General features: G+C 41.4%; 4 protein-coding genes across 6 annotated transcripts; 3 read left to right on the top strand and 1 right to left on the bottom strand.

Annotated features, from left to right (window-relative positions):
• Positions 1-32,780: 32,780 nt before the first annotated feature.
• On the bottom strand, positions 32,781-74,463 carry kdm6a (lysine (K)-specific demethylase 6A). Of its 2 annotated transcripts, XM_015006079.2 has the most exons (30): positions 73,702-74,463; positions 73,497-73,560; positions 69,837-69,945; positions 69,665-69,714; positions 66,899-66,957; positions 61,465-61,585; positions 54,839-54,893; positions 54,467-54,501; positions 52,817-52,910; positions 50,869-50,995; positions 49,466-49,564; positions 48,554-48,773; positions 48,013-48,153; positions 45,539-45,631; positions 45,364-45,441; positions 44,466-44,573; positions 43,981-44,382; positions 42,245-43,089; positions 38,897-39,026; positions 38,690-38,795; positions 37,297-37,502; positions 37,153-37,205; positions 36,394-36,468; positions 36,177-36,325; positions 35,984-36,098; positions 35,723-35,910; positions 34,845-34,986; positions 34,492-34,618; positions 34,251-34,421; positions 32,781-33,805 (listed from the first exon to the last, which is right to left on the bottom strand). In XM_015006079.2, exons 1-30 carry the CDS (start codon positions 73,857-73,859, stop codon positions 33,779-33,781), a joined length of 4,347 nt encoding a protein of 1,448 aa, XP_014861565.2. In that variant the 5' UTR covers positions 73,860-74,463; the 3' UTR covers positions 32,781-33,778. The 2 variants fall into 2 exon arrangements, with proteins under 2 accessions (XP_014861565.2, XP_014861568.2); XM_015006082.2 differs by lacking the exons at positions 61,465-61,585; positions 66,899-66,957; positions 69,665-69,714; ... (1 more) ...; positions 73,497-73,560; positions 73,702-74,463 and adding an exon at positions 58,072-58,881.
• Positions 74,464-76,041: 1,578 nt separating this feature from the next.
• fundc1 (FUN14 domain containing 1) lies at positions 76,042-80,003 on the top strand. The gene is made up of 5 exons (XM_015006083.2): positions 76,042-76,125; positions 76,529-76,682; positions 77,223-77,298; positions 77,375-77,503; positions 79,259-80,003. The coding sequence occupies exons 1-5, from the start codon at positions 76,107-76,109 to the stop codon at positions 79,334-79,336; spliced, it is 456 nt and encodes a 151-aa protein (XP_014861569.1). The 5' UTR covers positions 76,042-76,106; the 3' UTR covers positions 79,337-80,003.
• Positions 80,004-80,757: 754 nt separating this feature from the next.
• Positions 80,758-99,750, top strand: efhc2 (EF-hand domain (C-terminal) containing 2). Its single transcript, XM_015006078.2, has 15 exons — positions 80,758-81,101; positions 81,914-82,099; positions 83,188-83,338; positions 83,467-83,690; positions 84,681-84,932; positions 85,767-85,874; positions 86,682-86,820; positions 87,471-87,636; positions 88,890-89,032; positions 89,840-90,036; positions 91,212-91,345; positions 92,220-92,414; positions 95,822-95,914; positions 96,042-96,141; positions 97,943-99,750. Exons 1-15 carry the CDS (start codon positions 81,060-81,062, stop codon positions 98,069-98,071), a joined length of 2,259 nt encoding a protein of 752 aa, XP_014861564.2. The 5' UTR covers positions 80,758-81,059; the 3' UTR covers positions 98,072-99,750.
• A 4,187-nt stretch (positions 99,751-103,937) lies between these two features.
• Positions 103,938-143,687, top strand: ndp (norrin cystine knot growth factor NDP). 2 transcript variants are annotated; one of them, XM_088012077.1, is made up of 4 exons: positions 103,938-109,766; positions 109,882-109,948; positions 135,107-135,547; positions 141,327-143,687. In XM_088012077.1, exons 3-4 carry the CDS (start codon positions 135,338-135,340, stop codon positions 141,549-141,551), a joined length of 435 nt encoding a protein of 144 aa, XP_087868203.1. In that variant the 5' UTR covers positions 103,938-109,766; positions 109,882-109,948; positions 135,107-135,337; the 3' UTR covers positions 141,552-143,687. The 2 variants fall into 2 exon arrangements, with proteins under 2 accessions (XP_087868203.1, XP_014861571.2); XM_015006085.2 differs by lacking the exons at positions 103,938-109,766; positions 109,882-109,948 and adding an exon at positions 112,987-113,618.
• Positions 143,688-144,179: the final 492 nt, after the last annotated feature.

The raw sequence follows: 144,179 nt of genomic DNA, 5'->3' as shown, positions 1-144,179 counted from the left end.
TTCGTTTCTATTCTGAGTTCATTAATAAGAAGTTTTATCAACACATTCTGCCACAGTCGGACCTTTGATTTATGATCTTGATGTGATCCGCTCCTGGTCACGAGTGTAACTTAACTTAAAAACACCAACATCAGTCAGCTACTCACAAGTGATCCATTTCCAATGCAGCTTGTAATTTTGTCTTTGCCACCATAAAAATTTCTGTTGACATGGCTCACCGGATCGGCCAACAGTCGGAACAACAAGGAAGTTTTTGAAGACCTCAGAAGAACAGATAAATCCTTTGTAAACGTTTTTAAACACCTTCAAAATCATCAGTTCAGACAATTGTACATGAGGTCAAAGTGTCAATGAGTCACCAGCACCCCATAATTCAAATTTAAGTTATGAAAGATGAAAATTACATTTATTAAGATGTTCAGGGACCAACAAGGTTAGACTTACCATGAATTGGTTTATAGTTTTGTATTGGTGTAACATCTAGAGTACCGAGAGAAAACCCTCCCAAAAGCAGCACTCGACTCAGAGTTTCAGCTGCCCACATCGATAAGCTAAATCTATGGTGGAGAAAGGGTTGAGTTGGCCTATTTTGCTGTTTCACCACTACTGGAAGTGCTTTGGATTTAGCCTTTCAAAAACCTAAACCAGGGCAGGAAGACAATCAGTTTCAATGTTAATATTGAGATTAAGGAGTGGTCAGATATTCGCCCCAAATTATGCCAACAGTGTAGAAGTGTGCGATCAAGGTGCCCCCTTGCTCAAAGTCTGTAAGGATAATAAATAATGGCCAATAATGGCTGATGTTCCATCAGGACATAGATTTATACCATGTGGTTCCAATGAGCAGCACCACCAATAGGCAATGAAGCCAACACAGCTGTGGCGCCTGTGTTTACAGTCACGGGGTTCCAGTATCTCACCTCACATTCTAAATAGACGAATTGTTGCTGAACACCTTTATTGCTACCACTTCCCAGGTCGAGTTTCTCATCTTATGTTTGTCACTGGCAGCTCCACAAAAAGTCAAAAGCGGCAAAACACCACCGCCAAACAGAGGACTCAAAGAAGGGCTTAACTGATTTCTCTGCCAGCCTCTTCTAAGTTTTTCCAATCTTCCAAAGGAGATCGGAAAATCTGGTCAAGGACTTGCTGTGAAGAGAACAGTGCTGATCTCATCTTTGCATAACTAAAGACTTGGGAGTACAAAAGAGAACTATTTCCACCACATTGGATTCTGCCCCTGGACTCTGATTCTGTTTGTGGCATTCCTGGACTGGATCCACAAACGTAAAGAGCAGGGTGTCTAGTTTGAAAACCTGAGAGTCTCCACTTTGATTTTTGCATGTTCTGGTACTGTCAACATCTTCAGACTATGATCTTGATCATCCACTGCAGAGGTATGCAGCTGAGAATGAGTCTGGTTAAGAGTCACTCTCTCCAAGTCTGGGTCTATGGTTCTTAACCATAAAATGGTGGTCTGCTCCTTCTGGGTCAGGGGTCACAGGTGATGGTAAGATAGAGCGAGAGCTGGACAGATGGATTGATGCTTGGTTTCCAGACAAGTGGTGATACAATCAGTGGGGTCAATGAAAGAGCAGAGCCAAGAAGAAAAGCTGACCTCACCTATGGTCAAGAGATATACATCACGAATGAAAGAATGTTCCTGATCCGACGACTAAATGATCCTCAACTATCGACTGTCTGTACCTAACCTTTGTGAATAAGTATTCCCATTGCACAGGTTGTGTTCTGTGTCTGCACTAGCATCCTGGAAAGAAATGTTAACTTGCCATGGCACAAGGCAAGAAAAAGAAGTTCCTACATGCAGAAGGATCTCTGAATCCCTCATGCCTAAATCTAAAGAGTTTTACATGCCTGTTGTTTTGTCTGACTTTAAAGGAAAGGCGACAGATTAATGCGACTTGATTGGAATCACATCTCTAGCCACAGCTCTACTGCTGACATTTGCAAGAATAAAAATGTTGAAGTAGCTAAACCCAAAGAGTTGCTATTTCAAGCAAACTACTTTGCTTGAAAGCTTCCAGTTGAAAACACTTGAACTTTTTGTTTTTCCTCTAAACTTTTTGAAATGTCAACACACTTGTCCAAGACGTACCCTGCGTCTAAGACCACTGGGGGCAGGCACCAGCCCACCGCAAACCTGCGAGGACAGTCAGGTATAGATGACGCATATCATCTAAAACTACGGTTTTCTTACCACTACAATTTGGTAATTGTGGTGGTAAGAAATCCCACAGAAACCAATTTGTGTGACCTGGAGATACGTGGGGGATGTGTTGGTTGCCACTGTGCCGTAGACGACCCTCCACTGCGGCTTTAAGTAACTTTGGCCAAAAACATTAAAAATTGAGAAATGTTTTAAAATTTAACTGTAAATTGAAAATGCTAGCATTAGGCATTTTCATGCGATGTATGTTTAGGGAACATACACCTGCTGCACATCTGGGCTGTGCCATCAAAGTTTGACTGCCCCCTACAGGCCTGACATGCACACTACATTGTTTCCAATTCGATTTCCATTTTAAACTACATGGGGTGTGTTTTTATTGCTCTGTTGAATAAATGCATTTTGTTCCCCACTCATGCAACAGACAACATTTTGTAAGGAATTGTTGTTTTTATGTATGGAAGCTGAGAGCGGACATTTTACGCATACCGTTGGAGTTCTTGAGATGATGAGATCCTTTCCCAATAGTTTTCTCAAGAGTTAATGCACCATTTTTTTTTCTCAAGATAACTTAATGTCACGATTGTTTTCTTGAGGTTAGTTAATTTTCTGTTTTCCACATATACATTTTTCTGTTTTTTTTCTCAATATAACGAGTTAATGTCCTCATGGTTTCATTGATTTGAGTTTCTCTCTTGATTTTTTTTCTTGAGGTAAGAAGTTAATTTTATGATTTTTTTTTTCTCTGTCAAGATAACCATGTAATTTCGTGGGTATTTTTGCATATTCTTTTTCCCAAAAGTTTTCTCGAGATAAATTAGTCTTGAGGAAAAACTGCATGCATTTAAATATGGAATAAGCTTTAACACAGATACCAGTCATGTCAGTTTTCTGAAGATTAACTTATCTTCAGAAAACCATCAGGGGAAAAAGTATATGAAGGAAACGTCCACTGTTGGCTTCAGTGTCTATGTTGTATTTTTTTTTTGTCACTGAATAAATATACAATTAAAAGTGGATCTTTCAAAGATCTTAACTGTGAAACTATGTCACTGCAATATCAGCTGCTTATATTTTAAGTGATTTTAAACATCTTCGCCAGTAGAACAGCGTATCTTTATGGCTACAGGACGGATTCCTGTAACCACGATGTTACATCGTTACATTACTATTAACTACATTTATTATGTACTATAACTGTATATTTACTTGATCATTTCTGAGCTCAAATGTGGGAATAAAACACATAGAGCTCTGAAAAGTCGATCATTCTGAAAGCGCAATAGTTGGTGTGAATAAACAGCGTGTAAAGAGGAACCCTTCAGTCTGACGGTGTGCACACAGATTTGTGTGTATTGTATCAAGATGGAAAAGGTGAAGCAATCCTTCATGTCTGAGGCTTTGAATGGCAATGCTTGGTTAAAAAACAAAACACCCTGAACAAATGACACATGACGTGAGCGGTGCTGCTTTCATGTGTTTACTCGTGTGTAAAAAGGCTTGCATGAAAAGCTTTCTGAGTAAGCAAAGGACTTGGCGTAGTTTCAATGGCGTATTGAAAGCACCCTGCCTATTATAAAGTAAAAAAAGCACAAGTGAATCCTTTCTATCTGCTGCAGCTTGATGAAACAAACGCACGGGTTGCTGCAGATGGCCTCATAAATACGGCTTTACAGGAACAAGAATCGGTGGAATTATAATGGATGTGCATTTATCGAGGCTCGTTTGGATCGCAAATTCAGGTCCTGTCCGCGTCCCCGGTACGCGAGCCCCTAGGGTTCATCTTCGCCGACCGTGTTTTTGCGACAATAGCGCACGCCGATCCATCGCTCGGCGAGAATCCCAACAATGCAAATGGCTGCTAATGGGCTGTAATGGGAGGGCCTGCGTGGGCGGTTTATTGTTGCTTTGATAAGCCGTTTATGACGTGCGTGCACAGTCAGAACGCAAAACAAAAAAAAACAGCACAGCGCTCGGAGAAAGAGTGATGGTGGCAGGAAACAGTGAAAAACGGCCAAATGAAAGGCAGATGGGGCCATCTGTCTTCCTCTAATCGCGCACGAAAACACTCCCAAGGAGGGCAGGGCACGAGGTGAAGGTGCAGTCATTTGAAGGTGGCATCAGTGATGTCATCTCCGTTGCCTCACCCATGAGTGAAAAACACAAACACACACACACACACACACACCCACACACACACCCACACACACACAGTCCCTGTCTTGTTTGCGTCACGGCTGTAATAACTCATTGGAGTGTCACATAATGACCTCTACAAGTAGGACTTTCCCCATCAGGCAAGCCTTCACTAGCAGAGGGAAAAAAAAAAAAAAGCGCGGCCTGATAGGATTTATATGGTGTCATTCACTCAGGTCACAGGGGTTGAACATACACACAGTGTCAGTTTCTGCTTTCACGAGATAAAACTGAAATGTCCCATCAGCACCCGGCGTTTCAGACGGTCCAACAATAGTTTGTCGGGTTTTTTTTTCCAGAGTTCCAAGTTTATCTCCACCAATAAACAGAACCAACCGTCTGTGGACCTAAACGGGCTTCTTAAGGTCCGATAACAGATGGCGGATCGCCGTTAAATATCTCAGATTATCAGAAGTAAAGAACACTAGAGATGTAAACTGTGTTGCTTTAGTACGGTTTGTTCAAACAACTATATGGAAAACACGGCGGAGTGTCAGGGCCACGCTAAGAAAATAAAGAATAAAATTACGAGAGAATAATAAGTCATAATGTTACGACTTTATTCTGGTAATATTACTTTATTCTCATATCATTTAAACTTTGTTCTAGTATTTCAACTTTATTCTCATCCGACTTTGTTCTCGTGAAACTACGACTTCATTCCTGTACTTTTATTACTTTATTCTCCTCATTTTATTACTTTTTTCTTTCATATGGGCCTCATACGCCATCATATGAAAAGCCATTAAACATAAAGATAATTTCTATTGTTTGTTCATTCGCTCCATTCTTCCTCAATATTTCACCCAACTTTTATCTTTTTACAGGATTATACCATTTTATTATCATCATCACTAACTAGCTTATTCTCCTTAAAAGCTAAATATGTTTGATACATTATTAGGAGAAATGTTTGCAGATCTTTACACTGAACCTTAATCTCTACGTTGTCTTTGTCCCTTATGTGGGCCAGTCGACTCACATACAGCAGACTGTCAGTGAAATGTAGAGAAATGTTTCATGTAAATGGGAAGAGGTGCATTTCCTTTGTGATTATTACAAAGAAAACAGCAAAATAGCCAAATTTACCCCTAATTTCAATCAAAAAAGTTGAGAGTTTCTGCATAGTGAACATCTGGGAAAATGACAGATCAACTGCAACCCATCAGTGTGGGAGGAGCGGCTGAAACAAGCGATGACAAGCATTACAATAGTCTGCCGAACTTCACTGGTCCACATTCACGCCTGGTGTTTCTTTCTTATAACTGATTTTAAATGTGTTCACCGCTCATAAAGGCAACAATTTCTTGCTATTGTCTTAAAAATGTGACATACCTGACAGCACTCAAACCCTTCTTATAATTGCTGAGCAGCTTTTTGAAAGTTTTACGATTTATTGCACCTTTTATTTATTTATTTTATGCTGCTTATTATTTTAACATTTTATCTTTGGTGCTCAGAGCCCTTACAGGTAGAAGACCTCCCTACCATCACTGTAATCTTTAACTGGGTTTATATCAGCTGTAAAAAATCCTTGATAAATCAAATGAATCTCAGTTATTAGATAATAGATATTAGATTTGTATTTCTGTAATATTTCTACTTCTGAGATCCCACCAGCTGGCTTCTGAGGACAAACTGCTTTTTTCCAGCGCTGCTGTTCGTATCTGGAGATTTGCTCTTACAGCTGGAACCACAGGAAACAGACCGTTACCTTGGCAACACATTATAAACATTAAAAAGGGTTTAAGCTGCTTTCACCTTTTAAAAGCGTCTTAAGGTTCTTTAAAAAAAAAAAAAAAAAAAAAAAAGGTTCCTTTGGCCGTTTCAAGACTTTTCAGTCGTATAAAGGAGCTTTAGTTTTTATCATTCATAAATTACACAGATACTAAAAATTGTCTTTGGTTCCTACTGAGTTCCTAGTGTGTGTAGGGGGGAGGATATCATTTGTATATTATTGTAGAGCCCTAAGTTAACATTAAATAAACTAAAGTGTAATTATTCCATGATGGAGCTGGAAAAGTCAAGGGCTACCATGGACGTAAACGTGGTTGTCCACATCTGCGTCTAAATAAATAAACGCCGTCCGTACACACAGTGGAGCGCTGCTGCGCCGAGCGTCAACGCCTTTGATCCTTTATGACACACGCTGAATCATGAGAGGAGAAAAAAAAAACTGTCAGAACCGATGACTAAAAGATCACCTGTAACACAATACCACGATTAAAACCAGAGGGAGAGGTAATTACTGGAGTGCAATGTTGGCTTCAGATACTCTGCCAGTGCTCACGTTTGTTGGACCGCCAGAAATTCAAAGTAGTGGTGAGTCAAGCAAATAGCAGCATGCTCACTGCTTCATTATCACATACCAGACCCGGTGACTCAGGCACAGGAAGGACTGTGTGCGAGACCCATCTGCTGTCCGACCCGAGCCGGATTACTGTGGACACGTCCACTCACCAGACGCATCATACAGCTCACTAGTGCCAGGTTAGACTCCCGCTCTACCTTCATGGAGTGCTTTCAGTTTTCATGGCAGATGTCAGACAAGATGTTGGTCCCTGTTGATGTAAGAGGACCACACAGTTCCTCACTCAGAACCTCCGGTTCCACCACATCCCAAAGGAGATCTACTGGACGGGGATCTGGTGATGTTACTCTCTGTCCACAGGAGAGGAAATCAGTGTGCAAAACGATGGACTTACTCCTGTGAGACACAGCACTCAGGACATTTTTATCATGATCTACACCTGTTTGTGTTCTTGTTGACTGTTTTCAGTTTGTCCCTCTGGTATTTAACTTTATGTTTGATTGTTGTCTAGCTGTCAGTTTATCTTTGTCCTGGTTGCTCTGTTCCCTTAGCCTGGCTGTTGCCTTCCTGCACTAGTCCACTCGATGCAAATTCTCTCATTGACTTGGATTCCTCCTGTTGCATTTCTTCAGTAAATCAGTGAACAGAAGAAGTTATGAACAATGATGTAGATTTTTTTGCACCGCTTTAGAACAGTAGCCTAGCTTACTAGCTAGTTTTAGCGATGGCAGTGGAGGAAGTGAACGAAGCCGTTGGTCCAGTCCATGTCGGCCACGTTTCCAAATATTGAATTAACATTAACAGTCACCTTGTTTGGTTTGGCACTAATGTCTTTGAGAAGCACAGTAAGCTTTTCCAGTAAGCGTCATAGCATCAAATTGGGACATTACACATGTCAAGGTCAACTTAGGAATTGGGTAAAATTTTAAATTTCAACATCCATGCTTCCAGGAGCAATTATTTCTCAATAGCTGAAAGTCCAGACCCTCTGTTCAAAGCGGAGCATAGAACAACAGGCTGGTTTTGATCGTCTTCCCTCGGAGATGACTATTAAGATTTTAGTTTATTAAAATATGAACTCTTCTCAAATGCGTCCTGTTACCACTTTAGCCCTTCGCCACCACAAAACATGACAATCCATTTTTCTGTTGGAGTTATCGCTGAAATTTCTACCTTCATCCATTTTCTCTACCCACGTAGCAATGTTTAGGTTGGCAAGAAAATGGTAACGAATGACCAACTGCACAATTTCACATTTCGAAAATAAATTTGCTTAATGGAAGCTTGCCAGTTTTGGGGGAAAAACAAAAACTCAATGGAAGTAGTTTTTTCACAGCACACAAAAAAGTGGCAACTTCCATCAACAACTGAATGTTGCCACTAGCGCAAACCACGGAGACGATGACAGGAAGCGACAGGAAGTGGTAGGAGGGTCATGGCGCTGCATGTTTTTTAGTGACTTATCACATGAACAAACTTATTCACGTGAAATTTTAATTGCGTTTCGTATTTAATAGAAACACGGCCATTACAAATTGTGTTTTTACGACATTAGCAGGATATTAACATACAAAGTTCTGTACACATTTGTAATAGAAACGCGGCTTTTGTATGCTCCACATCAGCCTTTCTTCAGGTGATCACCACACGTCTAAGTGGAATGAGGTTTACTGGAGTTGGATATAAACATGTGGATGTGCTGATTTCAGACTAATTAAGCAGCTGTTCCTTAGTCGTTTTCACGAGCTCTATTTCAACCCCAAATCATCTGCACCTGCTAAGAGCCGTGGTGGCACATTGAAGTCCAACGTGGCGGAACGAGAAGGCTCTGCTATAATTATCATTGTGTAACAGGAGTTTACTCTACAAGCACTGCAACTTTAACCGGAATGGAAGAAATCAGTCATGAGTGTTGATGGCTGCGGCAGCCTTGGTCCGCTGATACCAGCCTAAAAATAGGGCTTCTTTTTTCCGACTTCCACCCTGCAGGTGACACACGGGCAGACACAGAGCCACAGCAGGTGACCTCTAGGTAGGAGTCAGAGGTGAAGCTACTGCCACCTTTTACCGGCTTCTTACATCAACCCCGAACTTTAGGATATAGTATTTCAAATTCTCCAATGAAGGATTCTTCTTCCATATGATGACCTCAGGCCGTCACGACATCGTGGACCGGAGGGGCAGGTGCAGGGAAACACACTGTGGGGCGTTGAGTTAAGGCACTGTGACAGTTCCACACTTAGACAAAGAGACATGCAGCGGCAGAAGAGACGGCCTGATGGGGAAGAAAAGCACATGACAGGAGGTTGAAAGTGTCTCTCAGCTCTGCTCGTGCTGAGCGAATGTGGAAGCATGACTGATGAAGAATGACGAGGCATTTATTTACCCCGGTCATGGCTCTGTAAGCACCTAACACTGGGAGGATTACTGTCTGATGGAGGAGGGTCACCAGGGTTTATTCTGAAGAGCGATTATCAATTACTTTTTATTTAGTTAACATGTTCATTTCTGCAGGTGCAATATGCTTATTGGAAGCACTGGGAGAGTTTCCAGCATCCCACTCTGATTATTGGTCGTCTTACTCCTGGTCGTTCTTAACATTTGTTTCCATTACAAATGTGCGCAAAACTTTGCCGATATTCCTTTAATGTTGACAAAACTAAAGTTCACAATTGCGGTGTTTCCTCTAAATCATTCTTCTGCTCGATATTTGGAAGAGTTGCCTCGTTCACTTCCTCGGCCTCCATTACCTAAAACAGAGCAGAAATCATTCACAACTTCTTTCTGTTCGCCAGTCGGCCAGAATAAACTCAACCAACTTCAAATTCAACCGGCGAAATCGAGTTCAATGGGAGAAATCCCTGATGGAGAACTGATGGGAGATGAGAATCAGGCGACAGAAACGGCTGTGAGGAGCAGCACCAAAGACCTCTTTTGTTTGTTTTTTTTCTTTTCTCTTCTTTCAGTACTTTGATGCTGCGTCTGAGTACACTCAGCCCCTCTGCTGCTTCTTCAGACTCAGAGCGGACGTCGGCACAGGAGACCGATGAAGCTGTGGACTTGTTCCTGCTGAGAGTGAAAGGTTTTGTGCGTGGGAGAGCTCCTCTCCCTGCTCTCTGTGAGCCCCCTTTCCCTTCACCCCGTCCCTCTGCTTCGCTCTCTTTTCTCCGCCGACACGCCGGCTTGGAAATGAGGAGCAAGTCCCTCTGTTTCAAGAGGTTTGGAATTTGTCTCCTAGCAACAACCCTCACAATACAACACGGTTTTGTGTAAGACACAGTGTGAGAATGATGTGTGTGTGTGTGTGTGCTCTCAGAAGGAGTGTGAGGGAGACCGGGGAACAAGTTGATCTTGTGTGTTGCACTAATCAGCTGAGAACACTTTTTCCACTCCTATATGTTTGGTGAGGTCAAAGTCACGCGGAAACTCATTCCACTCGTGTCGTCACACTTTTTTCCCTCATGTCTTCGGCCTCAAACGCCGATGCATTCCTCGTCCAAAAAGTGTGTAGCGCCTCTTCCCCGGGTCGATGTTACATAAGCTGGAAGAGGCTGAATGGAAAGTGGGTGATAAGCCGGCGTTTTTTTACCACGAGGACAGAGCCGGTGACCGTGGAAGTCTGGGCTGGGACGGACCGTCCACGGATGGACAGACCTGGCAGGGGTTGAGGGGTGAGGGGGGGGGCATCGACCATGATGTCACCAGGTCTGGATCTGACATGTACGGCGCTGGATAAAAAAAGTACATAAAGCATTTTCTCCATTACAGCAACAAATGTTTCAGATCATACAAATTTATCTCAAAGGCAATCAGATCAGATACAGAAGGAGTTTTTTTGTTTGTTTGTTCTGATGTCAGTATTTTAAACCTCTCCATGTATGAATGGACAAACGTAATCATTCAGAGTTTAACTTGTTCAGATGCAAAACACAGGTGATTTTTATTTTTTGCCTTTGTGTTTTCATCTTTTTCCCAGGCTCTATCCTCTTGTTGAATTGTGACCTCTGGCCTTAGCTTCTCTGACCTCCTGCATGAGAACGGTTTTCACTGTTCTGTGTTTTCTAACTGTGGTTTTGATAGAAGTAGCCCAGCCGTCGCCTTCCTACACAGTTCCACTCGATTCTCATCTCCATCTGGGATTTCTTCCATTGAAGTGGATTCTCTCCGGTAGAATTTCAACCCGGCCAATCAGTGAACCGAAGGCTTGAACGATGATGATGATTTTTTTTGTGCTGTTCCATAATTGTAGTCTGCCTGTAGTTTTAGTAACGGCAGCAGACGAAGTGAACCAAGCCGTTCAGTCCGTAGCTGTTATATTCATAAAACATAAAATTGGGCAAATTAAAATTATGAAAATAAACTTGCTTAAGGGAAAAACGCCAATTAAAAAAAAACCTCATGCTTTTTGACAAAAGGTTTGGGATAATTCATTGTTGCAATAAGTAGACATTCTACAATACTATGATACTTTTATCCTAACGTTCTTTGCTGCTTTTTTTTTTTTTTGAAGATTTTTCTTGGCACTATTGGCCTTCATTGGACAGAAATCTAACAGGAAGGAGGCAAAGAGACATTGCGCCAGAGAAACTGAGGACAGGATTCAAACTCATGACGGCTGCATTGAGATCTTGAACCCGCTCTAACCACTGTGTTTTTAAAGCAAAGTTTTATTTTTCCTCTAAACATAGCAGTCTGACTTTCCTCGCTCATCTTTTCACCCACGTTTGCGACCCGGAAATACTGACCGCAGTACAAGACAGTGTAAGGCACTGCTGGGAACTAAGTAGCCCTCTGCCAGAGAGAGGCTTTTCGGTCAAAATATGCGACACGATTAATCTGCGTTACGTCATATTAACGTTAAACTTTTCAGATTAATCGTATGCGTTGACAGCCCCAGATTTCTGACTGGTCGTCGTTTGAGGAGAAGCTGAAGCCGAGGGGCGTTTCATCGGAACAGAAGGGGTTAAGCCACGGTGCCTGGAACTGTGAAATCTGAGAAGTGATGGGAGCAGGAGAGGGAAGGGGAGATTTCAGAGGACCAAAAGACAAAAAAGAGAAAAAGTGACAACCCGTAGTGTTAGCCTTTGGCCCCATCCTCTCTGCTGGTTCTTTGCCCGTCTTCTGTTCATACGTAGAGGCGTTCTTCTTCTTCTCTCTTGTATCGCTGCTGCATTAGACATTAGTTACTGATCTCCTCTCTTTTAATCCTCCTTCAACATCTGTTCACTCTGGTTTTTCTGTTCCTTTTTAACGTTTTTTTTGTTTGTTTTTTTTTTACGTGGGGGACCCTTTTTAAGGTTACACCACCCCAGATGAGTTTGTTTCCCACCCCGGTGTCAAAGCTCAGCAGTAAGCGTTTCCCTTTTCCTGTGCCGAGCTGAATCAGCTTTCAAAAATGTTCGAGCACTGACTCACACTTCCTCCTGGATATGACAGCGCTTCCTGCCCACCAACTGATTTAGCCTCTCTCCTCCCCTCCCTTCCTTCACCCAGCCTACTTCCTCAGCAGCAGAGAGGAATAAGTGACTGCAGGTCGTCGCCCGGGCCGGGCCGGGTCTGGTCGGGCCGGGCCGGGTCTGGTCGGGCCGGGCCGGGTCGGCGCGCGCGCTTGCCGAGCGGTTGAAGCAGGAGAACTGGCTCGGCTCAGTCATCAGGCGTCTGAGTCATTTGAATTTAATTTGTCCCGTCTATATTTAGACGCTTCGGCTCGGCCTTATGATCATTTACAGAAGCGGAACAGATGGGTCTCTGTGCGCGTCAACCAGGCTCACAACAGGTCCATTAACGTCTGCCGGCCAGGTGAACCGCAGGTCACCTACTGCTAAAACAATTAGCCACCGAAGTAAGGAGAAATATTAGCAGCCGGCTGATCGGATTACGAAGCAGTTCGGCGTTTCCTGTTGGATCCAGTTCTTAGTCGCTTGGTTAAGTCGTGACAAGGCACTGGTGGTATCTCTTAAAGCGGACGCTGTTTGAGTTTCACTGACTAATGTTTTCAGGGTGTCTGGGAAGAAAGAACAGAAGTGGAAGAAATGTAGGAATTCTGACTACCTACAAGCTGCAGAACAGACAAATGCATTTCAACCGAAGGAACTGGGTAAAGGTGACGCCACATAATAAAATATTCCACACATGCAGCAACACCTTGCTGAAGTATTCATGTTTTATTAAGTCGTCATATTAGAAGCACTAATTTCAATCTACTGAATGCATGTTTTTTTTTTTTTGTTTTTTTTTAAGTTTAAAGAGTAAATGGACTGGCACTTACGTTACATCCACACAGTCACACTAACAAACCTCCACACACCAATGTACAGAGAAGCAGCTTGAGGTTACAGTAAGCGCCTTGCCAAGAGGAACATCAACACATGGCATGGAGGAAGAATCAAACCCACAACTTCCCCACTGCAAGACATCCTCTAGTGATGTTAGGAAATAGGATGGAAGAAATAACAATGTGCAATAAAGGATATTCTGTTTAAAAGGAGACGTGCGACTGAGTAGGATCATCTTAAAGTTGTTCATAAAAACGTGGCAGAGTATCTGAAAGAAATAAAAACACTGTGTCAATACCAGCAGGGACGTAAAGACTTATGGAGCTCATCTGGAGCAGTGATGGTTATAGACCCTTTGCAACTATGTCAGTGAATCATGTTGAGACGCTAAGATGGATGTCGGAAGTGAGGGACGGGAGAACCGTGATTGTTTTGTCAAGTTGTTTTTGTCAGTGTAGTCATGGCTGCTTCTTGTTCCAGCTGAGCTAATCTGTCGGGGGCTTATAGCTAGTTTAGTAACCGACCAACACTTTCACCCTCCTGACATTTGGTTTGATCAGATCGCTGACTTTGCCTGAGTTCACTCCATTATGTCATAGAAGATTAGATGCTAACCAGTTTTTTTGTACGTGGTAGGCTACATGATGGTAGGACATTTTCTCCATGGTTACTAATGATTAGACACATACTTAGTATATGAACTTCATATACTAATGAAGTAAAAAGTAAAAGACACTTTTTACTTATCTTGAATAAAGTGTTTGCTGAAAACTGCTGGCCGTCATGGTGAACGGCTGATTCCCATCGCTGTCTTTTTTTTCCTCATCTAAAAGTTTAAGATAAAATGTCAAGTTTAGTTTGCATCCTTTGTGCAGCATCCTATGACAACTTCACAGTGAAATCACCTAAATAAAAGTAAGTTTTGTCAACCAACTGAAGGAACTTTTGAGTTTAGTAACAGCTTGATGCATGGGGTGAGAGACATTGTCCATCAGCGAGGTTATTGTAGCCAGAGATGTCCTCTCTCCAACCACTTGAGCTGATCTAACATTAATCTTTACTGGAGTGTAAAGGTTTCCACAGTCATGTCATGGTTACGTACCGTTTGTGTTCATACACACCAGTCATACTCTGGCGCAGACCACCTGGGGGAAACCCATCATGCCCATCAACCTCCTCTGTTTTGCTTTTACCAAGACAGACAAACTCAGAACAACAAAGTTGCCATTTCCATCCAGGAGTTTTTAGCTACTTGACAGTCTTATGTTACAGTAGTTCTTTTGTAAAGAACCGTAGATGTACATGATCCCTCAGATAAGCGACAAATACCGGACAGTCTCTAATTGTAGAGATATACCATGTTTCCCCGATAGTAAGACACCCCCGGATTGTAAGACGTATCGGGGGCTTCAGGGGGGTCGGCTAATATAAGCCGTACCCCGAAAGTAAGACATATGTCTTACTTTTCGGGGAAACACCTCTCATCTAGCTGCGCGCCGCCTCCTGCCCACGTCCGCGCCGCCCCCTCTCCATACGTCGCCGCGTCTGCCGCCTCCGTCTGATCCAAATGAGCGCCGCCTCCTGCCCACTTCCGCGTTTTATGGTTAAAACAAAAAATTCGACAATTTTTTTCCAATATAAGACATGCCCCAAAAGTAAGACATAGTGGGGCTTTTGGGGATAAAAAGAAAGTAAGACAGTGTCTTACTTTCGGGGAAACACGGTAGCAACATTTCTTGCCAAGCGCAATTTTCCATAAAACACAGATGCAAAACCTACTTTGTCTTTGGTTCTGGTTCTGCTCTGCATCCCCAGAATCAGAACCAAACATGGAGAAGCAGCTTTCAGCTTCTATGCACCAAAAATCTGGAACAAACTTCCAAAGAACTGCAAAACAGCCAAAACGCCGAGTTCCTTTAAATCAAGTTAAAAACCCCAGCTGTTTCAAGTTGTCTTGGATTAGTAGTAAACATTGTTGCAACACTGATCAACATATTTGATGTGTATTGATGATTCTGATGATGGCATTCGACAAAATGTAATATTTATCGCTGCTCTCACAATTGATGACTTTGGTGTTTGTATGACGGGGAAGCACTTTGAACTGCCTCGTTGCCAAAATGTGAAACACAAATAAACTTGAAAATGAAAAATGAAGACAATGAAATGGGATAGAGTACGCCAAAATTTTCAAAGAAACGACACTGCAAAGATGTACGGACAGGAAGGAGCCAGGCCCATAGGCGTAGGAAGCGGGGGGGACGGGGGGGACATGTCCCCCCCAATATTGGAGAGAGTCACATTCGTCCCCCCCAATAATTTCACCGCTGTTGCGAAGAATTTTAAAATCTTCCACTCGCGTGCTTTTATTTTGAAGGCGCACAACAGCGCATTCAGCGGAGCGCTTCCTGCCCCTCCCCCCTCTGAACGGCTCAGAGTAAAGGCAGCAGCAGACGAGTCAGAAACTCCGTTTGAATGAGGTAAACTGTCTGTCAGGAATGTTGCCATGAATATCGCTCGTTTATAACATCTTGTTGTCAGTTTACTTTCATATATAGTACTAAATCTTTTAGGTTAAGCCGTTTTAATTCTGGGATAGTCACATGTCCAAAATTTTACTGCTAACTTTGTTTAAAAGTTAGCTAGTCTAGTCACAATGATTTAGAATGAGACTGAAACAGCAGCGAAATTTTTATTATTTAAAGTGAGCAACATCTGATCACTCGACCACTTAACATGTATTTATATATTATATTATATTATATTATTTAGATATTTAGGAGAACAGCAGTGCTAGAATGATGTTGAAGAAAGGTGAAGAAGCTCTGGTGAGGTCTTCATTTAGTTTACTGAAATATGTATTAACTGTTTTTAATTTTTAAATAAGCTAAACTATTTTATTATGAGAGGAGCAGGTCAGGGAAGACATAAGAGAGCCAGGTGGAGTTTCAGTGTAAAGATATAAAAATTTATATTAATTAATTACATTAAAAATTATATTAATTAATTATATTAATTATATTAAAAATTATATTAATTACAGGAGACAATAAAAAAGGAGAGGTTTAAAAATAAATTTGTGAAAATTTTTGCTACACAGTAAATAGAGTTGAGATGTATAATAATGTATACATCTGAAAATTAAGTTGTTTAAATTCTCATTCTGTATGATAAAAACATACTTTTTATATTTAGTTCACATTCTGACACTGTACATTACCAAAGTGTCTGTTGTAAATCCATGAATCCATGCAGGAACATCAGGCTGCAGAGAGTCAGAGGGAGGCAGAGACAGAAACACATATCTGTAGATATTTTAGTTAAATGTTTGCGGCTGAAAATGACAGGGAAAAAAAACATTTAGTCTTTTTGCTTCAGTGTTTTTCATGGATCTTTGGTAAGTTACTGAATGCAGTGCTGGAAAGTGAGACTGAGTTAACAGTGAGGAGCTAAGGTGTCTGTTAGACTTGAAAAGTATAATTTTTATTTATTTTGTAGATCAAACTGTTGCACTGATGTAGAGAGTTGTTAAAGAAGAACAAAACTTGTTTAGATTTTATTTTTGTTGGTCAAATTGCTGTATTGAGTTTAAAACTGCCGAGTCCTATTTTATGAGCTGTTTTCTACTTTGGTTTTAGAAAGAGGTAGAACCAGTTCAATTACCAGTCAATTTATATCAATGCATTTTGACCAATAATCAAATGTCTTTTGACCAATAAAATATATCAGAATCTGGTAGCCTGTCTGTGCTACCAGAGTATTTAGCTTGCTAGTTGTGAGGCAAATGCTAAAGTGAGTGTTCATCCTGGAATGACGGTCATTATACTGCATAACTTTAATCTGATTATTGGATTGTAAATAGTGACATGTTAGAATACTTGTTACTGAAACAAGGGTCAGATTAGAGTAACGCATTACTGATGTGTTGATGGCATCAGGCACGTGCAGAGGGAGGGGCTGGGGGGGGCTTGAGCACCTGCCCCTTTTGCTCCTTGCCCCCAAGTGCCCTTTTGGTCAAACTTTTTTTTTATTTTTTGGTCTTATTTTCTAAGCCCTCTTCTGACACATAACGTACTAAAATTATTTGTTGTTTACATTTTTAATAGTGTAATTCTGTAAAGACAAAATATGTCTGGTGGTTTAGCTCTGATTTACATGTCCTGCTAAATTGCGGGTTTGAATATGGCAATACTTTCTTATAACAAAATAGACCTGCAGAAAGAAATTACTAATAAAATATCTTACATATGCATAGCTGTATGCTCTATCTAGAGATTTTCCTTAGCTTTGATTGTATATCTCACAATTTTGTAAATTATCATTGTTTTTTAAACTCTGAAAGCTGAGAGGCTGTTAATATTCTGTCCTAGAATGCGGTGAGATGTGCCCTTTTTTTTTGAGCACCTGCCCCTTTAGTGGTCCCTGCACGGCCCTGGATGGCATAATTGTTTGACAATTCTGCTCAAGCTATTTACTGATCTGTCAGGTTTCCGATATGCGTCCCCCCCAATGACAGACTCGTTCCTACGCCCTTGGCCAGGCCTGACCGGCCCCTGTGGTCAGTCCCATCTGGAAGGAGTTTGCCTTTATCAGACTGCTCAAGTGTGAAGGGGAGACCATTTCTCTGACACAGTGGAAAGTTTACCTTGTGACCAAGGTGTGCCGATTATGAAAACATCCCACAGCCGGCAGCGACCCGCTCACACACGCATGCATACGTTCACCTGACTCATCTGTGACGTCACGTGCGACAGGTGCGGCCTTGGTTACGTCGGGACCCGAGGCAGTGGTGATGGTGTGTGTGTGTGTGTGTGTGTGTTCATTTTTGATATATTTGCTGTGTTTACACAAAACAGTGCGATCGTTGGTGTCACACGTCAGGTGGGTGAAGGCAGGTGGAGGGGGGCACTGGGAGATGGTGAACATGGAGATAAGCCGGTGATGTCATGGCAGTCATAACCGGGGAAAATGTTGTGCAATACCTGCGTCACCGCGCACCGGGACAACGGCTGGTAAGAAGCCGGGAGCCGGCCGGCCGGTCAGCTCCTGAACAACATCTGTCATGTGAGCACTGCATAAAAAACACACAGAATCGTACCAAGTAATTTTGGTTTAGTTTCCAGTGCAAGGATCTTAGTACACTTGAAATAAGACCAAACTAACTTAAAAGTAACTTTTCAGCAGGATATAGGAGTCAATAATTTTTAAATATTGATGAAAAAGTATTTGCTCCATTGGCAGATAATTTACAAGATGTTTTCCCATGTTATAAGTGAAATAGTCTGCCAATGGAACAAGTACGTTTTCATCCATACTGAAGAAATATTGACTTAAAATAAACTTGTATGTCTAGCTCAAAAGTTATTTGTAAGTTAGTTTTGATTTATTTCAAGTTTTCCAATATATTTGCACTAGAAACTAGACCAAAAATACCTGGTAAGACTTTTGTGTTTTTGCAGTGCGTAGAAGCCGGTAGGAGGGGAAACATGGGAGCAGCTCTGGTTAATCAGGAACCAGTGACTGATCCAACATTAGTGGCTGGAAAGCACCAAACTCTCCCACAAGACCGGATAGTCGGATGAGTCCTGGAGGCACTTCAGATGACCAAATGTTATGGTATGTTATTAAAAGGAAGTCTCACACACACACACACACACACACACACACACACACACACACACATATACATTTGTTCTCTAAACACAGCAATCAGTTCTGACCCATGCAAAACGACCTGCTTTCTGCTACATTAGTGAATCATCTCCAAGGCAGAGTCAGGTACTTTAACCACAACCACAGAGTCTCAAAAAAAAAAAGTGATGGGATTATGTTATGTCAACAGAGTCCTCAAAAGGCGCTCGCATCCGTTGGTGAGCGGAGTTTCCCTCGCTGCCCGGTCTGCAGAGCACCTGTCAGGAAGAGCGCAGCTCTGTCGCCTAAACAAACACGGCACCTGTCCATTTCCTCCTGCCCATTATCAAAATATTTGGATTTTATTACAGGCAAGTCATCGTTGCTCATCGTCAACAGCCGCGTCCAGACCGCCAATCCAACCGAAAGAGAAGAGTCGCTCCACGCTGGAAACTGGAGGGATCAAAGTGTGACAGGAATGCCTGGAAGGCGCCGCCGTAGGAGGACCTTACCGCTGCTTCAAATTAGCTGCTCAACTGACCTTTCTTGTTGATGATTTGTCAGAACAGTCACCGTGACTCAGGCGGAACACAGAAGAAGAATGCAGAGATTTGGGAAACACACTAGATTGGTTGTTTTTCTTCTTGTTTGTTTGTTATTCTGAGCGTGCTTTTGCTGACATTTTTCCTGTGAGACAGTAAGGAGCCGAGGAAGAGAGCCTGCAGACAGCATTAGAGGACACCGCCCCCATGTGGCTCACTCCAATCTGCTGAGACCTTCAGCACGTGTGAAGGACGGCCGTCACTCAGCTTCACTTCAATCTGGACAGGTTCAAGTTTCATTTCTCGTGTCTGACCAATCACACACACTTGTTTCTACTTTAAAATAAAAGGATATTTACAAGCGAAAAAGACTCAGTTAAAGTTCAACAAAACATCATTTTGAGACAATCTGCACACACACAAAAAAACTACATTTATCAACGTTCCTCCCATCATTTAGTGTTTCAGTCCAATAGGAAGAGAGTCTATTTCAATCCATTAAAAATAGTCATATTTAGATAAAACAGTAAAAATGTATTTAAAATAAAACTATCTGGTTGCATTTAATCTAACTTATTAACAGTTTCCTGGCCAGATCAAGCACGGGGTAAGAGTGGGGAGGAAAGGCTCAGGAATGCCAGCTGAGACAGAGACGGAAATAATTTAAGATTTTTGGTGTGAAGACATACAGGTCTGATGGAAAGGTAGGTGGGGATGTTCTTGTTCATTTATTGTGTTGTCTTTACATATTTTTATGGCCAAATTAGCAAAAGATGACAAAACTGTTGGCAGGAACGACCTCCCGTCTGCGGTCTCGTGGTGAGGATCATAGACATAATATTAAGAGTAGACCCCGCATTGGCCACTCCGGCGCAGGAAATACGGCGGCCATCTTGGAGCGGTATACCCTCCTACTTTGTTCAATCAAAACAGCAGAAGATGCCTCAGCACTGAGGGATATTGTTGTTCTGGTCGATGGATTATTGATGTGAGGGCTTGACAGACAACATTTCACAAGTAAGATGGACATATTATTGTGTATATATTGTGATTAGAATATTACTTTACTGTATTTATGTCCACCTGTGAGATACCAGCAAATATTAGCTACAGTGCTTGGTGTAATACCGGTTCAGCCCCGCTATGAAGGCTAACTGAGATTCTGTAAATCTAAAAAAATTTATTATTCTCTAACATTGACTTAGATTATCTGACACAAGAGCCTATATTAGAAATGAAACAATGTAACACATATTATATAACATATTATGTGTTATAATTGTTTATAAATGTTGCTTTGATAGATGTTTGAATATGGTTTCCAGTAACAAAAAGGTGTGTTATGATCGATTAAATGCGCTGATACGTCATTGTGCCTGCTAAGCACATAACGCTGAGTGGAGTGGTGTACCGCTCCAAGATGGCCGCCCTAAATGTCGTCAGCGACAATAGGCGAGAGCGGTCCATGAGGCGTCTATTCTTTATGTCTATGGTGAGGATGGTCAGTTGGCTCTGGGTTTTGCCAACTGCTTCATTCACGGGTGTGACACAGCGCCACCAGAGGTGAGGCACAGCACTGCACTGTCTCACTCCGCCCTTCTTCCAGGTATTTGAAGAGGTGACGAGTCAGCTTTGCGCTTTCGACCGTAAAATGTTAATATTATCAATTTAAAACACATTTAAAGTAAATTCAAGTGAACACATCAATTTCCTCTTATTATTGTAATTATTTATTTACTTCTCTTAGCTATTCTCACTTGTCAGGATTACAAGTGAGGCACCGTCTCTCCTGACCGCACGTCACTGGGTTGTTGATAAATGAAGGCTTTGGTTCGAGCTTCCACTCACCGCTGGTTCTCTGTTTCTCTGACCAAACATCCAGGCGCTGCCTCCAAAATGTGGCGTCCTCTGCTCCAATGAGCAGGTAGGTGGGAACTTTAGAGCTAAGTGAAGGACGGAGTCCCGGTCACCTTCCGTTCGCCATTACGCTTTATTCAGAAGAACGGCAGCGTGTCTGCGCATGCGCAAAAAAAAAAAAAAAGCGGTCATGTGAGAATCATCGCGCTCTTATTGAACTGTAAATATGGTGTTTATACCTTATGTTCAGTATTATTAATCTTTTTAACTTTTATTAATGAATTGCAAATAATTTGCATAGTATTTAGACCTTTTGTATCTTTATATGTTTTCAAATGGGATGATTAAAACAAAAATTATAAATTTGAAATGTGATTTTTTTTTTTTTTTTTTTTTTTTTTTACATTTAGTTCTGACCATTACATTTCTGATCTGGATATTTGTTCCAGTAAACGTATGAATGTATTTCTTTAACATTCAAAATTCAGTTTTGTTTCCTTTTCAAAGTAATCTTTGTGATTTCCTTTATGTAGCTTCTCATTTAAAGCTGTTTTTGAATTTTGGTGCTTTCTCCATTATAGTTTTTTTGTTTGTTTTTGTCTTTTTTTTAATTTCCTTTATTTAACCAGGTAAATCCCATTGAAATCTAGATCTCATTTTCAGGAGGGACCTGGGCAGAAGTCTGCAATACACAGCAACCTGGTTACAAAATAAAACTAATTAATACATTTACACAAGTGTAAAACAATAAAAAAAAAATAATTAAAAACAGTGACACTGTTTAATAGCATCTTGTTGCCTGTTTTTAAGAATCGCTCGAAATAAGTCCAGTGAAATCAATTCTGACATCTTGATTTCAGACTGGAGCTGAATCTGTTCATAACCGCATCAATATATTGATATATTTAAATATTCATAAAAAGCTAGATCCATGGTTTTTGTGTTTTTTGGTTGTTTGTTTCTTTTACAGATTTGTTAATTAATATTTACATATTTTAAAAGCCAAAACCCTTCACAGTCTCAGCAGCTAGGAGTCCAATGAAAAAAAAAAAGAGCTGCAATGATAAATCTGTCCTCATGCCTGCAGGTATTTTGCAGTTAAAAAATGCTGAAAGAAGAGACAACGTGAGTGAAACATGTTTCTACTGGAATCAGTTGGATTTAAAGCAAAAAAACTTTTAGCATTTCAGCAAACAATTATTACCTTGGTGATAATTGTTTGCTGATATAAGATAAGAGGTTCGTTCATATTAACTAATGGATAAATTGTTGCCACTTCTTTCTTAGATTTTTTTTTATATTGCTTATTTCCTTTTAAGTCTTCTTCCAGTTTCTTTTTAAAGTCTGTTTGGCTGTGACCAGTTTGACCTGAGTTTGACCTCAGTCATATGAAATAAGTCTAGATTTTGCTATAATTTTTATTTTCTTGGGATTTAGTTTTACTCACCACCCTGTGATACTTAGTAAAACCCCCTAAAGATTAGACACTTTGGCTGTCGTTCTGGATTTCTTACTTTCGACAATTAAACCTTTCTTTCTATCAAAATATATTTTTTTACGGTTATTAACCGACACAGACATCTCAACTCTTCCTCAACACAACCATCCACACTTTGAGAAACATGTGGACAAAACCTTTCATAGGTGCATGTGGTGGGTAAATATCTCTAGTGATAAGATCCCTGAGGAAAATAGGAGGACTGGGTGGTTGTGTCGGATACTCTGGATCTCAATGCAGTGAGATCCGTCTTAACGTCCAAAACTTTCTTATTTGAAGAAACCTTTGAAAAAAATGAGACAGAATTCATCAAAGAAGTAAGAAAACAACTTTATACTCATCATCTTTTTTTTTTTTTTAATTCTCTCTCATGCAATAACCTGCAACCATGTCCAAATGGTGACAATAAACCTGACAAGGCAGTCCTAATAAAATCACCTGGGAACTCCTATAAATCATCTGGCAGCAGTATGCTCATCTGTATTGAGTAATGTCAAAACCCAGGGGTGGCCGATTACATTTTCAAATCTCCAAACGGGTTAGTCATAGAGCCGCGTTGGTGAGTTTGTGGGAGGGGCGGTGCCAGCAGTGCCAGGGCCGGAGCTAGAAGGGTGGAGCTGGAACCCAACAAGGTGCCACACGAGGGGACAGACAGATCGCTACACCTGGCATTAAAGAGGTTCGACTGAAGTAAAAGACAAAGGCAGACATGTTTATGGTTGTTGTTTCTGTCCATGTGCTAGATGACATGCGCCTGTGTGAGGGTCCGGGGGGCCAGTCTAGTCGCACACATCTCCGTTTTTACAACAGTCCATGTGTGGCATTTGCCAAAGGAAAGGAGACCAGTGAGACAGAGTCTAGAAGCACGGCGGCATGTTCATGTAGAGTGGCTTGTAAAAAGAACAATGTCCCACTAAGGGACATTTTCCCCAGTCAGGAGGTGCTGGTGCCCATCTCCAGCTAACGTTCCGGGCGAGAGGCGGGGTCACCCTGGACAGGTCGCCAGTCTGTCACAGGGCAACACAGAGACAGACAACCATGCACACACACACACTTACACCTAGGGGCAAGTTGAACCCATGCATGCACAGGGAGAACATGCAAACTCCATGCAGGAAGAGCATGGAGTTGAAAGAGCGGGGCTGGGAATCGAACCCAGAACCTTCTTGCTCTACCAACTGTGCTACTGTGCAGCCGGGTCGGTAAACATCTCTAGTGATATCCTTTGAACTTTTCCAGACTTTGAATTTCTGGATCATTACCATGAAAACATCTTCAGGTATGTTAGTGGAACATTTCCACTGCAGACCATAGGTACGTCTATGTTATTACATTCTGGGTCACTTCAGGAGTTAAAAGGGAGAAATGGACTGATCTCGTTGGCATAAAAAAATCTAACACAATAATAATGAAAAAAAAACTGAAAGTACACAGGCCACATTGAATACACAGTTCACAGAATACGGTGCAGCACAGATGAGTTTCCTCCGTGGAGATGTTTGACTTTTACCTCCTGGACATGCAATGTTGCCCTCATGTTAATGCTCTCAAACGTGATCTTTGCTGTGAGTAATTCTATTTTGCACAAATATCTGACTGAGGATGTGTGCAAAATCACAAGATCAACTTAAACCAAAAGCGTCCTGTGACTCAGCTCTGCAACACTCATCCAGGAGGAATTTGGGGGACTTCACCCTCATGCAGATCTTGGTGTTTCTTTCTTGGCACAGGAAGGTTACATGTTTTTTCTGGAAGCAGATCGGAGTTAGTCACAGCTCACAACCTGAGCCCGAAGTGATGTCCTTACATTGGTTAGAAAAGATGACGGTTGTCATTGTTTGCCGTTTGTGAAACTTCTCCAAGGCTCTTTCAGTTTTCTAAACTCCTTTAATTTTTTTTTCCCAGAAAGAACTATTGTGTTTGTTGCTGCCATTTAATTCCGTAACAGTTCTGTTTTTTTTGGCTTTGTGTTTTAGTGTGTGGGTAAAGAACACTCTGACATTGGCTTTTACTGTGGGAACCACAGTTTGATCTGAGCGGGCCACCACAGACTTTATGGACATGTGACTAATTTGGCAGAATTAAATTTGCACCCTACGAATGCTATATATGCTGCACATACTGTACACTGTAATGGAATCTATGCAAGTAGTGCACTAGTGAAATGGTGCAATAATGTACCGTGTCAGGGCCATTCTAAGTAGAAAGAAAAAAAGAAAGAAAAAACTCATAAATTTTGAGATTAATCTTAAGATATTATCCAAAAAAAACATGGGCATTTTTGAGTTTCAAAAATTGCAATTTTCTTACTTTTGGAAATGTTCTGAGTTTGAAAAGTTATTTTTTTTTTAAAAAGAAGGAAAAAAAAAGACTTTCGAAATTCAAAAATGTCCATGTTTTTTGTGGATAATTTCTAAGATTTGCATAGTGAATATCCACACTATGCAAAGGGAGAACGCTCACCATCAAAGGACTCAATGTTCTGCTAAAGGCTCCCAGTTTTTTTGTCTTTGTTTTTTTTTTTTTTTTTGACATTTGACCAAAAATCAATGTTAAAGTTGGAGTAACATAACCTACACTAAGCTTGTTGACAAAGCCACACAGAAGACGGTTACTTGTATTTTTCCATTGTTTCTGTGATGTTTATTTTTTAAACCAGAAATACCCGGAGCAGCGGCTCCAACCCCTCCATATTTTTTTTATTTTTTACAACAGCTAAACTAATAACTTCCACAGGATGTTAGTCATCATTATTTTGGTTAGCAGTAGCTTTGTGTGGGGACTTTTTTCCGCCCGCCACGGTGGTATAAATGAAGATGTTTGAGCGAATCACCATGTATATGAACGTCTCTGTATTTTCTCCGTATTTAGTGACTTCAGTCTTAATAACACTTTCCGTCTGTCTCGCCTTACTTGAGCCTCCACGCGTCCTGTGTTTACATCTCAAAGTTTTGCGGTGTCTTTTAGGTTTTTTTTTTTCTTCATCCCAGCGGATAAACCGTCCTGCTTCCACGCGCTTCGAGGCACACACGCGACTGCGCTGACTCGCCGCTGAGTCACGAGCCGCCGACTGTTCCCTTTAAAAGCAGCAGAGCGCGAGCAGAGCGGAACTGCCCGCTGCTGTCCGCGTGGTCACGTCTAACAAAGGGGGAAGAACCGGAACTTAGTATAGGTAGAAAAGCAGCACGAGATGACAAGAAAGAAAGAAAGAAAGAAAGAAAGAAAGAAAGAAAGAAAGAAAGAAAGAAAGAAAGAAAGAAAGAAACGTTGTGTGGCAAAGTAAAATATTTGTATCTAACTTGAAAAGACTTGAGCTATTTAAATGTTTTTATTGTAAAGCTAGCAGGAAAGTTAAAACTATATTAGCATTACATTGAACAAGAAAAAAATATTTACAAAGATTATACAGACAGCAACAACAGAAATAACACTAGATATGAGAAACCACATCTCTGGGTTATTGCTGTGAAATCTGAAAGTAAATAAAATCAGCAACAAATAAATTAATATGACATAAAATCCAGATGCCATTGATTTATTCGAGCTTGTAGGTTTTTAATTATCATTTACAATAATAATTAAGATAATTTAAAATAAATACATGTTTATATAACTGCCAACTGTGCTAATGTTTTCCACTTCAAATTGACTGAGAAAATATAGCAGTAAATATAAAACATACACAATAGATAAAACCCATTTATTTGATTGTTTCTATCAACGTCAGGAGAAAACCAAAGGAACTGAACCTGAATGCTTTACAGTCTGCTCTAAAAATGAAGCTATAAAAACCAAGTGGAGATTAATTTTCTGATAAAAGAGACAGAACGTTTCAGGGAGCTTAGACATGTCCTCAGTTTCACCATTTCCCTGCCAGACTGCAGACATTTTGTTTGTTGATCTGACGGTACAGACTCGCATTTCACACAAACCAGCACTTCCACAAATGACCATGAATTACTCCTGGCTGTTGAAAGTTCCCCGATGTGCACAGCCAAAAACTGAGAGCTTCTCGCCCCGTCTGTACGTCCACATCCTGCTTCGACATAGCTGCATGTGTTTTCTCAGCCAACTTCAGAGTGAGTCACTTAAAAAGTGAAAACACATCTGAACGGAACACACAGCTGATTCACACCAGTGACTCACACATGTGGAATACACCTTCAGGATACAGGCGCTTCGACTGTCCTCCTTCATGGGTCTGAGAGTGCCTGCATAGCATGTCGCTCTCTTTCATAGACACAGTGACATCTCCTGGTTGCACCTCGTGTTTCTTCTGCGAGTTGGGATTTATCATGGCTGTAGTTCATTCTTATTTGAATGTGGAAGCTTTCTGTAAACTACAGTAGCAGGGTACATGCCAGAGATCGGCACCATCCCTTCCTACGACCCAGTTTGGATAAAGAAGCCAGAGAAGATGGATGGACGGTATGATACAGCATATTTTGGTATCAATCTGATGCTAGACAAATAGAGCATCTGTATCGTAGATATTGATACGACGTGATACAATACGATGCGATATTATATGATACAGATGGCGATACTTTTTAATTCAAGTTTGATATATATCATCAAACTTCTGATCTTTTGGTGTTTTGTGGTTTTTCCTTAAAATTATTTTTGTTAAAACGTACTACAAAAACACAAAATCTTTTTTGTAGTACAAATATCTTATCACACTTGAAGTAAGACATAACTAACTTACAAGTAACTTTTCAGCAAGTTATAGGAGCTTGTTTAAAGTCAACAATTCCTTCTGACATGGGGAAATGTCTTGTTTTACGTGAAATAATCTGCCAGTGGAACTAGCACTTTATCAATATTAAGGAATTATTGACTTAAAATAAGCTCATATTTCTTGCTGAAAAGTTACTTATAAGTTAGTTTTGTCTTATTTCAAGCGTACGAAAATATTTGGACTACAAACTGCACCAAAATTACTTGGTAAGATTTTTCCCTCAGAGCCTGAGCTCCTCGCTGCTGCTCGTTTCTCAAAGCTCGCTCTAAAATACATAGCTTTGTTCCATTTTAGCTTGAAAAAGCTGAATAAATTAAAGGTGTTTTGGTAGGAAGTGGATGTCAGTCCAGTCGGCTCGCTGCAGCTCCCTGCGGTCCCGATAATGAAATACCTGTCAGGCTGCGCGCCTGCAGGCCCGGGTACAGAACAACGATCCCACATGTATGACTCACTGTATTTCAGCATGACAATGAATGGAACCCAGAACAATGGCTTCCTCATCCATCACTCCACTGGAGAGGAAGAAAAAAAACCTTTGCAGATGGATTTATTGTTAAATGATTGTGGCACCATCAAGGAGTTTAAAAAAAAGACCCCATTTTAAATTTTATTTCAAGCATATAATTAATTGATTTTACGCCCCCCACCCCCCTCCCTGCGCTCCTGTAAAGACTTGTCACATTATATGAATCCACACCTGCCGTTAGCAGACTTTAGCACTTTGGCCTCAGATGCCACTCTGAACACAAATCAAAGAACACAGCTGCACCGGTTCAAAGATTAAAAAAAAAAAAAAAAAAAAAAGTCGGATCATAATCCCATATACCCAGGGGCGCCGCCAGTAATTTTGGGCCCCATAATGAAAAAATCAATCAATCAAAGTTTTATTAGGATTATGACAGCTCAGGTTATTGTTTCAGGTTAGGCTCTTTGTTGGTAAAACTAATCCTAAATATAATAATAATAATAATAATAATAATAATAATAATAATCCTGTAAAAGTTTGGAAGTCGGACGTAAATGACACAGAGATGCATATTTATTGTAGAAGACGTTAAACCTTGATTAGGATTTAAAACGATAAGAAATGGTTTGCCAGGGAGGCTGATGAAACATCAAGAAGTTCCATCTATAGAAAAATAATTTTAAATTAGCTTTTTTCATTTCTTCATCCCTTTTTGAGGATGAAGTGAAAAATAGCTCTAATTCCAATCATTTCCACCCCCCCAAAAAGAGCAATCAACTTAGGTATTTTTAAGATGCACTACATGTTTGTATTACAGTGCATTAGCAGAGCCGTCGCTGGAGACGTTTCTATAAAAATATCAGAAGATTTTACACCTGTGATGGATTATTAGGGTTACCGTAGATAAACAATAGAAGAGGAGTACATTTCCACCAAAAAACACCAAAAGTTTTAGATTAATCTAATATAAATTCTAGACAAAGCAAATAAGTTTTTGAGCTTCAAAAGTCAAAAGAATTGATTTTTGAAGAAAAATTCCAAAAGGCAAAATATTTTGACCTCACAAATACAGAAAATGTTCATATTTGTTCTTCACAATTTCTGAGTTTTTTTTGATGGAATTTCACTCTTTTTTTCTACAGTGGTCCTAAGACCTGGAACGAAACAGCCTGGAAAAGTATTTCTTTTTTTATCCGATTAAAAAGAAATTATAATGATTAAGTGAAACCGCACAATGAACTAAATTTGAATTTAAAATTAAACTTTGTCTTTAAGTGAAAACTAGAACTGCAAATCGTCACGAGCCTGAGATTTTTATTCAGATTGTTTTGCAAGACCATTTGACTGTTTTCTGGTCAAACTCTGCAGAGTGACATAATTTGCAGAAGCATTAAGCTAAATAATAACCGCATTGAGGAATAACAAGTAATTAACAAACAGGCTAAATGAGTTTTAGAGTGCTTCGTTCATGAGAACACAAGGCTGCAGCGGCGAGGACTCGGTAAAACAGAACGGCTGTCATCAGGTGTTCAGACCTGTGTGTGTGTGTGTGTGTGTGTGTGTGTGTGTGTGTGTGTGTGTGTGTGTGTGTGTGTGTGTGTGTGTGTGTGTGTGATTTGAAGTGGCAGCTTGCCAATAAGCACTCTGCTCCTGCTGCGCTGCAGAATAGAGGTTCTGCATTAGTGGCTTTAATGGAAAACTCTTTTCATTCACGGTGAGATAAATAATAATCATCGGAGAGCTTTGCTCAGAGCCTCACCTTTAACGGAGCAGAATTACAAAGAGATCTGGCTCAGATGAGGGACGGCGGAGACGAACACGAGGAACTGAATCTAATCTGAAAGCAGATAAGCCAACAGAACTTCAGGGATGAGAGACGGAGAAAAACGCTTCAGGGTGACACAAGGAAAACTGGCTGGAACTTTTTTTTCCCTAGCAACACACCACAACATAAATATTAGATCGGGAAAGTTTTTAAAGGGGCAGCGTTATTGTTTTGTGGGAACACAGTGCCATTTTATAGCACATTCAAGTAACTGCGTTACGTTCAGTTGTCAGAAAAATGCTGTTTATATTAAATATGACTTTGAATTTGACATTGTAATTTAGCACCTTGAAATTGGGTCTCTGCCTCTTTAAGAAGCTCCTGCTCTTTCTGAAACTCCTCCTTCATGGCTCCTCTATTAACCCTTTAACAACGTTTTTACCAGCATTTCACTGAGAAGTAGCTCCTGTTTGCTAATTGCTGCTGGCTAGTCTGAAGGAGCTGAGTGAGGAAGGGCTGCTCCGTGAGGCGGAAGCTTGGAAACTGCAGCTCTAAGTTCGAGCCGCACCTCAAAGGCGGTAGATAGTATGACCTCATGCTAACAGCTAGCTGAAGGTCCAATAAATATATTTTTATAATATTTTGCTCAACTTGATATTAACTAGAGGAACAGAGAATCACAATTCCTAATGCTGGCAATTCTGAATTGATTCAAAATGTTCAAAAATCAATTTGAAAATGCATTTATGGTACGTCTTTGCTGCTCTTCTTTGCAACTATATTGCTTATGACATTACGCATCAACTCGATTTTTTTAAATCCTTTGATATTTTTTTTTATATTATATTTTACATAAAAGCCAGACAGCCAAGCTAACCTAATACTTATCATTTAAGTGTCAGAATTTTATGCACAAACCGATTTTTATTTAAATAACAAACCGGTGGAATTTAATACAAAAATGTTTTAAATAAATGTTCTATCGTTTAAAGAACATCTCTAGACTGTTTTAATAGAAAAATGGTTTCTGAATGAAAAATCGAGACAGCTGGAGGCGAATTTCTTTCCGGTTTCTAACAGAATAATCTGAATGTCTGAGTTGAACCTGACAGGAACGGAAAAACAAGATTATGACACTTATTAAGGAAACACTGATTTCTGGATCATGTTTAATGGAACACAACCAGTAATTAGAAATCCCGTCGCTCGCCAGCCTGTCATCATGGTGTCACAAAGACGACCATCAACAGGATTCACATGATCCAGACTGACTCACGCCATCACTTTAGTAGATTCATGTTTGTGTCAAAAACATGCTGTTGTATCTGATGTCGCCTGGAGAAAGAAACGGCTTTCTCTTCCTCTTTCACTAACCGACATTCATCACTTCCTCTTTTCTCCTTTAAATCCTGTTTTCCTCTGGTTGTTTTCACTAGAAGCTTAAGTATGGCAGCGTGATGTGGCTGTTGCAGACAGAAAAAAAAGAGGCTTGTGGCTCCTCTAAAACAAAAGAAAAACCTGAAATTTTGAGAACAAGCTCAGAAATGTTCTAGAAAAAACGTGTTAATTTCTGAGTTTGAAAGCCTAAAATTTGCTAGAAAAAAAAAATTGAGATTAATCTCAGCAAATTTCTAGAAAAATAAGTTTCTCAGTTTCAAAAGTCAAACATTTTCCAAGCTTTAAAAGTAGAAGATTTCGAAACTCGGAAATCTTTGACTAAGACTAATCTCAATGTTTTCTTTAAGCAAAATTTCTGCTTTTCAAAGTCAGATTTTTCTAGAAAATTTCAGTTTTTTTTTTTTCAGCAAATTTTCATTTTGTCTTGTTTCTTTTTTTCTAGAATATTTTAGATTAATCTAAAAATTTCAGTTTTTTGGCCGGTTACCAACTTTTTTCTCTTTCTACAATGGCCGTCTACTTTAGAGTCGGATCTAGTCGAACTGACCCAACAATCTGAACAGTCGCAGTTATTGACTCCACAGTAGGCAACCTACTGAGAGGAAGTGTAAAACAAAACAAAACAAAACAAAAAAAGAGATCAGGCCTCACAGTGACCCGATAAATAGATCAGGACAGAGTTTCATTTATCGTTTCTTTTTTTTTTTTTCCAGACTCATCATTTTCTCCACATTTTTTAAACCTTCTTTGCTTGAAGACTCGCAGCAGACCCTGAACGCACCGCGGGGCCCGCTAATGAGGCTTTACAGCTGATTACTGTAGTCCAGATCAGGCTTCAGCCAAGTTGAAAGAACGACGACTAAATCACAGTGGTTCGTTTAATACAAAGTCATATCCATAATCATGTTTAAACCTGAAGGGACCGGAATAGAAGTTCGGTTTTACGTTTTCTTGCCATTTCTACACATGAAACTGCTTTCTTCCTTGTTTTTTTTACGCAGTTGATTGATGGGCAAATTTCTAATTCAGTTTGGTTTGAGGAGAGAGCAGAATAAGCCTCATCATTTTACTGTACAAAATTGTCAAACTCTTCCACAGGATTTAACAAGATAGCAATAACCTCAGCGGGTTGTCTTTATGACTTTAGTTCACAAAAAACAAGAACATATTCTAGAAAACGTTAACACTTGACCTGCTAACTGGTTAGCATGAGCTAGCGAGGCTAGCTAAGCTCCGCATTCACACTGGAATCAAACAGCTGGTCATGAGAAGTCAACATTGACGGACATTGTTCTGCCTAAAAAAAACAACAAAAAATCCACTGTTAACTTTAATATTGAGTAACGCAGGCCGAATTATTATTTTCAACCTACCCGTATTCAGGTAGATTAGGGTCTTCAAATCCGGTAGCTGCGTTTCTGTTACAAATGTGCGCAAAACTTTGTCAATATTATGCTAACGTCGACAAATAATTTCGCAATCGGTTGCTTTTATTTAATAAGAAACGCAATTAAAATCACTTACGTTTTTTCACGTGATAAGTTAATTTAAACCATCTTTTGGAAGAAAAAAAAAGTCTAGGGCCATTACTTTAGGAAGTGACGATGTGAGATCAGATAGTCCTGACAAAACTTTAAGACCTGTAAATGAGTAATGTAAATAAGACCAACACCATGTAATTATTAGAATTCTTCAATATTCTAGTTTACCACAAAGCACCCGATTGTGATTCAAATCTACATGTGTCCAAGTCCACAGCTCAAACTTCAGCAGAATAAATCTTATTAAAAACAATACTTTAGCACCCAGAGGGGCTCGTGGTTGACAGTGACCGCAAATCCAGCCCACATCATTAGTCACCACCACCATGCTTGACAGTTGAAAAACGAGAAAAACTGCAGATGTAAACAAATTTTGTTTGTTTGTTTATTGACGCATAAAACATCCTTCAAACAATAAACCCATTTCAAGGGAAGGTCTCTGTACAACGCTTACTAAGCTGCTTATTTATATAGAAAACATAAGGGGGGCCGGGCTTAAAAATCACAGGGCTCCCCTCAAATTTAATGGCAGGTACTCTAGAGAAAAATTACAGCATTCCATCAACAAATATTTTCAAGCAATAAATATGAATTTATAAATAGTGTAAATTTACATCCAAATAAAAAAAAAATGAAAAAAGAAATTAAAGTTCACTCTAGTTTGTGTGCAACCCTTTTTTTCCTGTGACTTGGCTGGTTGTAAATCAGATTCTCTTCCTCCACGTTAAGAAAGTAGAGAAGTATCGAGGGTGAGTAGGAGAGCAGAAACAAAACGCGTCACATTTCACATTACATGTATGTTGGTTTTCCTGACCGAGGAGGTGTCTGATGTAGGAAAAGGCTAATCTCACACACACACACACACACACACGCACACACACACGCACACACACACAGCTCTGGTGTCAGCCCGCAACAGAATAAAAAAAATTAAAAAACAGTAAAATAAAAACAAACAAAAAAAAAACAATCAGATCAGTAGTCTCTGGTGACCAGGTTGATGGTTCGAACAGAATATGTACAAAACTTTATGCTATTATTGTTATTTTCATTTGATGAGTTGTGGCGAAGTCCAGATGGGCCAAGCAGTAGAACAGTCTGGTCGTGACGACGGGAGGAGCAGCCGTCCCCCAACCCAGTCCACCAGGGGGAGGCACACCGCTCGGGGCAGGTTGCATAGACACAGCTTTCACACAGCTGCCTTATGGGATAGCTACAGGACGCAGTCGGAGGGACTGCCGCCTTTCTTCCTGAATATCAGAAAAAGAAAAAAATAAAGAGGGAAGAAGGAAGGGAAGGGGGGTTCTGAGAGTTTCCACTGAGGTCCATTATGGTTCTGTAATGTTCTCAGAAGATGATGATGACTCCATCAAGAGGAGGAAGGCAGAGGGCTGGCCTGTGGAGAGGAAATGATACGATCAGTTTGGATTGAACCGGTTTGACCCGACAGAGGTCAGAGTTCACGCTCAAATAAACACACCGAGTTACAAAACTAGGGCTGTAAAACAATTTAACATTTTAATTTGATTAATCAGAGGGTTGCTGTGAAATAATCACAATCGCTAAAAAACAGTTTGAAATGTTTTTTTTTTTATTAGAACAAATAAAATAATGAACATGGGAAATCATTTCTCATGACTGATTCTTTTGTATTTTTCATTGTTTTTGTATTTGTTCACAGCAGTTTAGTGCTGCTTTAGTCGTGAATATGCATGTAAAATGAGGCTTTGCGGCACTGACATATGATGCTGAAAATTTACAGAAACGCGTGTCATTTATGGTTACATTTCTTTTAATGCAGTGTTAATATTGACAGCTCCACAGTGGAGCTGGCTGCTCACCAGTGTGAACTGGTCGTAAACCTGCATCAGGTCCTCGATCTTGTACTGCTCCAGAACCACGAAGCTGTCCAGGTCAGCGCTGGCCCGCCTGGCGCAGTCCTGGCACTGAACCACGTACGTCTTCCTGCTGTTGCTCTCGCTGCTCACAAACAGCAGGTCGAACACCTCCACCTGGTACGGGAGCAGAACCGTTAAAGCGCCCGCTCCCATCCTGAACCTCAGCAGAGACCCGCCCGCTTACTTCACAGATGCTGCAGTAGTGGGCCGGCTCGCTGTGGGTCCGGCCGTGCCACACCAGCTCCTTCCCCACAGCCAGCAGCATCTCCCTCTGCATCTGAACTTGCTTCAGCGTCCGCAGCAGGCAGTACCTAACACACACACACACACACACACACACACACACACACACACACACACACACACACACACACACACACACACACACACACACACACACACACACACACACACACACACACACACACACACACACACACACACACACACACACACACACACACACACAGGGTTCAGGGTCAACCCCAATAAAGCGGCTGAGCTGAGCTGAGCTAAGCTAACCCAGTCGGGCCTCACTTGATCAACTCGAAGAGCTTGTGGTCCGACACTTTGATGTTCCTCGCCATGTTCCAGGAGAGGTGGATCATGGGAACGATGGACTTGACACTCTGCAGCTTGTTCCACTCGTAGCGCTCCACTGCCAGCTTGTACTGATGGGCTGGAGACAGAATACAGGGCGAAAAAAACTCAATGTGTGGCCCTTCAGGGAGAGGAGACCCCTCGGCGCTTCTCCACAGGACAGAAAGCTTCTGCACACCTCTGGGAAAATGAGTTTTTTCCCCTCCACACTTTTCCTGCAGGAAAATTCAAGCCCTTTTCCAGGGTTTCAGCAAATAAAATGCAAGACTTTTTAAGACCTACTTAATGCCTCCCATAATGAAATTTAAGACTGGAGAAACCGGCTGAGGGATTCTGCTGTATTAGAATCAAGAGTGGCAAAACCCAAAACTTCTGGGATGCGTTTGTGACAGCCGTAGCATCAATGTTACAGTCTGAATGTACCTACTGCCATATGGGGCTAGGTGCATTCAGAAATTAGCCAGTGGCAAAGACTGACATCGCCCAGTCAAGTGGATGATGACCCTCTATCCACTGTAAGGGTGCATTCACACCAGCCCTGTTTAGTCCACTTCAATCAAACTACAGTTCCTTTGGGGAGTTGGGGATGCGTAATCAGTCAAAAGAAGAAAACTCTTTTCCTCGATTCAGTTTGGCCTAGGAAACAGTTTGGTTGAAGTGAAAAATGTTCCTGTTAAAATGCCTACATGAAAATCGATTTGTTTGGCACAATGCAGCTGAAAACGCCAACAAATGCTGCAAATTTGGCCTCCAATCAAACCGAGTCTACCGGACTATCCGGTGTGTAAACACCTTTAGCGTCCTCTCTGACCCACCTGTGAGAGGTCCCACGTTCCAGGCGATGTTGTTGCACCAGCCGATGGCCTGGACCCAGTGAACGGTGCCGGTGTTGAGCCACACCAGGTCCCCAGGCCTCTGGATGAAGCGGTACACTGGAACGTTGTTCTCGTACAAGTCCTCCAGGTTGGGCCACCAGGAGCCCATCAAGAAGTTGATGTTGTTCCTGTCAGAAACCACACAATCAGCCGCCACGACCCACTTTGGGCTCAATCAGAACCGTTTCAAAGTTGACGTACTTTTCACAGAAGTCATTGATGACGCCCCAGTAGGACTCGGGCACAGCGAACCACTCACAGTCGCCAGGACCAATGTTGATGTTGACCGAGCAGAAGTTGTTGTTCTCTTGGTGACCTGTGTGACAAACTGGGATTACTAAAGGCTTTGGGAGGACAACCAAAGACTCGGGCCTCGGGCGTGCCCCGGTTCTACCTGGAGTCCGGCTCCCTGGCACCTTCATGTACAGCTGGACGGTGTTCATGCCCAGGATGGTGTGGCCCACGTGGCTCAGCAGGTTTCCGGCTGACACCACCCTGGCAAAGGCCGGCAGCTTGGTCAGCTCCTGCAGCTGCTGCTTCCACCTGCAACCAGCCCACTGTTAGACACAGGCTGCTGAGAGACCAAAGAGTGATGAGAAGGGTTTGCTCACTTTTTGTCGTCAGAGAGGTCGATGTTGGTGCCAAACTTTATGTGCTTTAGAGGGCCTTTCCTTCGCCGCATCCCACTAGAGAACAATGGAACGGTGTCATTTCCACCAGCGGGACAAAATACTGAACAGAGAACCTCAACTCAACTTGATTGGCCATTTTCCCAATTAGTACCACAGTGAAACCAGACAGAGGTCAAGCAGCACTCTTCAGTGTGGATGTTACCGAGTGAGAAAGTATTAGCCATGATTCACAAACCGTCAGGCAATGCTCTCATTAGCCAGAAGCTATTGCTGCTTGGGGAACAACAGCATGGAAAAGTTTGGGACCCCCTGGTTTAGACCAGGTTATAAGTCAGTTTCTGCACCGACATGCTGTATTATAACTAGTCTGTCTTTCTCAGTGTTCTCTATACGTCCACATTATGTACATTTTGTAAATGTGATCTGACTCAGTTGCACATCCCTTGGATCGTAAATCAGATATTCTCATTTCTAATAGCTGCACAGTATTTTCTGTTATAGTCTTATACAGTACATTATTATCATAGTTAACATTGATTTCTATATATTGTTAACACTAAGAACTTTTTATGTGAACCTTTTATATCTGTTACCCCTGAACTTCCCCTTTATGGAACAACAGAGGCCGTTTCTATTGTTCTAACATATTCTATTGTAATGTGTCTGTTACAGCTCAGGAAGACTGTAATTGTTTTTACCTCCAGAGGCTGGCTGCACCAGGAGGAAGAAATGACCCACCTGTCTGAGGAAGCTGCCTCTGCTTCCACCTCTTTCTTCTTCTCGTTCTCCTCCTGCCAGGAAAAGATTCCACCAGCTTAAAACGGCAGAGTTTAGGATCTAAAGGTGATGAGGGTGTGCTGTGAGGCTGATCCGCCCACTGACCCGGAGCGACTCCTGGAAGGACGAGGCCTGGTACTGGGCGTACTTCAGGATGGTGGTGTGGGAGCGGCTGCTCTCGCAGCGCCACATCTTCCTGCTCCCGCTCGGGTCCCAGTTCTCGTCGGTGGGCTGAGCCAGCTGGGTCCGCACCTCCACCAGGTGCTCGGGGTTGGCCTCCACCAGCGTCTTTGTGGAGAACAGGCCCAGGTCTGCGTGTGGGTGAGCGCAAAAGATTGAGAAAAGCTTGTTATTGGAAGCAGCGTCATTTCAGCACCAGTTTGTTGGTCTTTTATTTGTTAACACTGTAAATGACAATCATGTGCTCAAGTTTCCATGGGGATGTTTGTGTTAAGTTGTCACATAAAATCACAAGAAAATAAAACTAATGCTAAAGTGTGTGGCTGTAATGTGACAGAAAGTGAAAGAAGGGAACAAAAAAAAAATCTTTAAACAAGCAGGATTGAGAAGTGTGCACTAATATAATCCTCCAGCAGGTGGTGCTGCTGTTGCACATGTCAAAGCCACCCATAGAAAACAGCCCCAGTTAGCTGTGGCACAGGGTTTCCCACAGCAAAATTCAAGCTTTTTCAAGGCAAGTCTGCAAACTTTTACAGCACAATAAATAAACAAACAAATAAATAAATGTGAACTGAAAAAAAGTTGTGTTAATAATGCCTTGTGATATTATTCAACATAGCAGGCACAAAGTAATATGAAGTATTACAAAATGTTATATTTTGAAATCTTTCATGCGTACTCCTTACACACCTGACTGGTCTGAGAACAAAACACCAACTTAAAAGAAAATCCCATAAAAACGTATAAAAGATAACCTTTTGAACCGTTAGGAATAACACATATTCATTACATTAAGGTACATGACTTTCCTGCTCAAATTAATGCCTAAATGTACAAAGTGACTTGCACAGAAAACATTTACAAAGTTCTCACTAAGCTTTCTGGTATTTGGAAAACAGAAGTAATTTTGGTGATTCTGACTAACCAACAAGAGACATTTAGTCTGATTTCACTTCAGAAGAGACAAAAAAAATATTTGAAAAGACAAACTTGTATTATTATACCATTGTCAATATAGTACTTGAAAATGGTCTCAAAGCAACAATATTATCGTTTATTGCGATAAATTCTGGGACAATTTTTCATCCGGTCCAAGTATGCAATCATGACGGACCTGGTTTCAACTGTAAATAACGTTTTCCAAATTTAGGTTGTCAATCAAATGTTAGATTGCATTTTATTACAAAACTGTGCAGTGTAAATATCAAGCACTTTCAAGGAGTTCATACAGAAACCAAGCACTTTCCAAATCTTAAACACTGAACTGTGTTTGGCATCGCTAGTGAGTAACAGTTGAAACAGGAAGTGAGTGTCTTACCCAGCTTGAGGGCCCCAGCCAGGCCCCTGATGACGGTTACTGGGTTGGCAGGGTTGGTGCAGAACTGGTGGAGGGGGGGGAAGAAAGCGTCCCTCTTGTTCTCCAGCTGTAGAGGCAGAAAGCAGACAGCAGGGGGCGTCAAGAGTGACCGTTACTCTCCACACTGAGACATGAGGAACCCTCCTCCAATAAGGTGGATGGACGCACGTAAATACTGGGCGTCGGGGGGTTGAGCTTGTCCTTTGGCAGTGGGGGTGAGGGTGGGCCGGGCGGGCGCGGCGGGGGGCAACGGTCCAGGAGGATGCTGCTGGTCGACAGGCCGTTCTTCCCCAGGTTCCTGCAGACAGTGGGGAGACGTCAGCGCTAAAAATAAAAAACCCACCAAAACTCACAAGAAACCAGGCAGCAGAGCGAGGCTGCAACACCAATCCAGCTGAAGAACGTGTGTGATGGTGATAAGTGGTGCTGTGAGGATGCAGCACCACTCTGCCACTAGGTGGGGGTGTAGGTCATGTTTCCTGTGGGTGTGATTCAGTGGAAGCTGGAGTCCTAAATGAAAACACTGACATGGAATAAATGAGGTAGAGGAGAAGATGAAGGTTGGAATGGACAGCATGTCTGACCGGGATGAGAGTCCAGCATGATGGATGGCTTACGCTCACACACACACACACACACACACACACACACACACACACACACACACACACACACACACACACACACACACACTCTTCTACCCATCTTAGGACTTCACGCCGACTCCCATTCATTTTAACTGCATTTAAGCCAAACGAAGACATTTTCCTTAACCCTCACCATTACTACCATACATCTGATCCTAACCATTATCCATGTCCAACCCTTCACACAAGGGCTGAAATGATTAATCGGGTTAATCATAACTAATCGATTATTAAAATGATCAACTAATTTAGTAGTCGATTAAGTATTAGCTGGATTTAACAATTTCCATTTACAAAAAACATAAATCTATATCTTGGCCTAACTAAAACTTAATTCACGAGAGCTGAAACAACTAATTAAATTAATCGTAATTAATCAATTATTGAAATAGTTGTTAGCTAATTCAGTAATTGTTCATTAACTGGAGATATGGTGCTGAAAAAAAGGAAGCTTGCTGAAAGAAAAAACAAACAAACATCACATTGTAGAAAAAGCATGTGCATTTCAATTTCAACTTAAAAAAAAACAACAACCTTTGCCTGTAAATATGTTTTAGCCAAACAGTGACTTTGTTGTAGCAGTTCAGATTTACTAAAAGAATGCAGTTATTGAATTTTAGGCAATACAATGTTTATTTTCTTATTTGAAGAAAATTTATTTGTATCTTTCAAAGTATTTCTAATATTGTATAAAAAAGGCTTAAATTAAAAATCTGTCAGAATGTCATACTCTTTTTCAGATTATTCCCCAGAATAATCCATAGATTAATCGATTACTAGAATAATCGTTAGTTGCAGCCCAAACTCACACCTCAACCCTGAAGCTGAACCCTGACCCTAAGAAACACGGGAACCAAAGTGCAGTTCTAATACGGTGACCTCCAAGGCCCGCTGGTCTTCACAAGTTTAGTAAACATGCTAGAAATAGTGCCAAGAAGAATAGCTGAACAAGAACACACTCACACAGGAGTTCATAAAGAGGCGGGGGTGAAAGCCAGACGTCTAAATCGACTCCAAGAGCCACAAAAATAAATCCATCCTCATTCCTCAGATCTCTGCTTTCACACCGGAGAGAATTCACGGTTCTGCTAACGAGACCTGAACACGGCGTCTACCGGGCCGCAGCTGAAGGCCGTTACGCAACAGCTCACTTCCCACCATCCCACCAGAGCGCGTTGATGCTTTTCCAGGGGAAACGCGCAATGTAGAAACCTGCATCTGATCCCGCAGGACCAAACAACGTTCTGATCCAAACTTGAGTTCTAATGGAGAACGGCTGAGGAGGAAGACGTGTTCTAACCAAAGAGCCTCAGAGAAAACCCCGGTGGTCAGACTGACCCGTTCTGAACATGCCACAACTAAACAATGCCTTCTGCTTCGTGTGTGAAACCATTTCAAAACAAATTGTAATTTTAGAACAAGAAAGAACAATAACTTTAGGCAGAATGTAATCAATTAAACATGAATCGATGTAAAATGCTGAAGACAGTTTATCATCTTTGAAGCCGCATCAAGGTGCTGCTTTATTCCTCATTTACAAAACTGCCTCTGCTGATGGGTAATTCAACCAGTAATCACTGTTGATCAATCATCTGATGGCAACTCATAATTATAAATCAGAGCTTGTGTAAAATATGGAAGCAGATTACTAAGGATAACTACCATCTCTGCACCAAAAGCAGCAGCAGCCAGCCAGCTGTGTGCAATGGGTCAACTTCATTACTAGTGAGAAATGTTGAAGGATAAACCAGGGTTTCTGCTCTGATTTAAAAGACCATTTTAAGACCGTTATGAAAGAAAGTTCAGACGTCGATCATGAAAGACAAATTTTTGTTCCTTACATTGAAGTAAAGCGTTGGAGAGATCGCGATGCACCAAATGCTGCTCTCAGATCAGTGCCAGCAGTGGTGACAGTTTTCTGGGGAGTTTTAGTCGCAGCAGGGGGGGAAAGCTGATGTTTCTGGGGTCTGCTTGAGGCTCTTGGCAGCGGCTCTGCAACATTAACTCCAACTGTGCCGAGTGTTGTCGCACAGAATGCACCCAACACCATACAGCTTGGTAACGGAAGTCAGCCAATGGCAAACACCAACGCTGTCCAGTCAACACGCAATATATTTGCACTTAACCCTTCATGGATGCCAAAAAATAAATAAATAAATAAAAAGCTAATTAGCAAGCAAGGGTATGTCAGTAGCACAAAAAAGCTAACCAGCATAACAGCAGCATAAAAAGCTAGCTAGCAAGTTTATACTAGCAGCTAGTTCAGTGTTTCTCAACCCTGGTCCTCACAGCCCCCCTGCTCTGCATGTTTTAGATGTGCCTCTATTCCAGAGCAGCTGATTCAAATGATTGCATGACCATCAAGTACTGCAGAAGCCTGTTAATCACCCAGAGATACAATTCAGGTGTGTGGCAGAAGGGAAGCATCTAAAACATGCAGGACAGGGGGCGGTGAGGACCAGGGTTGAGAAACACTGAGCCAGTTAGCGGTAGCATCAACTGCCTAGAGCAGAACATCAGATGTCTGCAAGCAACTCAAATCTTTAACTGACAGAAAAGTCACTACATGTGACTCTACAAGTCAATAGTCCTGCTACAACAGACGTGAGTGACATATCTGAGGCCAACTAACATAATTGTAATTCAAGACATTTTAAAGTCTTAATTTTATATATGCAAAATGAATATCCTTTAAGGGTGCGTGGACACCCAGTAAAACTGCATGGAGTTTGTTTATTTGCAGTCACTGGACACCAGAGACAACAGGAGTCACTTGTCAATCTGTAGAGCTGCAGAAAGGAATTATTTTTGATGTTTCAAGGTAAACTCAGAGGTTTCCAGAGCAGAGAGGATGAAAGCAGCTCCTGACCTGCAGGCTTTCAGCACCTCACTGGAGCTGGGGTAGATGGAGACCGACGACCATGGAGCCAGTCCAGCAGGCAGCGTCTTTCTCTGCGGGCTCCGGGAGTCCTCTGGGCTCTTCCCGTTGAGCGTGGGCCCCTGGCTGTTGGACGGGCTGTTGAGGCAGGAGGGGCCGCTGGCGGTGTGGGGGTCCGCCGAGCACGGCGAGGGCGTCGGGGCGACCGACAGCGGGGAGGAAGCCGCCGAGTGCTCCGGCTTGGCGTGGAGAGCTGGGAGGACGTGGTTTATTTTCTCTGAGGAAGACCCTCCATGGTTACTGTCGTCGTGGTTACTGGTAGCGTTGGCTTTTCCCTTTACAAAGGCTGAGAGTTGAGGATTGTCTGAAGTGAGCGTTGCACCAGCGGCCGGGGATGCGGGCTGCGGCGGGCTGGCGGAGCGCTCCTGCACCCGCGGCTGGACATGATTAGTCAGTCCTTGCCGGGAGGCGGAGCCAGGGCTGCGGGGCGCTCCTCCATGATGCCCGCCGGCCGCCTCGGGACCTGGTGGCGGAACGGCAGCGGGGACGGTGCTGCCGGTTTTGTCCCCGGAAGGCGCCGCCGTCGCATCTTTGGTGTGTACCCCTGAGGTAGTAGCGGAGTGGGGAGGCGAAGACAAGTGGTTGGGCGTGGTCTGGGGGGAGGTGGGGGAAAGGGAGGAGGCTGAGGAGGAGGCAGTGCAGGGCCCGGAGCAGAGTCCAACCTGATTCAGAATGCCGGAGGAGGAGAAGGAGGTCTGAGACGGGGAGGAAGAGGAGGAGAAAGGGGGTTCTCCATCAGGACCTGCCGGATGGGAACCTGGACCTTTTAGAAGCCCCTGTTGGGAAAACAAACCAGAATCAGAACCCAGAAAACAGATCCATGTTTATGAGTGAGTAGATCTAGTAATATCTAGATCCATAAGGACAGATCTATTCAGTCCAACTCTATGCTTTATGCTCTGATCGACATAGTGCTTTATTATTTATTTTACATTATATTCAGAATTCCTGATTTTGTTACATGTCTGACTAAAGTAGCCCAGCAGTTAAAGTTGTTTACATGTTTAACCAAGCTTGTGAAGCTATTTGTGTATTTAAGTGTCTTTACTGGTGCAGTTATCAAAGAAATTTGTAATTTAGAACATTAATGTCTGTGTTTAGAAAAAATATTTTTCAAGGAGCAGTATTATGTATTTCAGGCATTTAGTGCCATTTTATAACACAATCAAGTAACTGTTAGCTTTATTTCTAAAAATGCTACATATGTCAAGTATGACTTTAATTTAGTATCTTGAAATTGGGCCTCTGTCTCTTTAAGAAGCTCCTGCTCTTTCTGAAACTCTGCCTTCAGGAAGTCATCACAGCATGGCTCTTCTATTAACCCTTTAACAATATTTTCACCAGCGTTGAACTGAGAAGTAGCTCCTATAATGAGATCAGCAGATGTGCAGCTCCACCAGGTGTTTGCTAATTACTGCTGGCTAGTCTGAAGGAGCTGAGTGAGGAAGGGTTGCTCTGTGAGGCTGAAGCTTGGTATGTTTTTGATGAGGGAATAAAGTCATAACATGATGCTAAGCTCAGAAGAAGTTATTTTTTTGTATAATCCAACTTCTTTAAGTCAATTCACTGCTGTTTTTCTGTATTGGACTGGAATCAGCCGATACTTAGCCTCTGATATTGGTATCTAAAGTGAAAGAAGTGGATCGGTGCAGGAAGCGGTGCGGTACCTGAGTGGTAGTGTTGCGTGGTTGGCTCCTCCAGGTCTCGTCTGCGTGACTGGGACTGGTGTTAGTGCTGCTGCTGGTGGTGCTGGGCTGACTGGTGGCGGTGCAGGTGTGAGGTAGAGAGTTCTGCTGCGGGTAAGGCACGTTTCCGTTGCTCGCGCCACCACCGCTGCCCAGCCCCGCCCTGGCATTTTTAAGGTCCAGGTGTCCTGGCAGACCCGCCAAAGGACTCGAACAGGATCCGTTGGCTGTGGGCTGGGGGGTGAGGGGGGGTCGACCGGCTGCGTGATTTTTAGGAGAGGAGTGGGAGAGTCCCGGGTTGTGAGGGGGGTCCGCTGATGGGCCGTTGGGGAGGCCGGACCGCGGCTGGCCGCCTGCTGCTGCTGCAGCAGCCTGCTGCCTCATCTGAAGCACAGCAGAAGAAGAACACTCCAGCTCTGATGCTAAACACACATTTAGCGGGTCTTTAATGGAAAAGTCAAACCCACCTGCTGCTGATGCTGCTGCATGAGGGAGAACTGGTTCTCCAGCTGCTCCAGCATGTGCTGCCGGGGGGGCGTGAGGCTGGCCCGGTTGCTCCGTAAATGATCCAACAGCTGCAAGTTACACAACACTGTTCAGTGAACTCAGCACAAGATCAGTAGTTTTAATTGGAGAGTCAAAAAAAAAAGAAGAAAAAAACCCGGGTTTGCTTGATTGGTTTTCATTTTGAGGAACATTTTTATGATTTATTTAGACACGTTGCATGTTGTTGTTCACATCCGCAGATTTTGCATGTGCTCACAACGCTGGAGACGATTCCTTTACTTTCCATCCAGAGCGGCGCTGCCGCGGTAGAACAATTCCATTAACTAAATGAAACCTGGAGACGGAGCCGTTATTAATTTAGTCCAGAGCGTCACAGCAAAGGGCAAATGACGCAGAAAAACTGTTGAACAAATCAAACCCACTTAATCTTTTTCATCGCTCTGTCGGTTATGCCACACACACACGCTGGAGGATGGGATCTCGCATGCAAGGCGCGACGTTGCAACGTGTCTATAAGTTAGAATATATATGTGCATATATACATTATAATAAATTTTTGATAAATCAACGCTAAGTGTACAAATCTTTCATCTCTTAAAGTGTAAAGACTGCAGATTTTGCATGCGTAATGTCTGTCCTTTTTCCATCAAACACTTCAACATTTTTCATATTGCCAATTAAAATGCAGCTGAAGTGATTTCCGTGGGGTTTTTTCCCCCTAATTTTTGGCGCTGAAGATGAGAATTTTTCTGAGCAGAGGAACAGCTCGGTCATGATCTTTTGCAACAGAACTAATAAACCCCAATTCACTTCAACAGGAAACACCAGACGCTCTTAAATGTTGAGAAGTTTGCCTACCTGGATCTTCTGTGGCGTCAGATACCAGCCGGGGACCTGCTGCTGATTGGATCCGTTTGCCAACGAGTCGGCGGCACCCTGAGGATGACACAAAAACAAACCTGTGTGAGCTCTCCTTCTCAAGCCCCGCCCCTTCAGCTGTGATGACCCCTCCCCTCCGGGCTCTCTGCAGTACCTTGACCTGGCTGGCGGTGCGTTTCTTTTTAGCAGGACTGGCCAGCGGGTCGGTGTGGCTGCTGGCGGACGGGCCTCCCTCCCCTTTACAAGCCTGTGGATCCAGCAGAGACACTGCTTCAGAGGACGGACCGCAGTCAGAGCAGAAACAACCCACAAGCTCAAACAGGCTTTAAACTTTTCTGCAGGGACACTGAAAGACGACAGTGTTACAACATCTACATGCACATGGATTTTAAAACAATTCAATCCCACAAAACTCCCGGATCCTAATGGGTTGTGGCCAGAAAATAAAGCTGAATTGTTCTGATTTACTGTTTGGTCTAACGTGGTTTTAATATTAAAGACTTTTAATAACTTTGGCTAAAAATTGGTTGTCTCCAGGTTTCAGCAAGTCAAATTTAAGACTTTCAAGTCCGTTTTAAATGCCACCTTAGATGAAATTTCAGACAGAAACTCTAAATATAAGGGTGGTTGGGGAAACTCGCTGCATTATAACCAAGCAAAAACAGAACTTGGCTTTGTGCGCCCATGAAACTAGCAAGCTAGCTAGATTAGCAGCTACTTACCGGTAGCTTCAACTGCCTTGAGTTACACAATGCAGTAACATGTGCTAGTGCAACTCCAACTTTTGATAAAGTCTCAAGAATTTTATTTATTCATTTATTTTAATTTACAAAATTTAAGATCTGTGACTAACATATTCAAGGGTGAATGAATTTAATATACATATTTTAAGGCCTTGATTTTAGCCGCACAAATTTAAGACTTTTAAGGACTTTTTAAGGATGTGTGAACGCCCTGTTGAATTTCGACACAGAATGACAAGAAGAATACCAGTAATGGTTTTAAATCTAGTTTTCTTACATTTTTTGTTGCATAATTTTCTATTCTATAGTAGAAAAAAAATCTCTTCGCTAAATTTTGTTTAATTCATCAAAATGTAAATAAAATAGTAGTTCTTGAAACATACATTTCTGAGAGTAGATATTTGTATATTATAAGGGATAGTGTATATTCATCAACGTAAGTGCATTAAAATCATGGACGTATACCAGCTTCAGCCACTAGGACTAATTTTCATCTGTAGCCCCCTGGCAGGTCGATGGTAAAAATAGTAAACAATTGGCATAAAATTTACAATAAAGTTGTAAGTTATATCTAAAATTGTAAATTGTCTTTTTTTCTAAGCATCTTGTGACATTTGCGGCTGGAAACGAGTTTCATTTGGCTGGCCTAAGAGAAGAAATCCTCTTTAGGTTGTAGAGGAACAGAATTATAGAACCTTTTACATCCGTCACAAAAACAGACAAGCTGGGATGAATGATTGTCACTTTGCTGAAATAAATTCATGCATCCAAACCTTTACATGCAATGTCTTGCAAAAATAGTTTTATTACTCACATTTTGTCGCAGAACATTAAAACTTTGATTTGGATTTTATGAGATAGACCAACACAAAGTAGCATAAATCTGAAATGGAAGGAGAATAATTATGGAAGAAGATGTTTTGGTCAGACAGACACCGCACCTTCTGACCCACATGAAAAAAAATGATAAAAACTGAGCAGGCATCACCCTGAACACGGCGTCTCAATGTAGGTTTTCCACAGTTCTTAAGGTTTATTTCTGCAATAGTTATATTGAATTTCCTCAAACTAGTAAAACATTTTTAGATCTTTTTTTTTTTATTAGGTGGAAACATACGTGTATGCTTTTTGCTCTGTGTGGGGTCCCAGACAGATCGCACTGACTCTGCGTGTGCTTTTATGAGAGCGTTTTTTTTGCGTTGTTTCAGGAACTGACGATCTGGCAGGACACTCCCATTGTTTCCCCGTTGTCTGACCATGACAACGGTCCCACAGTCTTAGGAATCACCTTAAGACTGGGTTGCAATGCTTGCAGACCCCTGTTTTAGATTAAGGTGGGCAGATGTGACAGCATGGCCTAGTTAAAGTACAGATAACTAGGTCACTTCACACGTATGGCTCTAAAAGAGTTTTATCTGGCTAGATCGAGAGTAAAAATGTCTTTTTAGGTTGGAATGCTAGCAGACTGATGGTTTAGATTAGGGTGGGTTAATATGTTAGAATGGCCTAATTAAAGAACAGATCTACGCCCCCATATTGAGATCCTTTCCAACAAACCTGACACAGTTTGAGATATTTTCCCAAGAACAACGATTGGCGATCTGAGCTTCTGTAAATCATGGACTCAGTGGGTCAATCCCATAAAATAAATGGACATTTTAATGAGACAAAATGCTTTTTGCAAGGCACGCATGTCCAAGCATCTGAGTTTGCTGAATGAGTTGCAATGAGTGGACAAAAATTACAAGAAACGTGGGACAGGAATTGCTCTGCATGGAGAGTTAGCGACAATTCTAACAATCTGACATCTACTGAAAAAACAAAACAAAACAAAACAAAACAAAAAAAAAAACGGGGCCTCGCTCCGTCTCTTTCTGATTCTCACCTGCTGCGCCTGTGCTGTGTTCAAGGCCCCCTGCCTGGACGTGAGCTCGGCAGGAATGGGAAGGCTCCACGCCTCCTCAATACAAGGAAGCATTTTACTCTTATTCTGTAGACTACTTGGGTGAAGGTTACACAACTGAGCCTGGGAGGAGAAATTGTGTGAAAACAACAAACTTTAGAGCCTGAATTGGAAGTCGAAATACTCTAAAGAGGAGGGAAAAAAAAATAAAAAATAGTCTTGCTCGCTAAAATAGCGTCTCTACCTAGACATAAAAATAGGAGAAATGATTAATGTCGTGAATGTATGCTTTAAAAGTGAGAGAAAGACACATTAATATGAATCATTATTCATATCTATGTGTTCAAAGGCAAAAAAAAAAAAAAAAAAAAGCACAATATGCATTTTAAAAGCTGATTGCTTTGGCAATGCTGGGCAGTTATCACAGCACCTGAATGCACAGACACCAAAAAGTACTGTACGACATTAAACACAGCAGGCTGGAGGGGGCGGGGCATGGGGGAAATGAGGGCGGGGCTTCCACCTGCAGCAGTTTGATGCGTTGCGCGAGGGCGGCGGTGTTGAGGCACGCTTTGCTGCGCGTGGCGTTGATGTAGCACTTCATGGCGTCTTGCAGCTGGCCACAGGACTCGTACAGCGTGCCCAGGTCCATCCAGGCGGCGGCGTGGCTGTGGTCCAGCTGGACGGCGCAGATGTAGGCCTGCAGGGCATCCATGGGCTGGTTCTGCTGCTGGTACAGTACACTGCAAGCAGAGAGGACGGGGAGGGGACACGGTCCAGAACTTACTTTTTCTAACTATATCTCTTAATCGTCACATGCCGTTACACTGTGCACTGGAGTTTGACTAGGCCGTTCAGGGTTCTGACCAGACCACCTGCATTCACATGCTTGCTGTGTTTTCTGTACATCTTGTGGAAAGCTGGAGTTTGCTTAGGGAGCTAAACACAAAGACAAGTTTGGTCCTCCCCATCTTCATTTCTCCATTGCTTTCCATTTCCACACATTCTGGTTCAAATTTAAAGGGTTTAATATTGTCACACAAAAGTTACTGTTCTGACTGGACGGACCTAGCATACATCATGCACCGCAGGGTAAACAACACGGCGATGTCCGTGTGACAATATTTTAGTTGCATTTATAAAAATTGAACACCTTGCAGTATTTTTACTGTATAGTTCCAACATCTGAAATATCTCAAGCAAATATTATTATTACAACTAATCATGGATCCCTTTAAAACATTTAATATTGTCCTTCCTCTTCATAATTCTGTGTATAAAACACAAAAGCTTTTGCAGGGGATTTTGTTTTTCACACAGCCAACTATAAAACCTTTATTATTCTTTCCGCTCTTTGCTGCACCTGATTCCTCTCTCTAATGTGAGTCTTGCATCTTGTTCTACAGCCAGACTTGCTGACATGCTCTGCTCTTACCCTATGGAGCACCAGGTGTCGGCGCTGGCCTCAGACTTATCAATGGACTGGCGGTAGGAGATGAAGGCGTCCTGCACCTTCCCGATACTGGAGTAGCACCTGCCCGACAGAAAGCAAAGCCAACTTGAAATCATTGCATTTTAGGAAAACGACACACTTCATGACTCATGTCAGTCGGACAGAGATTGCCACAGCAAAAGACCATCAATCAATACCAGAGTAGTAAAGTGTTGTAATCTCCGAGGTTTAACGTTGAGCTGCATCTTAAGAACAGATTTGTTCCAAGACACAGGAATGACTGATGTTTCTGAGACACAATCGGTGCGTTCACACTGCAGCCTGAAGTGACTCAATTCCGATTTTTTTGATGTAATGCGACCTGTATCTGATCTTTTCATGGCAGTGTGAACAGCACAGGTCGGATTCTTTTTCGAATGTGACCCATATCCGATACCTATCCGATTCAAATGCGACCTAACGTTCAGGTCGCATTCATGCGAACTGAACGTCACTGATTCTCAACAAATCTCATTATTCTGCGTCCTGATATGCGCAAGGGGGAAGAAATACAACAACCATGACGGATTATATGAGGATTAAGTTGTTAATATGCTGCTCCGGCCGGACAACAACTTCAAATGTGTAAGCTAAGCTCCACCGTTAGCCTCCATGTTTACTTCCGCAAACACTGAGCACTTCTTCTTTTTATGGCAGTTGGCAGAACACTGAGAATGCTGACGCTATTGCGCCCTCTACTGCGCATGCGGGACACTTTCAGGTCGTTTGCCCGTTCAGACTGCAGAACGCATACAGGTCGCATTTACTGGCAGTGTGAACGGGCCCGGCAAAAAAATCGGAATTGAATCACTTCAGGCTGCAGTGTGAACGCACCCAATGTGTCCTGCCACCCAGGGACAAAAAGCTACTCGGCGACGATGACCTTCACTGGTTTCATCTGTCAAGTTGTCAAAGTAGCAATCACAAAATAAACATCAAGCCTGAAAACATAAAACTGTAACAGACTGGATGTTTGTGTTGGAAATCTATGAATATTTTTTGGTGTTAAATCCTGATACACCCATGGAAGCTGTTGTCAGTTGGTTGCTATGGTGATGGAGTTGTGCGTAGGAGAATACGAATAGTTTAGAGTTGCTCTTCAATGGTTTTTCTGCATCGTTTTCCCTTTGCTGTGGCACACTGCACAACATCAATAACACTCCATCTCCAGGTTTCATTTGTGAACTGTTCTACCGCGGCAGCCCGGCTTTGGATGGCATGTAAAAGAATTGTGTTTATGCCCTCCAACATTGTCCGTATGTGTGAAATTTTCCGGATGTAAACAACCTGACTGTCGTGTGTATTCCCAACAGAAGCAGCCAACGTCAAAAAGCTTTAAGGCGTACCTGCCGAGAAGGTACCAGGACTGGCCGGAGTTGGGGTCTGCTTCTAAAGACTTCTGCAGACACTGGATGGCGTAGCAGCCCTTGGAGTCCTTCTCCCTCAGCTGCTCCACGGTGTGATGCATCCAGCCTAACGAGCAGCAGAGCAGATCAGCTGTTAGTCTTCAACAGCTCCTCTGAGCTGCAGTGGAACCTGGTACGGGCCGGAACAATGAGCCTCCATCCAGACAAAACGTGCGCCGCTGTGGAGACGGCCGACTCCACCCGGGCCCCCGTCCCCTTAAGGAACTTTAACCGAACAGTGGAGAAGGACGGACAAAGCAAGGCAAGTGGCATTCTTCAAAAGGCTTCATTTGAAGCACACACACACACACACACACACACACACACACACACACACACACACACACACACACACACACACACACACACACACACACACACACACACACACACACACACACACACACACACACACACACCAAGCTGTAACAAGCCATTTCCAACAAACAAGGTCGCTCTGGGAGACAGACCAAAGCAATCACAGCCCAACTCTTCTCCCCTCCACATCCTCCTATACACCTGAAGCATGCTCCAATCGTCACCATGGAAACCCCCAGCAGGCAATGATTAGCAGTACTTAGTGAGTGTGGCTGTCGAAGCCTTGTTTTGATGCAGTAGCAGAGCAGGAGAAGCAGATTGGTTTGATTTGATGTGGTTTTATTGAGGAGCAGGAGATTTACTGGGGTAGCTGCAGATTTCAGCAAGTCAAATTTAAGACTTAAGACCTTTTTGATGCCACCTTTAATAATATTTAATAATGAAAAAAAACTATAAATATGAGGGATGATTGAGGGATCTGCTGTATTACAATAAAGCATAACATAAATTGTGATATTTCTGGGCTCTGTTTGTGACTCTTGGCAGTAGCTATGTGCTCTCTACACCCTCAACTCCCACAATGCCTAGCTTTTCTTTTTTTGGCAACAGAAGTGAGCCAGTGGCAAAAACAAACCTTATCTAGCCAACTGATGCTAAATTTGCTCTTAAATGTGGCAGTATTATGTATTTTCCAGCCACATAGTCCCATTTCATAGCACAATCAAGTAGCTGTGCTGCCTTCAGTTGTCATAAAAATGCTGGCTACATCAAACATGAGGAAGTCACCACATCATCAGTCCTCTATTAAGTCTTTAACAACGTTTTTATAAACATTTCATTGAGAAGTAGCTCACAAAAATGATGGCGCTAGAGCTGTAGAGCCTAGCATACGTCATCTACCCAGAATGCATTGCAGTGTAAAACAATATGGCGACAAAGCTGCAGTATGTAACCACAAAAAACGTTTACTTGTTAAAATTGTTACAATGTCATGACAGGATGAGACAGATAAACCATTCATCTCCTTCACTCCCTCCCTGAGCCAAGAGGAAGTGTCACAACCAATCAGAGCCAAGGGGAGGGTCTTGGTGCCTTCAATCACTCTGGTGTACTAATGGCAGTAACAACTTTCTGTTTATCCTTTACACTATTTATCTACCGTTATCGGTGGCCATGCTAACTAGCCTAGCACTGACAACAGGATATGTTGTGGGGATCCAGTTGCAGCATAGCATAGAGCAGGAAGATTTCTACAACTATTAAAAAAAATAAATATTTGTTATAATACACAAAAATCTTTCCTACAGTCTCAGTAACTTCTGTCCTCTAACACAACTGGACCAGTTTTACTAATAAATTTGTCCTCTAAAAAACACCATCTTCTCAAAGACCAAAACTTTATGCCTGAAGTACGCATGCACACACACACGCGTGCGCGCACACATACACACACACGTTTTATCGTCAAGGCAGGGGGATGGGAAACCAAAACAAACCAGGATAAGTTGCAGCACTTTTGCTACAACTTTGACCCATAGGAGGAAATAACGGACCAGGAGGAGCCACTTACCCAGCTGCTGCAGCGTGGTGGCCTTCACCTGAGCAGGAAGGTTTTCCATCTGCAGCAGACTCTCATACGCGTCTTTCGCCGCTCTGTGTTTCTTCTGTGGGACAGACAGATTGAGACGCAGAGGCAGTTAGAGGCAGACAGGAGACACGGCGTTTTATGGCCCTATCTGGACACAAAGGCAGCAGTCGTCCTCACACTGCTAATGACCAGACAGAGCCACTAATTTAGAGGAAGGGGAGGAATAGTACAGGCCAGACGCCACACGACTGCCAGAGACAGACAGGACAAAAAATTGCATTAAAAAAAATGGTAATGGTTTTTCTAAAAAAAAAAAAAATTAATAATTTAGAGGTTATGGAAAATATTTTTCAAACAGTGCCTTTTATTTCAGTCATCCTTCTGCGATTGATATGGATTTGGATTTTTAGGATCAGGCTACCAATTTTTTTTAATTGTTTAATTTCAAGAATATAGTACGATGGCGTATTGGGGGCATTGAAAACAGGGGGGGAAGCAGCTCATTTCTGCCAAATATAAATTAAATTTTGATATTGATCTGAAATATTCTAGAAAATTTTTTAGTCTTAAAAGTAAAAAGTTTTCAACTTTTTAAATTCATGAAAATTCTTGAAATTTTGATAAATAAAAAAAAAAAACAGACTTGAAAATTTCAAGAATTGAAAGTTTTATCCCAGCAAATTTACAAAACTGCCATCTGTCAGAGTGCAGATGAACCGATCTGAACCAGTTCATCAACTCCCACCAGCCTGATGAACACCAGCCTGTCTCTAATTGAAGTAAAGGTTTGAATTTACTGGACAAATATCTACAATATAGCTAAAGGAAAGGAAGCACAATATACATGCAAGCAGTGAAGCCTGGAAAACAATTTATTATTATTAAGACCTTCAGAAATCTGCAGGTCAATTTGTAAGTGGGAGATATGATGGCTTATTGGGGCCACTGTAGGTAGAAAAAGAGTCCAAGAAACTCAAATTCTGAGGTTAACTCAGACATTTTGCATAAGAAACGAGTAAATTCTCTAAGCTCAAAAAAATGTGATTTGCGAGGGGAGAAAAAATGGAAATTGTGAGGTTAATCCTGGACTTTTTCTTGAAACAGACATGGGAGTCTTCTGGGATCAAAAAGTCAAAAATATTCGACTTTACAAGCTGAGAAAACCTGCATGTTTTCTCTAGAGAATATGTGAAACTAATTTCAAAGTTTTGGAGTATTTTTCTCGCAATTATTCAATCAGTGACACAAACAATTTCAGCAATTTTTTTAGTGGAAAATATATGAAACTAATTTAGAAATTTCTGAGTTTGTTTCTCACGGATATTTGACTGTCAGCGGCCAGGAAATTTCCACTTTTTTTTTTTTTCAAAAAACTTTCTGAGCTGAACGTTTTTTTCTCATTAATTTACAACTTGACTCAGACAGTTTTATTATTTTCTCTAGAAAATATTTTAAATCCATCTTAAAATTTCTCATACTTTTAGTCTCACAAATTTGTGACTTTTGGAGCTCAGAAAAAGGAACAAAGAAAATTTGAGGTAAATCTCAGAAGTCAGAAATTTTCTATCTACAGTGGCTCTAATATGCCGTCACTAACACAGCAGGGAATCATTTCAAATGTGATCTGCTTACCTGGATTTCATACAAATGGGCGATGTGGAACTGAACTGGAAGACAGAAAAAGAAGAAGAAATTAACCATGACGACAATCTGGGAGATTTCCCATCCACCCTGAGGACGTCCATTAAAACAGACTGCCAGCAGTATGGAGCGCAGATGGGCGGGGGGAGTTTAACACTCTCCAGTGTAATCATGTAATCTGAAATCACAGTCTGCATGTGTGATGTGTCAGGAAGTCTTTTCAGCTCCTTCCTCGTGCTGTCTCCTAGGCAACCTGCGTCTTAGTGCTAGTGCGGTCGGCAGGGAAATGGCGAGGTTGGAGTATAACTAGTTAAAGCTCCATCTTGCAGCGCCGCACTGCTTCGGCTTCTAGCTACGACTTACTTTCAGCTTTGGACAAGGTGCAGAGATTAGAGTCGATCAATGCCAGCTGGAAATGCTGCAGAGACAAAAGAAGAAAAAGGGTTTTGGTTGTTTTTATGGAAACAGGATCTCATGTCTGTGTGATTTGTGTCATTAAAAAAAAAAAAAAAAAAAAATCCGTGGGCCAATATCTGATGGAAATACGAGCGCTGCTCCAGTCTGATCCCCAACAAACCGTGAACAAACCCGGGTGACTGGAACATGAGAGGACGGCGGACGCTGCAGGGCTGAACCAGACAGGTTTTATCTGATGGAGCCCGAACTCTGAACCCCGCCACCACAGGAAACACAGAGATCGTTTCTTACACCGCCTTTGAACGCATCACCAGAACTGCCATTTCTGCAGGAAAACACCACCCTAAAATTTACTTTATTTGAGCTTTATGGTGTTATTCCCTCAACAAAAACGTACCCCTGGAGTCTTGATTCTTCAAACTTTCATGCATGTCTGAGAAATCCTTGAATTGCCTGCGTCAACCGTTCAGGGCTGCCTAAACGTTTGCTCTCAACGCTCTGCCTTGGAGCTGAAGTCTCCTCACAAAGCCTTCCCCCTCCATTCAGTTCCTTCAAACTAGTCAACAACATTTAGCAAACACCTGGTGAAACACTTCTCAGTGCAACACTCCTAAGAATGTTGTTGTGATGACTTCCTGAAGGCGCAGTGTCAGAAAAAGCAGACGCTTCTTAAAGAGACTGAGGCCCAATTTTAAAGTGTTAAACTGCAAAGTCAACATTTTGTTTTTAGTCATGTTTGACATACAGTACGTTTTTATAACAGTTCAAGATAACGGACTGTTTCGTAAACAGAGCGCTGCTGTGTGACCTCAACATTCTTCTGCACATGTGGGTCAGTTTGGGGTCAGAAATCATTCACACAGAAGTTTCTGCAGTCGGGTTTAATTTGTAGCATGAAGGACCACGCAAACAAAATTGAATTTTATCAACAAAAAAAATCCGAATTTGACATCAAGACCTGCTGAGTGAACATAGCCATAGCTACCTGATGGTGCCATAAAATGGCACTATGTGCCTGGAAAATACCCCTTCAATGTGCCCTCCATGTCTGAGGCAGTCAGCTTGGCTGCCACATCACAGAAAGACACATACTGGTTGTCATCCATTTAATCTCCAGTGGCAACACTCAACAGCATGACCTGAACAGGCAACATGAAAAGACCTTCAAGTCATCCAAACATTGATGTGCAGCTGCACTAACAGAGGGCCAGTTCCATCATCAGACAAAGAACAGATGTTTCTACGTTATTTTAGGAGTGAAAGAAGCAAACCTCAAGAAAATGGTTAGACCTGACCAAATCCAGCAGGCTGAACTGTCTCATTCATAAACAACAGATTATAACTGGTACCAGATCGGGTCAGCAGCAACTCCAGTGTGGAAATTGTAGGACTAAAAATGAAGGAAAGGTAGCCATCATTATTATCTACCAGAGAGGAGGACATGCAGTCAGAGGGACCACAAAACCTTCTGCAGACATCAGCTATGAAGAGCCAAGTTCAGGAAAAGCCACACATCTATCCATACTTTAGGATGTTTGACCCGAAGTGAGTCCAGCAGATAACAGGAAGGCTAAAGGTCATCTAGCAGAGTTGATCTGATTGAATCCTTTCAGTTTTCAACCCGTCTATCCTGGAAGATTTAGGGTTCATTCACACCAGATCTGTCTACTCCGCTTTCATCAAACTCTGGTTTGTTTGGCTAGAAAGTCCAGTTTGTTTTGGGAGATGTAAATGTGCAAACAAACTGATGCGGAACAAAAAAAAAAAACTCTGGTCTACCTAAAAAAATCTAGGTTTGGTTGAAGTGAACTCTGGCAGCATATGTCAACGCCAACACCAGAAGCAATAAGCGGACTATAGCGCAGGGTGTTCTGGGTAAGTACAACCAAAACAAACACAAGAAACTTGTGCTAGTGGGGGGAAACAAAAGAGAAATCCTGTATCCACTAAAATCGGACTACTCCATTTTTGTTTACATCTTGTGAAGGAGGACGTTGTACTCAGTGTCTCCTTCGGTTATCGTGTCATTTCCTTCAGTGGTTCTTGGTGCAGCACCAACACAGGCCAGGAGGATCTCGTACAGCTCCACTCCGTTAATTCGTGGATGTACGCAATGAAGAAACACGTCGAGGAGGCGCTCCTAGACGTGACCTGGGAGAACAAGCCAGTGGTCTGATAACTTTGTAAACAATGTAGTCGATGATGAGGAAAAACTTTCGCTTGTCCAAGCCTAGCACCAACTATTGGCATGGCAGGGGCATTACACCTTTTCGATTTATGCCATTTCTGTGTAAACAAAGATTGTAATTAGAAAGTCTTTATGTAAACGTGTTAATAGAAACGAAACAAAAATTCCATTTTCGTTGGATCATTGTCGTGTAAACGGGGCCGAAACTGATGGAAGTTGGTGTATACCGTCTTTTCCTCTTGTCACTCACAATTTAAACAATCTCCAGACTGAAAGGGAAATTTGGTTTCTGAATCGAAAACCCTTTGAATCGAATCACTAGACTGAAAGATTTGTGTCTACTGCATATATAAGACGCATATAACAGTTTAAAATATCCACTGCATGTTCATTTAATCCGTCTTCAATAGATTGCTAAAAGCCTGTTTTACATCAACTGCTCTCTCACACATTGTGACATCGCCTCTGTTGCTAAGGGCAGGTTACCTAGAAATAAAAAAAAATCCTTTTAAAAGCTGGTCTTATGTCTTCTTCTGTCAGGGAGACATTAGACTGGGTTCAACTCAACCAAAAATTGGAATTCCGTCTCTACATCTGTAGGTGGCTTCAAGGTGACAGGCAGCGTGACCCTGTGCGGGTTCACGCATTCGGAAAGGAGCCGACAGTATCTGGGTCACGTTCTGAGGACTAGAACCCGCTGCAACCACAAACAGCCAGAAGGTACTCCTCTGGCAAATCCGTGAGGATTTCTGACGAGGCGCGCGCTGTTATCCGTCATCCAGGCCGAGGCTAAACATAGCTCCTACCCCAGGCTCTGCTACACTCACAGTAAACGTCAGGCAGATAAAACCTATCCAAATTACTGCATGAACAAATGAAAGGAACCAGCTCACAATGAAGTGGCGTTTTAAAAGTCAAGCATTAGCAGTTAAAAAAAAAAAAACATCACCAAATCCCACATGCCTTGATTTCAGAGACTAAAAGGCGTTACCTAGACGGCGGGTCTTCCTCAGACTTCTCTATCCTTCACACTCGCTCTACAGCCGGCCAGATAATGCCGCAGGATTGTCAGCTTGGCATTCCACCTCCCTCCTCACATCTTGCTTTCCTCATTCTCTCCCCCGTCTCTCTGCTGTCTTTCTTTTTATCTGTCTCCCCTCCCTCCCTCCTCCTCTCTCCTGGTGTCACTGATTACCATTCAGCAGACGGCTGCAGAGGAGAGAGCACGGAGATGACACACAATACCTCAAAGCACGCACACACACGCGCACCAGCTTCCCCTCCTTCCTCAGATCTGTTCTCTGCAGCTGCGGGAGGCAACAGCACACAAACACGTTTCCCCTGAGCTGACGTAACGAGCGCAGGTGGGATTGATGAGGACAGGTGCGACGTATGTAACGTTTGGTTCCTAATGGGAATGCAACAGGTTCAGCATCTGATCAGGATCGTTCACGTCTTCCCTTCTTTCTCTACCTTTATTGTGTCCCCGTTCCTCTGAATAGGCGCCTACTCCTCCCTGTAGGTAACTGGGGCAGGCATGTGTGAGATTCTGTTGGTGGGAGTGTGTGGCTGTGATAGTCTGTGAGCGGCTAGCAGTGACTCAGGACCGAGAGGGAGGGCAGCATCCAAAATTAAGGACAAACAGCATGAGCAGCCTGCTCAATGCAACACTAGCTGCAGCCAGAGAGGGCCTGATTTGGTCTCAATGTCGCTCACAGGGATTTCTCATCAGAGTAGGCAGAAATCACATGAGGTGTACCCCAAGGTTCAATCCTCGGACTCCTCTTATTTAATGACTACATGCTGCCACTAAGATGAATTAGTAGAGAGGAACGGATCCGATATCAACATCTGTATTGGTGCGTACAGATAATAAGCCCGAGCTGTAAGGGCAGATCTATTCTGTCTAATTCTATCCTTTTTACTCTGAGCGACGTAATGCATTTTTTATTTTACATTTTATTTAGAATTCCTAATTACACTCTCAGACATTTGAAAGAAGGCTTGTTACAGTTTAGTTTTTACATGTTTGACCAAGGTAGTCAAACTACTGCTTTTGTCTAGGGCTGTTGTAAACGAATATTTTAGTAATCGAGTAATCTATCGATTATTCTTACGATTAATCGAGTAATCGGATTAAAAAAATTCTAAAATGAAATATTGGTAAATCTGGCATAATACCGGTGTTACTATCAGATATCAGTATCAGTCCAATTTTTCATATTTGAGCATCCCTAACAGTTGCTTTTTTGTAGTTTAGAAAACTAACCTGTAACAATAATAGCTCACTTTCTAAGTTAACCAGAAGAAAAGTTATAGAAAAATCTGAAATTATATTGAATGTAATAACAAAGAGGCAGGCTCACAAATATGCTTATAAAAATGTCTACAACCCAGCTTTTAGTTTATGTATTCATCTTCAGTGAGTTTAATAGATTAATTAAACTCACCTTGCCACCTAACCTGTCACGCTTTGGGTTTGAAAATACAGGAAATGCCGCCTGGAGTGGGAGGAGAGGGCGAATGAACGAACATGGGGTGGAGGGGAGGAAATAGACCAGCGGACTGACGAACCGTTAGACCGGGGGACGAACACGGGGGGAAGCAATACGGGATATTTACGACACCTTCACTGGTCACACTCAGAAACTCATCTACCAGCCATGTACGATGCGCTCCGCCACCCGTTTCTTTAGTCCGGGATATGAAATTTATTGTGCGGTTCGTCGGTAAATGAAGTCCCGGCCGGAACACCGTGCGCTAACTAATAAAACATAAATTAACGAAGCTTCGAGGCAGGTAAATTTTCCTCGAGGAATTTTAGTAATCGAGGTACTCGAATCATTCGAGGAATCGTTTCAGCCCTACTTTTGTCAGTTTCACTTTCTTCATTATTTTAAATCGGCCGTTATACTCCTATTTGCACAGACTAAACAAATTGACGTTGTGTTGTTTTTACATGTTTGACCAAGACTGTGAAGCTACTGGTGCATTTCAGTGTGTTGTACTGGTGCAGAGTTATCAAATATATTCGCAATTCAGTACATTTATGTCTATGTTTGAGTCAATTCGGCACTTTTTCTGTATCGGCTCGGTATTAACCGATACTAGACCTCAGATATCGGTATCTGTATGTTTATCATTAGTGAAAAAGTGTACTGCTGTGTCCCCATTAGTAAATCAAGCAGATGATACACAGCTCTACATTACAAGTGACTCCAATTAATGGGTAATTGTGTTCACTGGCTGCTTATCAAGAAGGCACATTTTTAGGGTAACGTACCTCTAGTCCGATCTTGTGGGAACAATTTATTCGTTAGGGACCACAGTTGCTCGCTAATAGCTGAAATCTTAGATCAAATAAACCAAGTATACCATAACATGTATTAATACGCATTAACAGCTATACTGCAGAAACTAATATTTACAGTTTTCCTTATTTCTTCTCCTGTGGCTACAGCCAATCATTGGCAGGGAAAATCAACAGCCCTCCTGTATTGGCTGCTTTGTAAACTCCAGTCAGTAGCGTGTCTAGTTTTGCGCTGAAGCATTGGCGTTTCCCAATCTTTAGAATATTTTAGATATGGTCTGAGAAATAATATGCATGCAGCAAATTTTTCCGTGAATAATGCGAGTTGCGTCCCACAGAAGAATCAGAGAATAGAGAATAAATCTGTCAATACTGAACTGGGAATAGACGAGGGTCAACTGTGTAAGAAATTAAAAACTACTCTGGTTATTCTCTTAAAAAACAAAATAAAAATAAACTGCTTTGGACACACCAAGCACTGAAGAGTTTTAGGGGTTCTCCAACAGTTAAATCTGAGAACAGACAAGATTATAAGTCATTTTTCCACATGCAAGACAAGTCTTAAGGGTTTCTGTAACCTTGTTGATGTAAAAGGTCAGATTATATTCAGGAATATTGTTTTTGCACAATATTGTGTGATTTGGAGTTGGTTGTCCAGGAACAAACAATCTATGACAGAACGTCTGGACCATAACAAGGCCAGGGATCAGATCACAATCTGAAAGTTTCAGGCTACAGCAGGGCCAGAACCATCTGGACAGATTTGGTTCACAGGTGTAAATTTTATTCTTCCTAATAACAGCTTTTGTCAGAAGAACTGGAGACATGGAGTCTATTTCAGGCTTCCAGCACAGACCAATGAAAACTGACTCAACACCAACTGTACTGGCCTTTCATATCCAACACAGACGTCTTGTTGATGTAATCCATCAGCAGTCAGCCATACTGGACTAGATTTAAGAGACTGCTTGAAATAAATTGTAAAAGACAAAACATTTTAACCAGTAAATGTTTTTTCCTGTATATCACCTGAACATCCCAGAACTCATCACTCAGCCTGTTGTTCTGATTTACCTTTAAGCTGGACTCGTAGTCTGTGTTGACTTTGAACATGAGCCCCAGTCTCAGATGAATTTCTTTTGCTCGGGAAAACGTTGGGTCGATGTAAAGCACCTCTTGGAACGCCTTAATTGCCCTGGAGAGAAAAAAGTAAATAAAAAAAATCACAAGCTGAAAACAAAAGTCTGACTCGGATAACTGCCCTGCCAGAGTATTTAATATGTCAATGTCAAATGTATTTATATAGCACTTTACAACAGGTATAAAACTGCACCAAAGTGCTGTACAAAAACAACACCACAAATGACAAAACAGAACACACGTCAATTAAATGCCAAAGAGTAAAAATGAGTTTTAAGAAGCGATTTAAAATGATCCAGGCTGTGGGCAGATCTAATCTGGAAAGGTAAGTTATTCTATAAAACAGGAGCAGCAACAGAAAAAGCTCGATCTGCTTTCCTCTTAAGTCGAGTTCGAGGAACTGTAAGTAATAACTGATTATTTGATCGTAGCGTTCTGGACACAGACTGGAAATTTAAAAGGTCCCGAAGATAAGGGGGGGTTAACCCATTTAAAACTTTAAAAGTTAACAAAAGAATCTTAAAATCTAAAATAGGGGCATATAACTGAGGAATCCATTTAGTGATTTCAAATAACCAAAAGGCTCCTGGATGTCCATGAAGGCTGAGAAACTCAAAATTAGAAGCTTAGGATGCATTGCAATGATTAGAGCCAAATGGTTTCTAAATCAAATCTTTAGGAATAGTTGGTATTTACTATAGGATTTCATTTTTAAACAAAAGCACTGATCAAACAAGCTGTTTCAGGTTAATATGTTAATTCACAGCACAGAGAAGTGTCTACATGGGGATTATGGTAACAGTTCCCCCTACATCAGTCCAGCTGTCATGACTCCTCCTTCAAAATAAGAGTTTCATGCGTCGAAACAACTGTGGTTCTCAAAATAAAAACCACTCTCCTTCATATCCATGTCTAAGTATATTTATTTGTCTTTATTTTGTTTTTGTAGTGCTTTTAGTATTATTTTTTTAATTATGCAAAAACTTGAACTGCCTTGTTGCTGAAATGTGCTAAACAAAAAAGATTGACTTCATTCAGTTCCATGAATTTTTTTCGCTCGGGAAAACGTTGGGTGGATGTAAAGCACCTCTTGGAACGCCTTAATTGCCCTGCAGACTGTGCTACACCAATCTGCTGTAAATAGAAAATATCATCACCAGGGGCAGAACATGAGGTTTAACCGCCTTGAGTCACAGAATTGCCTATAGCTAGTTTTTGTAACTACATATAGCTTGTAATATGCAAGTTAGTTTACATATAGCTAACTTTACATAAAACGCTATAGAAAGCCATTTTACATATAACCAGCTGTACTTAACTCTGTGACTTAAGGCAGTTGTGACCAACGGTAACTAGTTGCTAATATTCTTAAAGAAAATTTAGCTCTTTTTTTTTTTTTTTACATAAAAAAAGCAAGCTAGCTTTACGTAAAAAACTAGCTATTTTTTACGTAAAGCTAGCTTGCTATATGTAAAAAAGCTAGCTAACTTTTTTTACAGCTAGTAACCAGTAATCACCACCACCTTGAGTCACAGAATTCAGTGAAGATGTCTGTGCAACTCAAAGGTTTTCATTATAGTAAGATTTAAGACCTGTGATTAACATTTAATGCCAACATATTGTTTCTCAATGAATTTAAGATAATTTAAGGCTTCAATTTTAAACAGATGTACAATTTTATAAGGATGCACAGACAACCATCAATCTTGTCTTCCAACATACAGTTAGGACATGTTTATTTAGGAGTCAATGAGCTTAGTGTTTTATACACAAGGTAGTTGAATTTCTGACACCAAGAACCTTTTTTGGGAGACAAATTGCTCTAATGTCTTAGAGATGTGTAAAGAACTAAAGATAGTATTTTTTTGGGTCATCTTAATACCAATATTGGAAACGGTCAGTTTGCTATCTCGCTTGAATGCTTTACACGAATGGCTCGGTTCAGAGAGAAGATGAAATATAATGCAGAGTAGCACTGAGCTCAGTAATGCATCCTCCCTGAATGGACAATATGTTCCGGCATGAACCTCAGAGATGTGGCTTCTCAGTTTAAGAGCATTCGCTTACTGGAAGATTCAGGAGGGGGCTCTCTGAATATCTGCAGAATGCTTTACAGCAAACAGCAACAGCTAACTGTTTTGGCTCATAGCATCAATATGATGCAGAATACCCTTGGTATTTTCAAAAGCAGCATTGAGTTTTGGTACCAAAAAAGGATCATTTAACAGAGAAACCCTCAAGATTTTCCTTGGACACAATCTAGTGAAATGAAATAATGTGATCATGTTCGCCAACATGAAGCCAGCCCTTTTGATAAAACAGAAGCAATCCTACCTGCAGCAACGAGCCGTTTACAACTGAACCCACTTGCTGTGTAACTATAGCAACAATAGCAAATGCATGTCAGCGTGCAGCCCTTTTTCCTGTATGAAAAAGCACTGTGGTCTCTACTGAACATGCCACACACACACACACACACTGAACTCAGTGCCCCCAGCACCTCCCCCTCTCAGTTTATGTACTCCCTCCCTCCCTCCACTCACTGTTTGCCCTCTCCCTCTTTCCCTCCCAGGCTGCATCCAGTGAAGCTCCTCAGCAGGATAGACTGTACCACACAGCAACATGACAGCTCCAGTAAAACAATGAACACACTCCATTTTTTACTGTAAAGCCTAATCAGCAGCTAAAAGCTACTTTTTAACTAAACATAAAGCTAACTCCCCCATTTGACTCACAGATGCTAGCTGGTTAAAATTAAACCTCCACTTAAGCTTTTTAAAACATTCAAGCCACCCAACACACTAACACCCCAATGAAGCAATACTCCCCACCTGACAGCTCAGCATTCCTTCAGCCTTGGTCTCCATGACGTAGTCTGTCCCCTGGACCCAACCTAATAACAGCCCTCCCCTCCCCCAGCCCTGGCAGAGTGATGCTTCTGTTCAGTCTCCAGTTCACAGTGGGCATGTTAGATTGGAGTCAATCGGGGCTTCTTTTTATTCACAGATGTTTTATGAAGCCAAAATACGGCTATTGCTACTTCTGTGGCCAGGGATACAGGTGACTACCTGCAGTCACTTGGGTGTCATCAGGGATGTGTACCAGGAGTGCTGCATTTTTCTTCAGAATTGCCGTCGGAGGCTACGTTCACGCAGCAGGTCTTGACGGCCAATTCCAATATTTTTTGCTGGAACCTTTTTTTGTGTGTAGTTGTTCATACCGCGAATTAAACCCGACTGGAGTGAGATGTCTGTGTCGATGGCTTACTACCCCAAAAGCGAAACAAAGAACTTGGACGTCACACAGCAGCGCATCATCTGGAGCTGCGAATGGATGGATTTTAAAGTTTTTCAGCAATGTGAGCCGACAGGATCATAAGACGACGGAAGCTAAGAAAAAGAGCACAACTAAAACAGTCAACGCTGTTTTGTGGAGCACTGACTGTAAATTGTGCAGAGAAGTCTGTTTGGATGTGTAGTCAGACTGGTGGGATTGCAATGTCACTGAGACTTTGTTCTTAAGTTCCTAATCATAATTTTCAGCCATTTTTTACGTCTAGATTTACCACTTCCTGGTTTTTCTAGTGCAAAATTATGACGCATGTGTCGCATCAATGGCATAAAAGTTGCTTTCCAACCTTTTTCAAACTTCAGTGGAGATACAGAAGCATTTCCCAATCTGTGAATAAGTTACCACAAACAACTCTAGCCCATTACCTCTAGTTTCTTTCAAGATAAAGCCCATAGTATCCCACACGGTCTCTGTTTAGCATGCTAGCGAAACACCAACATCGACTCTCTCACTCACACTCCAGGATGTCACCTCTATGGCTAATATAAATAATAACCATTGAGTCCAGGAAAACGGACCATTAGCTGCTCTTAAGATAACAGTCAGAAAACTAAAGAGTGAAAAACTACAAAATGTATTTGGTTATTACAGAACGCCTCCCTTTTCCAGTTATGGATTAATTGCAGGTTACGAACAGAAACCTCAGAGTGTTACTGGCTCAGGGACCAGATGTTCATAAACATGCTACTTCCTCATTTCCTCTCCTGGGGGTTCAGTCAATCAGTGGCAAGAAAAGTAAATGGAGCTTCTGGATTGGCTGGTTTGCAAATGCCAGCCGATAGCATGTCCGGTTGCATTACACCTTGATATTTCAGCTTCTTAAGACGGATTTTCCTTCAAATATTTTAGGTATGCTCTACAAAAGAAAAAACTGCAAATAATTTAGGGTTAATAGTAGAGAAATATCCCAGCAGATAACAGCTGGGTTAGCGGTGCTAACTAAAAAGTTAGCGGGTCTAACCCTAAAGCACGAGTCAGACATTTGTTCATCTACTGCCAAGGCACTACACCAACATGGTATTCAGAGGAAGCTAATGCTAAAAGGCTAAATTTAACCATCTTGATTACCCACCATGTGTTGATGACATGCGTTATAAATAATACCCAAGTACATTAACACTTCAGAATTTATCTGGAACAAACTATCAAGAGGAAGCCAAGTCAACTAAATGTTTTCAAAGTTAGCAAAACACAAAATTAGCTTGATTTTCTTCACCACCAGTGTTTTTTTCATTGCTGTGAACCTTATTGGTTTGGTTTGATGAACCTTTAGTTAAACTACCGATATTTGACATTTTATATTTTATTTTTAGTCTATAATTTGTGCTTTAGGGTTAGCACCGCTAACCCAGCTCGTTCACAGTTTAACTACCACAATTTAACAAATGAACACATGATGAAATAATTCAATCATGACTCAGCTACCACAGTTATGCTATGAAATGTAACATTTGCTGTCAACTAGAACGTAATGTCGTTTTTCTAAATAATAAATATCTTCCACAGTAACTAAATGACCTTCTGACTGAATGCAGGGACAGAAACAAGTCAATAAGCGCACATTTATTCTAACAACTAAATCGTGTTGAAAGCCTATGGGACCACCAACAAACACTTTTATACCATTTCACCTCTAGTAAATATCCTACTCTCCAGAGAACTTCTGGGATCATCAAAATATCATCAGCATATAGCATGATGTCTTTGTCAGAATTAAACGTCGTCCCCGAGGCCAAGAATGTTTCTGTTTTCCCCCCATTTTTATGAAACAGAAACAGAAGTCTGATTTTCCAGTTTGAAGATGGGAAAAGAAAACAACTAAAAAGCCCTGAAGTAGCAGGAAAATGGTTGTATCCACTGTCTGGATAGCCTGCTAGCTGTGGCTCCAAGCATCAGAAGTACATCCAGCATCCAGGACTCGTGCCCTTAAAAATGCTTTTGCGCTGACATCAATCCATGAATTAACTAATCCATCTTAGACTAAGGAAATTATTTAGGAGAAAAACAAAACACTTACCACTGAAATGCGTTGTAATGGAAGTAAACCATTCCAAGGCCATATAAAAAGGCAGCATTCTAGGGAAACAAAAAAAAAAAAAAAGGAAAAGAAAGTACATCAGACTTGATTTAGATCAACACATTACAATGATTACAGCACAGATCCTGGCCAGAACCTAAAGCTAGAATTTAATGACGTCCCAAGCATTTTAAATGCCATCTCTCCAAGCTGTAAACCCAAATCTGAAAAACAAGCAGCATATCCACATGCGCATTAAATCAGCCCCATTTCTGCACCAGTGAATGAAACCTCAGCTTTGTAGCTCTGGAAAGGGGTCTTGTTGGCTTCATATTTGATTCTTGATAGTTTTTTTCCTGAGCCAACATGTTTTGTTTTGTTTCCTTGGGACCTCGTTGACTTTCTTGTCAAGTTTATAGTGTGCTTCATCCCTCTGGAAGACTTTTTCTCCACTTTTGAGAGTCTGCTAAAGATTCTTTTCAGTCGGTTTTTCCCAAGAAATAAAGGCTGCCACACCATCTTTGGCTACATCAATACACAAACACCAGCTCTGACATAACACTGGCAGAAAATTTCAATTTTAGGTTTTCTAAATTTAAGCAGAGTTTGCTTGGCTTTAAAGAGGAAAACAAATATATGAGGACTGAAACGATTAATCAGATTGAGTGAAATACCGTCAACTAATTTAAGAATTGAATAATCCTCAATTGACTCAAAAAAGGCTATTTTCTAAAAGAGCACAGAGCAGTAAATAAACCAATCCATACAAAAGAACCCAATTTGATTAGACAGATACATAGCTAGATTGCTACGTATGTAGCAAGATAGACAGAGATGGGGGTAAAGAGTTGGACAGATAGATGGAGGTAGATAAATAGCTAGGTAGATAAAGAGGTAGATAACAAGATGGATGGATGGCTAGCTAAAAAATAAAAATTAGTAAATATCTTTTAGCCAGAACTCAAGTTTCAGGTTTTAACTTCACCTCATTTGAATTTTGTGAAAAAGTTGTTTTTTTAAGCTGCAGATGGAGCCTTTGCTACAAGGAATGCTGTTATTCCATTTTAGGCAACAGAATGTTTTCTTACTTAAATTAATAGAATTTTTTTTTTTTTGCTGTATTAGCATTTTATATACATTTTAATGTATGAAATGTGCTTAAAAATCTGGAGAATGTGCCCATTTTTTAAACCCGATTTTTTCACTAAGTCAGAACAATCAATTAGACTGCAAACAATGGCAAGTGTAGTAATGAAGGTTTTCAAACCTTTGAAGGAAGCTGAATATTATCTTTGTGTTCAACTTCTAACATTAGTCTACTTACTATAGAGACGCAGAACTATATAGAACTATGAAGGTGCCAAGTCAGGAGGCTCGACACCCGTTTAAAGGTCTTTGAGAGTCAGTAAACTAAAACGAGTTTAAGACTAGATTGGAGTCGTGAATGGGTCCAGAATGGAAAAACACACAGAAATGGTTCACCCGGTGCAAAACCTAACCTTCTTCCCTCTCAGATGTAAATGCTAAAGAGAACCCATAAACTCCGGGTTTCTCTACCTGTGTTTCCATTACAAATGTACACAAAACAGTTTTGGACATTATACTAATGTCCAAAAAAAGATCCCACCATTTTGCAAGGTTTCCATTAAATAAGAAACATAATTAAAGTCATATGTGAATAAGTTTGTTCATGGAATAAGTGTTTAAAAAAAAAAAAAAAACATACGGCACCCTCATCATATAACTACTTCCTGTTGTCTTCTTTATTTGTGCCAGTGGCAACGTCTGGTTGCTGAAATAAACCAATTTATAACCAAAAAAAATAAACAAAATAAAAAATAAAATAAAGAAATCTCTTCCAAGCAGCTAAAATGTATCGAAAAACAAGAGTTTTTTTTTTTAAATTTAAGTTTCCTTTAAGCAACTTTATTTTCAAAATGTCAAATTACGCAGTTATAAGGTGAATGGAAACGCAGCTTGCATTAGTTAACCCTCAATAGACGTTGGTCAATGTGGGACGAAGGTCCCACATTGACCATAAATTACCCCAGAAATTATTGCGATGAATGATAATGTTGTTTTGAGACCATTTTCAAGTAACATAATGGTAATGCAAGACGGCATTCTAAAAGATCAATAAACTTTAAATTCTATTGAACTTTTTAAAATAAATCTGGTGATTTTTTTAAAGACATTTTAAGTATCCAAAATAAACAAACAGAAACAACAAACAAAATGAATTATGAGGTCTATTTAAACAAACTGTCCTTCAAAACAAGTTCTAGTTGAGGCAAAAACACTAGACTGAAAATTTTTGTCAGTTTTTTTGTAGAAAAAGAGAAAAAATAGAAAAGATAAATCATGAAAATGGAAATTATTGAGCTCCTTTTAACTGATCTTGTGATTAGCTGATTCATTGCTTATTAAGGCAGACCTAGACAAAATGGGGCTGAACATCTGGATGTCATGCTAGCAGGGAGTCAGAGTATTATTACAAAATCCTGGCTGTGACAGAACGGCCCAAAAAACTGGGTTCTTTTAGAGGTTTAAACATCTTCACCTGCAACAGCTAATTATTTATTTACAGTTGAAACCAGAAACTTACAGAATAAAAGAGATTAAACTTTTATTCCACTGTCTGAAGTTAAATCAAAACCAAACTTCTCTTTTCTTTCCCTCTCTTGGATTAATTACGCAAAAGAGTTTGTGTCACAGTTTGTTCTCCATTTGATAAGCTGCGATCTGGAAAACGTGCATCAGACTCACCTTCCAGTAGTCCGACTGTAAACTGAAGTACCTCTGGTATGCAGATAATGCTGAGTGAAGGATGAGACAACGGAAAACAACATGAGGGAGTCATTTTGGAACAATATGAAAAGCTCAAGATTCAATTCAGTTCATCAAGTTATATAGATACAGTATAATAAACGATTGTTACCTTTTGAATATTCCTCCAGCAGGAGGTTGAAGTGGCCGAGCTGGCAGAAGACGTCAGGGTCCACCTTGCCCTCCGCTTTCAGGATGAGGCCATCGTAGCAGCTCACAGCCTAAAGCAACAACATCAAGGCGAGAGCTCAGTGGCCACACCGAGCCAACGTTACAGTTTAAACGGCAGCCAACGTCTCAGTGAGGCCTTTCTAATGTTCCTAGAAGGTCATAATCTGACATGTTTATGCGCCGTTTTGCATACTACGAGCCAAACGCCCAAATAAGGACTCGGAGTTGGTATCTAAACAACGGCTAAACAAATGAGGCTCGATGTGCCGTCGTGCGGCCGCGGCAGAGAGCCAGCTGACACGAGAAAGCCAGGAAAACAGTGGGGAGAAGCAACACGCAGCGTTAAGAGGGAAAAGTGAGAGTTTAACCACGGCGTCGAACGACATTTTACAACCACAGCTTTGTAGAATGAAAGCTCACATGTAAACCTTGGACATTTACCCCGAGACGCAAAGCAAACTGGAGCTGGACTCTAGCTGGACACAGGGCTCTCTGTAACGATTAATCGATTACTCTGATAAAAATAAATAAATAGATAAATAAACTGGCAATTTTTTTTTATTTAACCACTTAAGCCTTTTATACAATAAATGGAAATACATTAAAAGACACAAGTAACCAATTTAATTCCTTTTTTAGACATTTAACGATTGTTTATAGCAATGGGCTCTTTGCACCTAAGGCGTTGACGTCACATCTCCAGGAGCTAATGCGGCTCACTTGTTTCCGCTTTGAGTTACCATGACTGGTAGAAAAGACTAAGTCGTATTTCAGATGCAAAAAAGCAATACTATGAACATTGTTGTCTTCCTAATATAATGGGCTTTTAAGTTTTCGTTAATTTCCAAGCGATCCTGAATTAAGAAGATGGTGGCTTGTAAATATCTGTCGCTATCAGTTAAAGCTAACGCTGCACAACACAAAGTTTGCAGCCTTCACTTCACTCCGGATCAACCTAAAATACCGGGGATACGGATGGTAAATAAAGGAGCCTCCCTGAGTTATTTCCATGGAATCACTTCTGTATTCAGCCTGAAAGAGTTTATCCGCCTGTACATACTGCTGTAAACACCGTCCTATCTGAGCTCTTCACAAGAAACATGCAAAGGTAATAAAACGAAATAACACGGAGACGTGAAGCAACACGGTCATATTTTTCTAAAAGCAGCAACTTTGAACCTGAGCAGCTGGACCAGATCTCTGACACCAGAGCTGCGCTACGTCAAGCTACGAGGCTTGTTGTGCTTCGTCGTGTTTCAGAAGTAAAACGTACGAACCGTAACCGAACCCTGTTAAGTCTCTGGCACTAACGACAATAAACACACACAATATACTTGAAAATAAGAAAAACATTGTCCGTTAGAATGTTTAGATACTTAAATAGCACATTTTTACAAGAACAATGTCCGAGAATATTGCCTACTAGCATAAGCTAAGGTTAATGTTAGCCACAAAGTTTAAGTAAAACTCACCTTCGCATCAGTAAATGTATAACGAGGCGTACATCTAAAAACCTTTCTCCAGTTTACTTATTGGGGCTTCGGATCAATGTACAAACCTTGACCAAGCCTTGCAAGCATTTGGTGTAAAAGGCCATTTTCAATAGATTGGAAACAATCGAGCCGCTTTTCCCCAAACGCGGAAGCTGAGGTGCAAAGAGTCCATTGATTATTGTGACAATCTGATTTTTAATAAAAGGTAGATTCTGCAGATTTTCCATTTAACCACGTAAGCTATTTTATACGATATTATATGTCCATCAAGACACAGCAAATAAATTATTTTTTAAATAAGGAAAACATGATTAATTTAGTAAATTATTATGAAATTAATCAAGTAATCAGATTTTTTTAAAATGTATATTCTGCAGCTTTCTTCATTTATCCAATGAGTCATTTGCAGCTAATAACTTATAGCACAACCATGTAACTATGTTACCTTCAGTGGTAAAAATGCTATGTGTGTCCAATATGACTTAAAAGAAATGTTATTTCATAATCACAACATTGTTCCTCTAGTAACCCTTTAACAATGTTTTCACCAGAGTTGCACTGAAAAGTAGCTCCTATAATGAGCTCAGCAGATGTGCAGTTTCACCAGGTTTTTGCTAATTGCTATTGGATAGTCTAGAGGAGCTGAGAGCAGGAGGGCTACTCTGTAATACAGAAGCTTCAAAACTGCAGCTCTGAGGAGGAGTTGCACTTCAAAGGCAGCTCTCAGTCCAAGCAGGTGTTTTGCACAGCTTTAATGGTTGCCATGGGAGATTAAAACCTCTCTCAAATATGCATGAACGAATCATGGCAATACTCCAGGTAAATAATGCTGCCCCTTTAAGATTAAATTGTAATTCATGTTACAATGAATTGCACCTGTGAATGCACCTGTATGTGTTCCTGGATGACATTTTAAGTTCATCTAATGCCGTTTTAAATGCTCCCACTTGTTTTGACATTACGACACTTTGGAAAGTGTTGCCAACATGCCTTCTAAACCCTTGGATACATTGTCCCCCTGCTATGTCTCCACCTCCAGTGAGCCACATGTTGAACAAACAGTCCGCACGGGCAGTTTTATGGCAGAAACACGGACTGTAATAACACAGGCTTTGTGTGTGTTCACCAAGCAGTGCACATTTACTCCGTCTGGCGCTCCCGGCTTCCGCTCTAATCACTCATCTTTGTTATAAACACTGGACGCCCTCGTCGTGATTATCTCTCATGCGAATGAAGGTTAGCCTAGCCGCTGCAGCTACCTAGCTAGCTAGGGCAGCAAACCTTTTCTGGGTATTTTCTTCCCTCCCCCGCCATCTTGGGCGACGCGAAGCAGCCATTATTTTTTTGCAACCTTAACACAAGGCATGTAGTTTCAGCCCAAAATGTCAAAACCGACGTTAAAAAAGGGGGATGCATACGTGCGAGTGCAAACGGGTGTACACCGCTGGACGGTTAGCCGCTGCATGCTAACCGGAGAGAGAGAGCTGACGCACAAACTCTGGCTTGCCGTTTCATCGGCTTGTTTTGTGCCACCCGAATATTGCTGCTAACTTGGAAACTATTATCACAAAAACACACGAAAACTGTTAGGTTTGTGTCCTCGTGCAGCTCTGTAATTCACTTTAGCAACATAAACACAAAAGTTATCACAATTTTCCTGTTGAGAAACGGGGCGCTTGTCTGCATATGTAACAAACTCAAAAAAAAGTAACAGCAGGTGTGAAGGTAATGCGATTTGACATGCTTATGATGCACACGATATGGTTGGGCTGTCGCTATATAATGCGACCGTAAAAGCTGAACCGATGACACCTCTGTTAGGGCGGAGATGCGTTCAGTTTCACCGTAAAACAGCGTTGTCTCTGTTATCTAAGGTGCGTTTCACATCGATGTAAGCCTGCCGCTGCGTTATATCCCTGGAATAACTCTGCTTCTACAGGCGGTTGCTGGCTCAGCTTTAAAGTTGGGAGTGAAATTGAAGGCCAGGATGCACTCATACACGTAGAGCGGCGTTGGGAGGTCTGTACCATTCGTTTCAGGTGGGATATGTGTCTCATCAGAGGAGATAGCGGCCAGAGGCGGCTGTGAGACTGCTTTTAGTGGCATACCTTTAACAGCAAGGCCTTCGTTCTGGCGCCATCTTCTTGAAGCCCATGAAATCCAAACAGTGAACTGCAAGTAAAGGACAGACAACGGTTCCGTGTTACTTAGTGGGGGGAGCGATCATGTTGTTACCAACTTCACTAGTAAAAGCTACAGAACAACAGAAAAAATACACGCGAATAAGACTGTTCTTGCAGTTAGGCATCTAACCTGTCAATTCCGACCAGGCTCTCCTTTTCCTGTGCTGTTAGCTTCGGAAAGTCCTCTTCGATTTCAGTCGCTTTTCCCGACGCCATTTTCTCCTCGTCATTAGCAGCAACGCCGAGGCTCCGGGCAGCGGCCGTGAGCGACAGTCCGCACGATTTCATGGCGAGAGACCGAGAGGGGGAGCGGGACCGGGCGACTCCGGCGGAACTCGGCAACAGCGGGACCGTCGCACACCTATCCAGGGTTAAAACGGGGCGTAGCGTGATTCTTGCCAAATCCTCAAGGAAGCGATCCTTTCAAGTTCCCCTCCGCGCTCTTCATTGTACGTCAAAACAGTGCGCGTATTCCAGTCCCGGTTTATGCATGGAGTTGGCGTAATGTGGGGCCAGAAGTGAGAAAGTTGTTTGATAAGCTCGCAAACTTCCCCCCAACCAGCGGCTCAAAGTTGTTGTAATTGTGTCACATAGGCAAACGCACGCCGCCACCGTCGGCACGCCCTCCACTCCGTGTGGCCAATCAGCGGCGTTCCTCCGCGGTCACATGAGGGCCTTCAGTTGATGGGTCGCGAACACGCGCACGCACACATCAAAACGTGCTCAGACGGCCCGCCTCGTGCCGCGCGATTGGGCTTTCTCATTGTATTATGATTACGTAACCGAATTTTCCCTGATTCCTATTGGTCAACGCAGTTGTCGGTCTGGTCAAGGATATTTGTTGCAACGTTGCACATGGACTTTTTGATAAATACCCCCCCAAAAAAAGGAAAAAGAAAAAGACATCCAAATTACACACTGAGACAGGTTGTAAACATATAAATAATCTGAACACTCTTCACCCCCAAAAAGCAGAAAATATGTTGTACCTTATTTTCAATTTTATTGAAATTACTGGACCTCTTTTGTAAATGTTCCAATTAATATGGTTTATTTGCCGTTTTGGCTTTCTTTATTGGAAGCCCCAGACAAAAGATACAAAAAAGGTTAGTTAGTTAGTTAGTTAGTTAGTTAGATAGATAGATAGATAGATAGATAGATAGATAGATAGATAGATAGATAGATAGATAGATAGATAGATAGATAGATAGATAGATAGATAGATAGATAGATAGATAGATAGATAGACTACAACCTAACGTTTGCAACTTTCATTCAGTTTATTAGCTTTTAAATGCATCTCCTATTTGGCAGGACGTTGTAGTACAATCATTTTTTGCAGCCAGAATTGAAGAGATATTTTTGAAATCTTAACATTCTTAAAATGTAAGTGGAATCCTGGAAATTTAATGCAGTTACTTTTAAGATAGCTATAATGTTGTTTTTACTCTTCACTTTACATGGTCAGAAGGTCTAAGCATAAATGTGTCAAAAGATATCTGAAAGCTCTTTCTCTAACTAAATGTAATTTAAGTTACATTTAAGATCATCCTAATACGTTTCTACTGTTTACAACTAAGGATATTCCAGATTACATTGGCTATATCTGAAATAGATTTTCATTATGTATATTTGAAATAAGAAATGTAAACTAAAAATTAAACATTATTGTTTAATAATAATGTTTAATTATTATTAAACAATAATAATTAAATATTATTGTTTATAGCCACAATATTTGTTCTAAACACCACATATGTTCTTATGAATATATTGAGCTGATTCTTTCTGTCAATTAAGATCATTTTAACATAAATATATAAAGATGCATATAGAAACTTTTTAAAATACATACAGTATGTTTTCAAAAGAGCATGACCAGGCAGTAGATCTCTTTATGAAAAGGGTTTCCCAAATCCGCTGCTGTTCACAATTGCAAGTGGAAATAATGTGCTGGTTTGAATACAAAGCTGATTTTTCTAACAGTTAAAGGTTCAGGGATGGCTGAATTTATTGAAAGAAAAAACATGTACATCTAAAAAAAAAGAAGTGGCAGTAAAAAAAATGAAAAAGAACGGAGAAAGGCTCTGTATCTGAATTATCTTGTTTATTTAATGATGTTGTGATTACACCTGACTTTGTGGACTCATTGGTAACAACCATAAATGGCAAACTTACTCAATAAGATTCCGTAAAATGTTCTTTTTTCCCCATCTGCTATTTACTGTGTTGTAACTTGTAAGGAAGACGACCATAGACCCGACGAAAAAGGACTTTTGACTTAAAAAAAAAAGCAGAAAGAATTCTGAGATAAAAGTCAGATTACTTTTTTTTCCAGGGAGGCTGAAGCCGTTCTGTATGTACCTTGTGTATTGCCTCAGTAAGTCAACCCAAGCTATTTCCATTCCGCTCCGTGTGATAGAGGACATGTCTCCGAAGAGACGCAGACAGACTTATCCCTCTTTTTCTCCGTCCAATTTATGCAAATGACGGCGGACGCGCAGGAATCTGGGGGACAGCCCAGCACACTCCAAAATGGCGAACCGCAACAAGGGTAAGCGCGTCTAATGAAACAAACGGTCTTCGTGTCTGTAGCTAAACTCGAGAACATTCTCCGAGCGTCACTCAAACATTTTCCAAGTCTGTTCACTGTTGTCCTACAGCTGTACACGGTGGAAGCCATGTTTCCTGTAGCAGTAACTTTCTTTTTCAGCCGCTAGCTCCACCTGTCTGAAGCTAACGCTACCCTCCTCAGGCCGGAGAACTTCACAGAGTTCAGAAAGCAGCCTTCCTGCCGTCTGCTGTCTCTCTATACCTCACATCATTCTTACTGTAACATTCGAGCTAATTCACTTCACCACACCTGAATAACAGCGCCCAGGGAGCTGCATTGAGTTGAGGTCTTGGTAGCTGCTCTTTGCTACCTGATGCTAACTGTGTGCATTTTCCACATAAAGATGTTGAAGAGGAAATCTACGACAAGGTCGTGGATCTGACGGAGTACGCCAAGCGGCAGCGATGGTGGAACCGCCTATTCGGGAAGAACTCCGGGCCCGTAGCGGAGAAGTACTCCGTGGCCACACAGATTGCAATAGGAGGAGTGAGTGGATGGTAAATATTTACCTTCCTAACGCACCGTGCTGCCTTCAGGGGCCGCGTGTTATCCGTGCTGCTCAGCTTTCCAAGGTTAAACGCACGCCTACATCCGGTAATGTCCGTGGAAAAAACGGTCCACTGAATTTGTTAAATAAATCTAAACAAAATCCTAATGGCGTTGATGTAATTAATGGAACTTTTTTCTTCCAGACAAGCAGTGGATAACGTTTTTTTTATATAAGCTTTACAACATTTTAAGAGACAGTTAATCCCTTTAAGATGCAGTATGTAAATTTTATTTTAAAATATATATATGTTGTTTTTTTTTTACATAATATGTGCTTCCTGCCCATATTCACGCCCACACACCAATTGGAGATGGACCAAACTTTGCTAGAACCGAACCAGACGTTAACCAGCTAGACTGAGACCTGACAATGGAGAAGAAGCTTTAGTTTCCCAATGAACAAATACAAAGCTGTTTCACATTTCTTCCTGAGGCAGAAACTGTCATTTAATTTGAAGCCCCTTGCTGTTGTGTATGTTTGGCTTTAGGTGCGCAGGTTATCTCTTCCAGAAGGTGGGGAAGGTTGCTGCCACAGCCGTAGGTGGAGGTCTTCTGTTGCTGCAGGTATTGTTGCACCTCTGTTTGTCTTGGAACATCTCAAGCTCTCGCTTCTGTTTCACTGGCCCGACTCTGCTTTCAGATAGCCAATAACAGCGGCTACGTCCAGGTGGACTGGAAGAGGGTGGAGAAGGACGTGAACAAAGCTAAGAAGCAGCTAAAGAAGGGAACAGATCAAGCAGTCCCAGAGCTAAACACATTCATGGAAAAGGTGAGGTTCAAGGGAGATTGGAAATGAGAATTATCTGGTTCTTCAAAGTTAATCCGCTGGGACTTTCCTGCTAAAAGCAAACTAGAGTACGTCCTCCATTATTTCAGATGTTAGCTTTCTCTTTGGATTTAATTTCGGGCAAACAGTTGCCACATTTTTACATCAACATCAAATATTTAAGAGAAATTTGGGCATTCTGATGTTCAGAAGTCATAAATTTGTAAAATAATAATAATAATAATAATAATAATAAAGAAGTGTTTTTTATGATTAAAGGCTTAACTACTTCATATTAAGGGGGCAGTATTATTTAAAGTTGACTGTTTTGAGCTTTACATCATGTCATAATGATATTTCCTCTTCAACAATATACCTACCTGAAGTGTTGCCTTGATTCTTTGATGCATGTTTGAGAAATCATTTTATCTCCATGGCAACCATGCAGCTGTGCAAAAGGCCTGGTTGAACCTAGCGCTGCCTTCCAGGACGAAGCTCCTCCTCAGAGTTTCCAAGTTTCTGAGCTTCTGTCTCAGAGCTGTCGTATTTTCAACTAATTCAAAGACGAAAAGGAGTCGGATGGATTATTCAGATTAACTTTAGTGAATAAAAGAGATGAACGAATCATACATAATGTGATATACGACAGAGTGTAGGAACTCGGCTAACAAAGTTCTTTCTGGGGAAAAAAACCCCTCCAAATTTTCTTCTGCGTCTAACTTTAAGTTCTTCTTCTAGCTTTAAAGCATCATGGGATATATAGTCCATTCCGTTGAAGGTCCACAAATAGTCCATTTTGAACCAGATACCAACTATCAAATGCTTACTAAATCTATGGCATAACAATTACAGCTCAAATAGTTACTTATATTAAACTATAATGTCCTAAATAATAAGTCATAAACAAATCCTGGTTAAACCCAAAACAGATTCTCAGCAGAGCAGCTGTCGCCCACGACTCCCCCGCTCAGCTGCTTCAGCCTGGTGGAACTACACATGTGCTGAGCTCGTTACACAGTTTAAGGGGTAGTTTTATCAATATATTTAGTTACAACTGGATCTGAATTGTGAGTACATTCAAGATGTTGTGGCTCAAAATAAAAATGAGTTTGACCCCGGTGCTTTAAATCATTCTTTTTTTTTTCTTGCAAATTTACAGTGTGATTTACATTGAATGTCTTTGCTTTTTTTTTTTTTCTTGTATGTATGTCAAATGAATGTAGAAATTTCAGATTTTTTTTTGCCAGAATATACTCCTTTGTAGCTTCTTTATAATTATTATTTTATCTACAAATGAATCTAATGCTCCATTGTAGCTTAGTGATATGTTTCTGTCTGATTATGATGCAACTTCTGGAGTTTTGTTTTTAAATAAATTGAATTTGTTTCACATTGACGATATAGGGAAATGTGATTCATGTGTGAAATAAGATAATTATTTCACTATAAAGCGTTTCAATGCAAAAATAGATCAAATGAAAGCTTATCACTTTCTTATGCATTACTTCATGTTTGTCCGTTACATAAAATCCAGCTGAAATTCAGTGAAATTTACAGTGTCGAAACATGTGAAGGGTCTGTACTTTAACAGAACCACGCTCATTAAAAGATCCAAACCATGCATTTAAAGAGATAGCAGCGCAACTTAACAGTTCGGCTGAGTTCCCCTTGTTTGACGTGACGTCTGCATTTCCTTTTCATTTTTGTCTCCTCTAAGCCTTGAAGCTGATTTTGAACATCATTTCTGTGTTTTTTCAGTCCACAGAGTTTGTGAAGAAGAACATCGTCGTCACCGGCGGTTTCGTGGGAGGGTTCCTGCTCGGCCTGGCGTCTTAGGGTGTGCCAAAGCAGAAGAGTCTGCGTCCCTCTGTCTTTACAAAATCATGGCTGATCGTTATTGCAAGGATTCTGAATTTTTTTCGGCAGCAAGCAGCCAGTTTCAGTTAAGCTTCCAGATATGTTTTTTTAAGCTGCACACCATTTTGTCTCTGAAACTGTGCAACCACATCAATATACTGTCAGTGGGAAAGTCAGGCTTCATATCGGGCTGAATCTGATCTTTTACGGTATGTAGGCTTAGGCTTAAAGCTGAAGAACGCGGAGGCTTTCTAAATATTATTTTCTATTTATTTGAACCAAACTGAATTTGTTCCAGAAGGAAAACACATGCACTGTTTATGCCAGACATTGGGTGGCTAATTACCTTATTTTTAAAATTCACATTAAGGTTTCAATCAGTGCCAGTGTTGTAATTTATAAATCCAAACATAACAATCTTTATACTAAAATCTTGAATGTTATTAAGTGCTGATGGATGTGGGAATTGCATTGCCTTCTTCAGAGGTGTGAAATGGGTTACATCTGCCACACTAGCATCTCATTTTTATATATATATATATATATATGTATGTATTGTTGAGCGTAGAAATAATGTCTATAATGATGGTACTGGGAGACCGTGGATTGCTTACTCTTCAAGGAAATAAAAATTATGTCAAATGTTTGCATTTGTCTGTTTTTTGTTGTTTAACCTAAAAGTGGAGGACAAAGTAAAGTACAAGTCCTTTTCATTGACACAAAACAGTCAGTCACAACATAGGTTATGTCTTATGAACTGTAGAGGTGGGCAAAATGGATTCAAAATTTTTTTGACAATATACCAGAGTTCTTAAGATATTTATTGATCCTCTCATTGAACAGTAAGGGGGGTAAAGTAAAATTAACAATCCTGACTGTGGGCTGTTTTGGGGATTTTTTAAAACATTAATTTGACTTTATGGTCATAATAAATAAGATTTCTTATGGTAATTTATTTGTCACGATAAATGATAAACAGTACATGCCCAACCCGAATGAACTGTATGTAAACGTTCAACTCAATTGGGGGGTAATATATTCCAACTATATTATCATTACTGTACAATGTCAGTTTGGTGATGTAGTCCAAGTTACCAGTCTCAATGTTGACCAGCAATATCAGGAACAGGATTTTATTGTTATCATGCAAACCCAGCTGCTGTGGCTGTGGACGGTTCTCACATGCAGTACTCAGGTTTTTTGTTCTTAGTGAACATTACGTCTAATTTCTTTAAAGTTTATCCAGCTCGTTTTCCGTGGTTGCAACTCACACACTCTGCTGCTCTTCCCACAATATTCCGTTACAACTGTGCATCTGTAAAGGGTTCATTGCCAGGGAGCATCATTATAAACCATAAGTAACATTTTCTTTAACGTTTCTGTATTGCAGAAGCTCTACAAGACACATAAACCCACTATCCTGAAAAGCAGAAACATTTAAACTGACCGCCTTAGGCGAGTACATAACAATTAGCGTAAAAAGTCGAAAACAACCAACAGCCAAATAATTCACTATGATAATGTCTGATTTATTTTTTCGCTAAGTGCATTAATTTTAAATGTAGGCGTTTCGCCATATTTTCTCCCTCGCGTTGCTAGGAGACGCTCCTAACAAAAAGCGCTTCCTTGGCAACCTTCACCATTTGTAACTTTAGAGTAGTCGGTAAAGTGAAACATTTTGAAGTTTGTTTTTTTTTTCATAATGGCTCTACCGCTTATGCCCGGAAACTCACCCAATGCCCAGGTAAGAGTTCAGTCAGCATTTATCTAACAGACTAGCTCAGCTATGTTAGTTTTTTTTTATATAGAGCTGCGTTGCGTAGAAGCGGCGTTGCTACGTTGGGTCTTATTTGTTCCTTTTTGTAGGCACAATGGTTCTGGTTGAATCGTTGCATGTGTACACAGCTATTCCCTCTGGTTATGCATGCGGTGTAAAAGTAAGAGCAGGAATTATTTCTGCTCTTAAACTTTCGGACAGTTGTTGAGGCGTAACTATGGCAACTGTCCAGGTCAAATAACTATGTGTAATATTCAATTCAAATATCTTTATTTATCCCCGAGGTGCTATTTAAAAAAAATCCTTTCATATTATGGGCCCAGCATTCTTCCGTTGCGTCACTCTGCTGCAACAAACAATTTTTATTGTCTCCAGTATCGTCGCCATCCACCGCCACGCTTTGAAGATGCTTAAATGACATGAATTGTGACATTTAACTTCTCTTTAGGATGGATCAAGTATTTAAGAATTTCACTAGAATTTTTCGAAAACAAGTCATACATAAAGAAATATGTGATGTCATGTTTTTTCTATATACCTCAACAAGTGAAGGTAACATATTGTGCTATAAAATTACACTATGTGCCAGGAAAATACATAATACTGCCCCTTTAAGAAGCCATTTGAAATGAAGAACTATGCATGTGGTTACTCTGCACGATATTCTTAAATCACTGTGTACTGACAGTAAAAAAGCAAGAAAAAAAAAGATCATTTTTTGATAGCCTCCATCTTGAATCCGTCATGATAGATCCTGGTCTGTCTCCTCTGTGCCACAGCTAAAGAAGGAGAGATTTCACAAATCCCAGCATTTCATCGTTTACGGTGGAGGTATGGTGCTGGACCTGGAGAAGCCGGGTATCGGAGGAGAGCCTTTAGTCGGCCAGAAGTTTCTACCAAAATATTCTGTGTATCCCAAAGGAGAGGGCAGTGACCTGCCTTCATGGGTTGCTTTTGACAAACAGGTAAAACTGACTGGACTCAGTTCCTCTGTTATGGATGCAAAAACGGCTAATAATATGGCTAATAGTATATTTTTTTATAACACCTTTTACCAAATCAAGTCAGTGATTTGATCACTTTAAGCTCAAATAACACAATCGTGAATTTCTATGAACTTCATTGGGATTATGCGTGACTGATCAAAACAGAGTCAGGAATTTTGGTGATAAGTGTTATTTGAAATTCTTTAAAGTTTGACGTCCATACACTGCAAAAAGACAAAATCTTATCAAGTATTTTTGGACTAATTTCTAGTGCAAATATCTATGTATTCTTGAAATAAGGCCGTACTAAATTACAAGTACATTTTCAGCAAGTTATCAAAGCTTATTTTAAGACCACCAGTGCATGATATTGATGTAAAAAAGGCCTTTAGTTCTTCTGGCAGATCATTTCACTTATAAAATGGGTGAAATGTCTTTTATGTAACTGAAATAATCTGCCAACTATAACTTTTTCATCAATATTAATAAATTATCTACTTAAAACAAGCTCATATGCCTGTTTAAAAGTTTCAAAGAAACTTGCCAGGAAGTTTCTTTGAAATTCATTTTGTCTTATTTGAAGTGTGCTAAGATATTTGCTCTAGACATTTTTTGCCTTTCTTTCTTTTTTTCTGGTGAAAAAAAAATGAAGAAAACAACAGGAAGTGGTGACTTTAATTGAGTTTGGTACTAATGGAAACATCAAAATTGCCAAATTGTGTTTTTCAACATTTGCAGAAAATTGCCAAAGTTTTACGCACGTTAGTAATGGAAAAGCTACTTAGTGAGTTACAGACAAGTCTCTAATTTACAACTTTGGAGATTAAACATTCATGATTAGTTTGTAATGGAGCAGATAAAAGGACATTTTCTAACTTGTTCTAATTGAGAACATTTTGTTAATTTTTTGGATCATGTGAGGACTTCCAGATGGTTCCCATCAGTCACTTGTCTACTCTGAATAATGCTCTGGGTTGTGAATGCTTTTGCGATACTTTATTTAAAGTGAATTTACTGTAACCAAGCAGCAGAACTACAGTGTAATTAATCCCAGCTTCTCCCTCCAGACTCTTCGTTTTGATGCTTACTTCAAGGAACCTGAATACGATGCAAAGGTCGAGACACACAGAATCAGAAAGTGTAAGATCTTCTTCTACTTGGAGGATGACACCATCCATGTGATAGAGCCGAGATTCAAGAACAGTGGCCTCCCTCAAGGTGCCACCGACACGTCTGAAACTACCTTAGAAACCATGCACTTTCCTCACTTTCCATGGTCCAGCTGTCGAAGAGAATCACAGGTATGACAGTAAAACGGTGAATAACATTGGTCATCCCTGTGGCAGGAACGCTCATCCACCGGCACCGCATCCCTCTGCCTCCGCCCAACGACAACCAGTTCTACAACGTTTTCCATTTCAACATCAACAAAGACATAGTGTTTTACTCTCGCACGTTCACGGTGACCGACTGTGACTTGTTCACAAAGAACTTCCTCTCTAAACTTGGTATAACGCTGAACGAGCCAGCCACGGTGCCGGAGGACCCCTACACCAACCTCCGCCTGCAGGTAGAGCTCGTTCAGTCACATGACAAGATCAGGAAACCTCCCTCCCCTGTTTTCACATACACATTTTTGTACAATCAGTTCTATCAGTACTGAGAAATTTTAGTAACAAATGAGAATTAAACAGCAAAAACTGAAGAAGAAGAAGAATACTTGGTTAGGTATAAGGACACTTCCTGCTTTTCTCTCATCCAAAATAGCTAAAACTATACACAAGTGTGTCGCACCCTTTCTTTCCAAAAGTAAGAGTAGACACGTGTAAGTAATATATCCAGTATCGGTTATTGGCCGTAACAACAATATTCACATCGGATATCGACCCAAATTTTCATATCGATGCATTCCTTGTTTTTGTTGTGCGAGGTTTTTATTTTCGCTTTATGGTTGTTGTGTTTTATTCTGGATATTTAAAATATCTTCCAGTTCCAGTGTACATCAGTGTGTACAGACAATCAGAAAACCATATGATTTCCCATGGAATAAGTGCGTTAGAAAATGGATTGATGGATTGCCTTGACAGAGCGAATTTGTAGTGACATGCCATTATCAACATGTTATCTGAAAATGGTTTCAAAACAACAAAATTATCACTTATAACAATAATTACGCTGCCAACAAAATTTGTTATTGTGAGATGCAGAAAACTTTGTCAAACGTCTAATTGCTAAAAGTGACCACTGTCAGAGATCGGTGGATGCTACAGGAAGTATCTTACTAAAAGTTTTTAAACCAAAGGGGGGCAGCTAAGGAGGCGTCCTAACTTCTTGCTCAGCTAGAAAACACCTTTTTTGTCGATATTTTTGTTTAATTTGTTAATACAAAGAAACTATTTTGGGGTTCTTGGCTGTCTCCAGCAGGCCTCGGCAGTCTAGACAGTGACTTAGCTCGTTTGTGCCTCTCCACATAGCGAGAAAGAAATTAGCACTGGTCTTTCAATAGCATTTTCACTACACTCCCTGATATTTTATTCATGTCCACTCATTCCCCCTTTAGCACGAGGCGAGCATGAATCCTCTTCGTCCGTACGAAAGACTGCACCCGCTCAAGCAGTTCCTGGAGAACGACGGTAAAACTCTGCGCTTCTACTGCCTCTGGGACGACACAGACAACTTGTTTGGAGATCAGCGGGAACTCGTGCTTCACTACTACCTGGCTGATGACACCATTGAGGTCATCGAGGTGATCCCGCCAAACTCCGGAAGAGTACACGTCCCCAAATTCTTACGCCGCTGCAAACTACCTAAGGTGAGGGCAAACAAAGTCAGTCATACACTTTTTTCATTACACGAGTCACATGATCAACAACTGAATGTTGCCACTGGTGTAGACCAGGAAGAAGAAGACGACGAGCAGTTGGAGGATCGTGGCGCGGCTTGTTTTCTAATGTCCTTTTAACCAGATACATTTTACTCTTTATTGAGTAATTTCTTGTTACTTTTTACCTTTACTTGAGTAAAACTATGTTGAAGTAGTTCTACTTTTATTAGAGTAGAATGTTTGGCTCCTCTACCCAGCTCTGACCATACGCATACATGTACCCAGAACATGGGTTACCACTGTTCAAGCTCCTCCTGAGTGAAAGACCTTTTCAGTACATCACAATGTAGAGAAGACAGTTTTAAGAGGGAAAGTTAAAAGGATTTTAAACGCTAAAGGGTGATTAAAGAGCCCCTCAACGTTCCAGTCTTCAATAAAAACTCATCCACGTTGTCAGGACTTCCAGTCTCCCTCAAGCATTCTGGCTTCTCCTGCGCTCTCTCGCTGAAGCCTAATTCATTTTGAAATGCAGCCATTCCTCAGTCCTGATTGTGACTGTACTTATGTGTGTAGGTGTGTGTGTGTTGACACTCATTTTGTTTGCTTCCATGCCTTTTCAGAAATTTCAGCCTTAAAGGGGTCAGCAGGATTCTCCATCAAAGGAAATTCCACTCTCTCCCACTTCCAGATCTGTTCTTCTCCCTGCTTCCCTCCGTATCTATGGAGAAAAGATTCTTACATCTGTTGTGTTAACCCTTTTTTTCTGTCTCTGGTGTGTGTGTGTGTGTGTGTGTGTGTGTGTGTGTCGGCGTGTCTCTGCAGAACGCTCCAGTGCAGATGAAACCCCCTGGAGCGGTGACAGCCCGGACTGTCCTCAACGTGTTTGGCACCATGAATGAAGGAAAGCACGTCGTACTGGACAGCTGTGACGTAGGTCCAGTCTCAGTAGCAGGGGGTTCGCAGGGGTGGACTGTAACAGGGTACATTTAAATGAGTACAGTTTTTTGAGTATTTTTTTAAAGGTTTTGTTGGCTCTAATGGCCTTTATTTTAAAGTAGTTTGACAGGAAGGAGGGTTATGAGAGAGGGGGAAGACATGCGGCAAATGTCACCAGGCTGGGAATCGAACCTGCGACCACCGGCATGAGGAGCACCCCAAGAAGTTTTTTGAGTATTTTTACTCAAATTACTTTGAGTGTGTTCATAAGTTCTTCGAGGAACTTACAACTTTCGGCTAGGCTGTCAGAATAAAACATTTTGCTGGACGATAAATTGTCCCAGAGGTTATTGCGATAAACAATAATATTATTGCTTGGATACCATTTAATATCAAAGTTCAGTAAACTTAAATTTATAATGAACATTTAACACTGAAACTGATATACATTTTAAACATCCAAAATAAATAAACAACAACAGACACAACAAATAAAATGAATTATAAAAAAAGAAAATGTCCTTCAAGAAAAGGGACTTGTTGAGACCAATGCATCAGACTGAAGACTTTTGTTTTTGGTAGAAAGAGAGAAAAGAGAAAATTATTGAGCTCATTTTAATTTATTATGCAATGAATTGACTTAATGCTCATTGATGTAGACCTAATTTCGACTCCACTACATTTCTAGGAAGATCGTCCTACCTTTTCGCTTATCGTAGCTTTGTACTCTACAGTACTGTCATAGCCGTCTTTTGAGAAATGTAAACCGTTGCCATCCAGTTTCCTCTCGCTCTCCTGCAGATCGGAGCTGCCACTGACGAGTTCTACAAGGACTGCGACCTGGCTATAGGCAAAGAAATAAACGTTTTCGGAAGACGAGTTCTCCTCACCGACTGTGATGAATTCACCAAAGCGTACTACCGCTTCAAGTACGGCACAGGTAAGGAATCACTACTTTGTTGAGAAAGCAACCGCCTCTTTGGATAGTTTGTAGTTATTTTTACTATAGAGCTCCTGCTTTCTGCTGCATTACCTAACTCTGACCACTTGAGAGCAGTAAGTGCAAGCATTTGCAACAGCTACTATTCCATACGACTTGATTCCTTCCTGAAAGCAGTGTCACAGGCTATGTTCGCAAAAGGGGCGGGGGAGGCGGGGAGCACATATGTTTTTCGTTGTGTCTGTTGCACACCGGTTGAAACACTTTCGACATGTCGAAAGAGTTCGGCACCTCGGAGAAACCCGGGGCCCCTACGTCTGGGAGTTAAAGTCGCAGCAGGCCATACGGGGGTCCCTGCAGTTGAAAACTAAGCTTTTCCTGGATGTAGCTGCCACTCGGAGCAGGTTCTGGATTAGTCACAGTAGTAAAAAGCGAGCGCAGCCCCTACCGACAGGCCCCTGTGATGGAGGGTCCTGTTCGACTCCAAGCAGTCATAGGTCAGATCAGGGATGGATTACCTGCTTCCCCCTGGGTTGTTTCAGCTCTCTTCCAAGGTTTCTTTCTTCTTTCAAACTGTTTTGTCTTTCCTCTCTCTCTCTCTCTCTCTCTCTCTGTCTCTCCCCGTGTCTCTCTCTGCTCCTTCCTCTCAGAGGATTTCACCCCAGTCCAACACAAAGCTCCTCCAGCCCCCAAACCACCAAGGCTCGTGCCCCCCTACAATGGCTTTGGCTCTGAGGAGGACTCGTTGGGCAACTGCCATGGCCTGATGCCCAAACCCGTCCACAAGGACTTCAAAAAATTTATGGAGAAAGACAGGTTTGGATGATTCAAAAAGTAGCAGTGAAATGAAACAGTGAAGTGTTTGCAAAAGGGTGCACATCCCCTTGTACTCTTTCACATTTTGTCACATTAGAGAAGCAAATATTTGTATTTTATTATGGGTTTATATGTTATACTGCAAAACAGCAAATTATACCACGTACCTTTAGTCTAGTTTGTGGTGCAAATATCTTAGTGTTGTAGAAATAAGACAAAACTAGCCTAAAAGTAACTTTTCAACAGGATATAGAAGTTTGTTTTAAGTCAATAATTCCTTTAATATTGATTTGAAAAAAAAAAGTGTACTAGTTCAACTGGCAGATTATTTCACTTATAACAAGTAGGGATGGGCATTTATTATATCGTTTATCATTTATTGTGATTTTTAAAAAAATATTGTGATAAGGATTTTGATTTATTGTTATCATGATAAATTCCAATTAATGATGTTTAAACCCCCCCAAAACCGTTTGTATTTTTTGTATTTTTAGTTTTACTATTTTCTTCACAGTTTTTTGTCATTAAAAGTATCAGTAAATTTGAAAATATTATAAATTAAAATATAAATTTCAAAAGGCTATCTGACTTTATAATACACACATATATAATTATATAATAATAATAATAATAATGATTATTATTATTATTATTATTATTATTATTATTATTATTATTATATACGTACAATGTGCAGCTTAATGATATAAATCACACTTCTTCAAGTAACTCGTGTCCTAATAAAGCGTATTTCTTTTTAAGAGCAGTATTTGTGTGCGTATAGTTGCTGTGCCATTCAGTCACAGCCATACTAAAGTTACCTAAAAAGAAGTAATAAGGTGTTATTGTCACTTTTATTGTTATCACAATAATACCACAAATATACCATGATAAAACTTTAAGTCCATATCGCCCACCCCTATCAACAAGCCATTTTTACCATGTTATAAGTGAAAAATTCTGCCAGTGGAATTACTCTTAGTGCTTTTGTTAATCAATAATAAGGAAATATTATTGATTATAATACCTAATAATTTCTATGTTAAGAAGCGTAACATAGAAACTACACCAAAATTACTTCATAAAATGTGTTTTTGCAGTGTAATTTTTGTCCTACTTGACAGGTAAATCGTGTTGGTCAATCCAATAATATCCCAGTAAAAGAGAGTTAAGGTTGTGGTTGTAAACGGATAAAATGTGCACAAGTCTGAGCAGGAAGGATTGAAACCCTGTGTTTTTTTCGGTCACTGCAGCAGTGGCCTGAACAGCAACGTGCTGAGATTCAAAGCCAGGATGATGACCACGGATCCAGTGCACAGAGGGCGGGTGTTCCTCATTAGCTACTTCCTGTCTGATGACTCCTTGAGCGTGTTCGAACTGGAGCAGAAGAACTCAGGTAGGGCCGCTTGGCTCCAGAAATGCTCCCCGGCCTGGAGGTGCTAATCTTCACCTCTCCTGGTAAATGTTAAGGTCTCAGACTCCGCCTCCAGCTCCAGAATACTGTAGAAACTGACAATGCATTACAGAAACGCAAATCTTACCAAGTAATTATGGCCTAGTTCATTGTGCAAATGTCCTAGTATACCTGAAGTAAGACACAGATAACTTTTCAGCATGACGTCGGAGCTTGATTGAAGTACATTATTCCTTAATATAAAGTACTAGATCCACTGGCGGATTATTTAATCTGTTGCCAGACATTTTTCTCATGACACAAATGAAATAATCTGCCAATGGATCTAGTTCTTTTTCATCAATATTAAGGATTTATTGACTAAAAACAAGCTCCTATATCTTGCTGAAAAGTTACTTATAAGTTGAATTGTTTCAAGTGTACTAAGATATTAGCACTAAAAAGTAGACTAAAAATACCTGGTAAGATTTTTTTGCAGTGTGTCTTGGTTTCCAGCGATTTCCCTTATTGTTTTCTCCATTAGTATTTTTATGGTTAAAAACAAAATGAATGCTGGGCTGTGGGTTTGGAGCAAGAGCCAAGAATTTAAAAGCATGTAAAACTGAATGTTACAAGGGGAATTTTAATTATATTTTGAGATAAAAGATAAAGATAAAAATAAATAAATAAATAAATAGAAAAAAAAACAGGCTGCCAATGCGATATAAAAAGAAACATCAAGCCAATAATCATGTAAAAAGCTGTGGTCCACTGGGAAAACGTCAATAAATGTCGTTCGTCTTGCTCCAGGTGTAATTGGAGGAAAGTTCCTGGAGCGCCAGCGGGTTAAGAAACCGGGCCAGGAGCTGTTCAAGAGGGAGCTGCCTGAATACTTCAAGGCACAGGATCTGTACGTCGGAGGGTGCATCTACATAAACGGAGTGAACTTCCAGCTTGTGGACGCCGACGATTATACACTCGGCTACATGGAGCTGCATTCAGACGAGGTATGCTTGCTTGAAGTACATGTCAGGATTCTCACTTTAGTATAGTCTTATTTTGTTCTTTGTTTTTTTTTTTGTCTTCTTCAGTTAGGGTGCGTTCACACTGCAGCCTGAAGTGACCCAATTCTGATTTCTTGGCAATTCCGATTTTTTTGCCGGGGCCTTTCACACTGCCAGTAAATGCGACCTGTATGCGTTCTGCAGTCTGAACGGGCAAACGACCTGAAAGTGTCCCGCATGCGCAGTAGAGGGCGCAATAGCGTCAGCATTCTCAGTGTTCTGCCAACTGCCATAAAAAGAAGAAGTGCTCAGTGTTTGCGGAAGTAAACATGGAGGCTAACGGTGGAGCTTAGCTTACACATTTGAAGTTGTTATCCGGCCGGAGCAGCATATTAACAACTTAATCCTCATATAATCCGTCATGGTTGTTGTATTTCTTCCCCCTTGCGCTTATCAGGACGCAGAATAATGAGATTTGTTGAGAATCAGTGACGTTCAGTTCGGATGAAGGCAACCTGGACGGTAGGTCGCATTTGAATCGGATAGGTATCGGATATGGGTCACATTCGAAAAGAATCCGACCTGTGCTGTTCACACTGCCATGAAAAGAAAAAAAAAAAAAATCAGAATTGGGTCACTTCAGGCTGCAGTGTAAACGCACCGTAAGTCTTAAGTATTTAGAGCGTGGTTGCTAGTTTATTATTATTATTATTATTATTATTATTATTATTAGTTAAGTATTGTTCAGTTTAGTTTTTATTAAAGTTGTAGTCTGTTCTTATATTTTGGTAAACTTTTAGATGAGTGACTCAAAATGCATAGTTTTGTTATTATATTTACATCAATTGTGTAATGAGTGCTCACCAGAAGTTGCCATTTTGAACAAATGTTTTCAATTATTGTTGACCAACAACTGACTCAACCAAAAAATCTATTTCACATCAGTTTGAAAGGCCAATAAATAGATTGATAAACATGAAAACACAGGACATATTTCGAATTTCAATATGCATTAGTTAGTTTTATGATGTATGATGTAGTGCCAGTTAGTTGTAGTTTTCCCCCGTTCCTTACCATTTTTATTTATTTAAATTAACGAAAATGTTTTCTCAATTTCAGTTTTAGTTATTTCATTAGTTGTAGTTAACTATAATAACCTTGGTTTCTGTTTTTTTAAGTTCCCCATAACCAACGTCGGCACCATCTTCAGCAAACTGCGTTCCATTTCCGAGGACAAACAGAATGAGGTCAGGGCGTTCCTGTCCCACAACACCCCTGTCAACGGTGGCTTCGTCTCCTTTGAGTCCTTCAGGTACACTTATTAAAATGAATGTGGGATAGTTGTATTATATTTCAACAGTTTTAGTTGATTGTTCTTGTTCATCTGCATGAGTGGAAAATAACAGCTATAGAAATGTTACACCTTTTCTCAGAGTATTACATCTTTTAATGTATTTCTAATATCGGATAAAAAAAAGTCTTAAGTGGTGAACTCGAAAAAATCTCCACAATGATTAATTGATTAATAATTGATAGAATAATAAAATACTAAACCAATTGTTGGTTGCAGTCGTAAAAGTAACGTTTTCTATCCTATATTGCTAGAAATATTATCTCACCCTCTGATTCAGAATCACACAGCATTCTGGGGGATGTAGGCAAAAGAAACTCACTCACTCGTTCTTTGGTTACCTAGCAACAACCTGTTGCGCAGCAGCAGTTTCTGGTTTTGCTTCTGTGCCTCAAAACCGCTTAAAAATAATAATAAAGAAACGGCACGGAGTGAAAGCTGTGGATAAAACAGTTGGGTCACGCTTCCAGTTTGGCAGTATGCCAAATACTTAAAACAAAACGCTAATCAATAATTATCCATCGACAAATATGAAATCCTTATATCGTGAAATGTTTTTCAGCCATATGGTCCAGCCCTAATTTTGAGAATTTGCTTTGAGACAATTTTCAAGTAATACTATTGTAATACCTCAAAGATCAAATAACTTTAATTTCTAAACAACATTCAATACGGGAACTGGAAGATGTTTTAAACATCAAAAAAATAAATCAACAAAGCAACAAATGAAATGGATCCTGAAGTCTCTGAAAACAAAGTAGTCCTTCATAAAAGATTTCTTCTGTAGATTTGTGACGCTCACGTTCTCTTCCCGTGTGTGTTTGTGCCATCGCAGAGACTTAGTGATGGGCCTGAACTGCGGCCTGACGGAGCACGAGGTCCTGGTGCTGGCCCGGCGCTTCTCGGAGCACCCGGCGCCTAAAGAGGACGTGACGCTGATGCTGTCTGTGGCGCAGCACTACCTGAGGAGGAACCGGTTTGAGGACTACAATCTCCTTTCAGCCAGATTTGTGCACAGCGACAGGCAAAAGTAGGCAGCACGCGCACCGTGTCACACCAAAAAATGCCGTAGCGACACGGAGGCAGATCTTGCATCGCAACAAAACTTCAGAGGCGCAGCTGGCGGCCTCACGTGTGTCAGGGCGACGATTAGTTCCAGAAACGTAAGGGAGGGTTAATGGAAGCAGATGGACTCCACTGACCAGGGTGACATGTGTGTGTCATTTAGTCTGGCCTTTTCTTTTCTGCACAAAACCATGAGGATGGAGAGTACGACGGAGTATTAGGGCCGCGATAAGAACATTTAAAAAATAATACACCAGAATAAAGTCATGCTGTGACTTTATTTATGAGAACGGTATGGTAATTTCATTTATATAGCACATTTCAGCAACGAGGCAAGGCTTGCTCATAAATTGTCATAGTCCAAGAATAATCTTTTGTCCTTGCACTATTATGACTTTATTGTCAAAACATTACAACTTCATTCTTGTATTTCAATTTTATTCTCGTACGACTTTATATTGAGACTTTATTCTGGTCATTTTATTTTTATTCGTCTTTAGTATGGCCCTAATGCTCTGTAGTATGGTGTGACCTTTAACCTTCCAGGAGTAACTCTCACTAAAAGAGAGTTAGCTGGCTCTGTAGAACCAGCTCCTCTCTCACAGTGTCGCATTGTTCATCAGCGTTCCTGACATGAAAATAGTATGGCAGGAATGGAGTATCCTGCATCACTGTGGAAAACAACAGGCAGCCTGTATAACACACACACACACACCCACACACACACACACACACACACACACACACACACACACACACACACACACACACAGTCTGAATACTTCACACAATGTCATCATGAGAGCGCAGGCTTCGTGACTCTGTGTCAGTCCTTATTGGAAAGGTATTCTGTCTCACGGCGGAGGAGAGCCTGGGATGTGTGTGGAGACGGAAAGCAGGAGTTCTTCCATGTCCTGGATGCGCTCCACTCTAATCTGACCCAATCACTGCAACAGCTGATGCTGAACACAAAACCTGCTCCAGGTTAAAGCTGGGCTCAGATTTAACCCAGATGTTTGGAGCGCAGACCGTAAAGAAGCGCATTCATCTCCAGAGACGAGGAGTCTCGTTTGGGGCTCGTACTCGAGTCGCTTACGCACTGACTTTAGGTTCGATTTGGACTTGAAAGAAGTCTTTTTTTTTTTTTGCCTTTTGTTTACAATATCTTCTCTGTCTTATCACCTGCCTGTTGTATTATTCATTTCCCATACTACAACAATACATGACACAGATGAGCATCTCTGATTTGTCCAAATCTATTTAAAGCAGCATCACAGTCCGTTTCCTCCAGCAGTGGAGTTCTGCACACCGACTTTCTGAATCCTGACAGACTCCAGCTGGTTTCTTGGCTTTCTGTTTCTCTATGAGCATCCTTGTCTTCGTCTGTTCAGTTCTTGATCCACGTTGTTACACACGTCTTCGTTTACAGACAAGTTTATTTTGATTTCTGATTACTGGGGTTGTTGCCATTTCATGTTAATGACCCTATTAGAAATATTAAAACTGAAGAAAAAGATTGTTGTAGTCAACACGTTTTCTACCTGCTGTCACACACACACAAAAAAAAAAAATCCCTGAAAAGCAGCTTTAAGTTCCAGGTACTGTGTTCTTTGACTGAGACGCCTTACCCTGGACTAGTCCACTCATTGCTCTTGTCATTTCGGTGAAATAGCTTCGTTTTCTCTTTGTTTGTAATTCTGACACATTGAACTTTCCTAATGGATGAATATTTTAGCAGTGTCAGTAAGTTTCCACTTTATTCTTCTATATCTAGGTCAGTGTGCATTGCTTGGTAATGTGTGGTAACATGATTATATAAGCCTTTCTGGCTTCCCTTCATACGTTTTATCGATTAACTGAATCACCAAACTGAGTGACGAGGATTTTTCTGATTATCATAATAATCTTTGGCTAATGGATACTTAAATAATTCATGTTTGCATAGGCCATATTTATCTCTGATTTCCTGAAAACATTTAAATATTGTTTGTTTTTCTCCAGAGTCCTCTGTGCATGAATCCGTGATCATGGTGATTTACAGTCGTACTACAGCAGATCCACTGCAGTGACTGTGGGTTTCTTTCAGTTCTGTATTTATTGGCTGTTCTCAGCCATATTTTTCAGGTTACAGCTGTGAGTCTAAATGATTTAGAAGTTTTTATAGATCTCTTCATCTCCTGTCAAACTTTGACTCAGGCTTAACTCCTGACATCAGTTTCGGTTCCCTTAGCTTCATAGCTTTGTTTTCACCACTAGTAGACATATCTGTAAATTGTTTTATCATAAATCTTCTCTCCAGAAGGGATTTTTTTATTTTTATTTTTTAAAAGGGGGGGAAAAGTGGGTACACTGTAGATGTTCCCCTTCAGTGTGGAGAGTGATTCCAGTAGTTCTCGGCAGACGTGGAGGTTCTGCCGTCGCTCTCCGACATGCTGACCCATCCGTGTTTCCTTTCATCTACGGATTGACCTTCTTTGGTTGGACAGTTGAATCTCGGATTCATCTCTTTGTGCTTCAAGTCACTCTGGTTTATTTCACAATCTGAAAGCTTTCTGTTGCCACACTGTTAGAGATATTTGCACTAACTGGGATCAGTTGAGCCACCACTTGTTTCTAGGAAATTGGGGTGAGAAAAGGGGAGTGTGTGTGAGAGAGAGGCGTGGGTTTTAGGTCGTAGGGAACCAGCTCAACTTTTTGATTTGCGAAATTCGTTCGGTCTGAACGTGGCACAAGTAGAGCCACAGGACAACGTTTTTTTTTTTTTTTTGTGGAAATGCTACATTATTGAAATATTTCAGTTTATACTTGTTGTGACTGTTTGAATGGCTACACAATATCCTGAGATACAGCTCTGGAGAAAACATAAGAGACCACTTCAAAACGATTAGTTTTCTTGATTTTACTCTTTGTAGGTACATGTTTGAGTAAAATGGGCATCGTTCCTGTGACAACATGTGACTGCATGTCTCCAAAGTTCCAAGCAAAAAAAATGAGAAATGGTCAAAATGACAAAAAAAGATGGAGTTCTTTCAGACCTCAAAGAATGCAAAGAAAACAAGTTTTCTTTGCATTTTTTCTAGATGTTTCTTTGCAACATCTAGAAACAACAAGGAAGAGTTCAGAAATCAATATTTGGTTGAATATCCATGAGATTGTCGATGTTCAGTGCAGTGGTCTCTGCACTTTTTCCAGAGCTGCATATACAGATGTATAAGTTGAAGATCAAACGGTCAGCTGGATGGAGAGATCCTAAACTTGAAAAAAAGTGTCTCGTTTTACCCCAGTCTGCGCTGGTCGTTTCTGATGATTCAGTTTGAATTATTTACACACGTTAAAATCAGAACTTATTCTAATGAGCCGATTCGCCTCTAGATCGGAACGTCTGCCCGCCGAAGAGGTGAGGAACATCTGTAAGGCCTTCATGCTCCCCATCCCCGAGAGCCTGCTGGAAGCCCTCTTAACAGAGTAAGCCCCCGCTCTGTTCCTTCGCCCAGATTTCTTGGCATAGTGAAAACCCGTCTAACCATGGTGTAAACTTCACCTGGAGACCACTGGAGAATATGCAAATGCTTTCTAATCATGTCTGCTGCAGGTATGCAGACGGAGGCGGGATCGACTACCACGGCTTTGTCGCTGGATTAAACTGGCTGGAGCACCCGGCGCCGGCAGTGATGACCGACGACATTTTAAAGGTAGGCGATAAGGGCGACACTTCTTCACACACAAAGTCGAGAGCGAAGCGAAACTTTAAAACGAGAGTCGGCCATAAGGAGGCCGGGCGTGTGCCCAGATTTTTAAAGAGATCTAATTGAAAATCAATCTGCACTACCCCCGTTCCCTCCGCCGTCTGCGATGACTCAGAGGAGAAGGGAGCCAAAGTCGGAATTAAGTGAGTGGAAAGGAACAGTCAAGTGAACAAGAGGACAATTGATTGGGAGCAGAAGTTGAGAATGAGTGACGCGCAGACTGACAGAGAGGAAGAAAGCACGGCCGCGCCTTTGTTCTTCCTCCTTGCATGTGCTGCTCTTCCTGCGTAACGTCGATTTGGAATGCTCTGCTGCAGCCAGATCTAAGCAGAAACAGGTGAGCGGGAGAGATGTGCGCCGGGGCATGACAACAAAGGGAAACGTTGCATGTTGGAATGAGTGTGTGTGTGTGTGTGTGTGTGTGTGTGTGTGTGTGTGTGTGTTAATAGTGGTGCAGTCGATCCTCCCTCTGCCACGGTTTCCAGCTACGTTCTGTCCCAGACTGGTCACTCTCTCCCAGCTCTTTTTTAATCTGGTGTCCTAAAAAACAACCTGAATTAAAACGTGAATATGGTGGGGTCAGATGGAGAGTAGACCCCACCAAGTCGCCAATTAGGATCCGCAGATTTTTCAATGATTATTCACCGAAAATTTAGCTGGTCACAATTTTTTTTCACAGAGCATGTCGAAAAGAAAATGCATCTTGGGAAGATGAAATATTTGGGCAGTTCATTTTCCTTGGTGCTCTTTGACTGAACCTGGGTCAGACAATAGAATGGGTAGTAACCCAGGGCTCCAATGTTTGGGGGCACTCAAGATATTTTTTTCTCTATTTTTTTTTTTTTTCCAAATGAGTGGTGGTTTTGCAAGCATTGCACTTTATATGAGACTCATAGGACCAAATCATCTGAGTTGAATTCTATTAGGATTTGAAGTACTTGAAAATTCTGAAGTTATAGTCGATTTCTTGGAAACAACATGAGTTATTGGCGTGAAGTTGTATAAAGCCTACAATGCATCAGTTCATATCTGCTGATGTACAGAACTACATATTAATTTACTGTAATTATCATTAGTGAAAGCATTTTTCCTTGGTGGACATGGCACCAAAACTGGCTCCATATTAAGGAATGTTTAGAGTTTAAATTAAGCAGTTTTAGGTCCCTTGAAAATGAGGATTTATTCTCCCAATGGGATTTAACCTGTACAGATAATGGTCAATTACAAAAGCAAAGCAAATTTCAGAGGAGTCTGAAGCCCCAAAATCTAGAATTTAGGAAAGGAAAGGCATTGGTAACAGTTCATTCAGGTCTATACATGCATAAAGAAGAAGTGATGCTTTCAAATGGTCTAGTCAAACTCCCATCCAAAATCCAGCTGACAGTACATTGCCAAAATGGTGCTTCAGAGGTCACATTAGTAAAAACATTTAAAAATCCATCAATAAAAAGAACATTGAAGTTCTTGGCCACAATGTATCGAAATATAAAATGTGGGAACATTTTTCAAGGCACTTTATGTCCCAACAGTCAAATTTAAACAAGAAGGACTCCGTTGTTTTTTTTTTTTTTGTTGCTTTATTTTAAGTTTCAGATGATAAAAATATGAACAATTACAAAGCTCTTTTGCTTGAATAAAGCTCATGAGGCTTTATGGAGCACATAAAGGACGAACAAACAAACTATAAATACTCCCATCAGTTTATTTGCCAGTGTGTGTCAGTGACGTGTGCTCCTGTTCTTTCCAGTATGAGGTCAGCGCCAGGTTTGATGGTGGTCGATCTGCTCTGAAAAACATCAACTGCTCCAGCCTCGTGAAGGAAATATTCAGCTTTTCGCCCAACAAAGGTGAAGCAGAAGCCGCTGCCTCCACGTAGATGCTTGGAGGGAAGGAAGTGGACTCTCAGACCAGCAGCCATTGTCTGCTGATTAAAGAATGTCACTTATTCAGTTCCTCTGTTTTCATCGTGCATCTTGCTAAGGCACAGAGGATGGGAGAAGTGTGAACACTGAATGTTTGTTGTTTTGTGTGTTAGCTGTCTGGCAGGAAAAGGCCGTTGGTTCAGCACACTCCACTTAGCTGGAAAATCGGTGCTTCAAGGAAGAAACCTGCTCAGAAACCAGATGCTTTTGATGTTTTTGTTTTCCCCCTGTGTGTGTGTGTGTGTGTGTGTGCGTGTGTGTGTGTGTGTGTTTACAAGTGATGGTGTAAATTCAAACAGCTGGTCTGAATGATGTAGCGTACTTTCCAAAGTATTCAAATCCACAGTGTCAGCGATCCTTAGCCTTAAAAAGATCTATGTGGCAGTAAGGCCTTAAATTATTTTTAGAGTAAGTTGGGCTTAAATATGCTAATCACAGGTCTTACATTTTGTCGTAGCTGATCTATTTAATCTTGTATCTAGGTTTTTGGGGGTTTTTTCTTGCAAGACTTTTCTGTCAATTTGTACCGCGCGCACGCAGAAATCTTCAGAAATCTTCAGAAATCTTCACCGAGTTCTCTGACTCAGTGCAGTCAATAACTTGCTGCTAATATGTCCTTGCTAACTATCTTTCTTGATTAAATCAGTGGCACTGATTCACTACTGCTGCCAGCCCACGTGAGCCAGCAAGATCCCCCATTCACCCTCTATATTTACAGTTTTTTTCTGACTTAAATTTCATTCAATCTGGCATTAAAAGGTCTTAAAGAGTCTTAAATTTGACCTGCTTAAACCTGCCCCTGGATCTTTTTCACATTTTGTCACTTTTGTTGGTTTTGGGGATTCAAAAGTGTGCAGAATGTGAAGGAAAATGATTCATGGCTTTTGAATGATTAGTAAAAATCCGAATCAGGTCAGTTGCAGGTCCTTTCAGGTATTACGCATCCAGCTTTGTGCATCTCTAGACTGATGTTTTTGGTTTGCAAAATACCTCAAGCTCAGTCAGATGGAGAGCCTCTGAGAAAAGATATTTTCAACTCAAGTCTCACGTTATCCATTTTATTTAGGTCTGGACTTTGGTCCTTTATGAAGCATCAATATGCTTTGTTAATAAATTATAAGGTCACTTTACAAAGAACGTAAAAATGTATGTATCTAGAAGGGAATCACAATGAATGGGCAGTTTTGATCAGATGGGTTTTAAGGCTGAATTTAAACAGGGGAAGAATGTTGATATTCTGACAATTGATTTTATTTTTTATTTTTGATGTTCTGGTGGTAACAAAGGGGATGTTCAAGATTGTTTTTAGGCTACGGATTGGATTTCTCTTTGCCAGCCACATACAGCATAAAAACTAAGGACTTAAAAAGGCTCAACAACCTGATGAAGAAGGCCGTTTCTATTCTGGGGACCTCTGGATATGACGATACAAAGAAGGATTTTACATAAAATCACGAAAGTGACGGACAACCCTGAGCATCCTCTTAATAAGACTATCATAGAAAAACAGTCTTCAGTGTCTTTGACCACAGCCATTAATTATCGTTACAACAACTCTGAGGAATCTTGAATGACTTGAGCTACAACAACATGCAATGTCCCTTTGGGATCAATAAAGTACTTCTGAATTGAATTTGAGATCAAATGAGTAATGAGGGGAGAGGTTGTGGTTGACCTTGAATGTAAACAGAAGAGTTTTGATATCTGTGATAGTAATGTTTTGCTGTGGTGACGGCGTGTTCACTGAGACATCATCCAGTCTTTATTCAATGCCACACACACATATGTCTAAAAGTTCTGGCAATTAAAACAAGATCACCTTTAATTATCTGCAGTTGTAACATGACAAAGTGTTAAAAAAAAGGATGTGAAAACTTTTGCTAACCTCTATACTTTATATCCTTGGAGACACTTGGACTGCACCTGCAATGCGTGGCTCGTTCTGTCTTTGTTGGCGAGACGTTTTCACATCACTAAATTGATATAATCTACTTTTGGCTCTGCCAGATGCCCTCGTACCCCCGTGTACACCTTCAAGTCTCATCCAATCCCTTCATTCAAAAGCCTCAAATCAATGCAGAGCACGCCAGTGCAGCTCTGGCTCTGAGTGCATTGAGACCTGCCAGCACAGAGGTACTCCAAATGGATAAGCCTTCTCTAAGTCCACAAATCACAGGAAGACTGAAGAGTTGAGTGATACCTCTAAGTGGCACAAACTTTCCACCCATTCTTAAAAAGTTTGGGAAAGCTGAGTGAACTCCTCGGATTGCTTTCTGTGCGTGTGTGGGGGTGGAGGGGGGTAAATATATAAACAGACACAGGTTGTTCCTGGTTGAGGCGCCACTGTAATCAGAGCCTGTGGTGCAGATCACAGCAAACTTTAGGTAATCAACCGGCCAATCCACTGGCCTGCTTCTAGGGCATTACATCAGCCAGGGTCTTATCGGTTGCTCTCAGTCTGCTGCCACACATGCTGCAGTATTAGTCGGCGAATTACAATAGTTGACAGTGATGTGGTCAGGGAGCTTCCCAAATGCATAGCTGAGCTTCTTTCTCCTTTCTTTTTTTCTTTTAAGCATGCTGTGAATGAGGGAGGAATTTCTCCCAATGCCAACCCACCACCCTCCTTTCCCCCTGCCAGTGTTCATTCCTGCTCCTCCCGTCAGGTTTGCTTTCTCTTTGCAAAACGTCTCTGCCCCAGTGGAGCTCTGCAGCACAGCAACAGCACGCTGAATGAGCCCTGTCGTCATCGTCCGTCTTTGAAATCCGATCGCATCATATGACAGAGCATCTTTCAGGATTAGACCAGATGTTTTGCTCAACTTCAGATTTAGTGGTAATTAAATGAGGAGGATTTCATCAATCTGTAATGAACCTTCCTCTGTTCTCACTGTAAAATCCATTAGAAAAACAATTAGGATTAAATTATGAGACCAAATATTCCCCAAAGGCAAATTACTGGAGGTCTTGCTATTAGCTTAGGAACAAAAACGGCTTGAAAATCAGTTCTTTGGATAACTGGAAGCTAATGCGAAGATCTGGACATGGAAGGGATAAAATATTTGGTTTTTTTAGCTTGAGACTAGATTTGAATTGTTATAGAACCTGTAAAAAAAAAAAACCCCAGGTCATTCAAACATTAAGCCCCAAAACTAAACATTAGCATAGATTCAAAATCAAACTTTTTGACATGTTCACAAGATTCAGCAAAAATAGTGAAAGGTTTCATTTAATTTTACTGCCCATTGGCATCTTCCAAGAGAATTAATCATGTATTTATTTGGCATTCAAGAAATTCTACACAGACAGCATTTAACATCGGTGAAGCAAGAAAAGACATTATTCAAAAGGCTAAGTTTGATGGAGGAAACTGAAAGGTTTGACTTTATATCATCAGCAAAGAGGTGGTGACTTTCTGTATGTTGTGTTGTCTAATGACAGCAGTGAGGTACCGGAATCAAACTGAAGAGGATCAAGCATTGAGCCTTGTGGAACGCCATGGGCACGGATGATTTTATCAGATTCAAAATGAGCAAATGACGCCTGCAAAAGCTCTAAAAGTGAAATACAGGTTACAGCTTAAGATGTTCAATGTCATATGTATTTATATATAAATATGTATGTATACATATAGACTATGACGGCTGCTTTTTGCAAATAGCGCTCTATAGCGTCACCTGAAGGTGGAGGTCTGAACATTTTGTGTCCAATATTGTGAAGTCTTCCGAGATGTTACTTAACCATTTCCTTACCATAGTTTTTACCCACTGGAGATCTCAAGATATAGAGGGCATTATGAATAAAAGCTATTATTATTAGATCTGTTCAAGTCGAGGACAGAGGGAAGGTCAGCTCTGATGATCCTCTGGTTGTTCTGTGAAGTCTGGCCTGTCCCGTCCTGTGGATGAGCCAAACCACACAGTCATTTAAGGATGGAAACCGGCCAATACTGAGTCACAGCCCAATACTTTATTCAACTTAATAAAAGCAGTGCCATGTGTATTCTTGAAAACTTTTGAAGTGCAGTTAAATCCATTTCATCATTCACGGTTACTGCGGTCCGCGCTTCCTGTTTATTTTCTCATATCTTGAGTTTCTGCAGGTCGGTTTCAATCTGCTGCTGCAATTCAGCTCAAAACGTGAACAAAATGTGGTGACGTGTCATCTAAAATAGGAATATGTCCTCATCATTTCTGACCTGTCACATATAGCTACAGCTTCCATGAAGACTTCTTGCTCCTGCTGACGATGTCTTCGTGCAATTTGCTAGGCTAAAGCTAGCATGTTTTGGTTAATGGAAATGCTTACAAAGCGGTTAGAGCAAAGTAGAGCCCCAAGAATAAAGAGCAAAGGAAAAGGGACATAACCACGGTCTTCCTTATCTTCGCTCTTGGTGGTACAATCAGCGACAAGGGAAACAAACGGCGCTAATGGAATCTGGAATGCTAGCCAATTTTCAGCTATCTAATCTGCATTTTCTTTTGAATAATTTAGATATGCTCTACAAAGTGAATTTCGAATAATTTGGAGTTACGAGCCACAAAAAAACAAAACAAAACAAAAAAAAAAAAACACCAATAGGTGAATCTGCAAATACTAAGCTGCAAATATACAGGGTGTCCGCTGTACTTTTGTTAGAAAATAAACTTTGTCATGTACTCTGGTCCCAGTCAATAAAAAAGGCAGAGAAATGGAACATTTTCAACTATTCTGCCCTGGGAAGACAAATTAGGTTTACAGAAGTTAACAGGGTCTTCTGTAAATTGATCCACCAAGTAATTAGGACACTTTTAAACAGTTTAGTAGGGATTGGATCTAAGCCAATAACTGCTGTTTAAAGACACAAAACGGAGGAAGTTTTTCTATACTTGAATATGACTAGGAGCAGAGCAAAATTAGCTGTTTCCATTAACATGTACACAAATCTTTGTCGATATTTTGCTCATTGAAAAAACAGAGTTTCGCAGAATGTTGGTGTTACGATTAAATAGGAAATGAAATTAAAATCACAAGTGAATAAGCTTGTTCACATCATTAAAAATCATGCCACACTATCATCCTATTACCACTTCCTGTCATCTCTTTATTCTTGGGAGCGGACATGAATGCGGCGTTTCGGGGGAATTGTAATGAGTGATTTTACAGACGAGCTGCAGATTCAACACACTGCTATGTCACACAATTTTTTATAAACTGTGCAATGCTGTCAAAGCTCTGATGGAGCCAGCTGACATTGTCTGAAAAAAACCCATCATCTTCCTATTATTTCCTGACATCTTCTTCGTTTTTGGCAGTAGTAACATCCAGCTGTTGCTACTGTGGAATGAATAAAACAGTGTTTCCATTGCAGTTTTGCGAAATACATCCAATTTGAGAGGGCTGAAAAACCAACCTCATCTAAGTGTAAAAACTTTATCAAAAATGTTTTTTGGAAATTGGTGTGTTTCCATAAAGCAAATTTATCATCACAATTTCAATTTGCTCGATTCCATGAGTAATGGAAATGCAGCTGTGTAAACCTGTACAAGTCTAAAACTTTTACAAGCTTTGTCACCATCTGCAGCAATAAGAACACTGCTGTTAAAATTTTCTAATATTCTGAAAAAGCCTCTGTATCCTTCTTTTTTTGGTTTATTAAAAGGTAACATGCTAGAATATGTGTCCGATTACTGCTAACCAGTCCAGGTTTTAATCAAAAACTTGTTTTCCGAACTCAGCCATTGTGACTAACATGTGCAACGAAAGTTTGAAGCACAAGCACGGATCCAGCCCCCTCCTCTAAGCATGCAATGTGTTGACGTGATTTGTGACTGCTTCCTGTTGTCTCCCTGCGTCTGCTCAACACAAGCTTCAACATGGAGGCGTGCCGCACGGAATCTGCTCTTCCTGCCTCGTCCTTGTTCCACTTTACTGCCGCTCTGGTGAGGATTGCTTCACGGTAAAAACTGATATGCAGGAAACTCAAACATGTCTCTGGAGTGGAGAGGATATGAGAATATCGCGCGCGCGCGCGCACACACACACACACACACACACACACACAGCTAACGTGGGCGACGGTGCTCAATGCAAGTCTGATGGAGTCATGGCTAATATATGAAGTCTAAACAGATATGTGAAAACAAGAAGGGGGAAAGTTTCTGTTTGCTGGCAGAGTGCTGTCCTTCTCTCCCGACAACAAGTCTTGAACCTGGAAGGACACGGAAACACATGCATCACAGAGCACCTGCGATCAGATGTTTTTTTCCCCAAAAACTGATCCTCCAAAGCAGCAGGTTTTGGTTTTCCAGTTTACAGGAAATATGTTTTTAATTCCGTGATTTAGTCCAACTTCTTTCAGTTTACATTTGCAATTAACAAATATTTGAGTTTGCAGGGAACTTTGGAGTCACACCAGACCAGGAAAAGCAAACAGCAGCAAGTCTAAATCTACTGTTGCATTCCTTCCTTCCTTGCTAGCAAACTTAAAAGTACTGGCTAATAACACCGGGAAATGAGAATTACTAAATGATGCAATATTTTTATGGAATGTGTGTTTTCCATTCTAAACAGTGCATGTTTATGGGAATCAAGGATGTGGAATTTATAGTGTTCCTCTGCATCACAATGTGGAGAATAACCTTTGCCATGTCAGCTGCATTCCCATTAACCATAGAATTGGGCTAATTGAAATTATGAAAATAAATTCACTTACCAGAAAACACGTTTTTCAATACAAAAAAAAAAAAATCTATGCTGGGATGAGGTGGTTTTTGTGGCCGTATCAAAATACACATATTTCAAAAACTGCAGCGGAAACACTTATTCCGCATCACACAAGTCACGTGATCAACAGCCGGATGTTACTACTACTAGTGACAAAGACGAAGAAGAAGACAGGAAGTGGTAGGTAATGGTTTGTCTTGTTTTTCGGACAGTGTGCAGCTGGCTCCACCAGAGCTCTCACTGCGTCACTCAGTGCATAAAAAGTTGAACGTGTTGAATCCATAACACTTCTGTAAAGACACTGGCCATTTTCCCAAAACAGTCCAGTCTAAAGAGCCTGAATAAGACCCTGACGCCTCCTCTTATAGCCGATAGCTGGGCCCCATATGCGGAAAAGGAGGGCAGACCATATGGGTCCCATATGGGTTTGTCCACGGGTTCCACGATGGCCCCACATGGGTTTGCCCATGTAGGGCTAGAGCCCACATGGGCCCTACATGGGCCCTATATGGTGATGGCCCACATGGGTTTGTCCATTTAGGGCCCATGTAGCGCCCATGTGGGCTGTGGCCCTACATGGGCAAACCCATGTGGGGCCATCGTGGAACCCGTGGACATACCCATATGGGACCCATATATCAGCCCTCCTTTTCCCCACATGGGGCCCACCTAGGCATGCTGGCTGGCTTATTCACGTGTCATTTCAATTTTGCGCTTCTTATTCAATGGAAACAACGCAATAGCGAAATTATGTTTTTGTTTTTTCAGTATTAGCAGAATATTGTAACAGTCATTTTACTGCTTGGTTCCTAGAGTTGAGTAGGTTTGACCACAAGGGGGCGCCTATGTAATCCTGCACAGCTCGTCGTTTCCATGTTTTACAGAGGATAAACATCGGTCATGTTGAGGTACAGAGTGGTTAAACTTTTGTTACTTTTCTCATTTATGAGAGGAGAATGTAAGTCCAGCACCATGGAGATCTGGTTTTACATGGACAAAGTGAAATAAGGTGAATGTGTGGAATACTCCAACCGTGCCTTCTGCTGATTTGGGTTGGCGAACCACCGCTGCCAACTCCTTCTCCAACCTCTCACCGCACCGCAACAAAAATTTGCGCAAATTAGTAATGAAAACGTCGCAACCATCACAACTCAGCTGCTGGAAAGGAGCCGCTTGTGGAGTGTTTCTCTGCGGAGGCCGCTCTTCTCTGTAACGGCTCTCCTATAGAGACGAAGGGGGTCTTCACTCAGCTGACTGTTTCTGGCTCCTCTCCCTCATTCCGGGGATTCCTCTATGCCTATGGGCATTGGCACCGAGGGCACTGGGTACACACGGGAAAACCCTGAGTGGCTCTCGCGATGTTTTGCCTCCAAAATCTTTCTCCTTTTCATCTCTTAGTTTATCTTTGAACCTCCACCCAGGGGTGCTGCTGTCCTTTAACATGCGGCACGATGGACGCGGCTCTCTCTGGATGCGTTTAAACGAGTGTTTAAACCATTATGTCTGTCTCCTCGCCATCCGAGAAGCGCCGTTTCTGTTCGGTACCTGCGCTTGACATTATCCGTGTATTCTCAGCGTTTTGCGCTGCCTCGTGTTTCCCCCTGAACTCTTATTACCAGACCTGGTACACTCATCAAACGCGAGTTGTCTTTGGCAGACATCGCCTTACCTGGTCAAGAACACAGAAAGTTATTCTACACCAGCTGTAAATTACAGCTGTGGGACTATTTTTGTCAGATGTTTGGCTCCCAGCGGAGACTATTTTCGAGGCAAGGGCGCTTTTTTTTTCCTGTTGCACACCGGTCCAAATAAATCTCCAAAATTATAGCCCACATCCATATTTTCATGTAGCTTAAAATAAAGCTGAAAATCTATCTTCGAAATGAAGACTGAAAGTCTGTCAGTCAGTCTACATCTCACAGTCACTGGGAGAAAAGGAGCTTTGAAGCAGACTCTTCAGCACTGATGGAAAGTGACAGAGAAATATATTTACAACCTCAAATCAGACAATGTTCAGACGGTATGAAAATGACTAATTTGGAAAAATTCTTTATGTATTGACTTTGACTCTAATTTCATTGCAGAGATTATGGAAATGCGGCCTTTCATTGGGGTTTCATGTCATCTTCAATTTATTTGTACCGTCTTGAGTAATTTAGGGGCTGGAATTAAATATGAAATATAACAATATTGTTTTTAAAAGTTCATTGTGATTCCTTCAGTGTTCGTTATAGACTTTAGTCTCAATCTTAAGTAGGAAAGAAAATCTTAAGGTCGTCAACAAACAGACGAGCAAACAATTGCTCTTCAAAAACAATGTCAAAGGAAGGATTTTCTTTCTACATCTAGTTTAAGAGGAGTCCAGAAAGTCAGAAGCTGTGTGCTCCAAACCTCTGAGCAAAATGATCATCCCGTCTGATGTCTGCAATAATTACTAAAGACTGCCATGGTATGGAGTAGCCGAAATACCCTCAGTAAAGCTCAGTTACAGCTAATACAAAGGGTTCAGATTTTAGAACAAGTGTCGGAAATATTAACTATTAGCATAAGAAAAGTGGAGTGTATAGGATAAGCGGAGAGGCTACACCTACTTTTAAGAGCAAAGTACCTCATTGTATCTCACAAGTACAAAAACAATAGAGGAGAACTATTATGAGGTCTGAAACAGACAAAACTGAATCTGATGTTATTCAATACAGCAGCACAGCTAGCTGCTACAGGAGGTTAGAAAGACTAAGCATGTCCCAATTATTATTCAATGACAAGATCCTTTCCTCCATTTCCCGGCTGGGGGGTAAAAACTGCTTAGCAACGATGACTACCACCGGTTTTATCTGTCAAATTGTCAATATAACGCACTAAATTTCAAATGTACTCATGAAATATAAAAGAAATAAGGACTCGGTGCTTTGCTATTGTCAGCACTCCAATAACTGGATAACAATGTCCAAGGGAATCATATTTCACAGGTCAGGAAAACGTTTTAATTAAAGTAAAATGGCGACGGAGAGGGAAGTAGGTTAGTTATGCTAGCTTGACTTTGACAACCTTAACATGTAGATGTGTTGCAGAATTCAGTTTTTCAGCTCAGTTAACAAAATAAGGCGACCCACACTCAGCTCTCTGACAGATCGTCAGCAGAACAGGTGTTTCAATTATCTAATTAATGACTGCTTATTAATAATAGCAAAATTGACGTCAAGGCTAACAAAATAAAACTGGAACGGACTGAATGTTCTGTTTTTTTGTGTGGGGAATATTTGCGTGGTTTTTTGTGTGCAATACTGATGCTGTAGTGAAACTGTTGTCAGTTAGTTGCTACGGCAAAGGGGCTGGGTGCAGCATTAACGACACAGAGAGCGTTGAGTTGTTCTTCAACTGTTTTTCTGCATTATTTTCCCTTTGCTGTGGCACACTGCGCTAAATCAATAATACCTAGAGCTCCATGTTTCATTTTGTTAGCAAAATGTTCTACCGCTGCAGTGTGACTGTGGATGGCAAAGTAAAAGAGTCGCCTTTCTGCCCTCCAGCATTGTGTGCATGCGTGAAATTTCTGGATGTGAACAATAACATGCAGCTATTAGGGATGAAACTTTAACATTATCGTTATATAGCATCTGTGATCAATCTGCTGTTGTAATAAGCATATGTTGCCAGTGTCAGACTGTCAAGGGTTAATGCAATGCAGCAATCGGTGAGACAGAGATGATACAGGAAACTCGAGGTCATGAGAACCAAGCACAACCAATCAAATGAGGGGTCTACAAATCGGTGAGTGATTTCACAGCATTAGAAGTTTTGTTTCCACAAATTAAAGAAACATTCAGTAACTCTAAAACTGCGTTCTCTGTTCCACTTCCGGTGATCCAGTTCACCGAAAGTGGAACAGATCACTGAATGTGACTAAATTCAACATTTCGAGCACACACAAAAATTTATTTAAGAGCAAAAATTTTTATATTTCTACCTTTCAAAGCATACGCATTCACTCGAGGGAATAATCACTTATGCTTTGTTTACCAGTTGTTACCAAGTGAAAACAGCTTTGAATGACAGAAAATACTTTGGTAAGAAAGATTTTGCTTTTTCAAATTGTGAATTCTTATTGCTGCTCTCATTAGCTTTTGTTCATTTAAGGTGTCTCCTTACATTAGAGATTTTATTCTTTTTAATTCTCTACTTGAGCAAGTACAAAAGGGCCAATGTTCCACAGGCATGCCTGAACACTTTAAAATGTTTACCTCAGGTGTGATTGAGCTGTGGGCTGACCCTGCCCTGCTAATCTCGCTCTGATGAGAAGATGACCCACGTCATGTCAGACCCATTCCCAACTCGTCTGCTCCTGGTGGCAGCAGGATCAGGCCGCCTGCAGCCAAGGTGGGGCTCCGCCGCGGCTCGGACATCCCTCACAAAAGCCACTGACTCAGCCGCTGATGTAACAAGGCTGCAATTTGACCGACGGGCCCAAACCATCGGAGCCTCTGGGTACGGCGGGAAACGCTAGGCGACGTATCGCTAGACGGCATTTGAACAATTCAGGAAGCAGGGGAGTTTATTATAATCCGTAAAAAAGCAAGCAACCTTTCCACAGCTGTCACAGAGCACTAACTTTACGTCTTTTTTTATTGCTGTCCAATTACCGACTACCGCTATAGTACCTGAAAGTGTTTTTACAAGTTGTCAGAAAGCTGCTTTCCTAGCGGTTCGTCATCTCAGAGGGTCACGAGCATTTTGCTCGATATATCCTCTGGCTTTTTCCGCCGCTCTCCACCTCTCACCCCACCCTCCTCCCGTCTCCACAGATGGGATTCACATTTGGCTTCTCTGGACATTTTCTTAATGCGATATTATGATACAGCATCTGAAGCCATTTACTCGCTGTCACCACCTCTAGTGTGGACCCAAGCTGAGTAAGCTGAGCAGGAGCTGTCAGATTTTGTCCAGGTGAGTTATGGCCATTTAATATGACACTGCCCGCTGTGGTGATCATTTACAATGCCTGAAAGTCTACTCAAAACACAAACTCTGCTTACGTGGGTCTCTTTGTCTCTTTCTCCAGGAGCCTGTTGGTGGTGTATAAGTTTTCACTCCCTCCCGCTGCTGGCCGTAAATCGCCTCTGTCGAAGGTGGGTGTGTGTGTGTGTATGTGTGTGTGTGTGCACACGCACTAAAAAGAACAGAAGGTGAAAAATTTTAGGGTCAGCCGAGGTCCTTCAGGTAATTGCACTTCTTAAACTTTTGACCCACTAAGCCCTACTTAGTGTGGAGCAGCCTGCTCCCCTTATTTCCCCCCCCCCGAGAGGTTTGACTCCACATACCAGGACGTTGTGTGTGTCAGTCTACATGTGGGCGTTGTGCTTGATCCAATGACTCTGTTGGCGTGTGCTGTTAACCTCACACATCCAGTGTTATTCTTTTCCACCTCCCTGTTTGGTCAAGTGATGTAAAACACTAGACTGGTGAAAGCCAGGCCCTTGTTCTATGGAGGGTCTGGGCTCTCGGCTATTGGGAAACGATGGCTTGCTGCAGACGTGAAAGTTTAAAATTTTACCCAATTGATAACGATTGCCCTTGATGTATGCAGTCCGCCTGTTTGACGCTATGAAGCTTACCGGAAAGTTCTTGAACTGTAACCAGCCATCCTCCACTATGAAGAGAGACGTTCCAAGCTGAACGAGGCGGCTGTTGATGCTAATTCGATATTGTGAAGAGTGGCCAACATGGGCTGAACGGCTTCCTTCACTTCTTCCGCTGTCATTGCTAAAATTGGGTAGGTATCAAGAGCTAGCGTACAATTATAAATCAGTGCAGAAAACTGACTTCATCGCTTAAAACTTCTTCTGTTCGCTGAATGGCCTGGTTGAAATTCTATCGGAGGAATCCAAGTGAACCACCTAGTTGGTGCCATCACTCTGGCACTAGTTGGTGCCAGAGTGATGGCACCAACTAGTGCCAGAGTGATGAGAAGAGATGTTACACAGTACGCAAGAAAATCAAAACTATATGCTTTTAAACCAACCATTGTTTATTATTAAAAAACACAATCTCCCATACAATACTGTGGTGTATAGCAAAATTAACAAAGCAGTAGGTAGCTGTACAAAAATATATTATGTGTTGTTCAATGTGCTAAAAGCATAGAAACATTCCAGAAAAACCATTTATCCACCATAATCGGTGGCCATGCTAACTTGCTTTAGCATTCAGGACAGTCTCTGTTGTGGTGAACCAGCTGTAGCATAGCAGAGAGCAAGGAGCAGGGTGTGAGCAGTGCGTAGATGAGGGTGATTAACATCGCTAAGGCCATCCTCCTGACTCTGATTGGATGTTTCTGGTGTATTTCTGCAGACGTCTATAAAACCTCAGAGAGAAGGCAGAGGAGCCTGATTGTATGTCTCATACTGTACTGTCACAACATGGTGACAGTTTTAACAAATATGTTAAAGTCTTAAAAGTTACATACTGCAACTTTTAAGTCAGCGTACCATTTCATTACATATATATAGATATTTTTTTTTCTCAAATACCATAAAACCCCTTTAATTTTTAGTCCTAGTCATCCTTTGGCGACAGGCCCAGTCCACGCCTGGTCTTATGCATCCCACACTTCAGGCTTTTGGCCGGCTCGGACACTTCCAGCAGTGCGGAGTCTTCCTGATGAGAACGGACTGTCAAGCTTGATCTTTATGCCGTTGGTGAAAATGGTCCCTGAACTGCGGCGCAGCAAGCGGGACGACTGATGAAATGCAGTGTAGTGCGATGATTTGGCAGCAGCCAAGCACACAGTCTCACAGAGGGTATGACTTTCAGAGTTTTATTAGCTTTCCATTGATCGTAGTCAGTCTATTTTACATTGCGGGCTGTTTTTATATTGAGTTTTGTAAGAGTGATTAATGTAGACGTTACCATTTAGATCCGACTGGAGGCCATGTTGCGATTGTTGCCATGTCCTCCTAACATGCAGCCACCAGACTGTCATGTAGTCGGACAGTTTATGAGGGAGGATGAGTGAAATGTCCTCTGGGTGGATCTGTTACTTGTGCAGTGTTTATTAGGACTAAACATTAATATTAGTGTTTAGTCCTAATATTAAATTCTGCCTTCTGGTAGCTCAGTGTGGTGCACAAAAGTACATCTTTTATCATTTATTGTGATAAATTTCTTATCTTAAGATTTGCATTTATTGTTACAACAATAAATTCCAAATAATGATGTTTAAATCCACCTAAAACTGTCTTTATTGTCAGGATTATTAACTTTAGAAATTTTCTCCACTTTTTTTGTGCTTGGTCGTTCTCATCTCCAAATATACGTGATTTTTATTTGAGCTTCTGTGTGAACCACAAACAACCACATGCGCAGCAGAGGACGCAGTAACGTCACACAATGCGACATGCTCAGAGTTTGCAGAAGTGAGCATGGATGGTAAGAGTGGAGCGCATCTTTTCATTTTAAAGTTGCTGTGCAGCATATCATCACCGTTCACCATAGTTGTTTTTCTTCTCGCTTCGCGTTTCAGGATGCAGAATAGTGACGTTGGTGGAGTACCAATGACGTTCAGGTCGGATGAAAGCGACTTGGCCGTACAGACTAAGGTCACATTTGAAAAGATCAGATAGGTACCAGATATAGGACCAAATATTCTGGTCAAAATTGGATCTGTGTTGTTCAAACTGTCATGAAAAAAATCAGATACAGGGAACATAAAGGCAAAAAAAGCCAGATTTGGGTCACTTCGGGCTACACAGTGAACGTGGCCCATCACTTCTATGTTGTGCAGTCACAACGACACAGTTACCAAAAAGAGTAGCAATAAATAGTTCTTCTTTTCACTTTTACAGTTATCACAATACTGGGTTTTCCCCAGAAAACCTGCTAAGAGGGAATAGGGCAGTTTTTGTGTGGAAAAATTTTAAAAGTTACAAAATCTGGAAGTGCATGAGCAGGCATCGTAATATGGAAATAATAGTGTTTGAAGCCAATGGGGAGATGCAGGGACGGTGCAATTGGTGAGTCAACTATAAACCTAGCTTAATCCGTCTTTACTGTCACTGTTACTGGTGTAAAAATATCCATATTTAAAATAAACAAATGATTTTCAACCTGTTGGGAGAGGGCAGGTAAAGCGTGGTGGCCCAACAGGGTTATAATATACTGGGGGAAACCATGCAATAGCTTGTCCTATTAAAAGGTCACGTCAAGTGAAGATTCTCCAATTTGTCTGTTGAGGAAAGCGACTGCGGAGGGAGCTTAAACTGGAAGGCCGCACAGGCTTTCAAATAAACTGAATTCGCTTACAGTTTTATAACCCCTACCTCGTAAAACTGGCTTCAGCTTTTGGTCAGTCCCCCTTCCCCCCTACTCCCTCCCAATAGGGGCGAGTGGGGCCGTCCAGGCCTGGAATTCCCATTTGCTGCTGTGGAGCGTGTCGGTGTGTCAGCTGTTGTGTTTGTGAGGTGGACAGCCGGAGGAGAAGAAAGGGCGTATAATATATGATTGCTGTGTCACGATCCACATGCGACGGGCGTCCTCACGGCCAGAGCATCCAGCCTCGCTGCCTCCCTCCCTCCGCCGATCTCCCCGTCAGAGATGAAACGGGGGAGCGTGTGACTGTGGGACAGAGGAGAGGCGGAGGGAGGAGGTGAGAGGGAGACAGAGGGAGGAGAGAGTAACACTCAGACAATCCCCTGCGTGTTAGAGAGAGGTAGAAACAAGAGGAGCTGGCCGGGAAACAATAGTAGAACAAATCCAGTGTTGCTTGCAAGATCTCTGCCTCTCAGCTGACTGCGACTGAAGGTAAGACCACGGGGACCTGATCATCCCACCTACAGCTCGTCCTCTAGAGACTCATGTCATCTCTTAGATGTCTGCATGGCTGCAAATGCAACAGTTTGAAGGACGACTGCTTACTTTCCCCTCTCTCGTCCCAAAGCTCAGGTGCACATTTGTCTTTAGTTTATGGCATTTTCTGCTCTGCATGGATCTATAATCTGATTGATGTGCTTAAGCAGGAAACATGTTTGCATTGGCACTGATGGATTTGCTAATCAGGTACTGACAGGCAAGCTGGAAGGGCAGGCGAGCTCATGTGGAGTGTGTGTGTGTGTCTGCGTGCACACGCATCTGGACGAACACGCTATGTGTTTTACAGATCTGTTATGTCCTTGACTGTGATTGACTTGGCCTGTTGTTTTGGACCTGGAGGCTGCTGACTTATGGCAGTAGGAGACGCTGACAGACGTAGCAGACTCTGCGGTAGGTAGGCAGGAGGAGACGGGCTACCACTTCCACTTGACCGCGTCGGAAAGGGAGAAGGTGTTTGGATGAAAAATGAAGTGACCGTAAAAGATCGGCGGATCGCGAAAGACAACTCAAGCAAAGGGAATGGGGGGAGGAAAGGTTGGCAAAGTCGGAGAAGGACGCAATAAATAGGAGAAACAGAATGAAACCGAGATGTGTGAGAGAGGTTAGAGAGAATGACGGCCAGACGGACCCCAGAGGCGAGCCAAAGAGATGGAGTGATGCAAGCATCCCTTTCCAACTTCCGGTGACACCAGATGAGAAACAGTTTTGCGGAGTCTGAAAAAAAAGGGGGTTTTAGAATCCTGGCCTTCGACTTCCAGTCGCTTTAAAACCGTTTGGAGATGGGAAACGTGACCGAGGCGAGTAGGAGGTGTGTTTGAGACGGAGCGGCCAGGTGCGGAGAGACGGTCACTATCCGGCAAGAGGAGCAACGCAGTCTTAGTTTTCATCTCTGAGTTCTCGTGTTTCATATTCTCACAGATGCATGGAAACACACACACTCACACACACACACACACACACACTTTCTCTCCTTTCCCTGAGGCCCACCGTGCGTCCATTTATTTAGACAACGGTGAAGGTTCAATATTATTTCTACAACGGCCCACCGCTGTGGAAATGTGCTTCTGACAAATGGTTGTTGTGCATGAACCGCTGGTCCAGAGGAACCCCAGTGCCACCATGGCTGATCTACCGCAGCTGGAGAACCTGGGTCCGATCCGGCAAAGTTTAAAGACCCAGCTCCACTTTGCATTCGCCTCACCTCAGGCTTGAAACCAGGAGAGGTTTGACCTGGTTCAAGCACTGCACTCGCTTCTTTTCTTCCATCTGAAGAGCAGTTACATGTTGAGATAGAAATGGGTCAGCGTGAGATTTTCTCACAACCTCCAGTAAATATTTCACAATCTTTTATTGTGGTAGCACAATAAATTATATTTATAGATAAAATAGATTTATCTGAGTTTTATCTAACAGAAAAAAATCTGTTATCCCTACTGCTGCTAAAATAGAATATTGATTATTAGGAAAATCCTGGTATCTGTTATTCTACTGTTGATACATACATTTAAAAAGTTACTCAAGGCATAAGTAATAATGATGGCTGAAATCAGAAGGATGTTTGACTTTCTTTTGTCTTAAAAAAGTGGAAAGTGGTGGAACATATAAGAAAAGACAGGAAAAATATCATGCTTTGAAAGTCAGGGTTTGTGTTAGTCAGACTATCTGCTCTGGTAGTCAGTCAGTGGTGGGTTAGCGCGCTGCTCCTAGCTTACTTTCCACACTTTTCAACGCAGTTTTACCTTAACAATAGAAATCTGTGGAACTAATTGACTTTCCAAGCAGCCAATGTTGTCTTTCACGTAAGGAAGGTAAATTATCAAATGTTTCTGCACGGAAACATTTGAGGGAGGTTCTAATAGCTGTTCTGCTGCTGAAGAAAACTGCGGTCAGTACAGTGGACTCCTGCCTTTTCACAGTTTCAGTTTTCGTGAATTCACCTATTCGCTCAAATATCTGACAGATCTGTGCATTTTGGGAGGCTGAAGTGACATGGCGCAACGGTTCTTGGCACACTGCTGGTGTTTGCAAAGCAGCCAATCCAGGAGCGCCATTTATTTTTCTTGGCAGTGATTGGCTAAAACACCATGAGAGAGATAAGGAAGACTGTTCATTTTAGCTTCTGCGGTACTGCTAAGAACATTTCCACGGTGACATTAATACATGTATTAGGGTATATATAGCACTTAAACTTTTAAAATAGGCAGTTGTAAGTGTTCCTATAACTCAAGTATTTGTGAATTTTAGGTATTTGCAGGTGGCTGTACAGAGAGAAAGCCACTGTACAGCTTTCTCTCCGGTATCTAAATATAAGTTGGGTATCTTCATAGAACATTCAAAAGAGCCATGTATCAAAATAGAAACCTTTATTTAAAAACCCGTAAAAAGCAATCTATGACCTAAGAAATGACTTCATCAAAAAGGAATATTCCCCCTATACTGTTAGTCATTCTTTCACTAACAGGGAAAACTGAACCGTCATGAAGTCACATTTAATAATAGCTGTGCTGACTGTGAGACTGCTATTAATAAATCGCCAACTATGTCTAAATTAAATATTCAAAATGTCAAGATGTCTGTTTTATTTATGTCTACAAATGACAACATAATTAGATATTTGAAATGGAGTGAAAAATATATTTTTTTAAACTGTATTTTGAATGTATGAAAGTAGTATTCAAACCCCCACTACAAAAACACAAAATGGTCTAGTTTCTAGTGCTAATATCTCAGTACACTTGAAATAAAACAAAATTAACTTGTGAGTAAATTTCCAGAAAGGTGTAAGAACTTGTTTTATGTCAGCAATTCCTTAATAATTAATATAAATATTAATATAAAAAAAGGCATCAGTTGCACTGGGAGATAATTTCACTAATAAGACATTTTCCCAATTGTTTTTAGTGAAATAAACTAACTCTCCCCCCATATTGAATAGTTTTTGTTCTAGAAAACATTCAATGAGGGACTATATAAGGTTGAGTTAAAAACTTTTCATCTCTCGTCAGGCCTAAAGCTTCACCTTTGCTTGCAGAAACACGTGAGGGAGGGTTTCCAAATATGCCGCCTAACTTTGTACAATTTGTCTGGAACCTCAATAAAACGACTTTAACAATCTCCCATGAGCAATTTTTAAAACACACCTTTATACCGTAAACCAACCCTTACCGTGAGGTGCGTACGTTAAACCATTAGGACAACAACGCGTTTACAGCAACGCATCTGCACCACAAGCGCGTCCCCCCTTGCCCCTGCTGCAGCCGGGGGGCTGCAGCGGCCGAGACTGAAATCTGCAAACGCGCATGCAGACGTGTCCTCTGTGTCACCAAAGTTTCTGAGAAGCCTTAAGTGCAAAGCTAACACAAGCTGAGCCCTGGCTCACACGGCCGCCTGTCATTGGCTGTAGCGCGCGCTCAAATCCACACTGTTTGTCTTATCTTTACAGAAGGGGATATATTTAGTGAGGAGCTTAGCTTTTAGGAGGTTGGCGCGTGGAGAGGGTGAGGGTGTGTGTGTATGTGTGAGAGGGGAAGTATAGATGCGTGTGTGTGCGTTGGCGTCAGTAGACAGTGGAAGAGCTTGGCACGCCGCATGCCAAACTGTGTGTGTGTTTGTGCATACACTGTGTGTGTTTGGAGGACAGGTCTCTACACCCCCGCACCCCTTCATCCTCACACTCCCCCCCTTCCCCGCCTCAACCCGCTGCACTGCAGTCAGGAATCTGCCCTTTAGTTTATTAAAAGCTGGTGAAACAATGGAGGGGGTGAGGCTGGGGATGAGGGCAGGTGGGGAGGTGAGCAGAAAATCATGACGTAAACTCTGGGCGCTCCAGCCAATGGGAGACGAGCGATGTGACAGAGATGAAAGGGAGACATGGAGGGGCTCCGAAACGCAGCACTCTCCTTAATCTACATGCAACTTCACTCTGACTTCATCTTCTTCATCTTCCAGTGCCCTTTCATACACCTGTTTTCTCAGCCTGATTGCAGGGGCTCCATAACTGAGCCCCTCTCCTCAGACAGGCCTGTCCCTGGACGCCAGCCACAGCTGCCAGTTGGCCCAGCGAGAGGAAGGTGCAGATCCATCGGAAGGTCTCGCTCCTTCCGAGCGAGACCAGCTCACTGGCATCTGAGTGGAGTTCGCTGCACAATAGTACCTTACGCTTCTCATAAGCTAGAGGATATTTACACTAGCATCCCACCGGGGAAAACAACACATTTCACAGGAATGTAGAAACTCTACACAACATATGGCTTACATGGCTAGGAGGCGCGATGGTACTGAGATGTGTTTTATGACTGATCCACTGCTCAGGTCTTCATTAACGTACAGACATCAGAACAGTGCTGATACTTGTTGTCTGCTGGCTGAGCCGTCTCAGCATCTTGTTCTGGGTGGTGGCTGGGAGGAGGGAAGAGTTTTCTGATGCAGATGACTTAAGGATGTAGGAAACACCCGGGACTCGCCAATGAACCTACCAAGGCTTCAGTAGCCTGGTAAAAACCAGCCTGTTCTTCTATGGTTCGCTATTGAGAAGCTATTGCTTCCTGGTGCCATGGACTCTGTTGAAGTTTTACATTTTACCCAGTCATTAACTTTTGGCCGCAACATATGTAGCGCGCAAGTTTGACGCTATGAAGCCAACCAGAAATTGTCTGCGTTGCAAACGGCCATCTTCCACTGCGAAGAGAGAAGTGCTGAGTCAAACCATGTGGCTTTTGATGTTAATTCAATATTTGGAAGTGTGGCCAACACAGACTGAACACCTTTCTTCACTTCCTCCGCTGCCATTGCTAAAACTATAGCCAGAGCATAATCCTAAAACAGTGCAGAAAATCATCGTCATTGTTCACAGCTTCTCCTGCTGTTCCCTGATTGGCCTGACTGAGTCACAGCTCGATGTGTAGAGCTGCTGCTTCTCCACATCGAGAGCTGCTAGTTGAGGTGGCTCGGGTTTCAGGTTAGAATGGATGCCTACCCGGTGATGTGTTCCAGGAGAAGACACAGAGGAAGACCGAGGACACGCTGGAAGGACTATGTTTCTGGGAACAGCTGGGGATTTCCCTAAAGGAGCTGCCCCAAGTAGCTGGAGAGAAGGAAATCTGGGTCTCTCTGCTTAGGCTGCTGCCTCCATGACCTGACCTCAGATTAAACAGAAGATAACAGATGGATGGATAATTGGAAACTCATGGAACATAACACTCAGTTGGTGATGCTGAGTTATTGATGGGGATGCACTTGGGACTGCAATAGCTCATTTTTCCTCAAAGGGGACCTATTATGCAAAATTTACTTTCTGCACATTTTTGTATTTACATTGAGGTCTCTACTGCAGTCCAAATGCAATAAAACCTCCAAGCATCCAGTCGTTCTCTGGCAGTAAGTTAAAGGGGCAGTTTTATGTGTTTTCCAGCAATAGTGCCATTTTATAGCACAATTGAGTAACTATGTTACCTTTGGTTGTTATAAAAATGATATATATATATATATCGAATATGACTTAAAACAAAATGTACTTCTTAATTTAACGTCTTGAAATTGGGCCTCTGTCTCTTTAAGAAACTCCTGCTCTTTCTGAAACTCCGCCTTGAGGAAGTCGTCGCAACACGGCTCGTCTATAAGCCTTTTAGCAACGTTTTCACCAGCGTTGCTCTGAGGAGTAGCTCGTATGCACTGCAGGTGTGTAGTTCCACCAGCTAATTTCTGCTGGCTAGTCTGAAGGAGCTGAGTGGAAGGATTGTGGGGAAGGGAGAATCTGTGACGTAGCAATTCAGAAGCTTAGAAACTGCAGCTCAGAGGAGGAGCTTCGCCTTCAAAGGCGGAGCTAGGTCCACCCAGGTGTTCTGCATGGCATGAGTGGTTTCCATGGGAGATTAAGGGATTTCTCAAACGCACCAAACTGGGCTGGTGTGAACGCAGCCTTAGTTTTTTCTAGAGAATTGAAAAATATTTTAAGAAATATTAATGATTTCTATAAAAGTAACCATCTATCAATTTATTTCCATCTCTCAGTTATTGACAAAATAACTAACTACGTTACACTTCTCTGTGTTTTCTTTCTCATCTTACAGTTAAACCGTGGAAACTTATTCTGATTTCTTCCAGAAGTAAGATTAGTGACATAACTCGACAATTATTACAATACCTAAGAACAAACTGTTAAATCCACGCAGATGCAGGGGCAGACAGACACATTCATCCACCAGTGTACCGTGGGTGAGAGTAGGAGTCCTCTTTCCCACCGTCGCTTCGAAGGACAGCATCTCAGCCTTCCTCAGAAATTAAGCTGGGACTCAACTTCTCATAACTCTCCAAATCCAAAAGGCTTTCCCAGCAGGGGGACATTATGTAAGGATGGGCCTCGTTGTGCTTATGCAGTACCGGTTCTTTTATGTGAGCTGAGCCTTTCATAAATCATCTGCCCCTCAGCGAGACCCCTGAAGTCGAACCTACATAACAGAGATGGAAGTTGCTTAACGAGATTTGATCCATGCAAGATGATATTACTTTTAATGAGCAGTTAATGCAGACCCAGATATTGGTCTGAGGTTTCATAAACTGGATGCAGTTTAATCATTTAGTGTGCCTCTGGTCCCACAGCCTCTGCGCGCTTAATTAGCTCTGGGGTAGCGTGAACGCCACATTGGTCGATTAAAGCTGAGATGTCTTTGGATTTTAGGGCTGTTGCGCCAAATTATTGAAGTTATTGCTTTGAAGGTGGAGATTTGTGGTAAAGGAGAGATTGGACTGATAGTCGTCCAAGTCACAACACAAGTAAGATGGAGGTCAACGGCAGGAATGAAGGCTCAGCGTTAGCAGTTTGCCCAACTGAAATATCCACACTTCCCAGTGCAGCGCTGTTAAGTTTGGACTTTTTACATATGTTGTATATGAATAACAATAGTACAGTTACGCTTACAAGTCTTTTGGTGTAAGTTTGCATCAGGTTTGCTCACCTGGAGACGAACATGCCAGTTTATTGCTCTTAGCTAAACACCTGGAGTTTGATCAGTTTGATGAGAGAAATGTTTAGACCTTTCCCCAGATTTTATCCGGAAGCTTTGACTGTTTAATTTCATTTATTTGCTAGGATCAGTCCACATTAATTAACATTTTTGCAGAATTATCCAAAGGCTATTTTCCATCTGTTTTCCTTGGACAATGAGTAATTTGTCTAGTTAAAAACAAAAGTTCTACCAACAAGGTTAAAATCAGAACAAATGTATATCATATAGATTTTTATTTGTTAGAAATATTGACAACATCAGTGGTGGGTTGTAGCAGGACAAAATGTTAAAGGGCTCTCAATAGTTTTGCAATGTTCTGCACTTCCATCTCCAGTTAAATAACTTAGCATTCTCTGTTTCTTAACCACTAGTAACTGATGGTGGGACATCACTGTTCATGTTCAGGATGTACTCCAAGTCCAGTTTCTTGAATATGTGAAGAAGTAACGAAAGCAGAGCAGCTAATGAACACAGTGCCACTTTTCAGTATCTGGTTATACATTTTTGATGAGAAAAATATATCCAGAGGTCCTAATAATTTCAGCTCGTTCTCTTTCATGTCGTCATCATTTGGGAAAGGCCGTGACATTTTGTCTTATTAGTCCCCTGAGCATGTTTCAGTAATTGGTATTTAAGGTTTGTGCAAACCATAAATGAGTTTCCACTCTTTGAACCACGGGAGCGGACTCTCGATTAATCTTGCCTGTCGTTTTTTTGGAGAGACCAGGCACAACATCAGTGGCGTGTTCAATCCGTCACGGTGGTGGTGATAATTCATCCCGACACAGGTTGCTTAAACTTTAATGTTTCTGATGGATTTATTCAGACACATCCATCACCCAGCCGAGGCACAAGTGCAACATTTTCCACTTCCTCGTCCCTCAAGATGTATTTCCTTCCTCCCAACCTTAAAGAGCCTGGAGTTTTAGAACGCTACTCTGTATTATTTAGGGAGGTTATATTATAAAACCCTCATTTGCAAACCGAGAGGGTTCTCTTCTCTGTTCTATGAGACTGAAGGACCAAAGAGATGAACCATCCAGTGTTCAGTCAGTATTTGCGTTTCCATTATAAATGTGCACAAAACATTCTGCCAGAAAAAACACAATGCAATTTTACAATTTCAGTGTTTCCGTTAAATATGAAATGCAGTTCAAATCCAAGGGCGTAGGTTCGGTCTAAGTTTTGGTGGGGACCTTGACACCCCCCCCTGGCAGCACAGTGAAATGCCCAAGAGCACCGAACATTTTTGAGAAAGGGGGGGGAACCACATTGGCTTAATAACCCCCTCCCCCCAACCATATCATACATCTTGTGTATACAACCAGATACAGTCATACTCAGCAGATCAGTTCAAGAACACTTTACTTTTTCCTTTACAAAATTCAGCAAACGTTACAAGTAAGATCAAAAGAAATATCCTCTGGATACAGCAAACACAATTGCAGATAAGAAGAAATCAATAATAAAAGAAAAAAGAAAAAATATTACATAATTAACAGACCTATTCTACCTCACATTCAGTGCTGACCTTACTAAACACCGGACTTTACAACAAATGCGTTGCGTGATAGATATCTAACTTATGGGTCCACTCACTGTACTTACAGCCGACGTAGCGAAATGACTTCTAATGTCTGTCCTTTTCTTTTTTTGGTGGCGACATGGTCTCGGAGACTCAGAAGGAGACGCGTGTGCCCAGCTAGCCGCCGCCTTTTGCAGCTAATCAAAGAACGTCCGACGATTCAACTGACTCCCCCTCCCCCCCCCCCGACAGCACCGTTCCGACACGGTCTCGGAGGCTCATAATAAATGTCAAACTAAGAAGCTTCCGTTCCGCGCACCGCCTGTTGCTGCTAATCAAAGATCGTAGATCCACGTTCTTTGAGCCAATATGGCAAAATTGGTCGGGACTTTTTCATATCCCGTGAATATTGGTCGGGACATGTCCCTACCGTCCCTACCCAAACCTACGCCCATGTTCAAATCACATGGGAATAAGTTTGTTCAAGTGGTAAGTCATTAATAAATATGCCACGCTGTGATCCTCCTGCCACTTCCTGTCGTCTTCTTTGTTTTTGTAACATCCAGTTGTTGGTCACATAACTCGTGTGTTTCCGTTGCAGTTTTGAGAAAAATAAACATTTCAATACGACTGAAAAATCACCTTCGCCTAATGCAAAAAACGTTTGATAAAAAACAATTGGGATGTTTTTATTATAGAAATGTATTTTCGTAATTACAATTTCCACAATTTTATTATCAATTGAAACCCAGTAAGTAACAGTCAACAATAGCTCCCATCAGCAACCCGATCACATGTTTCAAACTTGGTAAGTCCCAAAAGGTGAACTAAGCTTAACATTGTCCCATTACTGATACTTGGATCATGTGTCAGCACAGTAGATACTGTGGACTCCCCCCACTGATGGACCTATTCCAGTTTTGAAGGCCTTCCTGTGGATTTGTAGCCTGGTCGTTGCCTTCCTATGCAGTTCTTCTCGGTTCTAATCTCCCGTCAATGCCCTATCTGGGTTTTCTCCCATTGACTTGGATTTTTCCAATAGAATTTCAAACTCGCTAACCAGCAAACAGAAGTTGTGAATGATGACGTCAATTTTCTGTGCCGTTTTAGGGTTGTACAAAATGTAGATATTTACAAAACTTGATAATGAGATGGTAATTTAAATTAAATTCTGACATTCTTTACCATAAACCTGGGTCTGTAACAGTGACTTTGAGATTTGAAACACTTACTGCATTGTTTTTCCATCAGCTGGCTCTAACTCTGCCCAGACACAGCTAGTACTTTCAGTTTAATATTAGGTATTTAAATTTGATGGTCATTATTACAGTCTGCTTCCTACAACCAACCTCCCTGGACTTTCTATGAAGTCAGCCGTTTAGTACAACACTGGCAGATTATCCAGTTTATGAAATAACATCTCCATAAACTACTAGAATATTATTAGACTTTTGAGATTGTTTTACCATGGTAGGAATCCACGTTTGCCTTGACTCTAAATAATTATAAGCTACAAATATTTAATATTGAAAATAAAATGATAGTTCCTTCCTATTAAAACTTCTTTCGTCCCCGGAGGTCTTCGGTACTTTCCATTATGGACTTGGACTCTCCATGTTGTGAGTCTCCAGGGTAAAACATTCTAGTTATGAGTGAGGCCAGCTGAAAATCAAACAGATCTGAATGTCTCAGCTTACCGAACAGATAACATGACAAAGACAGGGTGGTTTTACACTCAAACAGGTTTATAGATATCATAAAACAAAGCTTCTGTCGGTTTCACAGAGACTTTTTGTCTCCGTTCCTGAGGTAAGTTGGCCTTACTATTACGTATTTGTCAGCTGTATGTATGAAGTGTCTGATAAAGGTGCGGTTTGACCCCCAAAACATGGCAAAAAATAATTCAGTTAGGGAGAAAAGACATTTCTGAGAAATTGCATAAACAAACCAGCAAATTAATGGAAAAAATGTGGGACTGGAAAGACGGATGGGGCTGAGATTTTGTTTATTCATTGACTCAGTTTTTTTTGGACTGCTGAGAAACATGATGCTCTAAAACGGAGCCGTTATGGACCAATATACTGTAGGTGAAATGAACAACGTCTGTATATTTGTGTTACCTCCAGCCCAATCAGCATTGTTGATAATTGTGGTGTTTTGGTGTAAAGATGGAGAAACAGGGCTTGACAAACATGATGAACCTTTCCCAAACCCTTAGAAATGTACTCAGAAGGCCCATTCATGAGAAAAGATGGTATTGGGTTCATCAGAACAAGATGGCATGAGATGTTAGTGAACAGTTTCTTTCGTTTCTTGAAAGAGTGTTAGAGAATTAGTGAAAGTAATTCACTAATTATGCTTTGATTTGTCCTTATACATCCACAGGCAACATGATAGGTATATATTGCCAGTACCAGTTAATCATGGCAGACTGAAACTGACAGTTAAAAAATAAAGCAGAGACATGGAAATGGCCCCAATGCATAAATCAATACTCTTAAAGGGGCAGTAATATGTATTTTCCAGGAACATAGTGCCATTTTGTAGCACAATCAAGGAACTATGTTCACTTCAGTTGTTATAAAATTGCTGTATATGTCAAGTATGACTTAATAGAAATTTCACTTTGTAATTTAACGCTATGAAATTGGGCCTCTGTCTCTTTAAGAAGCTCCTGCTCTTTCTGAAGCTCCGCCTTCAGGAAGTCGTCACAACATATCAGTAGCTGATAAGTAGCTCGTATAATGAGCTCAGCTGATAGTCCACCAGGTGTTTGCTATTTGCCGCTGGCTAGTCTGAAGGAACTGAATAAGGGTTGAGCTGTGAGGCAGAAGCTCAGCATCTTGGAAACTGCAGCTCTGAGGAGGAGCTTTGTCCTTGAAGGCGGGGCTAGGTCCACCCAGGTGTTTTGCACAGATAAGTGGTTGCCATGGAGATTGAAGGATTTCTCACACATAGATTTCTCACACGTAGAATTAAGAAAAATACTCCAGGTATGTTTTTGATGAGGGAATAAACTTATAACTCAATGTAAAGGTCAAAAATATCACTTTGCACAATATTGCTCCTTTAAAATGCACCAGTTAATTTAAAAAAGCAGAACTTTACGTCATGTTTTAGGATGCAGTTGACCTCATGTGTTCGCTGATTGTAGCTCGTTGCTTTTTACGACGACATTGTAAGTTGGCTTTGCCTTCCAAATTCATTTCTGTTTATTTATATCGTTCCAATTCACAACAAACAACCCCTCCCCTCTAATCAACTGGAAACATCTGGAAATGTCTTTGTTGGCGGTGGTCTACTTCTTGGAGCTTTTTTTGCTTCCAAGTCATTAAGCGAAGTAGTTTACTTTAAAGGAGGTGAAATTTCATGGGTAATTCAGAATGAATGACTTGTTGTATTTTGCAGGGCTGTGCTGCCAGCGTAGCTGGGTTTTGTAATGAAAACAGTGAGGACCTAAGGTGACACCGTGAGTTTGGGTCCAGCACTCTTTCCAAACATAATCAGGGAAGTTTAGAACACCGTACTGCAACAGAATAGTACGAGCACTTAGAGTTTGGTGTGAACGAGGACGTGATGGAAAAAGGATGTAGGAAAAGAATATACTTTAAAGTGGAACACAATGTTTTTTGTGATTACTGGAAATACAAGAGTGAAGCTTGAGAGGAGGATGAGGGTATTTCCAAGTGATAGATCAAACTAAGATGTGGACTGAAGCAGTTTCTGGGTTTCTGCTGGTTTCTCCAACTCAAACTTAAGACCATTATGAATGACCTTTAAGGCCTGTATCAAGACATAAAAGTTACATTTCCCTCCATATTAGCAGCTTTTTATGAAATACAATTATTCAATAAGTAAGGCTGGTGCTTGACCACCATGTTTAAAATCCACAAATCGTCTGACTCCAGAGTTTGTCCCATCAAATGTTGCTCCTAGATCAATTCTAGTGGTAGCAGCGCTAATCTTTTTCAGGGGCATTAGTTATACCACTGGAGAAAAACTGTGACATTTCTGTGAGGAAGGCATGTGGCAAAGGAACCAAAAAACGGGAATTGAACTCAGGTCTGCAGCCTCTGTGTACGTGGAGGCTGCAGATGATTTTTGAGCCACTTCTGTGGCTCAAAGAACCACTTTGAGCCACAGAAGTTAACCGATGGCGAAAACAAAAGTCGTCCTGCCAACTGGCGATACATTTTCACCTAACCCATAGCTAGCTTGTTGGCTACCAAGAGTATATTAGCAGCTTGAATCACAGAACAATGAAGATGTCTGTGCTTGACTCAACCTTTTGTGTGACAGAAAAGTCCTATAAGAAAAAAAAAACTGCATTGAATATACAAGATGAAATACTCCTGCCACAGCAAAATTTAAGACCTGTTATTCACTTACTTAAGGTCAACATACGTTTTTTGAAATAAATTAAGGACATTTTAAGATCTTCATTCTAAATACATGAATTTAAGACTTTCTAAGGATGTGCGGACAGCCTGAGTTTGGGCTATGCTGTTGTGTCTGCGGCGCTGGGCGATAAGGATGGTCAAAATGATCCAGCTGCTGTCAGCTGAGGGTGAATTCAGGCAGAGGAGTCTGAACGCGGCCCTCGTCCTTCCTCAACCCTTTCGACCTCGTTCACTTTTCAACCAATGATGTGACTGGAGTTCTCACCCTCACGGAGATGTAATGAACTCTCTCTGATTATTATCCTAAAAGCCCCTCCATTATCTGAAACAGCTGCCATTCATAGCTGTGCGTTGCTATCGGCGGCTTTCAGAGCTTATAATCCTGAGTGGACAAAAAGAGACAGTAATTATGATGTGCAGACACCTTGTACGGAGAGATGTCCCCGCCTCGCCGGGCCGGTGGCGCAACAGGCAGACGACAATCAATAGAGAATCATCTTAAAGAGGTGGGACCGTCTGGCCAGCTCAGCCAAGTGTTAATCACAGAGGACGCTGCTGGACCGGGACCAGAACCACATTTCAGGTAAAAAGAGTTTATTTGGCCTGTCGGGGTATTTACTTGCCGGACCACTGGTGTCATTATCTCTGTTTGCTTTCCTTCACGGTAAGGCCAGGACCTGTTGTCTGTTTAACGAAAACACATGTTCCGAAGGGGAACTGTGATTTACGAGGAAATGCCGAGGATGTTTCCCCTAGTGTGACCGCAACCGCAGCTACATCGTCCTGTTTGATCTCAATTGATTTAACATGTTTTCACTTAATAAAATCCATTTACTGGCTTCACGGGATAATACACTCGCACATGCTTTTCTGCCCGTTCATGCAAAACGGGAGTATCGCGTAGCTGGAACTCACAACGGTCACCCCTCCACGCAACCCCGCACCCCAGGAAAACATCCGAGATCCCTGAAATTCCCAAACTCATTACATGTGTGGTGGATTTGATTGGAAACGTTGCGCGCTGAAACCCCCAACAACACCCGTGGGTAGTTCACGGGTGTTCAGCTGCCTCCATCTTTGATTGGCAGGTATGGAAACGTGACACAAGAACAAGCGAAGCTACGAAGTTTAAAAACCACGCCGTTTCTGTCCCACACAGAGGCCGCAAAGCAGACAGGAGCTTATAAAAATACTTGGACTGGTTTTTTTTTTGTTTTGTACGTCGGGTTGGCTGCCGCGGTTCAGTGAAAAGTATTATTCTCACTCCAATTATCAGCAGAAACTGTGATCCACCACAGACTGTGGAATATCTGACAGCCGTCCCTTCCTGTTCAGCTCACATGGCTTAAATATAATTAGAGTAATCACAATGTATATGGTTACAGGAAAGATTTACTTTCTTTGTTTCTGCAGTTCTACATGTGATTAAAAACATTTTTTAATGATTTTGGGAACAAAGGGTCAAAACAAGGACTGGGGTGGTAGGATGTGATAACCTTTAGTGAAAAAAAACATTGTTTGATAATATTGTGCTATTTATGCAAAAATGATAAAACATTCTTTACTTTTACTTGAAACAAAAAAGCAAGAATTATTCCTACTAAAACTGGAAAAGGCTGAAACATTCGCTAGTCATCTAGCCAGCCTGCAGTCTGCTGCTTTACAGTCATGTTTTAGTTTCTAACAGTAGTAATAATAGTTTCCACACAACGATTATATGAAATGCTCGTCTCTTTGAACAGGAGAGAAGATAAAATGATACAGACTAAAAATTTTATCACAATATTGTGTGGTACTATTGTGATAGCGATAAAAGTGATAAAAACTATTTATCACTACTTTTTCAGGGATGGCTGTGAATCCTTGACACAGCATTCATAGTTCCCCAAACAAAAACTGCTCTTGAAAACATTTGTAATACGCTTCCTTCGGACATTAGTCACATCAAGAAGTGTTCTTTGTATCACTCAAATCCACACAGTAAGTGCATTTAATCATATTTTCAGATTTATTGATGTCTATTGATGCTCTCATTGAACAAACGGTGGAGAATTTCTTTTTAACCCTTTTACGCCGGAATTTCAAGCATCTGCCTAAATAAACCTTCCTTATTTTAATTGTAAGTAGTTCTTTAAATGTCCTGTGAGATGATATACTTACCCATGTATCGATAACAACTGGAACTTACAATATCCAGCAAGTTATTTTCGCAATATGCCGTCTATTAAACGAGTGCCCCCCGGATTAATTACACTCTCTGCAGCTGCAGCTGTGAAGTTACCGTAGTAACCCGATACTTGCTGGAAAGGGCAACGCCTCCCCTTTCAGAAACCGTTGGAATTTTTCAGATAGCGCTACGTGTGGCGGAATTACGGTACTGCAAATTTGGATGTGTCGCCGCCGACACATCCCCGCGTAAAAGGGTTAAACATTGTCAATTGGAATGTATCGCGTCAACAACAAATCTACATTTCCATAAGAAATTTATCACGATAAATGGAAAGCGATAAATGCCCAAACCTTGGTGAACAGAGATCATGCCTCTACAGGTGTTACTCTATGTAACACTTAATCCACTCTCGCTTCATACATCTAGAGAAAACTTTGGCCACTCCAACTAACTTTGGCATCTCATTAAAATGACTCTAAACTATAATCTCAACCAGAATTTACCCCTTTGCATATTTCTTCTGTTTGCGAAAATACAGTTTTTAAATTATTTAATTTGTTGAGGGAATAATATGCCAAACCAACCTGTTCCTGTGTTCTTATTATTGAATTGTGAACAACAGCCCTGCAAATAATCCTGACAATTTTAGGGGGTTTTAAACGTCATTAATTGGAATGACAAGAAATTTATCACGGTAAATGATAAACGATTTATCGTTTATGAAATTCTGATTTATCGTTGTAACGGTGAATCCCAATTCATGATGTTTAAAATGTCCCAAAACCGTCCGTATTGTCAGCATTGTTCTCCTCTGTTCAATATATGAATATGTGATTAAACGCAGTTACTGCGTGCATTTTAGTGATTACTTCTTCATGTGACTGGTGTCATAAAGATATTTATTACAATATAGCATTTGTGTTTGTGATGCTATTATTGCTGTGTCATGTAGTCAGCAAGTTTTATCGTTATCACAACAGTACCACAAAATATCATGACAAAGTCCATACTGCCCACTCCTACATGCAGTGATCAGGCCTTTATTTGACTAGCGAAACTAATGTTGTTTCTCTACATTATAAATGAGGTTTTTTCAAATAAGACCAAGCTGATTTCTGTCTCTTTCTTTCCCATGATAATGAATTTAAAAACAGATTTTTATATTGAATCCAGTTATCTTTGTCTGATGTGATGAATTACTTTGGTCTGAAACAATAAGATGTCAAGAGGACAAGAGCAGAAGAAATGTGAACATTTTCACTCCATCACACCTGGATTCAGACCTGTGCTTAATCTACACTAAAATTCAGCTAAACCAAAATCCATCCATTTGCTGGGGGCCTGGAGGCAAAAGGAGCATAATAATAAAAGATTCAGTTGCTTTTGTCTTTTCATAATGGTTTTATTTTTTTTGTTTGTGTGGTTTTCTGTTAATAAAGGCCGCTTGCGTGACTGATTTTTGTATTGAGACACCCTTAATGTACGCAAAGTCTTATCTCCAGGTGCATGGAGAATATATATAAAGCTATCCTCACTTATGAAAAATAATGAAATATCTGGGATATCAAGCCCAGACCGCTTTGGCAGTTTTCCTTTTACATATGTGCTTCAAAGCTGAACATTTCTTTAGTCTTACTACGCATGCTCTCAACACTTGGATTATTTCAGAATGGGTCCAGTTCGAACAGTTCATGGCAGAGATGGTTGAGGAACTGTAACGATGACTGATTTATGTTGACTGATTGATTAGAGAATCACTGATCGAGCTCTTTCTGCCAGTACCAGTCTCTAGTTTTTTACTTTTCAGGTCTGATTCAGTCAGAGTTCTTCAGATGACAATACATACAGGAAAAAAATAATAACATTTTGAATCTTTTGATAGTGTGTTTGTATCACACATTTCAGCAACAAGGCAGTTCAAAGTGCTTTACAGGATGAGTGCAGTAACCTTTTATGAAACAAAAAATTAATGCTACATTTTGCCAAATGCCATCATCAAAATCATCAAGAAAATATACATCAACTATATCAGTCAATGCTCTACTTACTACTAATCAAAGACAACTGTAAACAGCTGGGGGTTTTAGCCTCAGCATAGAAGCTGAATGCTGCTTCTCCATGTTTGGTTCTGATTCTGGGGATGCAGACCAGACCAGAACCAGATGACCTAAGAGGTCTGGGCATAGTAGCCTTGGATTGAGCAGAAAATGAATCACTGAAGCCAGCTAGCTTCGAGTCGTCTTTGTCCAGTATTAGCAGCTACAGCTAATGGTCTGTCAGACTCAGTTTGATTGGGAACCAAAATTGCAACATTTGTTACATTTTCAACTAATTGAAAAACCTGTTCTCCTTTCCACCTGTGGTGGCGCTGGACCAGGAACTATTGAAGGAAATGTCACAAAAACCTTGGAAGAAAACACTGAGCGCAACTTCCTTCATCATAAAATGTAGATAAAAATGGAGTGGCATCAGATTTGAGTGGTTATAGGATTTCTCTTTTATCTTTGGCAAAAGATCACGCGCCATTTCTCCCACTAGTGCCAGATTCTTGTGTTTGCTTTGGTTGTATTTACCCAGAATCCCCTGCACTGTATCCTCTTCCTTCTGTTGGAGCGGTCTCTGGTCTCCTTCACATATACATTTGAACCTCACCAGAGTTCATTTAGATCAATCCGAGACCAAAGTTTTTAGACGGACCAGAGTTTGATCTTTTTTGTTTTGTCCACGTCAGAGTTTGATTATGCATTCACACCTCCCCAAATGAACCAGACTTTCTAGACAAATGGACTGGAGCTGGTGTGAACCCACCCCTGGTCCTTTAGACTGTGAGACTAAATAAACAAACAACCTCGTAGTTAGTTGTTTCTTTGCCTATAGGCTTGAAAGGAAGATACCATGTCCTTTTAGGTCCACCTTCAGTGGAGCTAAAGGTCAAAGGGCACATGCAGTATGTGGTAGGTAAGGGTTAATAGCGATGAGAAAGGCCCTCCACCGCAGAGTTTTGCCTAAATTAGCATCTGTGTCTCCATTTGGGAACTCTTGACAGGGGGCATAAATCTTCTCCTCATTTGGCCTAATCTGTTTAACTCCACTGCTGGAAGACGGTCCATCGCTGATTTCAGACACTTGCGCTCCATAAACACTTAAGAGCGTCTTGCCAAAGACAAGCAGACTAATGATGCTGACAGCGATATGGGCAGCAGAGCCGGCGGAACGGCGTTGGTCGTACGGCTGGCAGGGCCCGAGGTGCTGAGAGGTTCTGGCAGCGCTCGGGGAGACCGGGCCGCCCGCTATGTAAACCCCGCAGCACATGTTCGACAATCCAGCGAAACATCTCGGGCAGTATTTATTTTAACAGGCCAAATGATACGTCTATTTTTCTCGAGAGGAATGTTAACTTTTAAATGATTTCCCCTTCGAGGGACGAGCGCCGGGACCGAGGGAGGAGACTGCACCGGGGCCAGTCAGACGATTTCTGCAGGAAAATGGAAATCATCGCGAAAGCCGGGCTGACTGACGCCTCACTGAGCCTAAAGTGAATCAGCAGATTTATTTAGTGCTTGATCGGCTGGTTTTGATCAAGATCTGCTTATAATCTCAGTAAACAACTTCGACTATACACTGCAAAAACACAAAATCTTCTCAAGTATTTCTGCTGTATTTCTTTTGCAAATATTTTATTACACTTGAAATAAGACAAAAGTAACTTATAAGTAATTTTTCAGCAAGATATAGGAGCTTGTTTGAAGTCAGTAATTCCTTAATATTCATTAAAAAAAGAAAGTACTGGCAGATTATTTCACATAAAAGATGGGGAAAATGACTTGCATGTGAAATATTAACTAGAAACTAGACCAATGCTTAGTAAGGTTTGGTGTTTTTGTAGTGTGGGTTTGAATGCTACTTTTATCCACTCAAAAGGCAATAAAAAAAAGTTGCTCTTCACTCCCTCTCAAATGTCTAATTATGTTCTAATTTGTAGACATAAATAAAAAGTGCTTGCCATAACAAGATATTTTCCCATGTTAAAAGTGAAATAATCTGCCAATGGAACAAGAACTTTTTTTATTTGAAGGAAACTTAAAAAAACTAAACATAAAAAGAAGCTCTCATATCTTGCTGGAAACTTTCTTGCAAGTTAGTTCTGCTGTATTTCAAGAGTATTAACTAGAAACTAGATAAAAAAAACTTGGTAAAAGTTTTTGCAGTGTAATGCAGACTGTGTCTAATGTCACCCGGGAAATATGCGAACTCTTAGCTACGAGGAATAATATCCAGTCCTTAACCGTCTGGATATGACGGCCGAAATGATTTTGTTTATTAAAGTTCAAACATGAGGCTTTGGATTTAAAGTGCTTATTGGCCTGTTTGCCGTATTTGTAAAAAATTACTTTCTTGTCTGGAGTTAAAACTCTTAAATTAGTCCTGAGCCAAACCAGCTAAGTGGGAATGCTCCGAAAGACGTTACATAAGGAAGCCTGAACTCTTTAATCAATGCAAAACACACAGGCCACCCAGGATCAAAGCCACCGTTAAATCTCCAGCATTAATGTAAACTCCTTTTGACAAAGACCAACATGGTGAATCATCCAGTAACAAAGAGAAAGTCAGGAGAAATGCTGCCTGTGGAGCAGTAGGTTAGAGACCCAATGTTTATAAAGGGCTTTATAAACTTAATTCAGCTTTAAATAGTTTTTACAGCTGCAGTATGTAACTTTTATTAAAAAATAAATGTTTCTTACACATTTGTTAAAACTGTCACTATGCTGTGACAGCTGAGACAGATAATCTGTGAAAAAATCGATCTCCACCTCCTCCCTCCAATGCTACTGTTGCCATCTTAAGAAATGCCCCGGTCCAAAACAGCCAATCAGAACCAGGAGGAGGGTCTTAGTGCTGTCAATCAACCTCATGAACTTGCTGCTGAATGTGCTAATAGCGAAGAAACGACTTACCGTTACCGTTATTTATCATTACTCGTGCTAAGTAGCCTTAGCATTCACACCCGGCTTTGCTAGCTGCAGCATAGCAATGAGCAGCGCCACACAGAGAGTGATTGACAGCGCCAAGACCCGCCTCCTGGTTCTGATTGGTTGTTTCTACTTAGCAGCAGAAGAAAACAGATTTTATCACAAATTTTCTGTCTCATACTTTCATGTATGGTTTAATGTGTTTGACTCCAATTTGTCATGAACTGTCATGACAAAGTAACACTTTCAACATATGTAAAAAAATGTTTCATAAGTTACATACTGCAGCTTTAACTACACTAAGCACTTTACACTAGAGCCACATTTACCTTAAAGAAATTATACAGTCAGACATGAAAACTGACTATGTGATGTAGACTACCTTAAGAGGGGGGGAAAAAGAGTAAAACAAATGGTGGATCATTTTTCAAAGTCATATTTTCACTACATTTGTTTAAAAAAAACATACATAAATAAACACTAGTAACTTAGATCAAAATGACCAAATTGGGGCCATCTGCCTGAACCAGCTGGGTGGTTTGAGAAGACAGAGACACAAAAAGAAACAGATGAACCAATGTAGAATTACTTTCAGTGTTCATGACGGTCAACAGCAGGGAAGGGAGAAATTAACACACCAGTTACAAGAGTCTGGTGTAAATCAGTCCGGCAGTCAGCAGACATTTTCATACATTTCAGACATTAATGACGTCATGTTGTATTTATAATTTTTCTGAAAAGTCCTCAGTGATGGTGTTGTTCTCCCTCACCCTGCACACAGACCTCCACATAATTAGTAACACATTCCCTTCTAGCAAATCTGCCTCCGCCAGCAACACGCTCCCTATTAACACAAGCCCTGATGTCGGGAGAGCTATAAAAATATGAAGTTGAGGGGGGGGGAAGTAAACAGTTATGAAAATATGTTGCAGGACTGGCAGAGCGTTTATGGCCCAGGGAGGGCTTGTAGGGGAGAGCGACGTGTTTTAATGAAAAAGTCGTCCCTGCAGAGCGGAAAGGGCCTGGTTGGTGTCAGGCTGGTGTGGTTTCTCCTTCCTTTGCGGAAAGACCAGCATGTGTGTGTGTGTGTGTGTGTGTGTGTGTGTGTGTGTGTGTGTGTGTGTGTGTGTGTGTGTGTGTGTGTGTGTGTGTATCAGCAGGGGGTTTGTGACCCACTTATAAAATTTGTTTCCAATTGCCTTGCACAGGAAGGCAATGGCATTGCTTATAAAGGCAATGACAAAAGGTTGCAAAGTTTAAAGGGACATGAAAATGTTTGGAAGGAAAAGTACATTATTATATTTATGTATTTGATTCAATCTCTTCGTGTTTGTCTCATTGTTCTTCCAGACCAAGAGGGACTGATACGGCGAGGGATGGAGTGGCCCGACTCTCCTGCCACCTGCCTTCCCTACGTCACCCTGACCTTCAATCTTCATTCCTCCAGCAGGAACAAAGACAGAGCCTGTCCTGTGTGAGACTTCTCTGAATCCCGTCAGAAAGCGTTAGAGAGGCTGTAGTCAAGAAACGTGACACATTGGCCACCGCCTGCAGTGCCAGGACCCTCTGGGTGTCCCAGTCATGAAGCCGTCCATCTCCACCGGCCCTCCTTCTGGACTCCTGCTGGTCCTGATGTGTTGTCCTCTGCTGGGCTTCGTCCAATCTGCCAGCAGCAGCAGCAAGGCTGGCGATAAGGGACACCAGCAGCTTGTCGACACCGACCCAGATCGCTGCATGAGGCACCACTTTGTGGAGACCATCACACATCCCATTTACAAATGCAACTCTAAGGTAAATTGTGCGACCGACGTGCAAGTCGACATGCTGCGTCGTTCTCTCATTCTTCCTTTACCAGAATGTTCCACCGGAAACGTTGCAAACATCATGGAAATATTTTGTTCCAGATAAAACCTCTGGGGTCCAAAGCAAACCCCAGAACACAGGCCAAAGTATTTGTATTACTCCCGCTCTCCACCTCTGTGTCTTTATCTCCATCTCTCAGTCAAGCAGACAAGTCACGCTTTGTTTCAAAGAAAAAGTGTGTGTGTGTGTGTGTGTAAGTGTGTGTGTATAGAGTGCTGGACCTGGGCCACGCTGCAGACCTGTTCTGCACCTCAGCTAGGACTTGTTTTTTTGCCAAAGAGGACGTTTCGTGTCAGTCTGTTCTCTGCTACCTCCTCCAAGGGTCCGCAGGGAGAGAGATGGGTCGAGGGAAGAATATGAAAGGCGCTTGCGAGAAACACAATCCAGAGGAGCGGTTCTGGTTCTGATGCTGAAGACAGCTTAGCGGCAACCGCTTCACGTGGGAAGACTGGTGGTCCACTTAGCCGCAGCAGACATGCAAAGGCATTTTGTGGAAAGGTGCTGTCAATTAGGCCCCTTTCCTTTGTTGTGGATCACAGCAGTTGTTCCTCTGGTTTGAGTGATCTGCTCTTTGGTCTTTTTTAATGTTCTGACTCTGAGTGCATCAAGCAGGTGGTGAAACCACAGCTCAGCTCAGCTCAGGCAAGGCCTCCCTGACCGGCGTGAGTCCTCTGCAGCCGTACATATAGGGGAACTGGAAGCCAGGCTGAGGCAAAAAACTTTACAGAAAATCCACATTACTCACTTTTTAAGTAAATGCTCGTGTTTATCTAGGATATCGGAAAAGTGCCTCCCAAAATCTTTTACACTCCATGTTTCACTTTTTTTCCCCACATCATAACTTCATAGTGTTTATTTTTTTCTGTAATAGGCCAGCTGGATGTCTGAAACATAACTCAAGCTCAGTCCGACTGGATGGAGAACATTTGATAACATCAATTTTCAAATCTTGCTAAGGATTCTTTTTAGGGCTGCCAACATCTTAACGCACGCGGTTAATCTGAAAAGTTTATTGTATTAATATTAAATAATGCAGATTAATCACATTACCAATCCTATTTGGACCCAATAGCTTCTCTCCCATGGAGGTGTTACCTTGTTTACAGCAACTTAATGCACAGTCTTGTACTGCGGTCAGCAATGTAGAAATGTTGAGCGAGGAGAGTCATACAGGTGAGGTCAGTAAATGTGGCTAGATGTGACCGTCCCATTGGATAAAACCAAGGCAGCATGTACTTATTGCAACTGGGAATTATCCTTCCACCAAAGCATATCCAGTTCATAGTTAATATTTCTAAATTACGTTTGAAACAAATTAACTTCTTTTAAACTTTCCTGAATATGAAAACCTGGAAAGCTGAGATGTTCAGTTTGAGACAATAAGAGATTTTCTTACACAGTTTTTGTGTTTTTACATTTCAAGCCTACAAAGTCAAGCATAGTGATTAATCTGATTTTTTTTTTTTTTTATCAATTGACTGTACTAATTCTTACTGAATTTAGGGCTATACTTTGACTGGGCCACATGAATAAGCTAATGATCTGGTCTGTTTAGGGCAGATTGAAGATGAACTCCCATCTCCCATCCAAACCTTCAGTCTTTATTCAGATCCGTCGTCACATTAACTCAGCATAATGCTGCCGCCACCATGTTTCTTAAAAGGATTGTTGTGTTCCAGATGCCATTTCACAAAACCCCTATGAATTTCACATATGAAAATCCATGTGCTTATGTGGTACAAATCTTCACATGTGAATGACATGAAAAAAGCACATGTATACATGCAGACTCAGTACAAAACATGTGATTCCCATTTTTTCACACGTGTTGCACATATGTCAGCATATTTCACCATATAGAAATGTGATACCATATACGACACATGTGATACATGTAGCACATGTGATACCTGTGCTACATGTATCACATGTGTCGTAGTTTTTCCAGCACACATACCTCAATGCTGGCGGACCAGAAGACATCTGAGGCCTGCACAGAACTGCAACATTTGTACTGAGATTAAATAACACACACCGCTACACCTCTGAAAGGAAGAGGTTCCACTGGACTTTATGTTGGGTTTCTGGAGCAAAGGGCTGCCACTTGCTTTAGACTGATGTAAGAAAAGTTGCACTATTTTATGTTTTTATGTATGTGTCAGGTTTTAATACATAAAGAAAAGCTAAATGTGTATAATACTTTTGCAAGGACTTGTTAGCTACTGCTGTGGAAGTTTATGCAAGTAAGCACAAATATCACAGACATGTTTACAACATCGTTAAGTGTAAAATAAATGAGTTGAAATTGCCAAAATGTATCGACACACGTTCTGAAATTTGAACAATTTTAAATGTGAACAATTGGAGAGATCTTACATGTTGCTGGATGTGAGATCTCTCCATGTTTTTCTTTTTTTCTGCAGAAACATGGAGGAACTATTAATGAACATGTTTCTCCGGTTAGCCTGACATTCGTCACCCACAGCTGATCTCATCATCTGAGGCAAATAAACGGTCATTTCAAAGTGATGCAGTGAAACCTGAAGCTGCCTGGCGATAGCCTGCCTTCTGCAGGCCGCTGATGTTTATCGAGGGATATGTGTAACTGATCAGTTATTAGTAATGGTCAGTTACAACGATAGACTGAGAAATCACAAACAGGTGCTTACAGGAGTGTTTTCACAGCCGGGTTGTGTGAATTAAACTGCATCCCCCTCATACAACTAGCATCTTTCAACAGGATGTGTGCATTTTTTTTAAATACTCACTTTTTATTCCAACAAAAGCGTGACCTATTCCCATCCATCCATCCATTTTTTACACCCTTGTCCCTTAGTGGGGTCGGGAGGGGTGTGACCTATTCCCACAAAATTTATAAAAATAATTTAAGATAAATTTTGTTAGAATAATTTTTGTTCAATTTAAATTCTGTCTTTAGTTTTGAATTATAATTTATTATATCTATATGTACACAGTTTAGATTTTTATTTCACAGCCCTCATTTTTCTTTTAAGATAAAAAACAGCAGATGCTAAAACACGTGAATATTGTATCCACTAATATGTACATTTTAAAATAACTTTAGATAAAAATACAGATACAAAATGTATCTAGAGAACATTTGTGTGTGTGATTATCTGTACTTGTATTTTTCATTTAACAATCTGATCATTTTTTCTACAGCGTTCTGGACAAAACATACTGCGTCACGACACACAATTAAAACTATAAAGTGATTTGAGTTTTGACACGTTTCCAGTTCATCACATGGCACATAACCTGATGAAATTACCCCGGTTAGACAAACCCAGCTTATTTTCAAAGCCGCCTTTGAACACTGGGGGTGAATATTCATCTGAGGTGCAGCTGGTTCAGTCTAGTCACCATCTTTTACAGGTACGAGTTCTCACTGGTCTCCCAAAGCCACACATTTGCCAAACTTTAAGCTGCAGGAATGCTTGGAACACAAAATAACTCCAAGTTGTGCTTGATCTGGTCACAATAAATTAAAATAACTTTTCCGCCCACTCCACCCAGAGAACAAGTCGTGAGATGTTGCAAATTTCGGCAAGTCTTTCGACCTCGACCTCAACATCTGCTGAGGAAGAAGAGACACCACCTTCTTTGGTGTGTTGCGTGCTCAAGGTCGCTCGGTCGCCCTGTCCCAAAACAAAGACGGTGGAACAGTGACGCTGCCGCATCACAAAAACATTCTGTCACATCGTGCCTACAAGCACATGACTGACCATTATACGGCCTCCCACAGGGTGGTGTGGGTTTAAATTGCTTCTCAATGGTTTTAAACCAACATAGTTTAACACCCATGTAGATCTTCAGAGGTCTCCAGGGCGCAATAAGTCCCTCTTCTTTTGGAAACTATAACCATATGATAGGCCTCCAGCTCCAATATACTTTCTTGGTATCTTTTTTTTTTACTCTTCTGCATTCTTGTACACAGTGTGAGCCTGCAGCTAGGTATTTAGATGTCACAGTGAAGTCTTATTTGTAGCCTTTTCTTCCTAAAATGTATAATTTCATCACATATTTGCATGAAGGTTAAAGATAAGTTTATTTGTAAAGCACATTTTAGCAACACAGCAGTTCAAAGCGCTTCACCCCATTAAACGTAATACACTAACCAACTATGAAACAAGCAATAAACATTCTATTTGGTCAAATGTCATAATCAAAATCATCAAACATACATGGATCAAATATGCTGATTAATGTTCCAGTTATTTTGAATCAAATGCCTCTCCAAACAGGTGGGTCTTTAGCTCTGATTTAGGGGAGCTCAGTGTTTCAGCTGTTTTACACTTTTCTGGAAGTTTGTTCCAGATTTGTGGTGAATAGAAGCTGAATGCTGCTTCTCCTTGTTTGGTTCTGGTTCTGGATGCAGAGCAGACCCAGAAGACCTGAGAGGTGTGGAAGGTTGATACAACAACAGGAGATCTTTAATGTACTGTGGTGCTACGATGTTCAGTGATTTATAAACTAACATTATTATTATTAATTATTATTATTATTTCTATTGATATTATTATTTCAGTGAGAACGCGAGCAGCATTGTGTTAGATCAGCTGCATCTGTCTGCTTTTTCAGGCAGACCTGTGGAGACTCTGCAGTCATCAATGTGACTAAAGATAAACACGTGGATGAGTTTCTCCATTCGTCCGTTAATCCTGGAAATGTTCTTCTGGTGACAGAAGGCCGACTTTGTATCTGTTTTTATGTGACTCTGAAGGTTCAGGTGAGAGTTCATCACTACCCCCAGATTTTATGCCTAATTGCTGGTTTCTAGCTGTAATAACTGAGCTGTGCATTGACTCTAGATCGTTCCTCTCTGGGTCCAAAGATAATAACTTCAGTTTTGTTTCTGTTCAGCTGGAGAAAGTCATGGCACATCCATAAACAACAGAGATTTACTGTAGTTACTTTTTTGAAAGTGTTTCGTAGTTCTGATGCTTTGGACCACAGCGGTGACTCAGTTGTTCTTCATGTGTGAATCAGTGGATGAATGAATGACAGCTCTGAATGGATGGTGGGACAGCAGTGGGGGGTGGGGAGGCGCGAGGGTCGGGACGGGGCGAGCAGATGAGGGGAGAGAGCGACGGCCCAATGCTCGGCCAGAACAAAGACAAATGGTCTTAAAGTGGCGACAGCGCTTCTGACGTGTGTGTGTGTGTGTGTGTGTGTGTGTGTATTTGTGACATCCTGCTATGGCCCCAGACAGGCTTTTGTCAAAGTGGGTACACGGGTGGCGACACACAGCAGCTGACAGAAGACGTGACACAGGAGGCTGTTTAGGGGTGGCGACAGGAATGCAGTGACCCACAGAGGAGCGCCAGTCGGATGGTCACTACACTAATCAGGCTGCTGCTATGTGTGTGTGTGTGTGTGTGTGTGTGTGGGGGGATGGGTCAACCTTGAGGAAGACTTGATACACCCCTGTCTGCTGTGTGTGACTAAACTACCTCAGGTGTGGGAGTGTGGGACCGGCTCCTGTTGCTATCTCTCATTTCGCAGATGCAAGGCCAGGGAGTAGGAGGCCAAAGGGGCGCTAGACGCTACTTCCTATCAGGGCAGACTCAAACAATGCTCCGCTGTGCTCACACCGCCCTGTTCCCCTGTCCTTATCTCTGACAGAACCTTGATGTTGATGAAAACCCTCTGTGTGACTGACCTGCCCTCTCTCGTGTCTCTGCAGATGGTGTTGCTGGCGCGCTGCGAGGGCCACTGCAGCCACACCACCCGCTCAGACCCGCTCATCTCCTTCAGCTCCGTGCTCAAGCAGCCCTTCAAGAGCTTCTGCTCCTGCTGCCGACCACACACCTCCAAGCTGAAGGCGGTGAGGCTGCGCTGCGCCGGCGGGACTCGCATTACGGCCACCTACAGATACATCCTAGCCTGCAACTGCGAGGAGTGCAGCTGAGTAGGCGGCAGTTCCCTCCAAGACCCCGGCCCCCCAAAGGCTCTCGTTTTTCTTGGCCTCGGACCTCGTTCTGGAACTGTTCGGAATGCTCCGTTGATTTTTGGATATAGAGTTATGCTCCAAAAATGCTGGACGTTAACAGTTTAGAGGAATCAAATCCGCCCTCCCCCCCCTTCACGTGCTCCTAATAATTGACCCGCAGCTCTGGGACACATGTAGAACGCTCCATACCTTCTCCATTATAAGTGCTTTCAATCACGATGAGCCATGCAAAGCATATTTCTTCAGCTCACAAGGCCAAACACCGCAAACTGCTGATCCCGGGGGCCGGTTTGAGACCCTTCCCCGCCTGAGAGACACACTCCGCTCATTACAGGCCTCAGTAATCCATCACACACACACACGCACACACACACACGCTCTCAAACCGCAGTGTGGCGCTTCGAAGAATCTGTGACAGCTAAGCGAACCCCTCCCACACGTTTGACAACAAGACAACACGCCTCGTTAAAATGCAGCACGGGAAAAGGACGAGGCCTCCCCAGACGCACGGTGGAACTATACAGGAACATCTGCACTGTTACTCAACCAATAACATTTACACACTTCCTGCAGATCTTCATGTAGCTCTGTAAATCTTCACTGTCGCTTACAGGAGAGCTCATCATGTGGACGTTCTAGGAGAAACGGAGGGCAAAGGAAACCCTGAGGTTAAAAACACAGCCAAGGACGAAGGCCCACCTGTGGGTGTTGGTTTGGACTCTCCCTAGACTGTCACTTATGTTAGTGTTCATAATCTCTATCTGAGTCTTTGTGATGTTCGTGTCAGCGTTGTTGTAACCGCAGCCTCCGTCATGCCAGGTTGGTAGAGTGCCTTGCAAAAGAATTTATTCCCCTTGAACTTTTTTTCACATTTTGAAATTGAGATTTTATGCGATAGACGTAAGAAGGCAAATGCGACCCAAATCGACTGATGGAGCTGGTGTGTGCCCCAGGGCAGCTGTGGCTACAATCCAGTAGCCACATGAGTGTACAGAAAAGCTTGATTTTGTTGCCCCTAACAGCAGACATAAGGAAGACTGTAGATGTTAGGTCTAGTGGTAAGAGGGTTTCCATTGTACCTATTAATGCAGACTTAGGCATATTTGATCTTTGAACTATTAGGAAAGGCAGTTAGAAGCATTTTTAGAATATTCCTACAAACCATCAGAACTGGTGCAGCACACACCGCCTCCTGACTCTAGAACACCTTTGGGGCCAATTAGAGCAGAGACTGTGAGCCACAGGCCTTTTTGTCCGACATCAGTGTCTTACCTCTTCGATGCTGTTATGAAAGAACGGTCGAAAATTCCCGTCAACACACTCCTGTACCTTGAGGAAAACCGTCCCGGAGGAGCTGAAACTGAAATCACTTTGATGGCTGGGCCGACATCGTTGTCAGACCGTCTGGGGTAAGAATGCTCTGCAGCTCGAGTCCACCTGTAGATGAGCAAAAACATCTGGCAAAATACTGCAGCTGAAGCTCAGTCAGATTGGAAAGAGGACATCTGTGAAGCAATCTTTAAGTCTTGCCACAGATTATCTATTGAGTGTAGGTCTGGACTTTGACTGGGCCATTTAAACCAATGACTGTGCTGCGACCTGAACTGTCCCGCTGTAGTTCTGGCTGGATGTTTTCGGTTGTCATCATGGAAGAACGTTCTGCGAGGTTCTGACAGAGCAGGGCTGAATGCAAACGCAGCATTTTCTTCCATTTCATATTTATGCACTATTTTGTGTTGTTCTATCACGTAAAATCCCAATAAAATATACTCAAGTTCGTGATTATAATGTGACAAAATGTGAAAGCGGTATGAATACCTGTACAAGGCACTGTACAATTGCTGCTATTGCCTGTTGTTTATTGTTACTCCTTCCATGTTGAACCAGCGCTACAGTTGCTCTGCCAATGTCCATGTTGCTCGCGAGTATTGACCTTACAGCCAACGTCGAATACAAAACTTTAAACTCCTGCACATCTCCTTCTGTCTGTGTGAGACTCGTTCAGCCTTCAGTCTCTGATCAGTGTATCCAAGTGTAAAAGTATGTCAGTGTTCAAATTGTGGTTTTTGTATAATTAAAACTCTACAACCACAATGTGTTCAGTGCTTACATGCATCAAGCTGTTTGGTTGACTTTCCCTTTTTGCCCATTAGAGCACACATTTTCAGTCCGAAACAGGACTTGATGTCTTTTGTTCTCAAAATTTTTAATACTTTTACTTACTTTTTCATTTTGAGAGCAGGACTTCATGTCTTTCTTCTCAAAACTTGGAATGATTGTACTCAAAACTTCTTACGATCAGACTTAGTCTCTGTTCTACTATCGAATGTTGCAACCTGCACCATCCGCAGAATTTAGGGAGAAACAACGACCTCAGCTTTCTGTTCCATGTTACACTAAACATCCACTAGCAGTGCTACTGATCACTAACAGCTACTGATCTTAGGCAGGAGTTTGTTCACCCTACCAACTCCCTTCATCCAGTGGGTGGCGCAGGTTGCTACAATCGATAGTAGAGGTGTGCCGATCGATCGGTCACCGATCATAATCGGCCGATTTTCGTGAAAAAGTGCATGATCTGTGATC

Source organism: Poecilia mexicana, unplaced genomic scaffold (assembly GCF_051168715.1).
Source record: "Poecilia mexicana isolate PSO_F unplaced genomic scaffold, ASM5116871v1 scaffold_2, whole genome shotgun sequence".
In the NCBI taxonomy this organism is placed as follows: Eukaryota; Metazoa; Chordata; class Actinopteri; order Cyprinodontiformes; family Poeciliidae; genus Poecilia; species Poecilia mexicana.
The sequence above is the reverse complement of the archived record's forward strand: the minus strand, read 5'-3'. Positions and strand labels throughout refer to the sequence as shown.

Coding starts and splice junctions, on each gene's coding strand:
- fundc1 (XM_015006083.2), top strand. Junction 76,683..77,222: donor ATAGGAGGAGTGAGTGGATG/GTAAATATTTAC, acceptor GTTTGGCTTTAG/GTGCGCAGGTTATCTCTTCC. Junction 77,504..79,258: donor TAAACACATTCATGGAAAAG/GTGAGGTTCAAG, acceptor GTGTTTTTTCAG/TCCACAGAGTTTGTGAAGAA.
- efhc2 (XM_015006078.2), top strand. CDS start 81,060: ATGGCTCTACCGCTTATGCCCGGAAACTCACCCAATGCCCAG. Junction 83,339..83,466: donor GAACAGTGGCCTCCCTCAAG/GTGCCACCGACA, acceptor TCCCTGTGGCAG/GAACGCTCATCCACCGGCAC. Junction 85,875..86,681: donor TCGTACTGGACAGCTGTGAC/GTAGGTCCAGTC, acceptor GCTCTCCTGCAG/ATCGGAGCTGCCACTGACGA.
- ndp (XM_088012077.1), top strand. CDS start 135,338: ATGAAGCCGTCCATCTCCACCGGCCCTCCTTCTGGACTCCTGCTGGTC. Junction 135,548..141,326: donor TTTACAAATGCAACTCTAAG/GTAAATTGTGCG, acceptor GTGTCTCTGCAG/ATGGTGTTGCTGGCGCGCTG.
- kdm6a (XM_015006079.2), bottom strand. CDS start 73,859: ATGAAATCGTGCGGACTGTCGCTCACGGCCGCTGCCCGGAGCCTCGGC. Junction 48,154..48,553: donor AACGCATCAAACTGCTGCAG/GTGGAAGCCCCG, acceptor TTCTCCTCCCAG/GCTCAGTTGTGTAACCTTCA. Junction 36,469..37,152: donor GAGGCAGCTTCCTCAGACAG/GTGGGTCATTTC, acceptor ATTGTTCTCTAG/TGGGATGCGGCGAAGGAAAG.